At 33.7% G+C, this 144,179-nt stretch overlaps 8 protein-coding genes and 1 long non-coding RNA gene across 12 annotated transcripts in view; 3 read left to right on the top strand and 6 right to left on the bottom strand.

Annotated features, from left to right (window-relative positions):
• Window positions 1-38,710: 38,710 nt before the first annotated feature.
• LOC145329891 (uncharacterized) lies at window positions 38,711-48,391 on the bottom strand. The gene is made up of 10 exons (XM_080174339.1): window positions 48,259-48,391; window positions 47,488-47,557; window positions 47,225-47,316; window positions 46,753-46,805; window positions 46,191-46,338; window positions 45,783-45,893; window positions 44,950-45,091; window positions 44,301-44,393; window positions 40,390-41,936; window positions 38,711-38,810 (listed from the first exon to the last, which is right to left on the bottom strand). Exons 1-9 carry the CDS (start codon window positions 48,376-48,378, stop codon window positions 41,869-41,871), a joined length of 897 nt encoding a protein of 298 aa, XP_080030465.1. The 5' UTR covers window positions 48,379-48,391; the 3' UTR covers window positions 38,711-38,810; window positions 40,390-41,868.
• On the bottom strand, window positions 48,257-52,251 carry LOC145329892 (uncharacterized). 2 transcript variants are annotated; one of them, XM_080174340.1, is made up of 5 exons: window positions 52,061-52,251; window positions 50,849-50,934; window positions 50,349-50,391; window positions 49,749-49,851; window positions 48,257-48,873 (listed from the first exon to the last, which is right to left on the bottom strand). In XM_080174340.1, the coding sequence occupies exons 1-5, from the start codon at window positions 52,189-52,191 to the stop codon at window positions 48,703-48,705; spliced, it is 534 nt and encodes a 177-aa protein (XP_080030466.1). In that variant the 5' UTR covers window positions 52,192-52,251; the 3' UTR covers window positions 48,257-48,702. The 2 variants fall into 2 exon arrangements, with proteins under 2 accessions (XP_080030466.1, XP_080030467.1); XM_080174341.1 differs by having other exon boundaries at window positions 49,749-49,856; window positions 50,354-50,391.
• Window positions 52,252-53,232: 981 nt separating this feature from the next.
• On the bottom strand, window positions 53,233-76,687 carry LOC145329890 (uncharacterized). 3 transcript variants are annotated; one of them, XR_013883167.1, is made up of 28 exons: window positions 75,217-75,410; window positions 74,334-74,404; window positions 74,043-74,117; window positions 73,441-73,569; window positions 72,507-72,598; window positions 72,099-72,155; window positions 71,746-71,812; window positions 71,373-71,461; window positions 70,509-70,641; window positions 70,009-70,104; window positions 66,639-66,714; window positions 66,300-66,427; window positions 65,710-65,852; window positions 64,841-64,994; window positions 64,197-64,280; window positions 63,892-63,981; window positions 62,882-62,950; window positions 62,318-62,367; window positions 61,713-61,797; window positions 61,417-61,481; window positions 61,033-61,123; window positions 60,290-60,380; window positions 59,891-60,012; window positions 59,472-59,559; window positions 58,620-58,714; window positions 54,424-54,682; window positions 53,897-54,277; window positions 53,233-53,447 (listed from the first exon to the last, which is right to left on the bottom strand). XR_013883167.1 is itself a non-coding variant. In XM_080174338.1 (28 exons), the coding sequence occupies exons 3-28, from the start codon at window positions 75,296-75,298 to the stop codon at window positions 54,494-54,496; spliced, it is 2,511 nt and encodes an 836-aa protein (XP_080030464.1). In that variant the 5' UTR covers window positions 75,299-75,687; window positions 76,350-76,401; window positions 76,561-76,687; the 3' UTR covers window positions 53,233-54,493. The 3 variants fall into 3 exon arrangements, 1 of the variants encoding a protein (XP_080030464.1); XM_080174338.1 differs by adding exons at window positions 76,350-76,401; window positions 76,561-76,687 and having other exon boundaries at window positions 53,233-54,682; window positions 75,217-75,687; XR_013883166.1 differs by having other exon boundaries at window positions 53,897-54,682.
• A 701-nt stretch (window positions 76,688-77,388) lies between these two features.
• Pabp2 (poly(A) binding protein nuclear 1) lies at window positions 77,389-78,978 on the bottom strand. The gene is made up of 5 exons (XM_080175425.1): window positions 78,931-78,978; window positions 78,660-78,725; window positions 78,121-78,307; window positions 77,843-77,912; window positions 77,389-77,440 (listed from the first exon to the last, which is right to left on the bottom strand). The coding sequence occupies exons 1-5, from the start codon at window positions 78,976-78,978 to the stop codon at window positions 77,389-77,391; spliced, it is 423 nt and encodes a 140-aa protein (XP_080031551.1).
• Window positions 78,979-81,741: 2,763 nt separating this feature from the next.
• On the top strand, window positions 81,742-94,076 carry Rab40 (RAS oncogene family member Rab40). Its single transcript, XM_080174337.1, has 12 exons — window positions 81,742-82,103; window positions 82,382-82,510; window positions 82,718-82,897; window positions 83,588-83,651; window positions 83,923-84,103; window positions 84,503-84,551; window positions 84,990-85,134; window positions 85,405-85,525; window positions 86,055-86,096; window positions 86,673-86,771; window positions 87,022-87,174; window positions 93,856-94,076. Exons 1-12 carry the CDS (start codon window positions 82,070-82,072, stop codon window positions 94,009-94,011), a joined length of 1,353 nt encoding a protein of 450 aa, XP_080030463.1. The 5' UTR covers window positions 81,742-82,069; the 3' UTR covers window positions 94,012-94,076.
• Window positions 94,077-94,937: 861 nt separating this feature from the next.
• LOC145329889 (uncharacterized) lies at window positions 94,938-95,939 on the top strand. The gene is made up of 2 exons (XR_013883164.1): window positions 94,938-95,361; window positions 95,796-95,939. It is a non-coding gene; the product is annotated as an uncharacterized LOC145329889 (long non-coding RNA).
• A 4,907-nt stretch (window positions 95,940-100,846) lies between these two features.
• LOC145329887 (uncharacterized) lies at window positions 100,847-104,391 on the top strand. The gene is made up of 5 exons (XM_080174336.1): window positions 100,847-100,963; window positions 101,501-101,622; window positions 102,524-102,583; window positions 103,019-103,130; window positions 103,630-104,391. The coding sequence occupies exons 2-5, from the start codon at window positions 101,539-101,541 to the stop codon at window positions 103,710-103,712; spliced, it is 339 nt and encodes a 112-aa protein (XP_080030462.1). The 5' UTR covers window positions 100,847-100,963; window positions 101,501-101,538; the 3' UTR covers window positions 103,713-104,391.
• A 1,596-nt stretch (window positions 104,392-105,987) lies between these two features.
• LOC145329886 (macrophage mannose receptor 1-like) lies at window positions 105,988-114,655 on the bottom strand. Its single transcript, XM_080174335.1, has 23 exons — window positions 114,604-114,655; window positions 113,791-113,832; window positions 113,529-113,654; window positions 113,330-113,425; window positions 113,149-113,210; window positions 112,976-113,075; window positions 112,440-112,487; window positions 112,081-112,206; window positions 111,882-111,977; window positions 111,699-111,763; window positions 111,157-111,256; window positions 110,629-110,670; window positions 110,271-110,396; window positions 110,072-110,167; window positions 109,891-109,952; window positions 109,718-109,817; window positions 109,193-109,240; window positions 108,963-109,088; window positions 108,744-108,839; window positions 107,896-107,960; window positions 107,690-107,789; window positions 107,345-107,398; window positions 105,988-106,971 (listed from the first exon to the last, which is right to left on the bottom strand). The coding sequence occupies exons 1-22, from the start codon at window positions 114,653-114,655 to the stop codon at window positions 107,391-107,393; spliced, it is 1,782 nt and encodes a 593-aa protein (XP_080030461.1). The 3' UTR covers window positions 105,988-106,971; window positions 107,345-107,390.
• A 22,256-nt stretch (window positions 114,656-136,911) lies between these two features.
• LOC145329885 (uncharacterized) overlaps window positions 136,912-144,179 on the bottom strand; it is a 64,054-nt gene continuing 56,786 nt past the window's right edge. The window contains exons 30-32 of the mRNA XM_080174334.1: window positions 140,511-140,569; window positions 139,497-139,556; window positions 136,912-138,341 (exon numbers count right to left, since the gene is read on the bottom strand). Of these exons, the coding sequence (XP_080030460.1) occupies window positions 138,255-138,341; window positions 139,497-139,556; window positions 140,511-140,569 (206 nt within the window). The 3' untranslated portion in view covers window positions 136,912-138,254. The remainder of the gene's footprint in view (window positions 138,342-139,496; window positions 139,557-140,510; window positions 140,570-144,179) is intronic.

The raw sequence follows: 144,179 nt of genomic DNA, 5'->3' as shown, positions 1-144,179 counted from the left end.
GTACAGCTTTGTTTAGACTTACAAATTAATGTTCGGCTTATTAAGTTCTGACACTCTTTAAAATATATTTTCTTTCCCTCTGATTTTAGTGCTTTGCTCTTAAAGATGTTGTCATCCTTGTTTTACATAATATTTTATGCTCTGAAGTATAATGATGTTAATATATTATGATGTATTTACCTACTAAGTACATATAAAGATATTATTATATTGTTTTGGTTTACCTTACATTATCAATGTTATACATACAGATAAACAATTTGCATATTAACAAGGATGACAACATCCATTAAAAGCAGAGCTCAACAAATCAGCTAGACAAACATACATTAACAAACATAGAGTTAAAGAGCTTTCATTTTAAAGTATTTTATTATCGAAATCCGTACAAAATTATTAATAAAGACTTGATTATAAATATGCTTCGCTTATTTCATTGTGCCTAATTTTCAATGCACGGGAATAAAAAATCAAGGTAAAAATCTATGTTAAAACAAGGACAACGTGTTTAAAATAGAAATGAAAAAATATCCACCCCTTTATTTTAAAAGATCTAAAATAAAAAATTTGATTATCGAATTCAATCCCCCCCCCCTCAAGTGCCCCTAGAGGCCTCGAGGGGGGGGGGGGGTGTAGCCACTTGTGCAAACTAAGGTAAGTCGCCACTTAACTATTCAACCTGTCATCATAACCCTGTGTATAATATACATATATTATGCTTCTTAGCAAATAAGAATTTGGTATATTAAGTTTATTTGGTTGTTTTCTATCCATCAAATAATACATCTTATTACAGGCAACGTAAGGATAGGTAGAATGAAAAAATACGGAAAAGAAAATCCTTAAATAGAAGAATCAGTGTCTGTGTGAGTACTAAAAGATCTCGCTCACCGCTTAACCGATATGGTTCTTTTTACAGCTTAGCTTCTCATAGGTCCTGGGAAGGTTTATAACTATTTCCGGGGAGGGTACCATCACGCTCCCAAGATAAATCGCCCCCCTAAAATGTTTTTTTTTAATCTGAAATTAAAAAATTGGTTGGCAAATTATACTCCGCATATTCAAGTGTTTCTAGAGGCCTATAGGGGCGTAGCTGCTAGTAAAAATAATAGGATCTGTGTCTTTTTGTGTGTACTGAAGGATCTCGCTCACCGCTTAACCGATATAATTTTCCCTAATACACAGTAGCTTCTTTTTGATCCTGGGAAGTTTATAAAATATTTTGGGTACAACCATCCTATCAAGAGAAATCGCCAATGTTTAAACGTAGGGGGGGGGGTCGACTTCAGGGCCCCTAGAAGCCTCTAGGGGCGTAGCCGCTAGTGTTTGAGATAGAGCAAGGATCTAGGGATATGAAACTAAAGGTTAAAATTAGCAGTGTTCTGCATTGATTAAACATCCATTGTCTTATCCCTTAAGAAACCTGTTTTAATTCCTTTTAGTTTCTTTGCATCATTAAGTCTTCAGTGAAAATAAGTCTGTGTATTATATGTGTATGTGTGTAAATTAGTCTGTGTATAATGTGTGTTTCTGTGTAAGTTAGTGCAAAATATGTTTATGTCTGTGTGTAATTTTTAAGTGTAAACTTGTTAATTCTAATCCACTAAGCAGCTCGCCACAGGGTAACCACCAACAAAGGTCGGGTTCTAAAACTTACTAAAACTCTTAGTTTAACAGCACTATTTCTGTCTTATAAACACCAATAATTTGATGTGACTATGATAAATTATTGTTTCTAGGAATATCAATATATATTGCTAATTTATCAGCCCGAGTCAAACTTTCTTGATTTAGGTAACTTTTGGTATTTATTTTCTGATATCGGGTTTAGAAATATTTTATTTTGACTATTGATGACTTACTGACGAACTCTAAATATATAAAGACTGCGTTTTCCTAATAAAAATAACATTAAGAAAAAAGTTAACAGCTGTAGCCTGTACCCACATTGGATCTAAGACTAGTCAGTTTGTCAAGATATTAAATTAATGAGGTTTTTGCTTTTTCCCTCCATAAATATTAAACAATAATTATGCTTCAAATATACTTAAATAATCTATATTTTAGCAGTGTCTTTCAGGAAAAAAATTGAAAAAAACTACGGCGCCTTTTCTTCTCTTAAATGTAAAAATCCATCTCTTTTTCAGGGGTTTCCTTTCACACCTTTCCTCTCATCCTTCCTTTTTCAGACTTAGTTTTATGACGTCACACATGACACTTTCCTTATTTCCGTTTAAAAAGCCAAGGATTTTGATCTTTGATCTGAGCTGTTGTGACCACAGTTAGCTGGCATATAATAGAGGATGTTAATAGTATAATTTATCTAATCTACAGCCATCTGTTACTAAAGGATCAGTGGCGTGCCCATCAAATTTATTTAATTTATGTGAGTATGTGTGTATGTGTGTGTGTGTGTGTGTGTGTGTATGTGTGTATGTGTGGATACGTCTATTTATTGCTAAGAAAAGGGAAATAAAGGACAAACATCCCTTGTGGTAAATTCCTTTCAAACAATTCCATATAAGTAATATTTATAGGTTAAACATTAAATAAAGATGAAGAACGTTTGTCTGTTTGTACTAAGAATTTTCACTAACTGCTGGGCCTGTATATGTTTTTTTCAGATAAGCTTCGTGCAGATCCTAGTTTTTTTTCTTTTTTTTTCGGAGGTTAGCAATACCATCCAACGATAAATAGCCCTTGAAAAAAATAACTAAAGTTTAAGAGGATCTTTTCTATTTTTTACATTTAACAAATTTAACATGAGGTCTTTTTTAATGTGGTATTTGTCCTAGAATGTAATTGGGGATATTTTATTTGGTATATTCTTTGTCATGGTTTTATCCAGTCAACCAAACAAATCATCATATTTTGACACTTACTATTACCATTGTTTTCAAGAAATTTATTTAAGAATTATTTTATTTTAATTTATTTTTAAAAGTTTAGAAATAAAGTTCGTAATTTTAATGCTATATTCCTATTATAATCTTTCATATAAATAAAGTAGTAAGTTTTTTCGTTTGTCCATTTAGATCAAGCCAACCTTTTGAACCAAATAAGTTTTCAAATTCAAAGGTTTCGGGATGGTTTTAGCCTAGTTATGTTTATTCTTATATTTAAGTCTTAGGTTGGTTTTAGCCTATTTTACTGCTCTTTCACCCCCTAGATGCTAAGAGCACAATCGCTTAAAAGTGATTATGTCTTAACATGGAAAAAGTTAATATGTTAAACTGTTTTTAACCTATTTTTAAAACGTATATAAAAATTATACTATGACACCAGTAGAATGAGACTGCAGAGCCTAAATTTGAATTAAGACCCCAATAAACTTTTTTGGGGGGATTTAAATATTAATTTTTACTGTTGCCGTGATCATTTTGACCGAAGCAAAAGGTCTTTTTTTATTTGGGTAAAATTCGTAGCTTTTAGAGTGTTTTGCTTCATAAATATTGTATTCTGGTATAGAGTAAAATTAGGCCTTATGATTTTACTATAAAAATTCACTAAAAAGTTAATTCTTTATAATATATCAACGAATTAACATTAACATGGTTGTGTTCTCTCACTTATTTTAAAAACATAAAAAATGGCTGTAAAGGGTTAAATGACAACAAATGTTTATGCAATACAACAAATTTATTTTTGTCACATATACAAATGTGTTATAAAATAAGATTATTCAAACTTATCTTTTAAAATAATTTTAAAAAGTATGTATCTTTTATGTGTATGGTTTTCATTCTTTTCATTTTAATTAAATAAAAAATATTTAACTACATTGGAAATACGTCACTTTGTGAAAACACTCTTATTTTGAATTGTAAAGAATTATATAAAACAAGACTTCTTATTGGTTAGATTTCAGAATTATTTGTTTTATTGTAAATGTTAGATTTTTCAATGAAATTAATTGTTTTGAAAAAAAAAAATATTTCCAATGAACAGAGTAATGTTTTTTTTATTGTATCAATATAAAGTGAATTATATAAAAATGTTCTGTAAGCCACAATATTACCTGAAGTAAAAAAAGAGCTTTTGCTTCGGTCAAAATGATTACAGCAACACTAAAAATTAATTTTTAAATCTCCCAAAAAAAAGTTTATTGGGGACTTAATTCAAATCTGGGCTCTGCAGTCTGATTCTATAGGTGTCCTAGTATATTTTTGACCCCCCATTCAAAAATAGGTTAAAAACAGTTTAAACGCTTGACAAAATAGAAAACCTGATATTTATTTAAATTTTATGAAAGTAATAAAATAATGGAGGAATCTTAATGAGATTAGACAATGGCCAATCAAAACATTATAATTTAAAAGTTAGAACATTGCTTGTTTATACCAATAAATCAAATTTAACAAAGGTCTCCAAAAATTTAAGCCCTTTTATGAGACAAAAAGTTATTTAAACCTTTGGGACCATTATAATTTACAGTCCCACGACCCTTTCCTCCCTGATTGCAATTTTTTGTTTAAAGTATTATAAATACATATACTTAACTAAATTTAAAAATAAATTATTTTAGTCCACTGTGATCTGAATGTCACTAAATTAGCCCATTGTGGACCGTTTACATTTAATCTAATGAATATGGTTTTGATCCTGAAGCCAAGAAAGGGGGATATTCCACCCTCCTCCCCCCCCACCATCCACACACACACACACACATATTACCATTTCTTCATTCCCCCACAAATTTGAGTTGTGGGTTTAGTCCAACAAATATATTTCAAAAAAAATATATGATCAAATATTAAATTTGCAATAAGAATTTGCAATGCCTAAAGGACGACTTATTTTGATGAAACTTAAACAAATATACCCAATCCGTAGCTAAAAATCACTGATGAAAAAAGTCATGGTTTTAAAAAGTACCCAAAGTTTTATTGAAACTTTGGGTACCATTTTTAATTACAGTCCAATGTCTCATCTCTCCCGAACAAATAACCATCTTTTTTTATTAACCTTTAAGCTGGAAGCCCTAAGGTATTCCCCTGACATTTACGATTATTTTTACGTAGTTGAAAATAGGTCTTTTTAAAATTTCTTTAGTATTAAAAAAAAGGATCAGTGATTACAAAGCTTTGCTGTTCAAAGTAAAATAAATTCCTAAAGAAGGTATTTAACCATTTGTAACCCTTCTCACAGGCCGTGGACATTGTTCAGATTTTGTAATGTGTCTTTGAAATAACCCAATAGCATCGGAAATATAAACACAGCAGAGTCCCTTCAATTAAATAGAAAGCAATTTGCCACTTGGGTCAAGTAGTTGTCTGGATTATACATCTATTCTGTTTTTTTTTAATAATTTGCTTTTAAAATTTTGCTACGAAACTGGCACACCCGCAATTTTATGCATAACAAGTCCCAATGTATTCATTACATTTTCCCCCATAAACAATTCCCCCCCCCCCCCCACTATCTCTCTACTTTTTTAAACCTTCCCACTCATAGTCATCTCCCTTGATTTTAGAAAATTCTAAAAATGTAGTGTTAGTCTTATGGGCTGAAAAATATTTGCCGTTTTTGAGATCTAAAGTACAAAAACAGGGACGATATTGTAAATAATATCTTAGTTTACTTCAAATAAAAAAAATATTTCAATAATTTTTGTTTTTTAGGCTGCTAACATGGAACCCTGTTATTGGAAAGTTCGTTCATCCAGTAGGAAGAAGGGAATGGGGGTTATTCTTATTTTAGCCCACTGCAAGTTACACTTTGTTAAAGAACACGAAAATCTGGTGTAATATTAAATCAAGTATTGTACCTAATTCGGATTCTTTTATGCCTGCTTTCTTCTCTCTTGGGTAAAATTCTCTGACTTTTTAACTTTTATTTCATTTTTGATTAAATTAAATTTTGTGTGGATTAATTTAAAACAAAAGTGCTTTTAAATTGATTAAGTGCAGAATTTATTTTCCTAATGGGTCAATTTAATTATGAAATCAAGTCACAAACAAAGAAATTATCCTTTTCCCAACATATTTAAATCCCATTTCTTAGGTTTTTATATTTTTGTAAAATAATTCTCGTAATGATTTTGTTTGATGCTTGCCGGGGTTATTTTTTCCTTTTCCTACAGTAAATAGTCTAAAACTTGCCAAGGGACAAAAAATAGACTACTCTGAATTGCTAATCTGTCCTACATTCTGGATAGGTAGAAAGAAAGATAGAACTCAAATCTTAACGTACTAAAAAAAACTTACTACTTCAATTGATACTAGTTGAAGTGTGGATTGCAAGTCGCCCCCCCCCCCCACATTTTAAATTTAAGTTTTAAAGGGAAAAAGTAAAAACAATTAGAGAGGTGGGTAATTTTTTTCTATGTACGATTTCTCATGGGAAGGTGTTAGTACCAACTCCCAATAATAGGATTTTAACCTTCACGGAACCTATGATTAGCTATATTGTTAATGAGAACCATATCGGTTATGTGGTTAGCAAGATCCATCAGAACAAATAGACACCCAAACTCTCAGACATTCTATTACTCTTATAAAAGAATATGAAATACTTGCATAAAAGACTTTTGGACTGAAAATTAAATATATAATCAAATTTTATATAAAAAGTGACATAAAAGACAGGGTATGGCAGGGATCTAAAAGGATAATTGAAGATAAATTCATGTACACACCAATTTATCATAAAGAAAATACCCAGAAGATTAAGATCATTAGTAAATGATAGCTAATATAAACAGTTTGACTTTTAAATTCTATTTTTATTCTACAGTTTAAAAAAAAAAAGATTTTGTTTCACTCAAGTGAATTTACCATTAGAGTTATTGTTGGAAAAGTTTGGATATTGCTGGTTTGTACAATCAAATAAAGATTAAAGACAGTCTTAAAATTTTTTCAAGCCTATGAAAGAGAGAATAAGTTTGTAAAACTTTGGGGATAGTATAATTTTCAGTCCATATGTCCCTGTTCTCTGTTACAGTAAAGTGTCAGGTCTCATTAGGGTTAAATTATGTTGTGATACTATAGAATAAAATGTGTTAGGAACCAGAAATATAGTTTACCTGCCAAAATGATTCTGTTTGGTGTAAATTATTTCTATTTTGCCAGCTTTGTGTTAATCTATCAATCAGATATCAATCGAGTTTTGCAGCGGAAATACTATACTAGCGGTTAAGTATTGAATGAATGGTAGCCTGCCTAGTAGCCTAAAATCACCCCATATCATGAACTACCCAGTAATTTTAAACGAAATAAAAACCTTTATAGAAACTATGTAAGGACCTATGAGAACCTACATTGTAAAGGAGAACCATATGGGTTTAGCGGCTGGCAAGATCCTTCTTACAGATTACAGACTACTGACAGACAGACAAACAGAGATACAGACAGACATTATATTACTTAAAAATATTCCAAACCATCCCAGAAGGTGAAAGGATGGGATTTTGGACTGTAAATTATCATCCGTTGGATTAAAACTTTGAAACTTTTATTAAGTCCTGTTTATTAAACTAGCAGTGTCCAATCCCTTTATCATTAATTTTAATGTAAATAAGCAATAATTATATTAATAATAATAATTAATAAGCATTATAATTATAATGCTCATTATATTTCGTGGGTTTGCATCAGTTTATCGTCCCTTGTCTTATCCCTTTAGATTCCTGGTAAAACTAGGTAAAAACAACAAGAGGGTAAATAGAAATTTCTAATCAGCCTGCATAGTCAGCAAATTTTTGCTTTCATTTCACAGTGTTCCATAAATAATAATAATAAAAAAAACAATAATAGTTATTTCTCGCATCGTATTATAAACAGCTTTCCGCGGATATAGAATGTACTATTTTAAGATTAAAACTAGTTTTTTTAGTCCCGAGGTGCCGAAGGCACGGTCTAAAAAACTGGTTTTAATCTTATGATTGTACATTTCTATATTCGTAGAAAGCTGGATATAATACGATGCTAGACATAGTTTTTTCATATGGATGAGAACCGGTTCCTGTCCACCGGAAAGCTTTTTTTAGCGCGTTCACCAACCCTACACAGTAAACTCACCCCGACCCCCCCCCCCCCTCGTTATTTTAAATGAATTTAAAATGCAGGTTAATTTTAGTTTTTAAAAGCGAAGCTTTTCTATAATTAGGGTCGGTCCGTCCGTCCGTCCGTACGTCCGTCCGTCCGTACGTCCGTCACGGATAGCTTTTTTCGTTAATTTAGACATGTTAGGATTGTCCTATCGATTTCAAATTTTGCATGGGGATTCCTTTAGTAGTTAGATACGATTTAGAAAGCGTAGCAACTCTATAATCATTACCAAAATGTCCGTACGTCCATTTTAAACATGTTGATTTTTTTACTTTTTTAAATAGCTTTTTTCGTTAATTTAGGCATGTAAGAATTGTCCTATAAATTTCAAATTTTGCATGGTGATTCCTGTAATAGTTAAGTACGAGTTTGAAAGCGTAGCAACCCTATAATCATTACCAGAATGTCCGTACGTCCATTTTAAACATGTTTATTTTTTTTACACTTTTAACAACAAATTTGTATGTGACCTAATTATCTGATTGGTCTGATTTTTGGTATACTGATTCCTGGGACAACAAAGTACAATATTATAAGCGAAGCAACTCTATAATCAGGTCCTAAAAATGTAAGTATGTCCATAATCATTATCCTGTATCAAGCAGTTTTTCAACAAATTTACTTACAATTTTGCTTTGACTCTCATACATTCGCATTCTGATAATTCAGTTCTGACATTATACAAGTGTTAATGTTCGTTTGTCTACCGTTTCAGAGCTTCGCTTTTATGGATGTTGTCATCCTTGTTTAATCATATTTTTTACATATCCTTTTATATTAAGTAGTAGGGATTTTTTTATTAAAAGAACTCTATAACTAAAATCGATTTGGTTCTTTTATGGGTAAGCATAACATAGTTTAGTGATGAATTTATTCTATTATTATCAGATTTAAGTTAAATATTTTTATATCTTTTCTCCGCCCTTCGAATACAGAGCTCCTAGAGTCGAAACTGCTAGTACTAAATAAGTTTTTATTTTATTTTTTAGAAAGTCACTCCATGATCCTAAATTGCTTAAACAAAATTTGCACCAATTATAAACCTATCCTTATTACATACTAGCGGCTACGCCCCTAGAGGCCTCTAGGGGCACTTGAGGAGGAGAGAGTCGAATTTAATATTTCAATATCTTATTTTTATATATAGTTCAGTGGTTAGCGAGATCCTTAGTTACAGACACACAGACAGACAAACATCCTGTTACTTTAGTATAAGGATACACATCCAGGAACATAAAAGGATAAGAGAATAACCGATAAATTGATATGTGTACATCCCCAATGATGCTACTCAAAAATATCCCTTCCGTAGATTACAATAAGTTTGAACACTCATTTTAAAAATCAAAACTCATTGATAGTCTCCAAAGTTGTTAAACTAATAATAAAAAAAAAACATTATTATTAAACTTTGGGGACTAGTATAATAGACAGCCCAGTATCCCCTCCTTGCCTGATATAATATAGACTTCATCTTCTCTTTGATTAAACATCTTGTGATGATATAATGTTTACTTTAAACAAGGATGACGACATCCATAAAAGTGTAGCTCAAAATCTGAATGAAGGACAATCGAACAATAACTATTGTTGATTGTCAGTACTTAATAAGCAAAATTCAAAAATTTCTAAGTCTAAACGAAATTGTACATAAAGTTACAAAATTGCGTAAACACAGGATAGAGTGCCTCGCTTATAATATTGTATTTACCTTCTTGTCCTAAGAATTATTAATCCAAAAATCAGATGAATAGGGTAATTGTATAAAAAATTGATTCAACACTTTGTATAATGCCAGCGGATTCGTCCCTAGCTTTAAAAAGATTGATTTTCTACCACTTTTTTAATCCCCCTTTTTCCCAGCTATATTTTTCTCTTTACGTTCTATTAATGATTTCTCATAATTATCATGAATATTAATTTACTAAACATATGGTGAAATTAAGACTAAAAATAATTTAGATTTGGGGAAAATCCATTAATTTATCAACTTGTACTATTTAAATTGCTATAAATATCTAGGAGCTCTTTATCCGCAGGGACAGAAATTCCGGGACCTATATGAAACTTCCATAAAATGGAGAACTCAATCAGAACAGTAGTTATTGAAATATTAAGCTTGAGACAAATAAAACCTTACTACTTTATATAATAGGATTAGTTGCTACGGCCCTAGTTCCTAGGAGAAGGCGGGGTAGGTCAGGAAAACAGCCTAAAACCACCCAAATACAATTATAAAGCTTTCCTGAAAAGTTTGATTTCTTCAGAACAGCAGTTTCCTAGATCTTCAGCTTCAGAAAAAAACATTACTTCTTTAAAAATAGAAAGATAAATAATCATTTATCACTTTTAGAGTAGCTATGCTAGCAGTAAAATGGCGAAGTAAATTATACCTTAATATTTCTTGTTACTGTAGTTTTTGTTGTTAATTCGCTCTAAAATTAAAACATCTTGTATAAGGAAAGTAAGTAACATATGTAAGCTTTTTCTATAATTAGGGTCCGTCCGTCCATCAGTAACGGTTAGCTCTTTTCATTAATTTAGACATGTTAGAATCGTAAATATACCTCTTTGAAACTTTGCATGGTGATTCCTATAACAGTTAGGTATGATTTTGAAAGCGTTGCAACTCTGTACTTATATTCTGCTTATTAAAATCTGACACTCTACAAGTGTTAATGTTCTTTTGTCCTCTTGTTTCAGAGCTTCGCTTTTATGGATGTTGTCATCCTTGTTTGTTTGTTCTTACTTATTACTCTAGGGCAGTTTAGGTTAGATTATAATGGGTACTTGGTAGCCCCACAGGGTAAGGGCTGCCAGTAATGGTTAGGCATATGAAAAAAAACCTCCACTTATTTTTAACTTATTACAAAATAGAGGGGAGAGGTTGTGTTCAATAGGCACATTGTGCGAAAGCACTTCTTTTCTTTAAATAGGTCGGTCCGTCCGTAGCGAATATCTAAGATAGCACTATTTTTAAAAGCGAAGCTTTTCTATAATTAGGGTCGGTCCGTCCGTCCTTCCGTACGTCCGTCCGTCACGGATAGCTTTTTTCGTTAATTTAGACATGTTAGAATTGTCCTATCGATTTCAAATTTTGCATGGTGATTCCTTTAGTAGTTAGGTACGATTTAGAAAGCGTATCAACTCTATAATCATTACCAAAATGTCCGTACGTCCATTTTAAACATGTTGATTTTTTTACTTTTTTAAATAGCTTTTTTGTTAATTTAGGCATGTTAGAATTGTCCTATCGATTTCAAATTTTACACGGTGATTCCTGTAATAGTTAGGTACGAGTTAGAAAGCGTAGCAACTCTATAATCATTACCAGAATGTCCGTACGTTCATTTTAAACATGTTGATTTTTTTTACATTTTTAACAACAAATTTGTATATGACCTAATTATCCGATTGGTCTGATTTTTGGTATACTGATTCCTGGGACAACAAAGTACAATATTAGAAGCAAAGCAACTCTTTAATCAAGTCCTAAAAATGTAAGTATGTCCATAATCATTATTCTGTATCAAGCAGTTTTTTAACAAATTTACTTACAATTTTGCTTTGACTCTTATACATTCGCATTCTGATTATTCAGTTCTGACATTATACAAGTGTTAATGTCCGTTTGTCCTACCGTTTCAGAGCTTCGCTTTTATGGATGTTGTCATCCTTGTTTACTTATTAGAATTATCCTTTGTCCTTCCGATTTCCAACTTGCATATTGAAGATTCATTATAATTTTTGAAATCTTGATTCTTAGGTTATTTTTTCGTTAATATGAAATAATCTGCATTAAATATATTTAACGACTAATTCACATCAACTTTTAGCTAAAAATCAAATAGAATATTCTGTTTATTTAATATTTATCAATATGCGTTTTTTCGTTTCATTTCCTTAGTTTCACCTTTATAAAAATTGCCATCCTTGTTTATTATACAAATATTTTTTTTTCATTTCATTATTTTTTGGTGAAAAATGGCAATTTTATATCAGTGTGTCTAAAGCTGGACAAAATATGAATTCTAAACACTCTTTTTGTCCCCATGAAAACACTCAATTTATATTCTTTGCCATGTAACATATTTTCAATCAAAAAAGATACTATTGTAATTGGATGTATGTATGTGCTTCCTGTAGGGACTCATGAAAAGTAGTTGAGAAAATCACAAAAACTTGAAAATCTAAGAATCAATCTAGCACCCCAAATAACAGACAGACGGATAAAACAATGTTTAGATTAGATGAGCAGAGCATGTCATAGGAATCTTCATTAAAAATTTCAGCTGTCTATCTTGAATACAGAAACGAAAAAATTACGTTTCCCCCTTTGCTGTTTCGGACGAACGGACATACAAAGTGAATTATAGAGTAGCTTCGCTGCTAAAAAGAACTTTTAAGGGGGGGAAAATTTAAATAGAAGAAATGGACATCAAACTTTTAATTATACTGGAACACATTCTCAAATTCATTGGCTTAAAAACTTCGCTAATCCATTTAACCAATAATTTTAATCTATGGAAGGGGTAATTTGTTTATTATCAATATAAACGTAAATAAATTTTTCGTCCATTGTCTTAACCCTTCAGATTTCTATATCTAAACATTTATGCGAATTTTATTTGCAATTTAAAAGCAAAATAAATCATATTTATACGTGTTTAATAAGTCAAAAATGATACTAATTTACGGCGATAAAGCTTAAAGGAATATCCCAAATTACATGACATATTGAATCAATGTATGTAATTGTCCTATTGGTTTCCAACCAAACGAAGAAGTTACATGTGTGTGTGTGTGTGTGTGTGTGTGTGTGTGTGTGTGTGTGTGTGTGTGTGTGTGTGTGTATTGTGTGTTAAGCACGTAACAGATGTAAGAATTGCACATAAATACATAAATACTGACAAATGTTTCCGTGTTTTCAGTATAATTGATTAATACCACCCCCCTCCCCCCTCCCCAATCAAATATATCTATATAAATCCCCCAACTCCTAAAACCCCAATAAAACTTTCTTGAAAAATTGGGGGCTGGAGGAGAGGGGGGGAAGGTTGGCTTATTATTATTTCGGATGAAGAAGAATAAATTCCCCAATTGTTAAAGGACTGTCTGTGAAAATATTATGTATAAATATTTTCTTAAAATAAGATTGAAAAATTGCGAATGAGGACATACTTACATTTTTAGTATTTAATTTAGAGATGTTTTACATTGTTGTCCCAGGAATCAGTACACCATTACTTCAGAATTGCTCTATGCTTCCTCGTATCAAATTCTTAGAAGAATCATCATGCAAAGTTTGTAATCGATAACACAATTCTAACATGTCTGAAATGACGAAAAGAGCTATATGTCACGGACGAACTGGCCCATATTAAGTTATTATAGAAAAGCTTCGCGTTCAATAAAATAATTCCCAAATAAGAACCTTTCTAATTTCTATTGGTGATATCTCTTGAAATTAAAAATCTTCCCAGGACCTAAGCTAAGTTGTAAAGAAGAACCATATTGGTTCAGCGGTTAGCGAGATCCCTTGATACAGACAGAAACAAATACTGTTACTTTTATAGAATTAGAAATTTATCATTATAAGCTTTTGAATAAATAGCTGAAATTTCGTTTTAAATTAATTTTAAGTGGCAGAAGGAGAGAAATACATAAAATCTCACAAAAGGACACTGTAGAGTCCTTTTATTTCTGGTAAAGTTGTTGAGTACTTATAAGAAATAAAAGAAAGGGAGGATCCTAGAGGAAGGTTATAAATCCAAAACATCAGAGTTGTATGATTATATAAATATACAAAAGTAACAAGAATTGTGTGTGTCTCGCTAACCGCTCAACCGATATGGTTCTCCTATACAATGTAGCTTCTCATAGGTCCAATTTGGGAAACTCGGCCTAGAAAAGAATTAACTCTTTTCAATTTTTTTTCTCTTTTTTCTTTTCAAAACTAAAATAAAAGATAGGGGATGGTCGAATTCCCCTCTTTCCAAATGAATAATACCCTCCCGGCCCCCTAATTTCTTTTCTATTTCTTTTTCAAACAAAAATAATAAAATTGGAGGGTCGAATTCAACCCCCCATCACTACAAGTGCCCCTAGAGGCCTCTAGGGGGTAGTATTTGCTTGTGAATGGAGAAACTAGTATAGATATATAATTCATAAGGCTAAGAAAAAGGCCGATAAAGGATATTGAAATTTAATGTTCAGGTTGCTTCTATAGTGAAGATTCCACTTACCAATGAGCATCTACTCCATAACACACATTGTCTATGTGTCTTGAAAGCTCTGGAGCATATTTAATACCTAAGGTTAAAAATCTATAGCTTCATAACTCACTAAAAGAATCTTTTTGAAAATTTTTATGACCAGAACTAATAAATTCATGATTTACTAATGCTTACCTCAAAGATGATATTTTCTTCAAAATTCTTTGACATTTTTTAACCCTACGATTTATCCCTCTATTCCATGCACACTAATATCTAGAAGTTTTTAATTATTTCCCCTTTTTAGTAGCGAAGCTACTCTATAATTCACTTTGTCCGTCCGTCAGTCAGTCCGTCAGTCAGTCCGTCCGTCAGTCAGTCAGTCCGTAACGCTATGGGGGAAATGGGATTTACTCAGCTCCTATAAAAGATAGAATGCTGAAATTTTTTGACAACATTCCCATCATTGAGGAGCACAATTGACCACAAAACATCATTGGCGTTCCGACCGATTTTTAGCAGGTTTTAGGCTATTTTCATATTTTTCACATTTTTCTCCATATCTTCAGTGTTTATGGTCCGATTTTCAAAATTTTTTCAGTTACAGATATTAAAATTAAATTTCCCGTCGTTTAAAGGAACAACCATGAAGGCCAGACTGCCTTTTAAGCATGTTTTAGGCTATTTTTATATTTTTCACATTTTTCTCCATATCTTCAGTGTTTATGGTCCGATTTTCAAAATTTTTTCAGTTATAGATATCAAAATTAAATTTCCCGTCTATTAAAGAAAACAATCATGACGGTTTTAGGCTGTTTTTTTTTATATATTTAACATTTTTCTCCATATCTTCAATGTTTATAGTCCGATTTTCTAAATTTTTCAGTTATAGATATCAAAATTAAATTTCCCGTCTTTTAAACAAAGTAACCATGACGGCCAGACTGCCTTTTTGGCAGGTTTTAGGCTATTTTTATATATTTAACACTTTTTTCCATATCTTCAGTGTATATGGTCCGATTTTCCAAATTTTTTAAGATAAGGATTTAAAAATTAATTTTTTTGTCGTTTTAATAAAACAACCATGACGGCCAGACTGCCTTTTATCAGATTTTTGGCTATTTTTATATGTTTTACATATTTCCCCATATCTTTGTTTATTTTAATGCAATTTTCAAACTTTTATGGGATATCAGTATCAAAATATTTTCCCATTGTTATGAGCATCTTTAATTTAATTTATTTTGACCATCGTCATCATGCAAAATAAAACAAGGTTTCATGTTTATTTTATCCAATAAATCTATTCTTGATTTTAGTAAAAACCATTTAAATCTATTTGTACGTATTCCCATCGACGATTTTTTATGCTTCGCTACTTATGGATGTTGTCATCCTTGTTTTAGTAGCGAAGCTTCTCTATAGTTTGCTTTGAATGTACAGCCAGTCAGTCCGTAACGTTATGGAGAAATGTGATTTTATCGGATGCTTTTGAAGATGGACAGTTGAAATTTTTAGTGAAGATTACTAAGACATATGTGCATATATTATAAACATAATGCTCGGTAATGCTTCCCAAGACACTAGTTTTATAAGTTTCGTGATTACCTTTTTTCTTTTTATGTTTACTCAACATCTGCTCTATACCTTACTTTGTCCGTTTGTCCATTCTATGGCTTTTTGTGCTGCGATACTTGTGGATGTTATCATCCTTGTTTTGTGATTTTTGACATAGTCAAGGAACAAGAACGATTTCTTCTATTCAACAACAAATAATACAAAATAAAGATGTTTTGGTTATTTTAATAGATAAACACATATTGGTCTAGCATAGATTTATACTTTAATTATCCAGAGAGATTAATACGGTTTCTTTACAGAACCGATTTATAAAGCGGATTTAAAACCGTAGATTTGCCACAAACACAGTTTTAAAAGCGAAGCTTTTCTATAACTAAAATTTATCCAACATTTGTACAAAATGGATAGCTATAAACGTTATTTTAGGTTTGTTAGAATCGTCCAATCGATTTCAAACTTTGCATTGTGGTTCCTGTAGCATTTATAAAGCGTAGCAACTCTATAACCGTTTCAAGAAAAAAGCACTGACACTCCACCTACCTACAAATGTTGATGTTCGTTTGCCCTACAGTCTGATTTAAACATATATATATATATGTAGGGCATAGGATAAGAAAAAGGGGTATAGTCCCTTTCGTGGCAACGCACCTTAAGGGGCGATTCTTCGTGTTTTTCACAGTAGCTTTTCTCATATCTCTAGCCCCAGCAAGGCCAATTGCCTAACCCTGTGGAGCAATCACCTAACCCAATATAACCTAAAATAACCTGTAAAAAGCCATTTTAAAAATACGACAAATCGCACCTTAAGGAGCGTTGCCACGAAAGGGAAAGGGAAGAAGTAACCAAAAAATCACAGAAACTCTTGTTTACGTATCCCCAAAACCAGAATTAATGTGGTTGATTAGTTTAATCATTAAGATGAGGTTTTACGGTTTATTACATTCAGCAAACATTGCTTATTTGTCTACTACATCTCTCTCTCTCTCTCTCTCTCTCTCTCTCTCTCTCTCTCTCTCTCTCTCTCTCTCTCTCTCTCTCTCTCTCTCTCTCTCTCTCGCTTTCTCTCTCTCTATCTCTATCTCTCTCTCTCTCTCTCTCACACTCTCTCTGACTATATAGAATCTAACTTTGTAAATACAATGACTTGTTTAACTATCGGGTTGCTAGAATAGTTATTTATGGCATTGTATTATAGACTGCTTTTTGCTGATATCAAATTGAAAATTTTAAGGAAAAAACAGTTTGTTAGCCCTGAGTGGCCAATGGACTCGGCTGACAAAACAGATTTTAATTGTATGATTTATTAAATATTCGTGGAAAAATGTCTGTAATACGATGCTATACCTGATTTTTCCTAAATTTATATTAAACGAAGAGTTAAGGTAGAAAGGAAGAGAGGCAGGCCATTTAAAAAGAAAAGTAAACTAATACAGATCATTATGTTAGCTTAAGATCCACCTTTTCAATCTAAAAAACTTACCAATAGAATAAGAATTTGGAATAAATATGATAATAATTAATACCCATGTAGGAAACTTCTTCACTCTGTTTAAAATTAGAGAAAATTCAAGAACCGTGAAATGCTGCCATTGGTCGCAGTTTGGGTGCTCCTTTCTTACGATTACCATTGGTTAACAGGGCCGCGGGTTGACCAATCACAAGCCTCCATTTCAAACCGAAGCTAATGGGCTCTTATTGCGATAATGAGGCCGTTAATTTTGGTTAATGGTATCAAATGTACCTAACCAGAGTGTGTACCCTGCGTGCTTATATGCCAAGCTTAAGTCAAATCTTGAAAAAAAATAAGAATAAAGAAGAGAATTAGCTTTTTATTATTCCTCAGTCTAATTTGAAAACAAAGACTGAATGGGGGGAGTAGATAAATAAAGATTAACAAGAGAGAGAGAGAGGGGGAGGGGGGTTGATCCAATAAAAGACATAATTTCCCATTTTGAGTAAACACCAATATCCAGTAATCTAATCAGACAGGCCATGGGGATGGGTGGGGGGAGAGGGGGCACATCATTTAATAGGACATAGCTCAAGAGGAGTGCTACATAAGATTTCATAGCATTTGGACTATTTAGCCCTAGCAAAAATTAATTCAATTCAACAGCATAAGGTAAATTAAATATTTCTTTCAATGTTTGAAAAAAATGTTCTGTTGTTAGAGCTTGATCTTTAAATCGTTTATAGGTGATTTAAACCGGGGCGATTCATTCAGCGCACCATCAAATTATTTAATACCAATCTTTAAATCGAATTTGCATGGTCCAAATCGGGGTGAATCATATCATGGATATTTTTTTAATTACTTTAATATTTTATTGCAAAACTATCAAGAAAACATTATTATAGTTATTTTTAAAATAAATTATATATTAATGTTTTATATAAAATACCATACTGACACGGCATTTTATATAAAATACCTTACTGACACGGCTTTAAGTAATAAAGTTGTACTGGCGCGGATCGTTATTTTAGTAAGTGCGCAAGCGATCTAAAAACACCGCGCCGAAAATCTTTTAAAAATCAATGTTTTATAGGTGCGCTGTGGCTCACCATCAGCGCACTTACGGTTCACCTCTGAATCGCCCCGATTCAGCGCACCATAAAAACGATTTAAAGATCAAGCTCAGGTAAAGAAGAAACTCTAAATGAAAATTTTACTAGTACCCAAAGTTTTATAAATTCATTCCCTCGTCCGTTGGCTTGAAAACTTAAGGTTGTTTGTGTTTTAAATGATTTTTTCTTCTTATTAGACAAATTTGTATGAAATCTTTATTGTTTAGTTCAAACGAACAGTGACTAAACTTTTCAGCCAATAAATTGAATTTTTAAGGGGGGGGGGGGGGGGGAATATATTGCCTTTTACTTTAAGTACCTGATTTTTATGCATCTTGTTGTAGGGTATTCTTTAATTGTTATCAAATAGAAATCATTAATGTTAAGTTTTTCAGGGTGACTATTTTTGTGTTTATATCCATTATTATCTCAGAACGGCTTGACCCATATTTTTTCAAATTTCAAGGGATGCATTGTTTATATCTTTTAGGGTTCAGTGAGGTTCATATTTTCTCCTCCTAAAGGTAAGATAAACAACCCTTTAATTGCACGAACTTTTCAACTTTGTATTGAAGCAGCTTATAGTACATGATAAAAAATGACGTCATAGAATACAAATGATCAATGATAGGCCAGTGTACATTTATATTGACCAAAAGTTGAATGTATACTAGCCTATCATTGGTCATTTGTATTGTATGACCTCATTTTTTTTATCAGACACTATAAGCTGCTTCCTTTGTATTGTATTGAGACATGCCTGTTAATGGGCAAAGGAATTCCCTGTATTCAAACTATTAATCTCATGTGCCAGAGATATAAGGTAACATTTCAACGTCATTGGTATGACGAGGTCCAGATTTCCATGGGGGGATTTATACAACCTTAGTATGACGAGGTCCAGATTTCTATGAGAAGATTGTCATTCTTTGTAACCCCACATTTATGATTGTTTGTTCTCGCAAGGACATAATATGCAGGGTTATAAAGGGATAAGACAATGGCCGATAAATTGATGTACATCCCGAATGATGCTACACTGAATTACTGTAGATTGTAAATGAACACTCAACTTAATAAACCCACCAATAAGAATTCATTAAATGTCCCCAAAGTTGTTAAGCCAACGAATAAGGAAACGTTATTATAAACTTTGGGAACTAGTGTAATAAACAGCCCAATGTCCCCTCCCTTCCTGCATAATATGTAATAAAATTTAGCTAAATACATCAATATTATTGAAGGACTAATAAAACATATTTAATCTAATACTAAAGAAGAAAAATAATTGAACAAATAACAACATTTTTATGTAATAATAAAGACAAATATTATTTATTTTCTTTTTTTTGCTTTATTAATACAAGGATGACAACATCTATAAAAGCGAGGCTCAAAAAAAAATGTTTTTTTTTTAATCCAAGGGTTATTTCTCTTGAAAAGATTTGATACAAAATTATTCTTAATTGAGGAGGAAGGCGTAATATTTTTATGGCGATTCACCTTGAAAATGTGGATATACCCTCCACAAAAGTAATTAAAATAGTCCCAAGACATAGTCCATATCGGTCTAGCGGTAGACCCATATGGACATCAGATAGACAAACATATATGGAAAAATGTAAGCCAGAAAATCTGCTTAAAGTAATAAAGTGGAAGAAAATAATAGTTATTTCTCGCATCGTATTATAAACAGCCTTCCGCTGATATAGAATGTACAATTATAAGATTAAAACCATTAGCACATTTTAGCCCCGAGGTGCCGAAGGCACGAGCTAAAAAAACTGGCTTTAATCTTATGATTGTACATTTTTATATTCGTAGAAAGCTGGATATAATACGATGCTAGACATAGTTTTTTCGTATGGATGAGAACCGGTTCTTATCCACCGGATTCGAATAAATACGAGAATAGTTATTTCTCGCATCGTATTATAAACGGCTTTCCGCGAATATAGAATTAACAATTATGAGATTAAAACTAGTTTTTTTAGCCCCGAGGTGCCGAAGGCACCTACTAAAAAAAGAAAACTGGATATAATACGATGCTAGACATAGTTTTTTCGTTTCGAATGAATAAGAGAATAGTTATTTCTCGCATCGTATTATAAACGGCTTTCCGCGGATATAGAAAGTACAATTATGAGATTAAGGCGCCGGCTAAAAAACTGGTTTTAATCTTATGATTGTACATTTCTATATTCGTAGAAAGCTGGATAAAATACGATGCTAGACATAGTTTTTTCGTATGGATGAGAACCGGTTCCTTCCACCGGATTCGAATGAATACGAGAAAAATCTTTAAAATTGTGTTTATCTCAAATTAGAATGATACACATAGAGTAAATATATTCTTTTTATATTGGGTAGTTTTAATACTAACTCATTTCATTTTTCTTTTAGTTAGTATAAGAACACAAATGAGAGACCGACGGACACAGTAATATATATAGAGTAGCAGAAGATTATCAGTGCTTTCCTTTATAGAGCCCATAGAGCACTGCGCACTTTTTAAAAGCGAAGATTTTCTATAATTAGGGTAGGTCCGTCCGTCACAAACGGATAGTTTTTTCGTTGATTTAGGCATGTTAGAATTGTCCTATCGATTTCAAACTTTGCATGGTGATTCCTTTAGTAGTTAGGTACGATTTAGAAAGCGTAGCAACTCTATAATAATTATAAGAATGTCCGTATGTCCATTTTAAACATGTCGATTTTTTACTTTTTTAACAACAAATTTTTATGTGATCTAATCATCCGATTGATCTGATTTTTGGTATACTGATTCCTGGGACAACAAAGTATAATGTTATAAGAGAAGCAACTCTATAATCAGGTCCTATAATGTAAATATGTCCATACACATTATCCTGTATCAAGCAGTTTTTAACAAATTTACTTACAATTTTGCTTCGACTCTTATACATTTATATTCTGATTATTCAGTTCTGACACTATATAAGTGTTAATGTACGTTTGTCCTACCATTACAGTGCTTCGCTCTTATTGATGTTGTCATCCTTGTTTTCGAAATAATTTAAGAACAGTAGGGTTGGGATTTAAAATGTGGGACTAACTACATAGCAACAAATTAAACCTAACCTAAAGTAATGAAAAAACGAAAAATAACTACCACCTTCTATTTTCATTTCTTCAAAATAAGGTGGGAGGATGGGGGTCTACGCTCGAAAGGAACTTGAAGGAAAAAACTGAAGAAAATTCCTTTCTTTAGAAAATTTTAGCCAAGTTACATTGACACCATTGGATCAGGGATTTTTAGGGATAAGACAATGGACGATAAATTTTTATATTTGATAATAAACAAAATTACCCTTCATTCTGTAAGTTAAAAACTTTTGAACTCTCAACTTAAAGAACTAATCAATTAAAAATAAAAAAAAGTACCCAAAGATTTCAAACCAACAAATACAAAATTTGATGATAAAACTTTGGGTACTGGTGAAGAAATTAACAGTCCCATGTCCCCTTCCCTCCCTGCTATTGTGGTGTCCTGTCCCAGAAATAATGGTATAAAACTTGGCACAGATCCTAATGGGAGCCTATCAGGGACTATAATATGTCTAATTAAGGACAATAAGCACCCCAACAATATATTCTTTATATTATTCAAGGATAAAGGAAGCTGGAAATTGTAAAATGGGTGAATATCACAAAATTGGTGGATAAGAAAATGGAAAATAATTGATGTGCACCCCAATTCATGATAAAAAAGATAGCCCTCAAAAAGTATATGAAAGTACTGATAAATTTACCAACTAAATAAGATTTAAGAAGAGTTTTTAAGCCTATTAATGGGATAACATTTTAATTAAACTTTGAGGACCAGTATATTTTATGTTGGAATGTCCCCTTTCTCTCAGGTAAATATACATAGATTGACACCTTAAAAAAAGAAACGCTCCCATGGATAAAATCCTTCACAACCTTAGGTAAAATTCAAATCTTGGGCTAAGGCCCCCAAAGGGGTTAATCACAAATAAAAAAAAACAAATCCTACCCCTTATTTTCAATTTATTTCAAAAACGTGGTGGTGGTGGTGGGGGGGAGGGTTTATGTGCTCGTTAGGCACTTTGAGAGAAATCACCATTTACCTAGACAAAGAAGAAGCTTCCCTAAATAATAAAGCACAAGCGCTCTAGCGGTTAGTGAGATCTTTTGTCACATACAGACATTTACTTTTGCTATAAAAGGAACATTTTTCAACATAATTTTTTCGCCTAATTTTCCTATCCATTATTTAATATCAAGCTAGAGCCATTATAGGGTGTAGAAAAAAAATGAAATTTATAAAAAATTTGTAAGAAAATTGCATTAGGTATTAAAGATATTAGACAATTCTTTTCTAAGAGATTAAAAAAAATATAATTTTACCTCGAAGATTTTTTTGTAAAATTAATTAGCGGGTGATCTGACTGATAATTAAACAATATCCCATTACTTTGTTAAGAACCAAATACGTATTTCTAATGATGATATAAATTAACAAACTTGAAACTACCCCTTGTGTAAACTAGAATCATTGAACTAAAATCTAATAAGATCTAATAGAAATACCCAATGTCTTAAGGCCAACGAATATAAAGCATTTTTAAATACATTCTGTTAATACTTCCTTTAAAAATTTTGTAACCTAGGTTAATTGAAGATTGGTATGTACAAACTAAAGCGTCCAAATTTTCTACTAGCAGATTTAATCTGCAAAAGGGGTGAATATTGTCTATAGTGCTTTGGGGGTAAATGATTTATCGCCCATTTTCCAATCTCTGAAGATTCCTGCTTTATTGCAGTTTGATGCTTTTAGCAGAGCAGCATAAAATTGCAATTTCACATATTTGTAAGCTATTAGAAGACAAAGCTTTGGCGATATCCTAAAACAGATAGACGGACAGGATATGCCTAATTATAGAGTAGCTGCGCGATACTTGAAAGATTTACAAAGTGTCTCAAAAAAATCGGCCATTTGATGTCATAAAATTGAGGGATTATCCATCTCTTTTTAAGGGGTTTTCTTTCCCACTTCTCCTCTCATCCCTCATTTTTATGACGTCACATGGCTGATTTTTTTTAAAGCTTTGATACTTGAGTGTCCATTTAATTAGTAGTGAGTGATTCCTTGATAATTGGTAATTTATTTTTGTACTTACAAAAAATTGTAGACGGACAGGCCTAATTATAGAGTAGCTGCGCTACTGCGAGGGAAGGGTCCATTTAATTAGTAATGTGTGATTTCTTGATGGTTTGTAATTTATACTTCTTTGTTTCTTCATTCCTTTATACAGATAGGGGAATTAGTTTTCCAGTATGGCTTCGAAACCGATAAATAATACCCATTGGAGTAGAACAGGTACTTATTCATACTGAAAAATCCTATTATATACAATATCTCAATCAATGGCAGATTTTTGATTGATTGATTATAGCAGTATCCAACCTTTTAACCAATGATTTAATTTCTACACATTCTCTCATTTGTTGGACCTAAAACCTATGATACTTTGACTAAATCTAAATTGATTGATAAAAACTAGCAGTACGTTTTACAGGCTCTCACACGTTGGCCTAAAAACTATGCAACAGTTGCATTGCAACTTTAAATAAATCTTTTCTCGGTTGTACAAAGAAGACGAACAAAGTCCCTAAAAAAATCAGCATGTCACGTCATAAAAACGATGGATTATATCCATCTCTTTTTAGGGGTTTTCTTTCCCACTCCTCCCCTCGATATCCCTCATTTTTATGACGTCATTGAGAGACTTTCTTCGTCTTCTGTGCAATTCTTCAGACTCTAAACTTTTTTTCGCAAATAATAATAATTTCCAAAAGGTTTATTTTGTTTATCACTATAAGGAATGTACATCAATTTACCTTCCATTGTTTACCCCTTAAGATCCCTAAAAAAAACTTTTCTACAATTTGTTTATCAGAATGTCTGTCTGCCACCTGGCTAAAGAGATGTTCCACGTGTGTAAACAAAAGTAAAAAATGTAAACATTGCCATTTTGTGTTTAACCAAGGCTTAAACTTATACCTTAACATCTTACAGGAATAAGGGTATAAACAAGGATAACAAATCCAAAAGTAGCGAAACTTTTGAATATAAAATCAAGAAGAACAGCCATGCAGATGGAAGGAATTTTGTATTTAGAAAGAAGATGCTGATCGTTAATAAAAATCTATTTACAGCAATTGAGAAAAATCAATCTCAAATTTAAAAAAAAAGAGTACCTTCGTTACTTAGGAAGAACGAATGCTCTCCTTATTAAGTGTAGCTTATTATAGGTCACTATTATCAAGTATATCAAGTATTAAAAATTTAGAACTGTCCAATTATTCGAATATTTTTCTCTGATTCCTATTCCCTACATCCCTGTATAATCAGGGGATTAGTATATGAGTAAGAAGGAATAGGTATGGGTGTCCTAAGACATTCTTCATTTGAGACTATAAAAATAAAACCTAGAACCCAATTTGCTATCAAATACGACTTTGTATTTTATTTATATAGCATTAACATGGCTACTAATGGTCATAACACAAATAAATATAAAGCACTTTTATCAGAAAAAGTACGGAAGACAGAAAAGGTTTTATACGAATTTTTAGACCTCTATGCCCTTTAAAAAGCCAGCATTTTTTGTAGGGGGAGGGGGTGGGGGGATGTAAATTAAGACATAGGCAAAAACATCTAAGCTTTTTATTTTCAGGGTGGTAAAATAAGGGGTTTAACATTTGAGGGGGAAGTAAACAGTAAACACCCCTTTAGCCCTCCGCCCTCCTAGGACAGTCTTGAATGGTTTATTTGAAATCAGAAATGCTTGACCAACATCTTGTAATGGACAAAACTACTTGTTAAAAATGGGTGTATGTTACTAAGTAAACATAAAAGTTCAGAGATGGGTTTTTAAAAGATGCCGCGTTTTTTCTCGACATTTTTTACGCTATGAATAACAAGCGCGGCATTCGCGAAATCTAAACAGAGTATACAACTATTTATTTAATTGTTTCGCTTTTGTTGGTACAGCCTTTTTAAAAGAAAAACAAATTATCATAAATCCATTTTTGCTGCATATTAATTAATAAATCTTTTCAGGGCTATATTAGACATTATACAAATGGCTAAAATAATAATTTTAAAATTTTGAATTCTTAAGTTGTATACTCTGTTTAGATTTCGCGAATGCCGCGCTTGTTATTCATAGCGTAAAAAATGTCAAGAAAAAACGCGGCATCTTTAAAAAACCCATCTCAGTGTATTTACTATTGTAAACCTATAACTAACGACTGTGGTTTAAAATCATGTGATGGGTTTGGTGAAGCAAAATAGGAAGAAGGTACAACATTAATAATCATAGAGTAACATTATGAATTGTTGAGAGAATAGTTTATTTTCCCATTAATGTAAAAATACCCAATTTTGTCAGTGGCGTGCGAAGCACTTTGTCTAGGGGGGGGGGGCATTTTGAAGATTTTGTAAAATTTTGCCCCCCCCTAAATCAAAGTGCCCCGGGGGGGCACTTTGCTTTAGGGGGGGGCATTTTGATTATATATACTAATTTTAAATAAGGGCGTTTTAAGGGGTGGGATTATTTGATTATGGGCCTTCTAGTTCTTATCCCTTCTTCCCCATCCCTTCCCCCATCCCTTTTTCCCATTTATATCCCACATCTTTCCCCCCCCCCCCATCTCTTCTCCTCCATCCCTTCTCCCCACCCTGCAATGACCGAAGGGAAGGGAGCTAGAAAGCATCTTTGAAAAAAAAGTACAGAAGATAATTTAACCTCCCCCCCCCCCACCACAAAAATTTTTTATGGGTGGAAGGGGATGTTATAAAATCTCAGCAGGAAGGATGAATAACCTCATAAAAAAATTTGGGTGGGAGGGGGAGATAAAAACACTCATTTTGGAAATAATTTACCAAAAATTAACCTAATATGTAAAACTGATTTTAAATATTTATTTATTGTATGACAACAAGGATGACAACATCTTTAAGTAGCAAAGCACAAAAAATCATGAATAAGAATACAGACAAGTAAATTTAAAGAGCATCTGTTGAAATAAATATATATGTTAGGTAGAAAAAGTCACAAATCCTTTTTCCTGTATGTTGTGTGATGACAGTCAAAGTAAATTACATACTGGATGCTCGAATCAGCGAGAAAATTTTTTTTTTTAAATATTATAATCCACAAAAATATTACTTGTACTTTCATCTACAGATATAAAAATCTCTTAGAAATACAGCACGGTTGGACCCTCAGATGTCAAAACTTTATTTTAGTGTTTGGCCAAAATGACTTAGCAATTGTATCTGTAAGTACGTCTAATAACACCCTTTGCTATTTTTAAAATCCTAGAAAATTTTTTTTGCAAGAAAATTGCATAAATTCGCAACCTTTTTTAGAACCACTACATAACTCGAGTTTTAAAACTTTTTATATAAAATCCTTTTTACAAAAAATATCAATAATTACTTAAAATTAAACCTGAAAGAAAAAAAATCTCATTACACGTGTTAATTTGCATGTTTTAGGTCTTTTTTTGAGGAAAGTATAACTTCCACATTTTTGACAATAATACATTTTTTTAACATTTCAAAGTAAAATATAATAAAACTTAAAGGATTTTTCTTGAATTATCAGTTGAAAATTTCATCAAACATGCAATTTAAGTGATGAAAATTTAATAAAATCATTTTTTGAATGTTTAGAATTACCAATTTTCTACATTTAAAACAAAATGTTAACAAAATTTAAAAACATTCTAATATATAACTTTAAAAATCAATAACATTTTATAAAATGATGTTTTAAAAAATAAATCATTAAAAGGTATTAAAATGCATTTTAAGTTGCTTAAAATTAAAACGAGAATATCTTTTTACACTTTATTCTTTGTAATAGAGATTAATCGTCATTTGCTGAAAATGAAACATTTAATAAACTAATTGAATCTTTTTGTGACCATGTTTAAACTTTTTAATTTTTACACTAAGGTGTTTTTTAATGAAAATCTTTGTTGAATTCTCTTTTGCGACAAAAAAAGAAAGGGAATTTTTTACTATTTCTAGGTTATCTTATGTAATTTAAACTATATAACATGAAATAATTTTTAATTGTCTTTCTTTTGAGCCACAAAACACTGTAAAATGTAACATATATGCAAAAATAAAAATTTTTTTAATGAATATTATAATATCCTTATATGACATTGCGTCAGAGCTTATTCTTTAGATCATATGTTCATGAAAAGTAGTCATAAACTTGGAGGGTTGCGCTATTTATTAGAATATTAAATAAACTTGAATGGTAAAAATATTAGCATAGCCTTTGTCAATTCAAATGCTTTAGGTATATTATTCAGAAAGTTATTTAAAAAAGAGAGAATTTGCTGTGTATACTGTTGAAAGACTTTCAAAAATGTAAATTACAAAGCAATCCTAAAAGATCGGGTCGTAGGCGAGTCTTAGTCGGGGGTTTTCTGATAGCAAATATTGCGTTATTGGTATACAATGTAAAAAAAAACATTTTAAAGAAATTCTTTAAATAAAACCCAACGTGTATTGGCAGTACAAACATCTTAATGCTAGCAGTTTTAGACTTCTATCTTTAATTGCAGTTGAAAAAATCACATTTCCCCCTTAGCATTACGTACTGACAGCCATAGTGAATTATAGAGAAGCTAAAAAGTTATATCAACATATCCTACCCTCTTTAAATGGCACTTTAAAACTCTGTTAATTTTTGATTAAAGTGGTGTTTCCAAGGATTTATAAGGGCGGTGCGTGAAGCGCACCTAAAATATTTACTCCCCCTTTGAACTAAAATCAATTAAAGACAACAAGAGTGGCGTATTTGATCAGGTTAGGAATATAGAGTGTAGTTAGTTTTAATGGTTTTAATGAAAATTGCCATAAAAAAACATGTCTTTTTGTAAGGGTATGTACACAAAAAAAAATGATAAACTTATCCTGAAAATAAAATGACATCATATATAGTTATTCATTTAGACAGACATACAGTGCACATAGGGGCAACAAGGGGCATCAATTCACCACCCCCAAATCAAGTTTTAAACATTCTATGAGTATTATCATACCCAATGTACATCAGATTTCAAAGGAATCGTAAAAATACGCTTTTCAAGTAAGCATTCTAATGCATGGAAGTCAAGAAATGCAAAAATTTTCTTACAGAAAAAGGCATACTTTTTGTGTTTCACCAACAATTTAAAAAGTATTATAAAATCTCTTAGAATTAACGTAATTAGACAAAATAACTTTTGATGAGTCATGCATTACATATATTTTGACAGTATAAAAGAAAAAAACACAAATTGAAGAAATTAGTCCTAAATAATTCTAGTTGAAGTCAAGATTTTAGTTTATTTTTGTCTGTTTTAAAATCAACATTTAAGTAGACAGTATCAGGAAACATGTTTTCACTGGTTGCCACCGACTAAAAAAACGATATTTGATTGCCCAAAGACATATTATAATCGCCTGTACTGGTTTCATTTACCCCCCCGCGCCCCCGTAGGGGTTTTTAGCCCGTTTTCTAAAGGTGGGTGCAAGAAAAGGTTGTAAGAAATAGCTTTTAAATGCGCTTTTAAAGTCAAATGTAAGATGTAATACATATAAATAAAAGACGCAAAAACATAGTTATGAGAAATATTTATTTGATCAGACTTTGAATATAAGTTGATAATGAATATTTCCAAGTTCTATTGACTAAATGATGGGGAGGGGAGGGAAGGGGGGGGGGTGCTAAACCTAAATCTAAACCTCTTTATGTTTGATGTTTTAATGTAACTAAATAAGCGTTTCTATGGATTATTACAAATATCAGGGATCTAAAGGGAGAAGACAAAGGTCAATAAATTGATGTACATCCCCAATGATAATACACAAAATTACCCCTTGTGTAGATCAAAGTTAGTAGTTAAAATGTTTGAACACACAACTGTAAAACTTTGGGGACTAGTGTTATAAACAGCCCAATGTCCCCTCCCTCACTGCGGAAAGGTAAAGCTAACATTCAAATAACGTAGTGTTCTTATAATCATTTTAAATATGAATTAGCAAGTAGTCTATCTGTCTGTCTATTGGTAATGCTTTGTTTTTAAGTTTGTAGTTACATGGTCTTCATGTTTAGCGTCTTCAGTTTTATTTAGAAAGGGAGGGGACATTACACTAGTCCCCAAACTTCAAAGTTTTATAATAACGTTATTGTATTCGTTGGCATAACAACTTTAGGAAATTTGATTGATTTTTTATTGGTTGGTTCATTAAGATGAGTATCAAAACTTTTCAAACACTAATTGTCATCTACAGACAATCAATTTTGTAATATAATTTATTATTTAATGTATCTATATTGGGGATGTACAAGTACATACATTAATCGGTTATTGTTTTGTTCCTTAGATCCCTGGATGTTAATCTATAATACAAGGTAGCTTGATGTATGTTTGTCTGTCAGTCCGTACCAATAGATCTCGGTAACCACAAAACCGATTAGATTCTACTCTTCAGGGAATATATCTACTGGTCCTTTATAACAAGCGGATTTTTTACTTTTATGACAACAAATAATGGTTTTGAATGTTAAAAATATCCTATTCATCTGATTTACTGAATACTCAGTACTTATTCTTAGTACATTAAGGTATAGTGTTATAAGCAAAGCATCTCTATAATCAAGTCCTAAAAACGTCAGTATGTCCTTAAACAGTAACATGTATTTAATCAGTTTTAATTACAATCTTTTATAGACATGCATTAATATTCAGTTCTTACACTTCACAAGTGTTAATGTTCGTTTGTCCTTCCATTTCAGAGATTCGCTTCTATGGATGTTGTCATCCTTGTTTAATTACCTCTTGGAGCAAAGCCCATAGAGGCTAGGGGCGAAGCCGCTAGTATACATATAAACAGTAAACAAGAATCATAATATCATTATAAATATAGATATTAGCTAATAAAAATCAATGTCAATAATGCCCACATTTATAATGGATTTATTATTAAGTGAAACTTGTAGCTTGTTAAAATAAGAATCCCCATCCACCCCCTTTACACCATCCTCTCCCCTTCTACTGAAATGAATTCTATGACCCCAAATTTGACACTTTGATGGATAGTTAGATGGATAGGTAGATGAATAGATATATCGATAGATAGATGGATGAGTAAATGGATAGACAGATAGATAGATAGATGGATAGACAGATGGATAGATAGATAGATGGATGGATAGTTGATGGATAGATAGATAAATAGTTGATGGATAGATAGATGGATCGATAGATGGATATATAGATAGATAGATGGATAGAAAGATGGATAGATAGATAGATGGATAGATAGATGGATAGATAGATGGATAGATAAATGGATAGATAGATGGATAGATAGATGGATAGATAGATGGATAGACAGATGGATAGATAGATGGATAGATAGATGGATAGATAGATGGATGAGTAAATGGATAGACAGATGGATAGATAGATGGATAGACAGATGGATATATAGATGGATAGATAGATGGATAGATAGATGGATGGATAGATGGATAGTTGATGGATAGATAGATAAATAGTTGATGGATAGATAGATGGATCGATAGATGGATCGATAGATGGATAGATAGATAGATAGACAGATGGATAGAAAGATGGATAGATAGATAGATGGATATATAGATGGATAGATAGATGGATAGACAGATGGATAGATAGATGGATAGATAGATGATGAGTAAATGGATAGACAGATGGATAGATAGATGGATAGACAGATGGATAGATAGATAGATAGATAGATAGGTGGATGGATAGATGAATAGTTGATGGATAGATAGATAAATAGTTGATGGATAGATAGATGGATCGATAGATGGATAGATAGATAGATAGACAGATGGATAGAAAGATGGATAGATAGAAGGATAGATAGATGGATAGACAAATGGATAGATAGATGGATAGACAGATGGATAGATAGATGGATATATAGATGGATAGATAGATGGATAGATAGATGAATAGATAGACGGATGGATAGAGAGATTAATAGATAGATGGATAGGGTAAAGGGGGGCTATTTTCGTTGGGTGTTATTCCGGTAATTTTCTATCTACCTTCATTAAATGACCTTTATCTCCATGTTCCTTTCAAATGACAGAAAAAAACATAAAAGCAAATTTGTTCGTTGTTAAGTTGCCTACAAAAAAGTATAAAATGAAATTTTTGTGGGATGAATTTTAAGGGTACTAAATAATTAAATCCCCTTTTTGCTTGATTTGCCCCAATGTGCAGTGTTGAGAAAAAGGCTTAGATAAATATCAACGCTGTTTCTTTTTTATATAAAATAACTTTTTGATTAAATATTTGTTGTTTACACATGTTTTTAAAGAAATAAAAACACAATATACAATGCAAAGTGATAAAAAGCAGAAACCGTTTGGAAGGGTGCGAAGCGCAAATTTTTTTCTTCAAATATGCAGGGAGGGAGGGGTTTTTGGGCTATTTATTACACTAGTCCCCAATATTTCATATAAAATTTTCTTATTCGTTGGCTCAACAACTTTAGGGACTTTAATGAAATTTTGATTGGTTGGTTAATTAAGTCGAGTTTCCATACATTTCATCCACTAATTGTAATCTAAATAAGGGTTTATGGTTTTGTGTATCATCATTGGGGATGTACAAAATTTCTTTGGTAAAAAGTTTATATTATACAAAGTAAAATACTTCCTGTTACCTGGTTTGTTATGTTCAGTGAAAAAAGATTCTAACCTAATTTCTACACTAATTAAAAAATTTGGTAAGGTTAAATGAATAGTAACTGTCTGTTTGGCGCGAAGCGCCAAAAATTTTTTTTTGGAGTATTTCTTGACCTTTTTTTTTGAAACTGGGATAGTTTTGCTTTTTGTAGGGTAGGGGGCAAAAAGGGACATTTTTATTGACCAGGGGGGGGCAAAATGGGGCATTTTTCAACATTTAGGGGGGGGGGCAGGGGGGGGCGTTTTGGTCGCTAGGGGGGGGCGATTGCCCCAAATGACCCCTTCGGTTCGCACGCCACTGAATTTTGTCCACATTTAAGGACAAAATGCTCATAAAAATCTAAATTATTAAATATCTTTAAATGTTTCCAATCCTACAATATTGTAAGCTAAAATGGCGTTTCTCTATATGTCTCTCTTGTAAGATCTTTTAACGGTTAGACCGCGAAAGTCCCACAATTTTGAGGAAAGTTTTAAGCTATTTGGAGGAGATTTGGGAACGAATGGACCTCCCTCCCTCCCATTACTAAAAAATGAGATATGGTCTCCGCAATGAAGCCAAACTAGAAAAAATAATTCGCAAAATTTATAGAATTTGAAATGAAACCAATTGCAGTAATATTCCAACACCAATTCTAATTTGTGTTGATATTTGTTTTTGAAATAGTTTAGAAACTGCTTGTCAAGTATCGCACGAGCGATTATACAAATGGATATATTAGTACTTGGATCTTACACCAGATTTGTTAATTCACTAATAAAGTGAAACATACAGCAAGCTAAAATAACGATTCCGCTTTCCACCCTCCCCTCCTGCTGTATGAACGATTTGTTCATTAAATGACAGGGGAAATAGCAACCTAAATTGACGCCAATTTGTCCCCGTCATAATATCCGTATATTCTTCGTCCATTATTGTACCATAGAATAAGAAAGACAGCTAAAAACGAATCTTAATTAAGCAATTTAAAGTTGTTTTCCCATTTTGTCTTTTGGAGGTGATTAGAATTTCTCGGCTACTATTCAATTAAAAAACTCTTTGATTTCTTATGATGATTTTTTTGAAAAATAAGCATCAAAGTATGTTCATAAAATTTGAATAAAAAAATAATTTTGTTCATCCCTTTAGAACCCTGGCTACAGCCTACAAGTATACTTAGGCATGTTTTGCTTCAGTGGCTTATAAGTACTATCATAGGTAGTTGAGGACTGTAAATATTATACTTATTATCAGTTTTTGAATTTTTTTTCAGGGATATAAGACAATGGATAATAATTAGATGCACATCCCAATAATGATAAACAAAAAGATTATAGAATTCAGTTTTAGACATGTTTCTGTGTTTTTATTGTATTTCAATGAAAATCCAAACCTTAAAAGTTGAGATTTTATTTTTAAATTCGCCAATCAGTACCAAAGTTTTTGAGCCAACGAATACAATCCACCAGTGTAAACTACAGTCCAATGTTTACTCCTTTCCCGAATCAAATGTAATAATGTACAGTCAAATTCTAGTTCACTAAATATTACGTACAGGTGCATCATGACATACCAACCAACCATTCAATCATCCTAATTTAAGTAAAATAGAATGGTTTATTGTAATTTGAAACCTGATTCCTATTGCTTTGACATGTGCTATATAGTGGGTCTTCAATACCGCTTATCTTCCACATACAGTTGTAACATGATATCTGTATGTGGCTTAGGATCTCGCTAACCACTGGACCGATATGGTTCTACTTTATAGTGGAGCTTCTTAAAGATCAAGGGAGCATCTATAACTTTTGGAGTGATCGTACCTCCACTGTCCAAGAAAAATCAGATAAGATCTTCCTAGCCTGTGACCTATTCTAATAAACCACTACTTATCTCTCGGGATAGTTTCAGGCTATCTTATTGCAGAATCTAAGCCTTTGGATGGTTCTTTAACAATTTTCTGTCCCCTCTACATTATATGTTAAAATACAGATTCACTAGTTGCAAAGCTGGGGACCAAATGCACTAGTAGAAATGATTGGGGTCGTTTTTCACTTTTAGAAAAACTGTAAACCCTGAAAAATAAATATAGCTTAAATTCTGACCATGATAAAGTGCTTCATTGTTGACCCAACATCCAGCTGTTTTAGAGATTGCCCTGAACATACAGCTTTTATATTAAACATATATTCATGCTCCCTCTCTGAGCCACACGTCAATTGTGTCGCGAGCTCGCATGCCCAGGGTTTGTATGGTGATATGATGAAGTTGTAATAATAGGATCAAAAGCAACCTGACAGGGGGGAGGGGCACAATATGCGTAGTCAGAGGGAGAGCGAAGCGGGAAGAAATTTCCTCTTATTTGTTTGTGAATACAAAAACGTTGCAGTTCTAGTGTTCAGTAAAAGCTCTAGGACGTGCTTGTTAGATCAAGAGTATTTGAGAATAGTCCCTTTCGTGGCAACGCACCTTAAGGGGCGATTCGTCGTATTTTTAAAATGACTTTTTAAAGGTTATTTTAGGTTAGGTTTTTGCCCCACAGGGTTAGGCAATTTGCCCCGCAGGGGCTAGAAATAGGAGAAAAGAAACTGAAAAATACGAAGAATCGCCCCTTATGGTGCGTTGCCACGAAAGGGACTATACCCGAGTTTTTGGATATTATGAAAACGATGGGACAACGTAAAAGAGGCCCACCAAACCCAATGTTTTGCTTTCTATTAAAGTTAGTAAGGCCCAATCCTGTATAAACCCTCTTAGGCCTAGAGTTAGAAAAATTTTCTTTTTCTTAGATGCTTGCAAAGGAATTTAAATGGAGTTGTGGGTTGTGTCCAGTATCTGTTTGATTTGTTAGGCTTCCCTTTTTAATATTGCACTGTACGCCCTGTTCTAACCTATCCCATCTGTACTAAATGTAAAGCTATCAGCGGGGCGGCAAATTTAGCCACGCCCATATCAGACAAAATTTTGTCATGCTTTTGGATGTAGTTTAGGGTTTTATGCAAATAATCAATACAAATTGATTTAATTCAATGGAAAATACTAATTTTTAATCGAAAATTAGTTTAAATGAAACGAATAACCTTTCCAGAAAGGTTAGAGTCCTTAAAAGAATAAACATAAAAACTCGATAAAACGTCTTTAAATTGTTTTCAGTATAGATCGGAAACATTTAATATCCGCTGGATTAGAACCGGTTATCGGCCAAACTGAAAAATCGTGTAATACAGACAAAACCTGTTTCAATCATATTATTTTTCATTTTAATATTCACGGAAAGCAGTATATAATACGATGCAATAAGTAACTATTCTATTACTATCAAATGACGAGAAAGCATTTTTAATAAGGTGAACTATTGGATGAAGTAAAAAGGCATAAAAATGTTCAAACTGGCAATTTAATTGCAACAACGTTTCATTACTGTTTGAACAGAAATCATTTTATGGCAACACCAAAATTATTAATCTTAATATTGGCACTATATTTGCAACACTTATATTTACAGGTTAACAAAATCCTTGCAATTTAATGGCAACACCCAAGTTATCAATCTAAATATTCGCAATAAAATGGCACTGGTATAATACAACAAAATTATTGCAATTTTATGGCAACAGCTAAATCATCAATCTTAATATTGGCAATATAATGGCAACACTGATATATAAAACAAAATCCTTGCATTTTTTTGGCAACAGCTAAATCATCAATCTTAATATTGGCAATTTTATGGCAACACCTAAGTTATCAATCTTGATATTGGCAAAAAAAAGGCAACACATGTATAATACAACAAAATCATTGCAATTTATGGCAAGTGCTAAGTTATTAATTTTATTATTGGCAATATAATGGCAACACTGATATATAAAACAAAATCCTTGCTTTTTTTTTGGCAACAGCTAAATCATCAATCTTAATATTGGCAATTTTATGGCAACACCTAAGTTATCAATCTTGATATTGGCAAAAAAGGCAACACTGGTATAATACAACAAAATCATTGCAATTTATGGCAAGAGCTAAGTTATCAATTTTAATATTGGCAATATAATGGCAACACTGATTTATTCAAGTTAACAAAATCCTTGAAATTCTATTTCTTTTGCATAGCCAAAATTATCAATCTTAATATTGGCAATATAATGGCAACACTGATATACAAAACAAAATCCTTGCAATTTTTTGGCAACACCTAAATCATCAATCTTAATATTGGCAATTTTATCGCAACACCTAAGTTATCAATCTTAATATTGGCAATATAATGGCAACACTGGTATATACAAGTTACTGTTTCAACAGAAAGTTTAAATTGGGTAACTTTATCTGAGAAAAGTCTCAGCTAGCTTTACAGAGCAGAATAGCAAAATTTATATATTTCAAAGGACACTCTTTATTTTGCAGATTTTCTGCAAATATGAGAAAAGTGAGAAAACTCGGGAATAGTCCCTTTCGTGGCAACGCCCATTCAGGGGCGATTCTTCGTATTTTTAAAATGGCTTTTTATAGTTAATTTTAGGTTAGGTTATATTGGGTTCGGTGATTGCCCCACAGAATACGAAGAATCGCCCCTTAAGGTGCGTTGCCACGAAAAGGACTCTTAATTGAATTATCTATTAAAGACTGTTGTTTAATTGGTTAATGGTGCACTTAACTTATACGCTAAAAATCATTGGTTCTGATAGGTCACACACCTAAAATATTAACTTTTTTCTTATTTTAATATAGCTTTCTTGATTTGTTTGAATATACTATTTGGGCTTCAGGACTTTCAAATTCGAAACATCGGCCGTTTTATTAGGAAGTACTGCCTTCCCTTCCTCCCTCTGATGAATCACTGTGCACGCCACTTAAGTAAATAAAAATAATGCCTAATTTAATGTAAGGTTGAGTGTGTACTTTTAAGAGGGGTATACTTGTGAGATATATATGTGTAAAACTTTTAAAATATATACATCTTAAACTCACAGAATTTCTAAGAATATTGGAGAACTGTATCATATTAACTAAGAGATTTATAAAATTGCTAATAATCTTTAATTTAGATATTTCATCTTTAAAAAAATGTTATTCGCGCCAAAATGTAAAGACAATTTTATCCATATTATTTGTAAAAGCAAAGCTTTTCTATAAATAGAGGGTCGTTCCGTCTGTATGTCTATAACGGATAGCAATTATCATTGATTTAGACATGTTAGAATTGCCCTATCTGTGACAGTATGGTACGACGTAGCAATTCTATAACCGTTTTCAAAATGACAGGACGTCTATTTATAACATGTCGAGTTTTAGTGAATCCTTGGACATCAAGTTATATTATTATAATCAATTCTATAATAAAGTCCTAAAAGTGTAAATTTTTCTTTAAATGCAGTCCTGTATCTAAATAACTTTATAACAAAGGGGGGGGGGCGGAAGTGACACAATTTGTAACTCTTTATTTAGTTGAGTTCCTTAGACTTTTAATTTTGGTTCTAAAAAGTGTCACTTCCACCAGCCCCATTTCATACTATTTTGTTTATATTTATAAATCCATCAGTCTGCTTATTAAAATCTGACACTACGATTGTTGGTGTTCGTTTAGCCTTTCGTTGTTGAGCTGGATGATTTTCTTAACTATAACTTCATATATCTAAACTAGTTGTCTAGTGTCTTTTATTCGGAAAAGCATAACAAAGATATACTTTTAATTAAGGATTAGATAAACCAATCTTACCCCTTATAGCCCTATTCGTATGTTCTAGCGTTCTTTCCCCCGTCACACCAACAATTTTGATGCCATTTTATTTGGGTGACGGAGAATTCAATCATAGAGGAGTAACACATTAATATCATTTGAAGGAAAGGTTGCGTGGTTATTCGACTAACGTTAATTTTTGGTCAAACTTTAATATATACTAGCGGCTACGCCCCCTAGAGGCCTCTAGGGGCACTTGAGGAGTAGAGAGTCGAAATTAATAATTTTAAAAGAAAAAGTAAAAAAAATTTTTGGAGGAGGGGGGATTTTTCATTTTTTGAGTGGGTGTGGGGTGTCCCACCCCCCAAGAAAATAGTTATAAACCTTCCCGGGACCTATGAGAAGCTACCCTGTTAAGGAGAACCCGATCGATTCAGCGGTTAGCGAGATCCTTCGGTACAAACATACAAACACACAGATAAACACACAAACATCCTGTTACTTTATTATAAGGATAACAATCTACACTTGTTAATGTTCGTCTATCTGATTATCTGCTTTTGTTGATCTATGCCTAAAACTAAATTCTATTTTGCAACTTTCTCATTAATATTTCATTACAAGATAATTAAATTTTTACGCCATGAATTCGAATAACGTAGACGGCCTTGTTTTCATTTAACTTCTATAATATAAAGTATTTTTTTGTTTCAAGCTTAAGATCTCAGAAAATACAGTCAAAAACCTTTATAAATGCCAGGGGATGGTTTTGGGCATATTTCACCCACACCTTTAGTCTAGAGGCAACCCAACTAGTATTAAACAAATCATTATCAGATGAATGAAATTTATTGAGTTTGAGAATTATACATTCACTGGTTCTTTTAGTATCACATATAGTATTAGTTACATTTGAGGTAATTTTCAGGACTCCAACAACCACCATTGATTATTTTTTACATTATTTGGTGCTTTCTCTTAAAGTTCCAAAAGATCATTACCCCCCCCCCCCCCACCCCTTATTTAAAAATACGTTGAATATAATAAAAGGTATACCGCTCTTTCCTATGTCTAACCCCTGCAGCAAGGCCTTAACGCTGAACCTAACCTAAACTTGTAAACAACAAGAAAAACTACCCTGCCCCCATACTTTTAATTTGTTTTAAAATAAGAGAGGGGGATTCTGTGATTCACTAGGCACTTCCAGGGAAATCGCCCATTATTTCTTGTATGTGCCTTTGTGTGAACAAATTTTGAATGATAATTACTAATAACTTATAAATTGCAGAGATGGGTTTTTAAAAGATGCCGCGTTTTTTCGACAATTTTTTAGACATTACTTGATTGAACGAAGACGATACACAGAGTATACAACTTAAGAATCCCAAATTTTAAAATTATTATTTTAGCCATTTGTATAATGTCTGATACAACTTAAATCCATTTTCGCTGCATATTTATTAATGCATCTTTTTAGATCTGTATTAGACATTATACAAATGGCCAAAATAATAATTTTAAAATTTTGAATTCTAAAGTTGTATACTCTGTTAAAAACCTTATTCCATCTTGAAGATCAATGCCCTGTACGATTTTAACAGAGTATACAACTTGAGAATTCAAAATTTTAAATTATTATTTTAGCCATTTGTATAATGTCTAATACAGATCTAAAAAGATGCATAAATAAATATGCAGCGAAAATGGATTTAAGTTGTATTAGACATTATACCAGGGTGCCGGAGCCGTATAATTTTGATGCGGCTCCGGCTCCAGCTCCGGCTCCTACCTTATACTCTGTTAAAATCGTACAGGGCATTGATCTTCAAGATGGAATAAGGTTTTTAACAGAGTATACAACTTTAGAATTCAAAATTTTAAAATTATTATTTTGGCCATTTGTATAATGTTTAATACAGATCTAAAAAGATGCATAAATAAATATGCAGCGAAATTGGATTTAAGTTGTATTAGACATTATACAAGGGTGCTGGAGCCATATAATTTTGATGCGGCTCTGGCTCCGGCTCCAGCTCCGGCTCCTACCTTAAAATTAATATATAAATTTTTTTTTCATTATTGAATTTGATAAAATAAAATAAATAATATAAAATATTTTGCTTTTATTTGATTAAAGCTATATAAAAGTAGAAGTATGTGTGTCTATTTGTTAAGTAACAATAGTTTTTTAGTTTATTATATGGAAATAGACCGTTGCCAAATTATAATTTTACTTTAAAAAATCATTTTTAGCTAGTCCGGAGCCAGAGCCGTTTTTAACGAAAAATACGGCTCCGGATCCGGCTCCACCAAAAATGTTGCTGCTCCTGGCTCCCGGCTCCAGAACACTGCATTATACAAATGGCTAAAGAAATAAAATTAAAATTTTGAATTTTTATGTTGTATACTCTGTGTTGAAATCCCATCGTCTTCGTTCAATCAATCAATGTCTAAAAAATTGTCGAAAAAACGCGGCATCTATTAAAAACCCATCTCAGAAGTCCTTTACTTTTTAATCTAAAAGGGATAGTTTCAAGAATTGCATTCAACAACGAGGTACGGAATTAGTAGTGCTGGTGAAAGAAATATTTTCGAAGAATAGGTTTGCCATGGAGGCAAGAAAAAAAAACTCTCAAAGTTACATAAAACACAAGAATATAATTTTCAGTTATGATACCATGGAAACTACAAAGTAGAAAATAAAAATATTTCGATAATTGTACAAATGTAGGTAGTTCTCATAAAATAGAAATAAGTTTAATTATAAATAATTTAGGTAAATGCATTACGTGGAACTATCCCATTACACTGTTAAAAATAATTTTTTTATTTAGTATCAATTGATACTCTGGAGAGTATTGGACCCGTAAGTACGCTACAACTATAACATTAATAAATAACACTATGTAATACTATATAACACAATAATTATTACTATACAGAACCCATACATTTTTTTAGTATCGATTGATACGCTCTAGGGTACTATAGAATACGCTGTAGAAAAGTTTATAAAAATAGTAATATTTTATACGTTGTAGGGTATCGGAAAATACGCTGTAGAAATGTTTCTTGATTTAGTACTATTTCATACGCTGTAGCGTATCAGACAATACGCAAGAGAATGGTTTATTAAAATAGTAACTATTCATACGTTCTAGGGTACGAATCTGTACTGTAAAGAATAATTGAAACAGACACCATTCGTGCACACCTCTCATGGAAGTGTTTCTGCTTGGTCGTTTTAGACAAAGATAAAATGTTACTATTTATGCTCAGATTTATAATTTTGTTTTTTGTAATTATGACTGACCATAGTTTTTATTTTTAAGGATAATGTTTAGTCCTAAACATCTTTAAAGTAATTTTTTTACTAAATTTACATTTAAATTAATGTTTTATGGCTCTGCTTGGTATGTTTGTTGATATAACAAAATGTATATGTACATATAATAATCATATATTATAAACTGATCTTTCATACAAAGTAAAACAGTTTCATACTCTACAAAGTATCAAAAATTATGATAGAGGGTAACAACAATTGCGAAGGAGGGTAATGAAAAATTAATTCTACCGTACTGAATTTTATTCCCAAGAGCGTATTGGATAATACTCTACAGACAAATACATTATTTAGTACTACATGTTACTTCACAGAACATTACCTAATACTCAATACAGCATTGAAAACTTCCTTGTATCGTAATGAGGTTTTTTTCCAAGTACGTACGGATTGATACTATACATTAATGTGAAGAATATATAGTATTACCTGATGCTAAAAAAAAAATTATTTTTAACAGTGTAGAACAATAAAATACAAAATTATGAATAACAAAAAAATGAAAAAAAAAACCAGATAAAAATTTGAGTAATACATGTTTGGTAATGGTATTTAGTATTTATTAACTAACATGGTAGTATTATAAGCTCTTGCTTTATGCCTGGTTATTTTTCTGATTAAAATCAGTATTTAGGAAGCTATTTACTTTTGTCTTTGTTTGAAAAACTTGCATACGAGTTTGTGAAGGGTCCAATCCAACTTCTGGCATGCTAAAAACAAAAAGGCATTATTGTTTAACCCACTAGCTAATTGGGGACCTTTGATGAAGAAGATTTTACTTGTTGTGATAGTTAAATACCAATTTACCCACAAAAAGGAAATATGAAACTTTCTTTTAAAGTGTTCACGAAGCTGGGAAAAAGTTGATATATGTCACTGATTAATGTTTTTTAAGAGTACTTTTTTGAGAATTAAGTCTTAAATACTTCCCATTTAAAAATAAATCAAACTTTAAAAAAACGAATTTATTCCCTTGAAAACATTGTTGTATTTTGAGTTTTATTATACATATCTTAAAACCTATCAAAATCGACAAATAACAATCTTTTTGTTGAAGTTTACTTGCAAATTTAGAGTAGAATAAATTCTTTTGTTACATACATATTAAACTAACCAAAAAAGTTTGTAATTTCTTTTTACAGGGAGATTAAATGATTTTTACCGAAAATCGAAAAAATATTACCAAATATGGGTATAAGGTCAGCTGATTTATAGTTGTCGATTGTGTAACATAGCACCCTCATCCTATCTCAATATTTACTACTTGCTAAAAAAGCTTCAACATACTGCAGAGCTAAAAATATGATTAGGCCCCCACATAATTGGGGGATTTTACTATAGATTGAGAAAGTTTTTAGCTATTATGGTTTTTTTATTTTGGGGTAAAATTCTTGCTTAGATTATATTTGATTAATTAACTAAAATCTATAAAAGATATTTAAAAGAAACAATCTTTGAAATATGAATTAATTTGCTATAAGCGTTTTCTGAGTACAGCACAGCCAGGTTAAATCAAATACACACACACACAAACATACATAGGACTCCACAGAACTTGATTGTTTAATACTTCAAAACATGGAATAAGATAAAGAGACAACACAAATTATATTCTTTTAATATTAATCTGTTATTCATGGATGTACATTAATTAAAGCAAGGCTTTTATCTTAATCCTAAACACAATGTAAAGATGGTTCCTGAGGTAATAAATCAAGTCAGTTACCAATAAACCTATACAAAAATTGAAATAAAATAACATGTTTTTTCAGTTATGGGGATAAACTTATTTACTTTTTATAGCTATTGAAATTTTCCCGTACTGGTCCAAACTTACAACTTAAAATACACTGAAGGGACTGCGACTTTTACAATATTTAGTAATGTTTGGTTTCTATACTTCAACTTAACAAAATCCGTTGGTACCATTTGTACCACAAAAGATAAGGAGGGGGACGGAGAATGGAAAAGGGAAACATGAATGCCCAAGGTAAGTGAATGAGTGTGTGTGTGTGTGTGTGTGTATAATGACAGATATATAATTAAATTCGACACATTACGAGATTATTTTACGATGATAAAATGCTTTTTTTTATGTAAATACTATAGAGAGACTGCTATATTTTATGCTGAATATGAGCAGCAAATGATATTTGTTTATTCTATTTAAACATTTTAATTCTTAAATATCATGCTTTCTACAGATTTAATCAATTTTTCTTTTGTCACTATACCTGCATAAACAAAGCGGTATTTGGTTAATGATTTTTTTAAACAAACCAAACTTTTTCATTACATTTTAGAGAAAGTTCAAAGATAAATATTAAAAGAGATATATTACAAAATTATTTTCTAAGTATCAATTTTTTGTTTTTATCTGCAAGCGAAGAAATAACTTATTTTCTCTTAGTTTAATTGATGCTCAGATTTTAACATTATTTTCATGTGGAAACACTCTCCGCATTTTAAACTGATTTTTTTCTAACTTAACTGAACTTTTAAGGCATAATTCTTTGAAAATTACTTAAAATATAAAAAAAAGGTAAACGAAAATGCATTTTGAAAAATTAAATTCGCGATCACTTTAAACAACATTTATAAAGCAATCTTTCCTCAAAATATACTTTTAATGAACAGCACCAGACCATGGCACACCCAGACTCCATGAATATTGACCTGTACCTGGTGAACAGTACCAGACCATGGCACACCCAAACCCCATGAATATTGACCTGTACCTGGTGAACAGTACCAGACCATGGCACACCCATACCCCATGAATATTGACCTGTACCTGGTGAACAGTACCAGACCATGGCACACCCATACCCCATGAATATTGACCTGTACCTGGTGAACAGTACTAGACCATGGCACATCCAGACCCCATGAATATTGACCTGTACCTGGTGAACAGTACCAGACCATGAAACACCCAAACCCCATGAATATTGACCTGTACCTGGTGAACAGTACCAGACCATGGCACACCCATACCCCATGAATATTGATCTGTACCTGGTGAACAGTACCAGACCATGAAACACCCAGACCCCATGAATATTGACCTGTACCTGGTGAACAGTACCAGACCATGGCACACCCAGAACACTTCTTGGAGGCCAAAGCACTGCAGCTCCAACATTTTTCTCCGGGTTTTTCTGCATCTATACAAAAAGGGAAAATTAGAGAATCTCTACAATCTTAGTCTTACAGAAAGATTTCTTCTAAAATTATTCTATGTTTGTCATTAATGGATATATCTGATAATAAGGCTAGACGTTTTATAATCACCACAAACTTAAAAATAACTTAACAAATATCCTGTACAAAATAAATTATGACTAAAAGATATTATGAAAAACGCAATGTTAGTTACTCTGTATTCAAAAAATAAAAGATCAAATTAATAAGCAAAGAAATTACTCTTAAGAGTAAACACATCTTATTATAAGAATGATATAGATATATCATCATCATACTTGTTGGTTTAAATATTACTAGAGGCTACACCCCTAAAGTAGAGGCATCTAGTAGCACTTTAAATGATTGGTTTTTTTACTTCAAATATCTAATTTGAGAAATAATTGTCTATGTTGCGTTCAAGTCTCTACGCAAGAGCGAGAATACTTTTAAATTTTTTTATTTTTTTGTGATTTCTCTTGGGGCAGACAGATACCGTTCTACTTTGTATTAAAGATGTACATGATCTGTAATTCTTACCTTTTATTTCTTCTGGCTTCAAAACTTGCTGAGATTCAATATTTCTTGATGGTGAAAGTGTATTTTTGAATTTGTATCTTGAAGATTCCTGATAGGTTGTCATTTTAGCTTCAGCAACAGGTTTTTCATCTACTGGATCCTGTAGACAATGCTTATCAATAATACAAAGTAGTACGATGTCTGTCTGTCTGTCCGTCCGTCCGTCTGAAGCTTAAGATCTCGGTAACCACTGAACCGATTGGATTATACTCTTCAGGGTATATTTCTATTGGTCCTGTGGTGGTTTTAAGCCATTTTCCTTGGGGGTGGGACACCCCCAACCCCCCAAAAAACAAAAAACAAAACCCCCCACCATTTTTTTTTTTTGCTGAAGATTTCCTAGGTTCTTTAGGTTTTGTAGAAGATTTCCTAGGTTCTTTAGGTTTTGTAGAAGATTTCCTAGGTTCTTTAGGTTTTGTAGAAGATTTCCTAGGTTCTTTAGGTTTTGTAGAAGATTTCCTAGGTTCTTTAGGTTTTGTAGAAGATTTCCTTAATTTCAATTAATGGTAAGTACACTCTTAGTTATAAAGGTATTTAAAACTGTATTAGCAAAAAATAACATGTAATGAAATTAGTCCATTAAAAGATTCTTCACATATTGCAAAACATTATGAAAAATTAGCTGATAAATGAAATCAAATTTTCTGGATTTTGTTTTAAATCGACAGACAACCGGAGAGCGAAATGAAGCTTTAAAGAACACATTTTGCAAGTTGGAAAAAAATGTCGTCAATAAAATAATTTTCTTTTAAAATTCTTTCTTATTAATTCTTATTTATAAGCCTTTGTTCCTGATTGCTGGAGTTTTTAGTTATAGTAGACTGTGTGTAAATGCTTTGTGGCTTTGGTTTCGGCTCTACCAACTTTCTCGCGCCAATCAGACTTTGAAATGCTTTCAATGTACCCTACACAAAAATACTTGGTTAATAACTTTAGGTAATAGGTATATTAGATAATTTATTATTAAAATAACGGATTGCGGATTCTGGATTTAAAAATTGTCTAACGATTGAACGGATTTCGGATTCGGATTGCCAACCCTAAAAATGATTTTGTTAAACACTGCTAGTTTGAACCAACCAATCAATATCCAATAATTTTTTTATCCAACCAAAGCGTGTTTACAAAACTTTGGATATAAGCATAATTTGCTGTACATTGACCCCTCCCTAGAGTTCTTTGTAGGTATTTCTTATTCTCACCTTCCTAGCAGCCCACTGGAGAATAGTCATGTTATGACCGCTAGCCTTGGACAGCTGGACGCTGTGGTCGGCTCCGTGGGAGATTAGCAGCTCAATATGGTTGATCATACTGTCCTTGGTACACAACCATAGGATGGTAGAGTTGCATCTAAAATACATAGAAAGGATACCATAATCCTTATACAAAAAGTAACAGGATGTCTACTTGTCTGTAGCAAAGGATATCACAAACCTCTTTTTCTTTACACTGAAGCAAATTATAGGTCCCGATAAAGTTTTATGGTAGTTTGGGAGAGGGTAACATATCCCCACCAGAAAATAATCACCTTTTTAACCCCTCCCCCCCTCCAAATATGCTTTTTTAAACTAAAATTTAGTAAATAGTCGACTTACCATTCCTTGCCTAAATTGTCGCTTGTGGCCTCTAGGGGCGTAGCCGCTGGTATAATATAAATCAATCACAACGTATTGTTTTAGATAGGAAATTTGTCCTAATAGGCCTAAAAATACCATAGAGTGATAATCAAGATTAAAACTAGAATCAATATTATATAGACATTACCTGTCTGCAATGTTAGGATTCAAACCATAGTCCAGCAACAGTTTGCACATACTTTATTGTATATGTACAACATCAAATTCTTTACTTATTGAGTCTTAAATAAGATATGTCCAACTCTTTCGCTGTTCATTCTTATTTAAGCGAATCTGTTCGTCTCTCCGCTCGGATGGCCCTTATCGTTAATTTAGACATGTTAAAATCGTCCTATTGGTTTTCAACTTTACATAATTGTTCCTGAAATCTAACCAATTTAAACCTGAAAATTTTACGAAATGCGCCGCTGTGATTGGCTAAAATTCTGCGCGGGATGATTTAGCGCATTATTGAAATAATTTAAAGATCCAGCTCTGTTATCTTTTTAGATATCATGATTGTTAGTTTGTCTCTCTGATTTGATGTGATTCGCTTACATGGATGTTGCTGTCCTTGTTTATTGATAATTTGTGGATCACTTTTGAGATGTTGTATTCCTGTAGCTGACGTCATGAAGCTCAGTGTTATAACAATGAAAAATTGGAGTACAGCCGAGAAAATCTTGCTGGTTTACATCCGCACCCATCTTTAGCAATTTAATTCTATGATTTGTATTTTGCATGACGTCATATTTTGCCAGGGAATATTTTAGTATGAAACCCGACTAATGAAAAGCTTCACTGTATTCGATTTTTGACCACTTAGATCCTAAGGTGGCGTAGAATTGATAAACAATTTTAAATCATAGATTATATCCCTTTAAAAGTTGTTCTAAAATTTCTAAATGTCTTCCTTCTACTCTGTACATTATTCGTAAATTGTTCTTTTCTCTGTATACAATTTAAGTGTCATTATTTTTTAAAAAGCGAAGCATTTTAACATTGAAGGTTGATTCGTAACGGATAGCTTTGGATCAGTCATGTAAAACACGGCCTAAATATTAAAAACTTTACATGATGATTCCTGTAACAATAAACCACAAATAACCATAGCAACTCTGAAATCAAAATGTCAGTATGTCCACCATTACAAACATGATAATTTTGTATCTATTCTTATTAGATAAAATTAATCTTATTACTTGATTTTAGGAATACTGATTCAATGGACTATAAAACACAATTTTGTCTAAAAAGTCTAAAAAGTAATTATGTCAATTTTGAACATCCTGTAGTAGAGACACAGATCTACACAGAATTTTCTTAATTATATTGACGGTCTAATCTTTTGAGCTTGGATTTTATCAAAGATCTACAGGAATAAGACAATGGCCGATAAATTGATGTAAATACCCTATAATAATACACAAAATTACCCCTTTCTGTAGATAACAGTTTATGGTTGAAACGTTTGGAACTTCGACTTAATGAACCAATCAATCAAAAAGTTCCCAAAGTTGTTAAGCCAAAGAATAAGAAAAAATATATTTTTCACAAAACTTTGGGAACTAGTGTAAGACCAATTTCTCCTTTATCCCTGGCTTTTATGAATGCTTTCATCCTTGTTTAGTCATGTTTCATGTCACACTTTCCTTTCTGTGAGCCTAGTATCCAGCTTTACCATCTTGAGTCCAATAATTGGGACAAAGACAGGCGTAACTTGCAGATAACCAACTCTTTCCTTCATTGCTCTCTGGATTTCTTCAGCGGTCATGGAGGAGAGTATCTCAATAAAGTCTTTTTAATTATTGATGTTTAGAATTGTATAAAAGTCCGATTAAGATTAAGTATCTCAATTAAAGATTTGTAGCTTTTAAAATCAAATAATTCTAAGATAGAGTTAAGACAAGGCAAGGCCGTCCAAGCTTTTTTAAGGGAGGGTAAAATGAGTGATTTCTACGGTTTAACGGGGGTAATATAATGTATTTTTAAAAATATTGAATTAGGTAAACAGAGGGCTTTTAACGTTTGGGAGGGATAAACAACAACCACCCACCCACCCTCACCCTTTGGACGTCTATGCCCTAAGGGCCTTGAGTCAAAGTGCATCTCGCCCACCCAGGTAGGAAAAAGGTTTAATGTAATATTTATGAACATCAATATTTCCTTCATAGTTTCCAAGGTACATTGCCATGAAAAGTTCGTTGAAGTATCCCAGGCCCATGGGGTTCAGATAATTGCCAGGCATGTCCATACCACATTCCCATTTCTTAACAGATAATGTTATATAAAAAACAAGGTAATATCAAAGCTTGACAAATCAAACTATTTTTTTTTTAAAGCGGGTCATGTCCCCGTTGATCGTAAGTCTGTTTCAATGGTTGAAAATCTGTGCCGTGGCCACTTGTGCACAGATCTCCCATCTTGGAGGGCCCGGGATGTCTTGGTATTACTCCTACCACCACAACTAGCTACACGAATGGGTTTGAACGAATTCTCATCGCCGTGCATTACAAAAGAGCTATGGTGCCCCCCTATACAAGCATATTGACAAACATTGAGTTGGAAACAAGACTCGTTTTAATGAGAACTGACATATTTAAAAAAATATTTTCTGAAGCTTTAAAGCTTTGATGCTTATCCATCTTTTATGGACAGAAAGGAGGGGTTAAATGCTATTTTAAGAGTAAGACTATTTATGTACTTGGGATGGCAATCCGTCATATTTTTGGACCGGATTTGGATTCTCACAAGAATCCGTCCAAAAAAAGGCGGATTTCCGCGGATTCCGGATTCTTATTTTTGGCGGATTCCAGATTCGGATTCCGGATTCTAGCAATATTTTTAAAGGCTTTTTAAAAAAAATTTAAAAATTTAAGTGCTACATATGTCCTTTAAATTAATGTTCTTGGTGTTCTCTATAATTCAAATATTAAAGATATTACATATAATGATGATAATCTTTGCCTTCAAAAAAGCGAAGTTAAAAAACTGAAGACGCTAATTTTAGCCTACCAATTAAGAATCCGAATCCGCTATTAAAAAACGGATTCCGGATTCGGATTCCAAAATTGGCTAAAAATTGGGCGGATTCCGGATTCGGATTGCCAACCCTAGTATGTACATTGTACATTATCAGCCTGCCTTAAAAAGAATAGCAGCAGTATAGACATCTTCAACAGGTGAAAGATCTAGAGGAGTATCATCAACATTTGTGGTAGGTGCTGCTTTCAGCTTTCTCAATTCTTCCAGGTAAAGTTTATTCCGTGGATGGAAAATATATACCACCAGTGGCGTGTACAGGGTTTTGACAGGGTGGTGAAAACTGGAAAAGAACCTCCACCCCTTTAGCATACTTAGGGAAATAACGTTACAATTGTTGTTACAAAAATAAAAGAGTAGGGCTTTGCTTTTTAAAGTCTATTTATTAATCCAAAAAGTGTTATAGACATTACCATAAACACTTAAAAAAAAAAAAAAAAAGAATGATATTAACTCTTTTATATCAATCAAAGTGATCCATAGATAAAAATCAAATGGAATAAGTCGTGGATCTTAAAAACGTGGTTATTAAACTTTCGAGTTTCAACTTATTTACAGTTCAATGTCTCCTTTCTCTTTGGATAATACTTCTTTTCTTTTCTTATATGTAATGTTATAGCAAATCAAAATAAAAAGGGAACAATTCACGAAGGAGATTTCAACTACGTAACATTAATCAAAGCTTTTAAATAAACTATTCCTCCTAGAATTTCCATTATTTCTCTTTCAGCATCATCATGAGCCTATGACACAATATTAGTATTATCATTTACAGTATGGCTTCCAAACCGATTAATATCCTCTGGATTAGAACCGGTTCTTATCCTTACTAAAAAATCATGTATAGCATCAATTTACAAACAATTTTACACGAAAATTAAAATATAATTCATAAAATAAATACTTTATTTGTTAGACCGGGTCTTCAACGTAACCACTTGTGGCCCAACAAAACCAATTTTAATCTTATAACTTTTCATTTTAATATCCGCGGAAGGCTGTCTATAATACATATTCTTATGTCCTTTTGTCCAAGAGTTAGGATGTCTTTTTGGGTCTCTTCCTGCCTATACCAAAAGATCTCGCAAATCGCTGTACCTATTTGTTCATCCTACACAAGGAAATGTTTAGTGGTTGTTTTTATTTTTACCAGGAAAATTTTGATTATATTTATATTAATAAATGATAATGATAATATTCCTTAAGATGATCTAGAAGATTGAGAAGTGGAGCATTAAATAATTGAGATTTGAATTCTTCCCAACGTGGTAACATCTTATACAGGTCCCTAGAATTATTTCAATGTGATTAAAAAGCCGGATCAACTGCAGTTCACGGTAAAATATTCCTGGTAACGAATATTTCCAAAAATCTAAGAATTTTAAAGGCTGCTTGTTGCCAAACGGCTGAACGTACATGAGATCATACCCGGTCCCGCACACCATTGTAAGTGGCAGAAGAAGGCCTACAAATAATCTGGAATAGATCCAATGATGCACAGGGAAAGCTTCATTGAAGAAAAAACGCGTAAAATAGGTCTTTTTCGCGCATTTCTCTGCACTGCGAGATAATTATGCATTTTTGATTTATGGCTATTCCAGATTATTTGAAGGCCTTCTTGTTCCGCTTAAAACAGTGTGCGGGCATGATCTGTACATTCAGCTGTTTGGCAGCTAGCAGACTTTTTTAGATTTTTGGAAATATTCGTTACCAGGAATATTTTACCGTGAACTGCAGTAGATCCAAAAAGCCAATAAAAGTATGGTAGAGCTGCAGAGTATAAAAGCTTATTGACTTAAGAATACTTTAACAAAGAAGGTAGAAAACTATTCCAAGATCCCGTAAAATAAAAGTAGTTAGTTCATATCAATGTTTTAGAAACTGTATTTAAATTTTTTGCTTCCTAGGCAGAAAAAGTGAGTTTTAGACGGTGCTCTAAAGGGAAACAATGGCCGATATATTTATGTACATCCCTAATGACAATACACAAAATTACCCGTTTTTAGATTACCATAAGTGGTTAAAATGTTTGGACATTCAACTTAATGAACAAACCAATCAAAATTAAGTAAGGTCCCCAAAGTTGTTAAGCAAACGAATAAGAAAACGTTATTATAAACTTTGGAGACTAGTGTAATAAACAACCCAATGTCCACCCCCTCCCTGGCTGTAGAGTAGTTTTGCTGGTAATTAAATGCTCCATCCTATTATATAAAGTAGTAAGGTTTTTGTTTGAAGCTTAAGATTTAAAAAACTGAGGAATTGATCAAGTTCTAATTTATGGGGAAGCTTTACACAGGTGCCTGGATGGTTTTAGACTATTAGAATGCTTAGGGCTGTTTTAAACCAAATTCTTTCCCTTTAAATGCAGAGCCTCTTGATAATTGAGGCGCTAGTAATATTTAGAGCAATACCTTTCATATTTAAACGTAAGAGCTGTTAGTCTGGAGTAAAGCTCCTCTAAAGTTTTACAATTGTGTTTCTGTAGGACCTCTCCTATGTCGAGCTCTTGGATCTTTAGTATCACCTCTTCTAGGGCACTCATTTTATGTTAGGTTTTAATTATTTGTTGAGCATCTATACCTAGCTAGAGAATTTGTCTGAAAATAACAATAAGTAATGGTATTAATGTAATCAATAGTATCCAAGAAATCTACAGTATACATTAACATACGACAATTTTCAGGGATAAGACAAATTTATATCAATGAAGATATTCTTTGATTGATAAACATTCCAAATCAAAAACACCCCTTTCTATTAAGAAAACTTATAGAGACATTTTGTCTCTGCTTGATCCTACAATTTTTAAGCCAACGAATAAAATGTCGTGTCAATAACACTTGCTTTTGCTGCGCTACTTGTAGACACAATTAAGTCGGAATATTTTAAACGGACAGTATTGAGATATTATCAGTTTGGTGCCGAATATTAAGACGAAACTCACGTGGTTATCAAGAATTAAATCTTGTTAATTTTGGTACTAACTAATTTAACAACACTTTGACTTAAACAAAGCACTATCTTAATTGAGAGTTGTACAATATTATCAGGCGAGCTTAATTTATTACCTATAATTTATGATTTTATTTTCGTGTCCGCGGAAAAGTTTCGCTATGGTTTTATGTGACGAAACTTTGAAGCGTTACACATTTCATCAAATGTTTTGTTGATTTGAAAGGATAAAATAAAATACGTTAAAATAACATCAATGATGTAAATTGGCTTGGTTAAGTATTATTACCCTATAATTTGCCATCCCTTTAGCTAAATATACATTTATTAATCAGAAAAGAATACTTTTGTGTATAATATTTCATGATTATTCTACTCATTATACATTTTAAATTTTTTTTTGTCAAGCCCTTTACTTTTTTCATTCATTTAGCCCTTTATTACAGAAACGAAGTATATTAACCAAAACTGTGCCTTTCAAGACTGCTAGAATATGCTTAACATCACTTGCTCTCGTTTGTACATAGTTCCCTTTGTAAATAGTAGGGAATGCCATCCTATTATATTATATATTCTAATTCCGATCCTTAGTCACACATTCGATTAAAATTAAATAAGACAATCACAAAACTTTTTGCATTTTTCTTTATTTTAATTTAGAATAATTATGAAAAACATTATCATATCACAGTTTGAAATCATCATTTATTATTTTACAACAACAATATAAAATAAAAAAATTTATATGCAATCTGCTAGGAAATATTAGCAACATTGCAAGACTACCTACCGTTAACAAAATTTACTTTAACAATAAAACTTTTTTAAAATTTGGAAAAGGTTTATCTATAGAAAAAATTACAGAATTAATTGTGATTTTTCAATAATACTTCTGGCTTATTGAGCTTTATAGTTAAAATCTAAAATAAACGGATTTTCCCCAGAAAATGCATAGTCGAGCTTAGTACCTCCCCCCCCCCCCCCCAATTATTTGGAAATTAATTAAAAATAGGGGTGGGGGAGGGTTAGTTATTTTTTATTAATACAAATCATGGCAGGTTAGGTTATAATGGATACAGGGAAGTCCCGCAGGGTTAAGGCCAGTAAAAAAAATTCCTCCCCTTATTGAAATGTGGCCCTTTACTGTAGTAATAAAGAAACAAATAAAACCCTATCCCTAATGATTTATAATCTACTTAAAAAATAAAGGAGACGTTTCAGTGCTTGATAGGCACTTTTAGGAAGAGCATAAATAAAACCGCCTGGAAATACACAATTAACAAAAGATTAGTTACTATAAAATGTGATGGCTTATTTTCTATTAATAAATACTAATAAAATACAAATAACTTAACACTAAACAATTCAATATAAAACAAACAAATGTAACAAAATTAAATCCACAAATTAAACAAAAATGAAGCATTGAATTAGAAAGGTGGTTTCTTCAATTATAAATGTAACAACAATACTTAAATATTTACAATATCTCCCTATAACACAATGAAATTATTTTTTGATTATATGTGTATGTGGATTATATATTATAGATTGATTATGCAACAAACATCTAAAATATAAAAAGTTAGGTACATCTGACAAAACTATGATTTTAAACGCAAATGCTTTGAAATTTTTACCATCAATTTACAAAAGCTCCGAAATATTCAGTAAAACTAAAAAAATGATTTTTTAGGATCATGGAAAGAAAACAAAGTAGCAAGTTTCGTCACATTTTCACCCTGCGGGACAAACATTAACATTTACCTAACCTAAAATAACCTATCAAAAACTACTATGAAAATACGACGAAACTCGCTACTTTGAGGTTTTCTCATAATTTTTTGCAATTAAAAATTTATAAAATTTGGCCCAGCCATCTTGACAGTGAATCATAGCTCATCTCTGTTCTTCTGATCTTCAGCATCATCATTCTCCGTGTCCTGAGAAGCATCATTCTCTGTGTGATGAGGGACAGTTCTGGTTTGTGCTGCAGAAGGTCTTCTGTGTCCCTCAGGGACTCCAAGTAGTTCATCAACTAGACTTGAGATGGACCCACCAAAGTCATCATCAATTTCATCCTTCATAACAATTTAGATATTTTAAATCAGTTGTTTTACACCTTCCCCCCATAACTTTGAAATAAATTGAAAATAAGGAGCAAGCGAGTTTATTTTCTTGTGCTTAAGGCTCTAAACCATAGGCGTCCAAGGGGGGGGGTAATGGGCCATTTGGCACCCCCAAAATTTTGTGAACAATACCCCCCCCAAAAAAAAATTACCCCTACCTTGGGGGTGCCGTAGGCACCCCCAACGATTTTTGGGGGGGTATTTACCCCCCCCAAACCATTTTGGGGGGGTAATTACCCCCCCAAAATAAATGTTCTTTAAAAAAATTTGTTTGGGGGGGTATTTACCCCCCCCCCCCAAATTGAATGTTCTTAAAAAAAAATTTTACTGAAAATTTTTTTTGGGGGGGGAGGGAGTAATCCTTGAGGTGTAATATATTTTATGTTCCTCGTTTGGTCTCCTAATAGTTAATGAAAAGTATATCCTAATGTTTCAATTAAATCAGATCTTGAAGACGACATTTAAACCGGCTTCCAATAAACAGGTTTCTTACGAATACGTTCATAGCAGACAGATTGTTATTGTTTACAAATTTCATCATACACGCTAAACGAGAATAAAAAAGTGAAGTTATATTTTAATTGAAAAAAAAGATTTAAAGTTATTTTGGTGAACTGTGTTACCAAAAATAAAATAAGTAGTACATTAGTCGTTGAAATATCAAGCTTTATATCATTGCAAACTGTCAGTCAGTCATAAAATCTTTAGGGTAGGGCAGGGCCAAGTCAGTTGCTAGGCGAAATCGTTATTATTTTGACATATCTTCATTAAATGACATTTATCTCCATGTTCTAATCGATTGACAGAAAATTACATGAAACATAAGTTGTTTGTTGTTAAATTGCCTACAAAAAAAGTAAAAAAGCAAATTTTTGTGAGATGATTTTTACGGGTACTTATTGGGTCTCAAAGTCGAACGAGAGAAAAAACATTTTTTGATTATTTTTAAAGGTCAGAAAAAGATTGGGTTGTACAAAAAACGGGTAAGAGTTAGGAGTCTAGACGTCTTCATGGGACAGAATAAGCATTCAATTCCATTGAAATCATAAAAAAAGCTTGTTTAGTTTTCTCAAAACTAGATATAAAACTTACCAGGACCTATAAGACGCTTCACTTTAAAGTATATTCATATTGGTTCATTGGTTAGTGAGTTAATTATTGTATTTTTATGTTCTAAAGAATGAGATACTACTATATATTTGAATAGTAGTGGCGCCCTTAGCATCTAAGAACTCGTGTTTTCTAAAGGGTAAAAAGGTAGGAGAAAAATAGCCTAAAACCACTCAAAGGATTGACCTATAATAGTGTGGAACCATCATGGGATCTATGTGAAGCTTTCCTAAAAAGGAGAACTCAGTATTAAAAGTAATGAAATCTGAAGCTATAGTCAAATAAACCTTACTTACTACTTTATGTTATAGGATAGTACTTATTAACTCAATAGATTAGGTAGGTGCTTTTTTTACATAATTAAATTACCCCCCCCAAAATTTTACCCCCGGGGTAAATTAGTTTGGGGGGGGGTAATTACCCCCCCAACAGATTTGGGGGGAGTATTTACCCCCCCCAACAGACTTTAGGGGGGGTAATTACCCCCCCCAACAGACTTTAGGGGGGGTAATTACCCCCCCCCAATCAAATTTTACCCCCGGGGTAAAAATTTTGGGGGGGGTAAAAAAAAATTTCGGCGCGCTTCGCGCGCCATTTTACCCCCCCAAACACGAATTACCCCCCCCCCTAAAATTTTTTTACCCCCCCCCAAAAAAAAAGCTTGGACGCCCCTGCTCTAAACCCTGCGGATATTTTAACTAAGGTGCCCTAACCCTGCAGGACAACCCAATATCACCTTACCTGACCAACCTAAATTACTAGACAAACTGAACTAAACTAATAAACTGCTCCCATTTCCTTATTTAAATTTCTTTGTAGGGGGGGGGAGGGGGGAGGAAAAGGTATTAGGGTTTACCCCCCCCCTAGATATACCACACTTTTCTGGGATCTTGCTGGGTCAAGTATCAACTGTTGGGAATATCAAAGGATGACTCCATGCAAAATTTGAGCCGGATCCGGCCAAAACCGGCCGTGAATTTTATGAAAAACCGTTTTTTTCCGGTTTTTAGGGGGTATCTGTAAATCGATTCAGCTGGAGCAAAACCGGTTAGAGGTACAAAAAATTTTACTTCACATGAAATTTAGCCAATGCAATTGCCTACAAAAATGTACTTCATCATCAACTTGATTGGACAACTCTTTCCCCTCCTAAATGTCCATTATAACCTCGGAAACGGCAAAAATCGCCAAAAATCACGCCTTCGGCGGCTAATAACGGCTAAACGGTCAGCCGGAGGCGAATGAAACATAAATAAAGAAGTGTCTGCCTCAAAAAGTTGTTCAACATCACAGAGATGCTTGAAGTCTCTAAAACGACTCCTTCCCCTCCTTTAAGGGGAAAAACTGAAAAAACGTGATTTTCAAAAGTATGCCCACTTCGTGGGTGTGGGGGGCACTGAACCCGTCACCCCAGGGTCACCAAATATAAAGTCTAGGCGGCCCACAATGCTGAATTTTCACCAAGTGAAAGTCTTGTGTCATTATCTCTTATGAGAAAAAAGTTATTAATTAATTAAAATTTCAAATTGTGATTTTTTGATGGATTTCTTTGATGAAATGACAGGCCGGTCAATTTTTAGGCCATTTTTTGCGGTTTTTGGGCCGTCACGCCCAAACGGTTTGAGATAATCTCACGGGACCTTTTGCCCAACCTAAGTCTGGTTATTTGTGAGGTCTAGGAAAAAAACAGACTTACGCAAAAGATTATAATTATAATCTTTACACAGAAAAATGGCACGAGGTGAGGGTTTGAGGGGGCAAAATGAGCCGACCAGCGATTTTTGACGGCAGGCAGCGACGTCGTGCTTCATCCAATCCGGGATTTTTTTTTCTTAAACCTTACAAATAACCAGGCTTAGGTCGGGCAAAAGGTCCCGTGAGATTATCTCAAACCGTTTGGGCGTGGCGGGCCGAAAACAGCAAAAAATAGCCTAAAAATTGACCAGCCTGTCATTTCATCAAAGAAATCCATCAAAAAATAACAATTTGAAATTTTAATTAATTAATAACTTTTTTCTCATAAGAGATAATGACACAAGACTTTCACTTGGTGAAAATTCAGCATTGTGGGCCGCCTAGACTTTATATTTGGTGACCCTGGGGTGACGGGTTCAGTGCCCCTCACACCCACGAAGTGGGCATACTTTTGAAAATCACGTTTTTTCAGTTTTTCATCTTAAAGGAGGGGAAGGAGTCGTTTTAGAGACTTCAAGCATCTCTTTGATGTTGAACAACTTTTTGAGGCAGACATTTCTTTATTTATGTTTCATTCGCCTCCGGCTGACCGTTTAGCCGTCATTAGCCGCCGAAGGCGTGATTTTTGGCGATTTTTGCCGTTTCCGAGGTTTTAATGGACATTTAGGAGGGGAAAGAGTTGTCCAATCAAGTTGATGATGAAGTACATTTTTGTAGGCAATTGCATTGGCTAAATTTCATGTGAAGTAAAATTTTTTGTACCTCTAACCGGTTTTGCTCCAGCTGAATCGATTTACAGATACCCCCTAAAAACCGGAAAAAAACGGTTTTTCATAAAATTCACGGCCGGTTTTGGCCGGATCCGGCTCAAATTTTGCATGGAGTCATCCTTTGATATTCCCAACAGTTGATACTTGACCCAGCAAGATCCCAGAAAAGTGTGGTATATCTACCCCCCCCCCCCTCTTAAAAATCGCATATAAAGAACTAACCCAACTTCTGAATAGGTTATTTATAAACGTTCGCAATTTCAAATATACTGGAAGGGAGAGAAGAAAAAAATAAGAACGGTAATTAATCCTACCTCTAAATCATTTTCATCTTCTTCAATATCGTAAAGATCCTCCAGATCTTCATCAATATCTCCTTCCATTTCATCATCTATGTCTATTTCATCTTCTATAGCAGGGATAAACAAATAAGTGTCACAACAAAACTTGCAACAGTAAGACTCAGGTAGCCTATGAAGATCTTATTTATAGTGTATCTTTGAACCAAACCTTGCTTAATAATATGCATGGTTGTGAGATTAGAAGTCCTTTAGATAACCAACTACTCTTTGATTGCACGACCTTTGTCTGTAGATGTACATAGAATTTTGTGTGTGTAGATGCGAGGACAAGTAGGAGGAAGACAGCGTTTTGCTGACTTTTCAAATATTTCCCCCATATCTTTGGTGTTTTTGGACAGGTTTTCGAAAATTTTCTAGATAGAATCCAGCTCATACCAATAACGAAATTAATTCGGGGAAAATCACGAAACCTATGTGTTTTTCAGCTGTCGTTGGGGAAGCAACACACTGTAAAATTGACGACCTCTCCATTTGCCCCCCAGATATTATTTTAGATTTAATTCCCTTGTTGGTTATTTATTCCTGGATAGAATCAGCTGATATTTTCAGTACACTTTATTTTTTTTTATTTCTTCCTCCCCCCCCCCCCCCCCGCCTTCATATTGTTCATCCCCCCCAACCCCCCTTCAGTCGGAGATCCCATGATTGCAGGGGTGCACTATTTATAATTATGTGTTTTTTTTTAACGATACATTTTCTTAAGTATAAAGGTTAAAAAAAATACTTAATATTAAAACTTATTCTTTTTTCTCACAGTCGAATCAAAATCACATTCTTTCATAATATTTATTTGCTTATCCTTGCCTTCTAAATTAACATCTTTATCAATCTTGTTACTGAAACCTTTGAAATTTTCGTTGAAACCAAATTTGACAGTAGGATCCTCTCCGACCTAAAACATTTAAACATGTGTGGATATTCTGCACAATATTAATTTTTTACAGAACTCTTTAGATATTTTATTCATATTATCCCCCCTCTCACATATTCTTTTAGTTTTTTTCACCAAGGAGGCGAGAAAATGGAAAAAAACAAGAAAGCATTATATTTTATTTAACAAACTGGTGAAAAAGGAAAAAAACTCAGGTAGGGAGGGCACATTGGACTATTCATTACACTTGTCCCCAAAGTTTCAGAATATTGTTTTCTTGTTCGTTGGCTTAACAACTTTAGGGACTTGATTTTTGATTAGTTGGTTAAAAAAGGGCATCAAAAGTACAAACCTTGGCTTCTAGGTTATTAATATCTTGTTCAAGCTTTTGTACGTCAGCATCGTCCACTTTAAACTTGTAATTCTTGTCTGCAGAGAACTGGTTCTGAATGTCCTTGTATCCCTTGTCATTGCCTAAATATTTTTATAAAAAATTTGCGCTTTTCCTAAATTTGACTAGTCGAGCACCCCTCCCCCCCCGCTTACTTTAAAGGGAGGAAAGTTGGAATAGTAAGAAAAAAATACCTCAACCCACTTATTTTGAAAAGAGCGTTTTGAATAATATCCAAAAACCATAAGACATGTAGTCTTTAAATAAAGATTGTATTTTTTCTCTAACCCACGTAAACTAGCCTAAAACCTACATAGGGAATATCTAAAAACAATGATATTAATAAAATAAAAGTGCTACCTATCATAATATTATGTAGAATGCCTTCATAATAGTTTGTATCCATACTTTCCATGTCATCATCTCCAACTGGAACATTCGTAGCTACAACCTGAAATGAGTTATATTATACTAGCGGATTCGCCCCTAGCCTCTAGGGGCTTTGCCCCAAGAGATAATTTAAAAAAATACTACTGGTGCTGCTCATAGTCTAATGTGTTAGCCAAACCACCACAGGACCAATAGGTATATACCCTGAAGAGTAGAATTTAATCGGTTAAGTGGTTACCGAGATCTTAAGGGACAGACAGACGGACGGACGGACAGACAGACATCGTTCTACTTTGTATTATAGATAGGTATACAAATGAATCGATTAATACTTATTACTTACACCAGATCATCATGTATTCTAATAAAGTGGAACTGGATAAAATGACGAACCTCTCATCTATCCCCTATAACCCGTCCCCTTCCCCCTCCCACTGGATGAACGAACTGACCAAATGATGTCCATGTTAACTACCTAAATTTGTCCCCTGTAATAATATCCATATTTAGTTTATATACAATGATACATTTATATAAAAGTACTAGAGAAAGTGTCTTTCTGTCTCTGTTAGTACTGTAAGATATACATAGCTTACTGCTGTACCGATATTGCTCTCCTTTACAGATTCTTATAGGTTTTTGTCTATTTCAAAATTTAAAATACTCGTTTTTTTCTGGAGAACTTGAAATGATTTTATTAATTGAAACTTTACCTTTACTTCAATAGGACTGTCTAGATTCAGCTTATCTAATCCAAGCTTCTCAATCTTGGATTTCAATTTCGTCTCTAAATCTCCAAGGAACCTTAAAATTGTTGTAATTTAAATCCTTATAATAAAGTAAATGGATGTCTATATGTCTGTTTGTACCGAAGGATCTCGCTAACCACTGAACCTAACTTGTTCTCCCTAAAAGGGTAGCTTCAAATAGGTCCTAGAAAGGTTTATAACTATTTTCGGGGAGGGATCGAATAAAATCATAAATAAATGTTAATGGAAGATAGTATTAAACTTTGGGTACCAGTATAATTTACAGACTAATCTAAAAATAAATTAAAAAGGGCTAGATAATCAAAATAAGAGAATTAATATTTTTACCTTTTGCTATCTTCGTCCAAATCTTCGCCTTTGTTAGAAGAGTCAACTCCTTCCGTAGATTTAACCTATACATCATTATAATAGGTCTAAAGATCATAATTAATGAAATGAGAATAAAAACATGTTTTGAATAAAGGACTCTTTTTGGCCTTTAAAAAATTGTTAGCGGATCTTTAATATTTTTAACTAGGGTAATGGTATCCTAAAAATATTTACACAATTTCTTTTAGTTTATCGACTTTAAAATAATTGGTATGTATAGCTTTAAAAAAATTACAATCATTCAAAAATCCAACCTTATTGATTTCTTTTAAAAGTTTTTCCTTCTTTTCCTTCAAACCTTCCTCTACATTATCCAATGTTGATTCCATTTGTTTTAGCCTAAAAAAAACATATCATTTTATTATAATTTTTGGTAGGATAACTTTAAAGTCCAAACAGGACCATAGAAGGAGGTTGTTGGTGCACTATTTCGATGTTATTTTTCAAAGCGTTTTCCAAACATTGAAATTATTTATAATGAAGGAGGCGGAAAAGCCAGAAAAATAAACGTTTGACAAACAAGATTTACAGCACTAGCATTAGCTTTTTTTTACTAAACTAGTAAAAACCTTCAGAATTTGTGATAATAACTCTCACAATTTTACATATATAACATTAAAGTAACTACCATGCAAAATAATAGGACTGAATTTAAAGAAAAGAAAAGTTCCCTAGTGTTGGTTTGAAACTCACTTTAATGTACTTTAAGTCATAAATCATAAAGAATGTTTTTTTTTATTATTTTTACTGATAAAGTAACCTTAGACATATGATGCAGATTATTGGAATGTTTTAAACCTTTTTCAATAAAAAAATATTTCCATATACTAAGGCATATTATATCTATTTAAAAAACTACCTTTCAACGGTTTCTTGAATAGTTTTGACTGCCTCATTGTCATCTTTTTCCTTAACAAAAATAAAATAGAAACATTTTCTAATTTTGAAAGATTTTTTAAAAATTGCAAATTTGTCAGGTGTGATGTTTTCTGCAAGGCCAGGCCAGATAGGAATTGACTTGGCTAGGATATCCGTTCATGTGTTCATCATTTTGATTCATTTGTATGTGATTAGATAACAAATCCTTTAAACAGTTTGGTGATTTTGCCTAATATTTATGTAATGTAATACCATTACCAGAATTATTTGCATACCTTTAGTATTTTATTTTAATTAAAATTTTTTCTCTCGAACAATTAACAAACAATAGCAAGTTATTCTATGACTTTCCAGTAATAAAATACCCTAGTACAAGTATAACAGTTAATAACAAAAAAGTGTCAATGTAAAACCTAGAATATAACCCAAAAAATCTTTGTCACTACTAATAAAATGTGCTAAACATTACTTGCTCTCGTTCGTGAAAAGTCCTCATAAGAAACATGTTTCTTACAGTAAAACAAAAAAAAACATTTTATTTTACCTGGAATTCATCTTCTCTGAGTTCTTTCTTAACACTTCTTTTTCCATCTCTCTTTAGACTTGCAGCCTCCTAAGTTTAGTGGATAGGTAAAAATAATAACATCATGTTTAGCATTACACACTCAATGCCCGCATGTTAAAAACTAAAAATTCTAAGCTGATTAATTTAAAAGCAAAGCTTGATGGGCGGGGCAAATGCGATGGACGATTTGTAGGCGGAGTAAAAATGGTGAAACAGGACCTACTACGCTGTGATAACGCGCATGTGGTGAGTAATTTTTCTGAGTACTTAACTCGCCAGTTTAAGACAATATCAGAAATAGCAGGGATCAAAAGGGATAAGACAATGGCCGTTACATTGATGTATATCCCCAATGCAAAATTTAATTACCCTTTCTATAGATTACAATTATGTTTTAACTTTTGGACACACAATCAAACAAAATAAGTCTCCAAAGTTGTTAATCCAACGAATAATAAAACTTTGGTGACTAGTCCTATTAGTATCCCCTCCTTTCCTTGAAAAAAGAGAATCAGGGTACAGTCTAGGAAATTGAAAACATTTCATAAGGGTTGGAAACTTAAAAATTAAGAGAAAAGGGGAGAGGGGGCATATTATAAAAGAGAGAGGAGTAGGGGTCATATGAAAAGGCGCAGTTTTTAATCATTATTTCGTAAAAAAAAATTGTAATTTTTTTTTATTTCCTATAAGATATTTTCTTACAAAAATGTCAACTACTTATTGAAAATTGAATTTTTGTTATTCATAATACAAAAATCTGAAGTAGGTTCTTCTGAAACGGCGATAGAAAAACGCAAAAATTATTTAAGTAAAAGTATTTCAATGTAATTCTAAAAATCTTAAATCTTTATAATATTCATAAATAAGACACTTGTCGATAAATTAATCTACACAGTCATTATGAACAGTCACCCATTAATATTTACATTAAGTCAGTATAAATGTTTGGACACTGATACGAGGTAAATAAGATGAATGTATAATAATACCTTTTCTTGAGATTGTAGTTTCTTGAGAAGAACATTCATTTCATCCTCCATAGCAGCCATTGTATCATCCATAGAATCTAGATCTTCATCCTTAAATATCAGATAATTGCCAAAATCTTGAAGGATAAGACAATGAATGGACTATATATTACTCTTAAACCCCAAATTAACAATTTAACAGTACTGATAGCCCAGGTCTTTTGTCCCTCGGGGCTAACAAATTTGGAATTAATCTCAGAAGTTGTTTAATTTTACTATCACCGGAAGCCTGTCTATAATACGATACGAAAAATAACTCTCATTACCTTAATCCCCAGATCTTTCATAGCATCTTTGACAATCTGGGGAAATTCGTCTTTCACTCGTTTCTTCAACTCACCAGCTTCGTTCTAGAATAACATTTTGAAGATGGGTTAAAATAATAAAATGGTAAATTGGTAGAATTATTAGCAAAGGGGTAAAGTTTAAAAAGATCGTCAGACAATAACAAAACGGCAATTTTTTTTTGTTATGGTTAAAATTATAGCCCGTTATAAGCAGCCAAGGAACAATTTGATACCTAAGTATAAAATTGAAAACTATAAAAAAGCTTTTTGCGGATGGTAAAATAAAAATTCTTGGTTTTTCAAGGGATCTAAAGGGATAAGACAATGGCCGATAAATTGATGTACATCTCTAATGATGATATAAGAACTAACCACTTGTGTAGATTACAATTTGTCGTTGAAACGTTTGGACACTCAACTTAATCCTGAATCAACCAATCAAAATGCAATAAAAGTCCGTTTAGCCAAGGAAAATGTTACTTTAGAACTTTGGGGACTAGTGTAATCAACATCCGAATGTCCCCTCCCTCCCTTGGTTTTTCAGTACGGCACAGAACCAGTTTTTAATCCAGTGGATATTAATCGTTTCTGAAGCCATAATGGAAAGCCATTTATGTTATTACCTTATTGAGTATTTTCTTTTGTTCGTTACCAAATCCCGACTCCCTGAGTTCTGTTTCAAAGAGAAGAGTCTTGGCTTTGCTGAGCTGTAGTTTTAGCTTCTCTATCTCATCCTGCTCATCCTTGATAGTTTTCTCCAACATCTCTTTCTCATTTCTTCAATAATAATAGTTTTAGAATCTGCGCCACTGCCATCTAGTGGGTCTGTAATTAAAAATTGAAGAAATAGCCTATAAATTCATCACAAGCCTTGAATCTAAATTAAAATAGCCTAAAACCATCTCAGAACCTATGTGAACCATTCCTATACAGGAAATCTTGATCGGTTCAGTAACTATTGAAATATGTAATATTATTATTTCTTTTTTAAATATTTCCTTTGGTGCCTTTCAAGAATACTAGTGAATTTAAATATTTAGACAATAAGTTTGAACGGTTTGAACAGCGAACCTTAAGTAACGCTTTTCTTTTTAAATAGATTATTAGACAAAATAGCAAACAGTGAGTTATATGCACGTAACATTATATTCAATTTCCATACCGAAATAGTAATAACTCCCCTTCTCCCATGAGAGGTAAGGAAATAGATACAAAAAAAAATTAATGTATCATTATCTAGTTAAAGTTCTGATGTATGTATTTTAACTTTAATATGCTTTTTAATTTTACTAGCAGCTACGCACCTAGAAGCCTCTAGTGGCAATTAATGTGAGATACCTCCCCCAAAATAGTTTAAACTACCCTGGACCTAAAAGAAGCTTTTTTTGTAAAGGAGAACCGTATCAATTCAGAATATTAATTTGCAATACTTTGGATCTAATTCCTTTTGAATTTAATACATTTCAAAATATTTTTAGCGTGTGGATTTTACCTTAAAAGAACAGCTTTTGCTAAATCTTCATCGACCTGAGCCCGTTCCGTGGCTTGGAATACACTGAGCAGGCGTGTGTTCAGGTTCTGGGATACATAATCCTGTTTGGCTTTCAGTTTGTTTTCTAAATCTTCAACTTGAGCCTAAAAACAAATAAATAAAAGAGGGATGTGGGGCAGAAAAGCGACACAAAACAAAGAATATATTGCAAAAAAAGTTAAATTACTGGAATTTTGAGTTCCTTTAATTCATGTTAGAGGTTGGTTTCATGAGGTGAAACTTCCATATAAAAACTCCTCTCACTTACATTCAAATAAATAAATAATAAGGTTGTTAATTTAGGTTGTAATTGGTAGTAGCCCCATACGGGTTAGGGTCCCGGCCCCATAAGGTTAGGCAAAGGAAAATAAACTCGTTTCTACCCTTTATTTTCAATTTATTTTAACAACTAAATATATTTTACAGGATAATAAAATAATAATACCTAAAGAAAAAGTAATATCATTTTGTGGGAAAATTTTGGATTTCAATAAGTACTAGGTTCTCAGTAAATAGCTTTGAAAAAAAACCTTTAAAGCTGATGCACTTACCTTAAGTGCTTTGATGGCATTTGATTCGTGGACCAGATTCCATCCCTCCTCCTTCTCATTGGGATTGTCCTTGTTTTTAGACTTCAACTTCTCTGTGGATTTATCAGGCTTTAGACTTGGCATCTCCCCTAAAGAAAGGATATCCGTATATTAAAGTAACAGGATGACTTTATGTCTGTATCGCATATAGTTTACCTTAACAGTAAAGCTTCTCATGGGTCAGAGGAAGGATCATGACTATTTTAGGGGAGGGTACAATAACCCCAAATTATTTTGGAAAAGTAGATTAACGATTAAACTCAAAATTTAGAACGGTAACGTTAAAAAAGACTAATTTACCTTTTAGATCAATAACTTTTACTTCGGGTTGATAAGAAGTTTGATCAAAACTACTTTCCATAAATGATCCCAACTCCTAAAAAAATAAGTTGTGTGTATTTGTCCAATGGAGAGTTTAAACATCATTCTGGCTTGAAAATACTATACTCAGGTCATATAAATGAGGATCTAGGCCATAATCAAGGGGTGGCTCTTATGCTGACCAAGCAAGCAGAGCAGGCCATGATCAGTTGGCAACCCCATGGTCCTAGAATTATGGAGGCTTATTTTAAATCCTCAGTTAAAAACATCAAACTGAGAATTATAGTAGCATATGCTCCTACAGAACAAGCAAATACAGAGGTCAAAAACGAATTTTATGACCAGCTTGACTCTGTATTTAAAAATGGTCATAAAGAAAAGGATCTGACCATGCTCCTAGGAGATTTCAATGCTCAAGTGGGGAGTAATAATGAGAATTTAGAAGAAGTTATGGGCAGATATGGCCTAGGCTTAAGTAATGGCAAGGAAAATGACAATGGTGATAGACTTGTAAGTTTTTGTACTGAAAACAAACTTGTCATTGGTGGAACCATCTTTAAACACAAAAAGATTCATACTGCCACCTGGAGATCACCAGATCAAAGAACCTTTAACCAGATAGACCACATATGTATATCTAGACGCTTTAAAGGTTCTCTCCTTGATGTCAGGGTTGAAAGAGGACCTGATGTTAATTCAGACCATTATCTTCTATCTTCTAAAGTTTGGCTTAGATTTAAAAAGCAGGACACAAAGCCTAACCCCAGGAAGAAATATAATTTAACAACCCTCCAAAACTCTGAAAAGTTGCAAGAGTTTAAGCTCACTCTAAAGAATAGATTTGAGTTGCTGACTCTTCAAGAGGAAGATGGAGTGGAAGATATTTGGCAAGGTATCAAAAAAGTTTATAATGATACCAGCCAAGAAAAATTAGGTTTCAAAAAGGCTAACCAAAAGCCGTGGATCACTCAAAGATCCATTGATCTCATGGATCAAAGAAGAGAGGTAAGACTAAAGACACTCTCTAGAAACTCTCCAGAAGATAAAGACCTGTATAAGAGGCTCAGCAGGGAAATCCAAAAAAGTGTCAGAATTGACAAAAAAGAACACTTGGAAAACCTTGCCTTGCAAGCAGAAAATGCTGCTAATCAAAATAGAATGAAAGATGTCTATGAGATTACTAAGAGCATTGCAGGCAAAGTACACAAATCAGGATCACACATCAGGGACAAGGATGGTTCACTCCTTAAAACTGATGAGGATATTCTAAATAGATGGGCAGAACATTTCACTGAACTGCTGAATCTTCCAGTTCCAGAGGAAGAAACTGAGATTCCACCCTCAGATGCACTTGACATTGACTGTCGAGCGCCAAATCTATTGGAAATCAAAGAGGCCATTAAAAGTTTGAAAAATAACAAGGCTGCAGGACCTGATAACATCCCAGCTGAGGTCATGAAAGCAGACCTAGACACATCTGCTGAGGCATTCCTACCTTTGATCACTAAGATATGGAATGATGAGTTATGCCCAGAGGACTGGAAAAATGGACATATCTCAATACTGGCCAAAAAAGGAGACTTGACCCAATGTGGAAACTACAGAGGGATAATGCTTCTTTCAGTACCTGGCCGTATCCTTAGTAAGATTCTTCTTAATAGAATAAAGAAGAAGGTTAATGAAAAGCTAAGACCTAATCAGGCTGGATTTAGACCAAACCGTTCCACTATTGATCAGATAACCTCTCTAAGAATCATCATAGAGCAATCCAAGGAATGGAACTCTGAGCTTTTTGTAAACTTTATTGACTACAAAAAAGCATTTGATTCTTTAGACAGGAAATCACTCTGGAAAATCTGCCGACACTATGGCATTCCAGAAAAGATAATCAATATCATTAAAGCTATCTATCATAAAGGAGGTGGAAATGTTAGGTATAAAGGTAAACTATCAACCTTTTTTGAGATTGTAACAGGTGTCAGACAAGGATGCCTTCTCTCTCCCTTCCTTTTCCTCCTTGCCATTGACTGGATCATGAAGAACTGTGAAAGCAATGATGGCATTCGCTGGCAGTTATTTGGCAATCCCAAATATTTAGGAGATCTGGACTTTGCTGATGATATTGCTTTGTTAACAAGCAATAGAAGTCAAATGCAAAGAAGGACTAACATGATAGCTGAAACTTCCAAGAAAGTGGGACTTGAAATAAATGTTCCAAAAACTAAAATACTCAGATTAAATGCAAACTCCCAAGAACCAATAACTATTGGAAACCAAATTCTTGAGGATGTTTACTGCTTTGAGTATCTTGGAAGTAAAATTGATGAAGCTGGAGGCACTTTGACAGATGTTAAAGCTAGAATTAACAAATCTAGAACAGCCTTTGCCAGCTTGAACAAAATTTGGAATTCCAACAACATCTCCATAAAGACCAAGTTAAGACTTTTCAAGTCAAATGTTCTGTCTGTTTTGCTGTATGGGGCCGAAACTTGGTTCCTAAACACAGCAGTGGTCTCCAAGCTTCAGACATATGTCAACAAATGTCTTAGGAGAATCCACAAGATCTTTTGGCCAAACAAGATCACAAATGATGAGCTTTTAGAGCGCAGTGATATGTCAGACATCAAACTGACAATAAAACAGAGAAAATGGAGATGGTTGGGGCACACTCTAAGGAAAGGGCATGATGATTAAACCTATCAAGCCTTGACTTGGGACCCCTTCACAGGAAAAAGGAAACCAGGTAGACCAAAAACAACCTGGAGGAGGGAATTCCTTGAAGAACTGAGTAAAAAATTTTTCATCTTTCAGTGAAGCCTCTACTGAGGCCCAATTCAAAGATAAATGGAGAACCATTGTGCGTGGCCTATGCTCTGGAAAGAAGAGATAAATGGCGATGATGATGATTTGTCCAGTAAGATCTCGTTAAAACGGCTGATACGATTACTCAATAATTTCAGGGAAGTTTAGGTGCATAGCGGGGGATAGTTCAACCCCCCAAAAAAGGTGGAATATGATTTTAACAACAAAGCACATGACATTAATTGAAGTAAGTATCTTCACCCCCTCCTTTTCTTTTAAAAAAAATTTAAACTAAGGGAGGTCGGGTATTTTTTTCCTTGTGCATAGAGGGCCTACAACTGAGAGGGCCTACAACTGCGATGCCCTAACCTTGCTGGGTTACTCATTATCCAAAATAACCTAACTGACCATGAACGAAAAAATTACCCTCCCGTCCCCTCAACCCCCCAGCAATTTTATTAATTTTTCACAATAAGGGGTAGGTTTCTGTGCTTGAATAGCTCTTTAAGGGAAACCGCCGTTGATTTTCTATTTTGTTTAGTTTTACCTTTATAAGCTTATTAATGTTATCGTCACCAAATCCAGGAAGGGCTTTCAGAGGATTAGCTCCGTCTGATAGCAGCTTCAGAAACTGTTGTTGCTCCTATTAAAAATTATCTGGGTAAAAAATCTTTGATACATATTTGAGTGATGGAATAAAATTTCCAGTCTGGCTCCGTATCTAATTCGTTTCTGCTAGATAAAAACCGGTTCTGTAACATAATTAGGTAAACAATAAATAACCTCGGTATTATTTAGATTTATAGTAAATGTCCACGATATAGAATATAAAAACCTAATCATACAAAAATTAAGTTTCTGCAATTTTTCCAATTTTTGCCTGATTTTTTTTTCCAAAATGGTGTAAGCGCTGTTTAAAAAATCAATCTTTTAATAAAAATTGTTTAATATATACCTAGATATAAATCTTGATATTTTATTTAACAAATAATTTAAAGATTTGGTTATCTCTAGGAATAGAATTTTAATACGATGTATATTTTTTACCTTTTTAACTTTAAGTTTTTTGAGTTGTAGTTTTCTAGCTTTAAGCTTTGCATATCTTTCATATTTCTCCATCTGATCTGCTTTTAAAATGGGGGAACAGTTTATATCCATGGGTACTGCGTCAGCTGGTGGCCTAGAGTTTAACAACTTTTTATATTGACGGGAAAACTTGGGAATATTCTGTTTCGTAACATCGCCCCATAAGGGGCGATTCGTCGTATTTTTAAAATGGCTTTTTATAGGTTATTTTAGGTTATATTGGGTTAGGTGATTGCCTCACAGGGTTAGGTAATTGGCCCCGCAGGATTAGAGCCCCCCGCAGGGGCTAGAAATATGAGAAAGGCTACTGTGAAAAATGCGAAGAATCGCCCCATAAGGTGCGATGTTACGAAAGGGACTTTACCCGAAAACTTTACTATAAAGTAATACCTAAGATTTTTTTGTCTGTAGCTTTAGATTTTAATAACAAATCTATTTTAGTAAGCTTAAAATTTGTCCATGGAATGTTTTAAGCCACTTTCTTTCAATCCCATTCGAATAGTTCTTCTAGATGCTAGGGGCGCAGCCGCAGCCACAAGTTGCAAATCAAGGAGAAAAATAACCAATAGCAATTTTATCTATTAACATGAATCATAAACTAATCTGGGCGTTGTTGTAAGGGACATTAGAATTCTTTGCTTAGATACACTAGAAATACGACTTCATTTCACATGTAGTCGCTATTTTATGAAAATTCATTCAGAATCCTCAGTTTCATTAGGGCTAAACCAACTGTTTTTTTAAAGTTTTTTTTCTATGATGTATAGATAGATAAATACAAGCAAATTCTGATCAATGACAAAAGTATTTTGATTGCAATTTTACCTGAATTGAGGAACAGAGCAAATTTTGTCTGTATGGATGACAATTGTGTATTCGCATGACTTCGGCTCAAATATATCTCCAATAAATTCCTAAAAATAAAAAAAAGTTTAAATCCTAATTATTATATTTATAAAGTACTCTATTATGCGTTTAGAGAGCTTCTTATAGGCCCAGGAAAGGTTTTTAACTATTTTTGAGAAGGGTACCACCAAGTTCACAAGATAATTTTTTTCCTTTTCCTTTTAAAACTTAAAACTATAGAGTCCTTTTTCTCCTTCCTCCCAAGTGCCCATAGAGGCGTAGTCGCTTGTCATAATATAAAAGAGTTAAGATGTAAATATTTGTTGTGATTTGTTTCTGTTTAAAATCTTACCCTAGGAGCTTTTTCATTGCAGACAAATCTTAATTCTGTTTCCCTTCCACGTCCTGTTAATTCACACCTGAAAAAAATATTCAAATGCTCTTAACATTTTTATTTGGGAAGATTACCTACCTACTTCTTTTGTGTTCTTATAAAATTAAATAAATCTTGATACAAATATCAGAAAAATTCCTATTGGTATTAATACTTTTTTTACAGGTAATAATAACCTTCCTATTGAAAATTAGCCTAGAGAAAATAATATGTTCCAAATAACGTTAAAACAAAAGGACTGACAAATACTTAGAATTATAGAGTAACTTCGCTACTAATAAAAATATAAATTAGTTTGAAAGGAAACTTACTTAGTCCCGTTAGTATACCATTCAGGATGGTATGTCATTGATTTATCTTCTATCTCACTGAAAAAGATTTTTTTAATAAAAGAATAAAAAAGTATTTGGCAAATAGTCTTTTACTATGCTTTGGGATATTTAAAAATAAGGGGTATGGATAGTTTTTTTCCCTTTGACTAACTTTACTGAGGATCCTAACCCTACGAGCCCTAATACGGCGGGGCTACTCTGTACCTACCTGATATAACATAACCTAACCTGATCTAAAGTAAAAAAGCTAAGTTAACAAATGAAAAATTAATCCCCGAACCTCTATCATTTGAAATTTATTTTAAAAATAAGAAGGGGGGTGTGGTATTTGTTCTCAACAAGGAACTTTGTTAGGTAACGCCATTGGAATTAAATATGCGCACATACCTATCAGAATTAAAAGATCCCAGGCTCATAATCTCCCCCACAGGTTTATCATTTTCTACATGATACTGACTTATCTCACGTCCAAAACAAACCTATATATTATTATTGTTAGTAGAAGTAATATTACTGTACTATACTTTAAAGAATCTAAGTCATTTCATTTATCTGTCAGTCTGTAAGAAACCGTTATGGAGAATTGTAAATTTTTCAGCTGCTATTCTAGATAGACGACTGGATTTTTTTTGTGAAAATTCCATATGCCAATGAGCAAAAATATATCTTACTTAGTCCGTCAGTCCTATATATTGTTCTCTCTTTCTCCCTGTATAAGCCGTTTCTTTCTTTGCTTGTATGAGCCTTGGTGATTAGGTATATTTTCATTCTCAGTTGACAAAAAAATGTTGAAACTAGAAATCTTAAGGGATAAAACTATGATATTAAACGATTAACAAAATTACCCCTTCTGTGTAATAAAATATAGAGAAAAAGTTTGAACAATAAGGCCTAGCAAATAAAAGTACAGGGGTGTATATTCTGCAAATTTGAACCTGCTAAGGGGGAGGGGGGGTAAAAAAAATAAAAAAAATATGTGGTTGGGGGGGAAAAATGTAGTTTTTTTCCATTTTTCTCCCCTAATTGGTGAAAAAACAAAAGAATATATGTGGGATGGGGTATAATATAAATCAAATAAAGAGTTCCGAAAATATTTTTACATTTTTGCCCTTCCTTGCTGGTAAAAACTTGGAAAGAAAAAAAATTTAAAAATTGTAGCAGGGGAAAAAATGAATCTTGTGCAGAATATACATACACCCCTGTAAAAGTACCCAAAGTTTTTAAGACAACGAATGAAATATAAAAGTGTTTTTAAACTTTTGGGGACCAGTATTATATTTTACAATAAAATATCCTCTCCCTATCTACTATGACAAATCACCTGATATGTCCACCAATCTTTAGTTCTGACAAGACAGGGTGAGGAGTGGAAAGGTTCTATGAGGGCGGCCACATTAATTTCTGGCTCCGGCTCCGCTGTTCCTGATCCCTCGGATTCCTCGTTATTTGCCTGCAAGAAGACATTTAATAGTGCTTTCCCTCAAAGTGCCTAGCGCAAACAGAATCCCTACAATAGCAGGTACAAAGTTCAAAGATTTCGAAAAAAAATTAAACTCCGGCTGGGGAGGGGGAAAATGAAAAAAATGAATTGTACTGAAAACATCATCTAAAAAAAAAAGGGGGGGGGGTGGAAATAGTAAGAATAAAATAAAATTTTCCATCTTTACCCCTTCCTTGCTGGAAAAAACTATGAGGGGGAAAAAATTTTGCAGCAGGGGTAAAAATGTATCTTGTGCAGAATATACACCCCTGCAAAACATATACACCGGAATTGAATAAACAATCAGTTTCATCAAACGGTTATTCTTTTCACACTTTCTACATTAAATCAAATTTTTCTTCGGACCGATTGCAATTTTACCGACTGGATTGTTTAACTTTTTACCGGCAATTTGTAAAAAAAAAGGAAAATTCAGATTTTACCTGTAGTGGAAGTTTACATTGGTATTTCTGGCCAAACTTGTTCATCATTATAACAATATTGTCCGTTGTTACATCCTAATATTGATCACCAATTTTAATGTTGTACCGGTGCTTTCCTTCAAGTGCCTATAAGACACTGACCCGCCCCCCCCCCCTTTATATAAAAATTTTAAATAATGGAGGGGTAGAATTTTTTTTCCTAAACCTGACAAACAAAAAAAATATTACCCAACCCCTTAGGTAGTTTTTTTTCTATTAAAAATTGTAGAAAATTTTAAAACTTAGACTTACCCCCTCCGCTTGATCTAAAGAAATAGGAGTATCCAGAATTGAAACAGAGTACTGAGAATTCTCTAATTCGTCTATAAACAAGGATAATTTGGTTGGATCATTTATCAATAAAACAGAAAAAAATTAAAATAGACAATATCTTTTTTTTAATGTCGTTAAATGGGTAACTGTTTTGATTTAAATTATGTATACCAAATGAAGTTGGAGGCAAGTTTGATATCTTAAGGAACCCAGATATAATCTACAATGGACTAATTATGATTAACAAAACTACCCCTTGTGAAATCAAAATTATTGATTGAAAACTTTTGACACTCAAGTTATTGAACCAACCAATCAAAATTCAATAAAAGTATTCAAAGTTTTTAAGCAAACGTAGTAAAAGTGTTATTTGTAGTTGCAAAGTTTGTAACTACTAGTATAGAACTAACCAATCAAAATTCAATAGGTAAGTTTCCAAAGTGTACAAGTAAAAGGGGTAGTTGCACGAAATCCATTTAAACTTGAATTTAGTGAACTGCATATTTTTTTCTGTTCAATAGTTTAAATTACATTTACCTGTCCTGTTTTCACAAAAAAAAAGGATGATGACTATTAAGATGTTGCCTAATTGATTGCTATTTATTAAAATACAAAATTATGTAGTTAGATAGTATTCTTGTAAGTTTAGCTTGAAATCAAACTTTTTAAAAGCACTTCATGCAACTATCCCTTTACAGTTTAATGTCCTTCCCTCCCGGAACAAGACCTAAAAGAAGGAACTAAACCGAGAATAAGAGTTAAACAAATGCTACGAGTTTCTTTGTAATTTAGATTTTAAAAAGCACATCTATAAACCTCCAGCTTCTAAAATTAAGTGGTACAAAAATAGTGAAAAGATTACCTAGATCAAAAAGACTATCTCCACTTGCAAAAGCAAGGAAACCAACACAAACCAAAAATCCAAACATCTTCTTAAATAACATTTCAATTCATTCTGAAAAACAAAATGCACAAAAAATAATAGAAATAAGAAAGATTATCGAGGATTTTAATATAATCATGAATAAGAAACAAAGAGAGTATCACATATGTATAATAAAAACACAGTTTTTTATGGCAGCTGGAATTATTTTCATTTTATATTTTTTTTAAAGGCCCATCTTAGATTTATTGTTTTTTTTTTACAATGGCTTTATCTGCCTATTTATTAATCAATATTTCTTAACTTGGGGGCTTCATGTTAGGCCCATCTTATTCTTTTCTTTGATTTTTTTGGGGGGCTCTTCATTTTTCTGGATCTTTTCTTTATTTTCTTTTTTTTGCTGCCGTAATTTTTTTCTGGCTGCTTATATGAGCAGATCTTTTTCTGTGTCTGGATAGTAAAACAAAAATTGTCTTTCAATAGTTCAATAAAAATTTTAAAGCTATGTACATAAATAAAATAATTCTATATAATATAGACGAAAGAGATGGGACAATAGACGATAAAATGATACCCCACCCCCCAAAAAAAAAAATATAAGTAAAAAAACTTTAAGGATCATTTTTATTCACAGTCAATTGTCCCCTCCCTTCATACGAAAGACTAATAATGTAAGCAGGTCATGATGGGTATCTTTTTAGCTCTTTAAAAAGGTCTGATATAAAAAGCGAATCTTTTCAATGTATCTTCGTGTGTGTCTTCGGAAAGATTATATAACTCTGAGCGTCAATTTATGCTTATGTTATTTGGAAGTGATTTGTAAGACAGTATTTCAAAATGTTTATCTTATATTAAGCATTCTATTCTAAACATTTTACTACTCTTAAGCTTTGCTTTTATCGATGTTGTCATCCTTTTTTGCTTAATTACAACATAGGTGTAAAAATTTAATTTTATACTTATGCCAAAATTGCATTAGGTAATATTAAATATCTTAATATTTTATTCTTAATAAAACTGGCAAATGTTTCTTTGTACAATTTCCTCCCTGCAAATGAGGAAAAAGTTGGCAAAGATTTTTTGACAATTTTTGGCTGTTTATTTGAACTTACCCAAAGCTGTGACTGTGTTGGTAGGAGCTCTCTTTTATTTATGATCTTGTTACTAAAAAAAAATTATATTCTCCTTGAAAATTTGTATCTGAAAGGGTTCGTGAATTTAAAAATTTTAAAAAAGCTATAAAAAAATAACTAGTCCTTCCTTAGTCTTTAAATTTAATTCAACTAGATGCTATTTGTTTTGGTAAACTTGATTTATAATTACCTTAATTATAAAATAATAGACAGGTATCTGAGGGTATGAGGTAATTAGTATGGAGAGTAGTAGGCTCCACGACCCCTGCGGGGACGCCGCATGTATCCAAACCCACCACGGCCTCGGGCAGCCCGTCCCCTGGCCCCACGGCCCCTGGGAGGTCGGTTGGTTGAGCTGATTCCGTGCTTGTTTGTGCGCTTTGGCATTACCTAAAGCAAGAATGGGAACGGTATTCTAATAACGATATTTTTACCCCTAAAAAAATATTTAAAATATTGTTTTTACGACCGTAACAGATAGCTCTAAGCTTTAATTTAGGCGTGTTAGAAATGTCCTATCGATTTAATGATAATTCGTGTATGTTAGGTAGGATTTAGAAAGCATAGCAACTCTATACTAGTTAGCAGAAACCCTGCTGATATTTAACTTTTTTAACAACAATTCTTTTTGTAAGATTTAATTTGTTAATTATCATATTAATCTGATTCTTAGAATAATGATTTCTAGGACAACGAGGTCCAGTATTATAAGTGAAGCCTCTTTATAATAAAGTCTTAAAAATGTAAGTATGATTGAATACTGATTTCAAAAAATGCCCTAGTTTATAATAAATAATAATACCTTGATCTGTCTGCCTCTGAATAAACTTTCATCCAACGCCATAGCAGTAGAAACTGAGTCTTTGTCTGTAAACTCTACATAGGCAAACCCCTGTTTTCAACAATATTAATTCATATCAAATCATTATTTTTTTCAAACATAGTTGTAAATGTTTCATTTGTGTTAGCAAAATAACAAAATATTGGGTTTTTAACTTTTATAGAATATTTGATTTGATTAAAATAATTCCTTTGGATGCCCGTCAAACTTGTTGCACAAAATTGTCACTCTGAAAAAAAAAAACATATTAATAAAGTACACAGGTTTACACTTAACAGAAAAGTAAAACTTATTCTACATAAAAACAGGCACAAAATTATTTCCGCTGGTTCGTTGTCATTTATGAGCCTTACAAAAAAAAGCATATGGATCGTATCAAATTAGACAATTTTCTACAAAAAAGGCCCGGAATTTTAACAGGATGTGATTAATTAATAATAACTTTCAAATGACATACTGTTAGGTTCAGTTAATAAGGGTGAATTTTGGGACACCTGCCACGCGCAGGTAAGTGTTAACTTAACTAATACAGATAAAATGAGAATTATAGTTATTTCAACAACCTAGTTATGTAGGTTAATTGTTTCAATGTTCTAAATAGAATATCTCAAATATTTTAAGTGTGACAAACCTATTTATAGATCCACAGCCATGAAAATGTGATTCTAATTCTTCGGCAGTTGCTCCATAGTCAACATTTCCTAAAAAAAATAATACTTTAAGAATTTTTACATTACATTTTTACTGTGTCAATAACAGGGAAGGACAATGTAAGATAATTCAAACGTGTCTTAATTCCTGCAAAATCAAATCAAAACAGAGCATAAATTTTTTTTATTCTCTCAGAAAGTTTTGTTTGGGTTTCTGATACGGTACAAGGGAAACCGCCAATCATTTGAATTTTCATACCGACATAAACACTCCTGGCATCAATTTCCATCTTCTCCTCAAAACTGAGAATTGGTCCTGCCGAGGCCGCATTCGGAGAGGTCGGGACGTTCAACTGTTTGTCAACTTCTGTCTGCAACTGTTTCAACTTTTCAGCTTCGTCCTCCATGGCTCTGACGCGAGCCTTAATAGCCTCCAGTTCAGGGTCCTAAATAATAACGGGAGTATATAATAATAGGTAGGTAACTTTTAACTTTAATACCTCTCCAATCTATGATACATACATGTAGAAGGATGTCTAATTTTAAGTTATCAGAAATCTTTGAATCGTTTGGTCTTTACTTTTCAGAGAACATATCCATTGTATTTGGTTTTAGATTATTAATCTAATTTAAGAGTGGAAAGCCCATCCTATTCATGTTTTTTATTCTTTTATTTCAAAACAGAAATAACAAAATTTAGCAAAAGTAAATTCAGCGGGAGGGGTAGGAATAGTAAATACTTGCCCTAGCCCCTAACAGAATGAAAAAATAAATACGTTTGGATTGAATAATACTAACCAGCATCTCAGATTCTCCTCCGTCCTCTTGGTCCTGGTCATCTCCATCTCCAACACCATCGCCAACCTACAAATTCATGCGCTTGTTAATATATGTAAATCTTATTTTTAACAGCAATTTTTCGTCCATTCGTCTGTAGAATCAATTTATATGCTATGTTTCATAAAAATCTCAAAAGTTTTGGAGTCAACAAATGAGAGAGCATGATGATAAAACTTTGATAACTTTGGTTTGATTTTTCTGTGTATAAAACATTTTAAATTAATCATACCTCTGCTTCATAATTCAATTCGTGGCTGTAATCGTCAATTTCTGCCATTCTGATTCAGATTTTGTTGTTTGTCTCTGAAAATATCTCTTAGACATAAACTACTTTTAAAAAATACTATAGGACTCCGTTTACAATAACATGAAATATAAATTTTGAGAAATAAACAAATTTTGTTCATCATGCATTGTTTCTAGGTAATGTCAACATATTAAATCATTAAGGCAGACAAACGTACAAAGATTGAGCAATATCTAGTAAAAATTCATTAAACATACAATATTTTACATAAGTCCTAAAATAACTTTACATCTAAGCCCAGCTTACTTTCTTAAATAATAGAAAGAACAAATATAGTTACGTTATCAGACTTGCTTTCAGAGATGTTTATCTAGTATTTTTCGCTTAATTGTAATATTTTACCTATTGATACCAAGAATTTATATAAAAAAGCCAAGTGAATAGGAATAAAGGATTATCATATTTTTTAATACAAAATCATTACTTTTAAAACAGACATTCAGATTTTTCTGGATGAATTTAAAAATAGCTAGCTAGGCCAAATTTTTGAATTGTTACAGGAATCATCATTCCATATTTTAAAGCAATATGACATTCTTACATGACTGATAAAAGCTATCCGTTGCGGATTAACCTTAAATAGGTATAGAAAAGGTTTGTTTATGAAAATTTTCAAAAATGTAACGACACGTATCGTAGCCGCAAATTTGGTTGAAGCGCAAAACATTTATATAATGCCACGTATTTTTATATAGAAAAATTACACTTTTTTCCCCTGACAATTTTTCCTTCAGACTTTAAAGCAACAAAAAAAACAGAGGGAGGATTTCACCTTTTAATTATATTGATACCCAAGTTTTGTAGACAATTTCTCTCATTCGTTGGTTTAAATTCTTTGGGAACTGAAGATAAAAACTGGCACTAACATATTCAACTGATGACTTTTTTTCTAGAAAAGGGTAATTTTGTTAACTTGAATGGTTGAATTAATCTCCTATAGGACTTAGACCAAAAATCAAGACAATATTCTAAAAAGGCTTAAATGTTTTAATTATAGGAAATATTGTCATGATAGAAAAAAAGGGTTGTACGACGACATTTCAAATTACAAAAATTAATTGAGGCATTCCAGTGTGTTTGCGCTACAATAATTTTTGGCAACAGTTTTATTTTCAAAACGAATTGTTATGCCTAATCGTCTGTAGAATCGTTGCATGATGTAATTATATTATTTAAAAATAAATCTAATTTTAGAGATTCTTTGTTTTAAAAATATATGTCACTAAAAATGCTTCATTACTCTAATTTAAGGAATTAATATATTTGTCGATCTTAATTATTTATTTAAAGGATCTCGCTATCCGCTGGACCGATTCGGCACACATCTTTTAGGTAAGCATGTTATAGTCTAGATTGTATCTATCCTTTTGTAGTTATTTCGGGTCATGTAAAGGAAACGAACTGCGGGGTTCGTTGTATTCCACAGTAGCTTTTGAGAGGTTAGGTTTGGTTAGTTTAGGAATATTAATGATTGCCCTGCAGGGTTAGAGCCGCCCACAATGGCTAGAATTAGGAGAAAAGCTACCGTGAAAATATTACGAAACCCGCAACTTCGTTTCCTTTACACGATCCGTTATTTCTAAATGTCATTGGTTATGATTTGTATTACACATTTTACTTTCATACTAAAAATAAAGCCTTATAAAGTTATATTTTATGTTTCTGCTATTATTTATATGATTAATTATTTTCTAATATTCATAATTGAATGTTACAAATTTGGTATCTTGTCTAGCTCTTTGGATGCTGACATTTGTCAGGTAATGCCGTCAGTCAAATTTATACAATTAGTGTCACTTTACTTAATTGCTCATTCACAGTGACTTTTACATCAATTCATTGTACATAGTAAAAATAATATGTTTAAATATTGTTTTATCTTTTTCTTTCTTTCAGATAACTCAATTTATAATGTGAATAAAAAAGGGACCGTGAAAAAAAAACAGCTAAAATGTCTGTTCAAGACCCCAAAATTGATCTAGACATTTTAATGTCAAACTCAGAAGAGAAAAGGGATTTAAAGGATAGAACCGAGAAGAATTTGAATCTATTATCAAATGAAATGATTAATAATAGCAATAAAAATTCAAACAGTGATAAAAATGAACATGTTAATCATGAAATTAGTTGTAAAAGTGATAGTTCATTAAATGGTGAAAATATTGTACAAGTAGGAGAACCTTTGAAAAATCCTTTAAAGGCCAAAGAACTGATGCTTCTAAGTAGTGATGAATTAAATGACCCTATCAGTGAAGACGCAAATAGCAAGGAATACACTGCAAGCGGACAAACTACTACTTGTGTTGAAAATCTAAACGACACAATTACTGATGTCACCCTGTCAATACCTACAAATATGGAAGTAGTGACATGTTCTATTGCCCCAACAGAAAAGCAAACTCATAATGATCTCGTGAAATCAACTATTTCTATCCAAGGAATTTATATTTGATTTGTTTATTGTGATCTTAAAAGGCCAGATACACTTTAAGCCTTTATATACATGGGTAACAGCTACTAGTATAGATTTACTTAGATCTTTTTTTATACCTCATCGTTTGAAGAATATTTATTCTAGGATTGAAATTAATTAGATGACATTAACATGCTCAGATTTTTAGACTTTCTGTGAATATTTAAATGTTTAAGCACTTTTAACTAGCTGTTCATACGTTTTGTGTATGAGTAGGTAATCTTTTATAAATAAATCAAATATTATTTACTAATAGATAATACAGATAAAACAAATCCGGAGAAGGAGAATGCCTTGACCTGCAATAATCTGCAGCCCAAATCATGTGATACAAAAATTGCCATACTTGATAATGAAAAATATTCAATTACAACAGAAAATCCAACAATATTTATTGATAAATCTGCAACAAATAAAATAGAATTAAACAATAAAGTGCCTGACCTTAAGTTTATCGATGATTCTCAGAATTTAGACAATAAAAGTGATATAAATAAAAATACCACAGTTAAGGATATTATTCCTAAAAAGTTTGAGTTACTATCAAAAGAGGGGGATGATAAAAAGAGTGATCGAAGTTTTTGCCACATGTCTAATGATTCTCTTTTTGCACAGGAAACAGGTAATTTTTTTTTCTAAGTCAAAATATACTTTTAACTTAAAACAACCCTATTTGTCTTTTATCGTATTTGAACTGCGGGTTAGACTTTCTTTGGTACATTTACGCAACGCATGCTCGCTTGTTGTAGAAACATCTGCTCTTAAAATTGTGCGAAAAATTTGGGTTGTTGGCTGAAAATGAATAGGTAGGGAGGATTAGCCCAAGCTCTCTTGTCTTACACCCTTAAAACTTCACGCGCTTCTTAATAATATTTATAAAAACATAATATTTTATTTTAGATCAATCCGGCGAATTGTTGAACATTACCGAATCTTCATCGGACGAACTTTTGGACGATTCCACTTTCCTGCCATCCGAGTCTTTACTCTTCACTCCTGAGAAATTTGACAGGACAGACGAAGATTTAGGTATGTATAGGGATCAGCTGCAGTTCATCGTAAATGATGCTAGAAACGATTCTAGCAGCGCACGTGAATGCGCGAAAAAGACCAATTATTAAGACAAGCCGTTTTGGATATTAAATTAGAAAAAAAATCATCGTGGACAGACGCCAAATTATTAGTTAATAGAAAAAAACCTATCTTTATATGTTTTTACATTATGATTGTTTTTAGACACTGGTAGTGCGATGAATTTGCGTTTATCACCATTCTCGACTGCCCCCACCAGCCCCCAGCCCCCCGAGGGGTCTAGTGGTGCAGCCCTGTACACAAGTGGATGCGGGGGGAGGAGGTCCACGCCCCTGACTCAAACTACAACCTCTTCAAATTCAACCAGACCCAGAATTTATTCAGGGATTAATGATTAATAATTTTAAAAATATTTCTGTACCTAACAAATAAAGTTGTTTACAATTAGCGCATCCGTGTAAACTCACTAATTTTATACTTCAAGATATATGAAAAGAACATACGTTATAAATGTTATCTAACAGCAACATGAAAATTTAGACACAAATGTTTAATTGTAGCAAAGAAAATCATATTTACAGTAACGCATTGACGAAGGACATATGGATGAAATCATATATTTAAATGACTTATGTAATAATGCAATAGTAAAGAATAGACTATTTCTGCTGAAAAGTGTTGCCGGTTAAGTAATTTTATACTCTACGAATTTGCGACTGTTGACGTAGTCGTACATATATTCTTATCCTATAATATAAAGTAATAAGCTTTTTTTTGTCTGTAGCGAAGGATCTCGCTCACCGCTGAACCGATATGGTTCTTCTTTACAGTGAAGCCTCTTTTAGGCTCTGAGATGGTTTTTGGCCATTTGATTTTTTAAAAATTAGTCTGTGTAGGGTTTTAGGCTATTTTTCTTTTCCTTCGAATATAGAGCCCCTAGATGCTAGGGGCGCAGCAGCTAGTAATATTATAAGGTAGCTGCGCTAACTTCATTATTGAATGTTCTATGTGGGGTGTCTGTGTGTGTGATGAGTTATCTGGTATTGAGAAATCATTAGTAATATTTACAAACAGATACAACAGGAAGATTGGGAAGGTTAAAACCAAATGGAACCCCAACTTCACCTTTTTTAAACAGGTAGAGTATTTTTCGCTTACTACCTTGATGAGGTTGAGTTATAAAAAAGACGTTGCAACCAATGGGTTGGTTAACTGTAATTTTAAAGAAGGGGGGGGGGGAACACAATTGGTTATTATATGAAAGCCTTCTTCTATGTTGTTCCTTTATCAAGACTCAGAATTCATTATGATTTTATGCTCCAACTGTAAAGGAAAAACATCGATGCCTACGATGTTATAATATAGCTTGTGGGACGTTTGTAAAAATTATTAGATTTTTTTTATTTTAGTGGCCATAGTTCAATACCATCGCGGGACAGAAGTTCTGTAACTGGGCGGTCAACAGAATCTATTCCTGGCGGCTCCGACGACAGCTGGCAGCCGTCAGCAGCGGCGGCCTCGGCTGCTCCTTTATCACTGCCGGCGGCTTTATCAGCTGCTGGCTCTAAATCATATGATTACTTGTTAAAGGTTAGTAAAAGATTTTAACATTTATGTCATGATTATTTTCGTTGAAAGTTATACATTGCCATGTCTTTTTTACCAGTTACCGTATTTTTTTGGTTTTTTTTTATTTCCATCAGTGGTATCACATGCAGGGACTTCCAAGCTTTTTGATTTGAGGGGGTTAAACACTCCTTTACCCCCAACCTTGGACGTCTATGATTCCACAAACCAATTAGTTGATGACTGAAATCCCTTTTGTCTAGCCTTGTACTAACCTAGCTTTCTCCCTACTGTTCCTTAAACATAAATAAAGCACACACACAAAATAAAATTCTTTGCAAATTTGTCATTCAAATCAAATTGGATTCTTGTTTTTTTTTTGCTGCGCTTTTTTGGACATATTTAAACTGTTTCTATTTTTAGGTGTTACTTGTTGGTGATAGTGACGTTGGTAAACAAGAAATAATAACAGGTATTTACAATTGAATTATTATTTGCCAAGCTCTCCATCATACTAAAAACGTTTGTGAAGACTTTTCTCTCTTTTTTATGGATTTTGAACATGATTTTCTGTGTCTTGAAGAAACAAGGACGACAACCTCCACACATAGGAAAATCCTTATAATAAAGTAACAGGATGTTTGTGTCTGTGTGTGTGTTTGTTTGTACCGAAGGATCTCGCTAACCGCTGAACCGATCGGGTTCTCCTTAACAGGGTAGCTTCTAGGGGGGGGGGGGGTATGAATAAAATAAAGAGTAATGAAAACATTTTTCCATTTTTTGCACTCCTTGGGGGGAAAAACTAGGGGGGGGGGGGGGGGGTAAATGAATTATTTTTCAGCCGGGGAAAAAAATTCTTGTGCAGAAAATACACCCCTGAGCATTTCTAAAGAAACATTTCTTTTGCAAGGTATGGAGGATGGATCCATGGACTCACCTTACACAAGTACAGGTGGGGCGGCATACAAGACAACAATCATTCTCATTGATGGCAAGAAGGTTAAACTACACATCTGGGACACCTCAGGACAGGGCAGATTTTGTACAATTATCAGGTAAGCTTCATTTTAGATTTAAAGAGGACTCTTAATCTCTTTACCTATGTTTTAAGGACCTAAAAACGATGATCTCTAAAAAGTTTGTTGCTTTGGCTTATAATTGATTTCTAATCGGAGGTTTGTCTATTGTATGTGAAAAGTAGAAGGATATCTAGATACAAACCCACTCAAAAAATGGTTATTTTAGCCAAAGTTCATCTTTTAAAAAATTTTTCTTTTAGTCTATACATAAAGAAAAATAATAATCTTGTTTTATTATATTTTTAGGAGTTATTCTCGGGGTGCGCAGGGAATATTGTTAGTGTATGATATCACTAACAGATGGAGCTTTGAGGGAATTGATAGATGGGTCAGAGAGGTGGAGGAACATGCCCCTGGTATACCCAAGGTATCCAATCATTGTTAGAAATGTTCTATGGATTTGAATCATTTTTAATGATAACTTTAAACTTCTCTTTATTGTTAGCAAAGGGGTAGTTTCACGAAAGGCATTTGAACTTAGGTGATTTAGTGAACCGCAAATTTTATCCTGGTTAAATAGTTAAACTACATTTATATGGCAAATATTTGAAAGAATTTCAATTTTCTACCACGTAGTTTTTAAAATATCAAGACTTGAAAATCGTCTTTTTAAATTGCATATATCACTATCAGACGATTTTCAAGTCTTGATATTGATTCAAAACTACGTGGTAGAAAATTGAAATTCTTTCAAATATATGCCATATAAATATAGTTAAACCCATTAACTAGCAAAAAACATGCGGTTCACTAAATTAAGTTCAAATGCATTTCGTGAAACTACCCCTTTGCATTTTTTGTGATGCAAAGTTACTCTACAAACCACCCTCATTGGTCCGTTTGTCTATACACTTTTATGCGATTGTATGATAAATATTATATGATTACTGTTTTAGGTATTAGTGGGAAACAGACTTCATTTGGCATTCAAGAGACAGGTATTTATTTAGTTTAATTTTTTTTTAAAGGGGGGCGGGCCATTAATGGATACAGAATACGTGGATATTGTGACAGATTCATTGGATTCTTACAATAATCCTTCAAAAAAAGGCGGATTCCGGATTCTTATTTTTGCGGATTCTAGATTCAGATTCCGGATTTTAGCAATATTTTAAAAGGCTTTTTTTAAATTAAAAAAAATAAGTGCTACATATGTCCTAAAATTAATGTTCTTGGTGTTCTCTATAATTCATTTCCGAGAATTGAACCAGATTAAAAAATATATTATACATAGGTATATAATGACGATAATCTTTGCCTTCAAAAAGGCGGAGTTGAAAGAAAAAACTCAAGACGCTAATTTTAGCCTACCAATTAAGAATCCGATTCCGCTATTAAAATACGGATTCCGGATTCGGATTCCAAAATCGGCTTAAAGTTGGGCGGATTCCGGATTCCGATTGCCAACCCTATTCCATACCCTAATAAAATGTTTTTCCCAGCTGTCTAATAAAAATTATAACAATCTGTTTAATTCTCATTTTGTCAGTAAAGGCATTGCTATTTTATTTTAGGTTGATCCTTTGGAGGCCGAAACGTATGCTCAAAAGCATAACATGGGATTCTATGAAATTTCACCTTTAGTCAACTTCAACATCACTGAAAGTTTTCAGGTAAAAAATATATATATGTTATTATTTATTGCAGCGCTGCTAATATATGATATGTAATCTAGGTTTGTTTGTACGACGGTCCGTTATTAATGCATCTTGTCGCAGTTTTTTTTTAAAACAGACACATCATCCACAAACAAAAGTGCAAAAAACGTCGTGCAATGATTAATTTTATCTAAATTTCCCAATTGTAGTTTTAGTTAGGTACCTAAACTCAATGTCAATAATAAATAAATAAATATTTTTTTAGGAGCTGTGCCGAATGGCGTTAAAACGTAACGGTATGGAGCGCCTATGGCGGGGTAACCGAGTGCTGAGCCTGCATGAAATGTGTTGTCACGCCATTGTTAACAACACAAATGTGTATGGCATAGATAAACTTCCCCTTCCCGAAGGAGTTAAGGTAATATGTGATATTTTAATAGGGTTAGCAATCTGAATCCGTAATCCGTTAAATTTTTAACAATTTTTGGACCCAGAATCCGAATCAGCAATTCAAATTGCGGATATAGATCTATGCATTTCACGGTAAAATATTGCTGGTAACGAATATTGCCAAATTCTATTAATTTTAAAGGCTGCTAGCTGTTAAACGGCTGAACGTACAGATCATGCCCGAACACTATTTTAAGCGGCATAAGAAGGCCTACAAATAATCTGGAATAGCCATAAATCAATAATGCATAGGGGGGGGGGGGGGGGGGCGTAATGACATCTATTCTTAATCCGTGAGCAAAATGGTCTATATATTGAGCTAGACCCTTGGATACCATGTTGGCCACATCTACGCTGTGTATCTACCTTCATCAGCAGCAGCAACACCACCAGCAGCAGCAGAGAAGCCAAGAGCCAACGACAACAATCTCCCAACTTATCTTACCAACACATCATCAACAACCTTCCAGAGGTTTTTTAACAACATTGACAAAGAGGTTCACTCTGCTAACTCGAGTTTTTAGCTTGCCCGACAAAGAATAAGACAACTCCAGCCTGTCTTATTCGGCTTCTCTTAATCAGAGCTGGTATAGAGCAAAATCCTGGCCCAAACCATTGGCCCTGTATCATATGCAACAGTAACTTAACACCCTATGCTGTCCAATGCTCTTCATGTCAAGAATGGCTCCATGTCAAATGCTCTGGCCTAAAATCTACCAAACAGAGATCCAAATTAAAATCTTGGACTGGACCATGCTGCGCCACCAGAAAGAGCCCCCCTGTCCCCCCACCCCCAACAAACCCCCCCGAGACCCCCTCTCCCCTCGTGTCCCCCCTCGGGACCCCCCTCCCCCCCGTGTCCCCCCTCGGGACCCCCCTCCCCCCCGTGTCCCCCCTCGGAACCCCCCTCCCCCCCGCGTCCCCCCACGGGACCCCCCCTCCCCAAATGGACCCCCTCATGTCCCCCCTCCCCCACGTGCCCGTCCTCGGGACCCCCCTCCCTCTCGTAACCCCCCTCCCACCCACAACCATCAAGGCCACAACCTGAAGATTTACCAACACAACATCAATGGATTCACTGGTAAACTCGACGAGTTGCTACATGCCCTAGAGAAAGGAAACTTCCTCATTGCAGCCCTTCAGGAAACTAAACTTACCGACAGATCTAAGCTAAGAAACACTCCAAACTACACATTTGTGAGAAAAGATAGAGGTGTGAACAAAGGCGGTGGCCTAGGCTTTCTAGTCCACAAGGATGTTAATTTCAATCTTGTTCCTGAACCTGCCATTCTTCAACAAGATCCACACCTCGAATCCCTCACCATCTGCATACCTGGCAAAGACAACAACCTTTCTATCAGAAATGTGTATATACCTCCACAGAGCAGCTGTAGCCCACAATACACCCCCCCTCTTAACCATCTTCATGAGGGACTTGGTGAATCTTACTACATACTTGGGGATGTAAATGCTCACCATGAACTCTGGCATTCAGAGGCCAACCCTGATGCCAGAGGCCGACTCCTAGCCGACACCATCTCTAACAACAGCTATGGAATCATAAATGAAGACTTACCTACAAGAGTCACCAACACAGCCTCTACAGCACCTGACATCAGCCTTGCCTCCCCAAACCTCATTCCCACCAGCACCTGGAGAATCGAGAATAAACTTAGCTCAGACCATCTGCCGATCTCAATAAGCCTAACTGCTAACTTCACAAAATTCAACTCCAAGCACTTTACCTTCATGAATTTTTCAAAAGCCAACTGGGAAGAATTCACAACTTTAACTGAACAATCCTTTGCAAATGCCAGAAATGTCACAGACGTCCACAAAGCAGAAAAATTCTTCAGAAACATCCTTCTTAAAGCCTCCAAAAAATCCATCCCAGCTGGTAGAATTCCTAAAACTTACAATGCCCTTCCCACAGAAGCAGTGAGACTTATTGATGAGAGAGACGAGATTAGAAGAAACAACCCTAATGACGACAGACTGAATGATCTTAACAACAACATCAACCAAAAAATCAGAGATCATAGAAAACAAAAATGGACTGAACACCTTGACAGCTGTCTACCTGGTTCTAAGAAATTATGGAGCACCATCAAAGGACTTGGCAACAACCCCAGGCAACCTGAGAACCAGGGCATCTCGTTCAACAATAAAACCATCAACCATCCCAAGAAACTGGCCACTAACTTCAACAAACAATATACTCCCAATACAGACAAGAAGCCCCAGCAAGCCCTACGTAATATTCTGCGAAGAATGAAACGCAAGGCTAAGGACCAAGCACCTGTTTTCACCCCTGCCCAGACCTTGGAAGCCATCAAGAAGGCCAAGAGCTCCAAAGCACTTGGTCCTGACGGCCTGTCTCCAATCATGCTTAAACACCTCGGACCAAATGGGATTAGATACCTCACTAACATCTTTAATGTCTGCATCAAGACCTCCAAGGTCCCCACAATCTGGAAGACAGCCAAGATCATCCCCTTACTAAAACCCGGCAAACCTGCAGATAAAGGCCCCAGCTACTGCCCCGTCTCTCTTCTCTCCCCCGCAGCTAAAACATTGGAAGCTCTTCTTTTACCACTTGTCAATGCTGCTGTTCAGCTTGCTGACCACCAGCATGGATTTAGAAAGAACAGATCGACCACCACAGCCCTCCACAGCATTTTGAACCACATCAACTCAGGACTTAACCGGAAGAAACCCGTCAGCCGCACAGTCTCTGTAGCAATTGACCTGTCCAAAGCATTTGACACCGTGGACCATCAGCTTCTTCTAGAGGACATCAACAACCTTCCTCTAAATGACTATGTCAAACGCTTTCTCTGTGGTTATCTTCGAGGCAGACAGACATATGTTGAATTTAGAAACTCTAGATCAACATTTAGGAAAGTCAAGCAAGGGGTACCAAAAGGCGGAGTTTTATCTCCTGTTTTGTTCAACCTTTATATGTCTTCCATGCCCTTACCACCTGGCGACATAAAATTGGTATCTTATGCTGATGATTCCAACATTTTAAATTCTGGACCTGTTATCGACACCGTGGTGAAAGAGATCAACCAATATCTCGATACGCTTGACACCTGGTTTAAGAGCCGCAATCTTTTTATTTCACCTGCCAAGTCATCAGCTACTCTTTTCACAACTGCTTCATATGAGGTAAATCTAACACTGGATGTGAAAATCAATGGTGAAACTGTCCCGACCATCAAGAAACCCAAATTTCTTGGGGTCACTTTTGATGGCCTCCTCTCCTTTAACCAGCATGCTTCAGATATGAAAACTAAGCTACAGTCTAAGAACAACATCCTGAAAGCACTGACTGGCACCAACTGGGGCAAGGAGAAGGAAGTAATTACCAACACCTACAAGGCCATCGGACAAGCTACACTTAACTACTGTGCTCCAATTTGGACCCCCTCCTTAAGTGAAACTAATTGGAAAAGACTCCAGGCGGCTCAAAACTCCGCGCTGCGCACCGCCACAGGCTGTCATCTAATGTCTGACATAGATCACTAACATCATGAAACCAAGCTAATGAAAGTCAGACAGCACTGTGAAATGCTCAGCAAACAGTACCTACTCTCTACACAGAAACAGGACCACCCTAACCCTACGAATCTAAATGCTCGCCCCCCCGCCCGCCAGATGAAGGAAACATTGACCTCCAAATTTGGCAGGGAAATAAAGGACTTATCCACCCCAAACCTCTCCTCCAATGCCTACAAGAGGAGACTGAAGCATATCCACACCACCTCTGTCCGAGACATGCTAAACAACATGGCCAACAGCAAAGTTCTCAATGCCCCCCCTCCCCCCATAAACGCTACTGAAAGGGTTCTACCTAGAATAACCAGAAGCACACTTGCTCAATTACGTTCCGGCTATAGTAGCTTTCTTAACAGCTACAGAGCAAGAATTGACAATTCTATTGACGACACCTGCCCCAACTGCCCTGCAACTCACACAACCAACCACCTGTTTAATTGTCTGGAGAACCCTACCACCCTCACTGTCAGAGACCTCTGGACCCACCCTCTGGAAGCAGCCAGATTTCTCAATCTGGCCAGTAATGATGATGTAACGGATGAATAAGAAAAATGGGCTACAGAAAGAAAAAAGCTAGACCCTTCAAACTTGGTATATAAGCCTAAGAAAAACCCTGCGGAAATGGGGTTTTTAGGCTTTTTTTGGTCTATATTGATGTGGAAACTTACCTTAAATTGTTTTTTCTTAGGGTTTTAACTTAAATACACTGTATCTATTCATAAGGACATTATTTAAGATGATTTAGCAAGTTGGGGACCGACCCCAGGGGGCTAGGTGGGTGGCCCGCAAGGTTTAAGTGCATTTTTTCCAATATAATGTTGTGACACATCAAATTATAGGTTTTTTAGGTCAAGGAACTCAAATTCGGAGCTAAAATAAGCATTAGACTAATCTGAAGCTAGCCCCAGCGGGCTAGGTTGGTTTCCCGCAGGGGTTAAGTGCATTTTTTCCAATATATATCTTGTTATATATCAAAATATAGGTTTTTTATGTCAAGGAACTCAAATTCTGAGCGAAAATTAGCATTAGACTAACCTGAAGCTAACCCCCCCCCCCCCGGACAAGGTTGGTTTCCAGCAGGGCTTAAGACCATTTACCTAACCTAACCTAGAAACTTCCTTATATTTTTACAGGTTTTTTCTTGAATAAACTGTGTCTATTAATGAAGACTTTATTAAGATGATCCAGCAAGTTGGGGACCGACCCCAGGGGGCTAGGTAGGTGGCCCGCAAGGGTTAAGTGTATTTTTCCCAATATATATATCTTGTTAGGTATATATCAAAATATAGGTTTTTTAGGTCAAGGAATTCAAATTCTGAGCGAAAATTAGCATTAAACTAACCTGAAGCTAACCCCCCCGGGCTAGGTTGGTTTTCTGCAGGGCTTAAGAGCATTTACCTAACCTAACCTAGAAACTTACTTATATTTTTATAGGTTTTTTTTTAATAAACTGTGTCTATTAATGAGGATTTTATTTAAAACTAGCGGCTACGCCCCTAGAGGCCTCTAACCCAATTTTTAATATTAGATTTTAAAGAAAAGTAAAAAAAAATTTTTTGGGGGGTGAAAATTTTTTTTGGGGGGGGGGTGCCCTTCCCCCTCCTTTCTTATTTTAGTTTAAAAAAATAGAAAAATATAAAAAAAATTGGGGGGAAGGAGTTGGGGGTGTCCGACCCCCCAAGAAAATAGTTATAAACCTTCCCAGGACCTATGAGAAGCTACCCTGTTAAGGAGAACCCGATCGGTTCAGCGGTTAGCGAGTTCCTTCGGTACAAACACACAGACATCCTGTTACTTTAGTATAAGGATGATATAATATAATCCGCAGGGGTTAGCCTTAGGTCAGTCTAATGCTTAAAATAGCTCCGAATTTGAGTTTCTTGACCTAAAAAACCTATAATTGTATAATTGTATGACAACACATACTTTAGAAAAAAATGTACTACACCTGTGGGCCACCCACCTAGCCCGCTGGGGGCGGTCCCCAACTTGCTGGATTATCTAAAATAATGTCCTCATTAATAGACACAGTTTATTCAAGGAAAAAAAAACAAAAAGAATAAGTAAGTTTCTAGTTTAGGTTTTTCTTACCTAACCTAACCTAAAAATAAGTATTTTTGGATTTTTTTGCCATTTAGATGTAATACCTATAGGACTAGGCTTATATACCAAGTTTGAAGGGTCTAGCTCAATATTTAGACCATTTTGCTCACGGTTTGAGATCAGATGTCATTCCCCCCCCCCCCCTTATCTCGCAGTGCAGAAAAATGCGCGAAAAAGGCCTATTTTACGCGTTTTTTATTCAGTGAAGCTTTCCCTGTGTATCATTGGATCTTTGCTATTCCAGATTATTTGTAGGCCTTCTTATACCGCTTAAAATGGTGTGTGGGTATGATCTGTACGTTCAGTAGTTTGGCAGCTAACAGCCTTTAAAATTCATAGATTTTTGGCAATATTCGTTACCAGCATTATTTTACCGAGAACTGCAGTAGGGCTGTGGATTTCAATTGTTAATTTTTTGAAGCACTTTAAAAAATGTATTTAAATTTTAGTACCTAGGCAAAATCCTAAAAATTATTTTATTGTTTCTTTACTACAAGTAAAATGATGGATAGCATCCAAAAAATTTTGTATTTTATTTTCATAGTAGCTTTTCATGCTTGTTTTAGGTTAGGTAAGGTTTAAAAAATGGCCGCTGTAGGATCTAGATTTTTTTTTATAAAATAGACATTTTAAAAATATTGCTAGAATCCGCTATCCGCAAAAAAAAAGAATCAGAAATCCACGGATTGATCAGCTTTTATTTTGGGCGGATTTTTGTAAGAATCCGAATCCGACCTAAAAATTGGGCGGATTGCCAACCCTGATTTTTGGTAAATTCCTCTCAAATTTTTTCTTCAATTTTGAAAATTTGAGTATCAATTGTAAGCCCCAGTTAGAAATTTGGGTAGGATATCTGATTATCCATCTAGTATAAAGATGTGGATCTCATACCAAAAACATTCCTTTACATGCTACTGTTGTATCTCATCCCTATACATGTGCAAATAAGACAATATTGTATACCTAACTTATATCTGTAATTTAGGCCAACCTAAAGAGCTACGCGATGACTAGTTACCCAGTGAACAGGCACACATTCAAATCTTGGAAGGAGAGAAAAAAGAAATTGCGCAAAGAAGAGAACGCGGCAAAGATTTCGAACTGTGTGAATGCAACAAGAAAGTCGTGCACAATATCATAACAATTATTACATAAATTTGATTGTTCTACGTTAATTCATCTACAGACTAGGAAGACCCCTACCAAGTATTAATGCAAAGTTTTCTACATTTATGGCACATCCGTACATAGTGAGATTTAGAGTTGATCTTCATAGGAATGTACACATTTTTTGACATTTATCTACAATAGCAGCCGAGTTAACAACATTTCTACACATAATCAATGTTTCATTTCATAAGAAATTTCAGACATTAATCATGAAATGAATAGCTACTGGAGCTGATGGGGTTTTATTAATTTTGAGTATATATTTACTATAATAAGCAGGGATAATTGGAAATATCATTGGCCGTTTTATTAATTCTCCATTTGTGTGAAATTCTGCCTATGTTTGAATAAAAACATTTGGTGGAAGTTTTAGGGGATAGGGATGGAAAGGAAACTGGCTAATCTTTTTCCCAATATGTTAAAAATATGTTATTCTTGGGATATAGAGGACTATTTTTTATCTATAATTGTTCTCTCCCTCCCAAGACAATAACGAACAATAGTATTCAGTATTTATCAAGGTGATGGGGAAAGAACAGTGACTCTAAATTAATCTACAAAACCTTCTTTCCCCAATATTTATCTTACTATCAATATATACCAGCTTTTGTATTATGAAGGGATGATTAATTTACTGTCTAGTGTTCTTTTCTATTATTTCTTCATTTTTACAATAAAAGTAAAGTATATCTTATGCCTATTCTATGTTTTATATCAAATAACTACGTTCAAAGAAAACAAAAAAAATTCAAAATAACTCCAATATTGAAACACAAATTAAATTCTGCAATTTCCATATCAATTTAAAAAAGAAAACATTATATCTGTATTTTTAACATTTAAGTAGTAGGTAAGATGTTAAGAAAAACGAGAATTTGAAATTTAATAATTTTTAAGAGTGGGAAAGAAAGGGGACTGTCTATGACTGAGAGTTGATGAAATAAAGATTTTAAAAATTGGTATTTTAAACACAATCAAACGCAATGTTTACATCAAAGTTACATAAATAATTTCCTAATAAGCTTAGGCCTAAATCTGCTGAAATTGCTTAAGTAGCTCTTAAACCAGATAGTCCCCCTTGAGATGAAATTTAAATTAGGGGGGTATTTGTCACCAAAATAAGAATATAATTTTTTTTAATGCTATTTAACTAATTTTTTCTTTGTTCAACTCAAATATAAATAAATATAACTGAATGAAATCTAATAAAAATGTAAACATATTGAATCTGTGATGAAAAATTGATGAAATTAATATAAAAAAAAGATCTTGTCATAAATACAATGAAAGTTATTATATTCTGTATGTAACTCTAAAAAAGGTTCTGACTGCCAAACTTAACAGCTGGCTACAAAGTCTAAGCTAGTTCATCATAAGATTCGTTTAAATCTGGTCTAGAAATCCTATGCAATGAAGCTGTAAGTTTCTGTTTGTTTGTCCTTAAAGATTTATAAAACGGCTGTACCGATCGTATTTTATCTTCATTTAAAGTTCAACGTTGTCGTAAAGGAGGTTTTATGTTTTAGTGCAAAGGGGGTTTTCAATGATATTTACCTCATGCAGTATAAATATGTCTTATCAAAAACAATTAAAATAAGAAAACCTTCTTCCATTTTTAGGACTTTTTTGCCTTATGGGTTTAGATGTATGCAAACAATCACCAGACAAACAAAAATGTTACTACTTTAAATTATATGATTCGAGGCCCTATTTGAGCCGTTGCTAAACATATATGAATTATGGCTTTACTATCAGCCGTTTGGCCGTTATGCGATCTTCAAGTAAAAAAAATAACTTTCTTCGTATTTACGTCTTGATTCCGAATCTATTTATGTATCTAATATGTGTATGAACAATTATATTTTGATTAAAGTACAATAAATAATAAATGATATGAAATATAGTTGTTGTGCAATGTGTAGCTAACACACAAGTTAATTTTGTCCGTTAGTCTGTCTTTTTTTTGAGGATTTCTCTATTTATACCCACTGTTTTTTAGTTTACTGTTTGACGTAAACCGAAAATAGAATTTCTAACGTAAAAAATTTTCTTGCTATTAGAAAAATCTACTTAAACAGGAAATATTACAAAAAAAAAAAATTTTATGTTTGCCTTAACAAAAAATAGTTTTTTGTAATTGAGGCTGCAATCTTTTTTTCGAACTGAAAAACATTGAGAGAAAAAAATCCTCCAGTGAAAACATAGAATAATATTAATGCCAATCTTTCTATAGTGCCCTGTGTAAAAATGATTTATTGATGAATATAGCTGTCATACTTGTTAAACGAAATTTTACTTGTTTATAAAAAATTAGCATATGCACCATAAATTGAATGCATGCATAATAAAGACAGACAGACAAGAAATAATCGTGTTGGTAAGTAGCGCAGCTACACGTCAGATAGGTGTCGTTTAATCATCGTTTATTAAAATTTCTAAGAAAGTTATGTGAGATATGTATGTTTTATTTAGTTTTTAACTTTCTACTCAATTATAAAAATACAATAGGCGACGAGGGTATATCCCTTCTTTCAGCTTATTTGAGAAAACAAATTGGGGGCACAGGATTGTGTTTAACCCCCTAATTATTATTTTAGATTTATTTCGCTTTTTGACTTTACCTTATTCTTGACTATAAATGAATTTTTATTCCCAGGATTTGACAGAGAAAGTAATTTCCAGAATGGCTTTGAAACCGAATAAAAGAACCGGTTCTCTGCCATACTAAAAATCAAATATGGCATTCTATTACAGACAATTTTCCACGAATATTAAAATAAAAATTATAAAATTGATACCAGTTTGAATCTTATATTTATTCATTTTAAAATTCGCGGAGACTGTTTATGATAACATGAGATGAATCCTTATACTAAAGTAACAGGATGTTTGTCTGTACTGAAGGATCTCGCTAACCGCTGAACCGAATCGGTTCTCCTTTACAGGGTAGCTGATCATAGGTCCTGGGAAGGTTTATAACTATTTTGGGGGAGAGTAACACCACCCTCCCAAGAGAAATCGGAAAAAAATTAGGTTATCGAATTCAACTCCATCTTCCTATAGTGCCTCTAGGGGGCGTAGCCGCTAGAAAGTATTATAGAAATAATTATTAAGTATTTACATAATCCCAGGGAGTAAGGGAGGGGACAATGGGCAATTAATTCAATTAAAACCAGATTTATCAAGAAAATTTGACTGAAATTGTAAAGGGGCCATGGTAATATTATTTAGAACTAAATTACTTCTAAGAAAAAAATCATTTACTTGAAAATTAAATGACCAATACATCACAATGTAGTAAACATTCTGTAATTAATCACTAGAAATATTGTGTTTAGAACTTCGTCAACCCTTCTCATATATTTTTAACTGCCACCTAAATTCAAGGGGTTCTTAGATTGTTTAATACATAAATATCACAGTAGAGTTTCTATACATGAAATTACATTTTCTTGGGAAAAAATATTTGTTAAAACCAGCCATCTAATAACATTTTTTTCTGTCTGCTATATTCAAAACTAACTCAGCTAGTTAGCGGGGCATTGATGCGCTAGTACCCAAAGTCAGTCAGAACCTGCTGAATTCGTGTACATTACCTTTAAGCCAGTACCCAAAGTCTGAGACTCTTAAAAATTGAACATTCGATCCATTGTCCCCTCCCTTACTCCCTGACATAATCCATACAACGGACATTTTCTTTTAAAAGTCACAGCTAGACAGATGGATGTACTTATAAAAAGGGTTGTAGATTAGCTTTATATGAGGTCAGTTGAATTTAAATTGCCGAATGTGTATTCAGTTTACTCATCTTATCCTACTAGCTAAAAAAGCTTCAAACTTCCAATAAAATCAAGATTTGAAAAATTAAAATTTTGAATGTATAAATCGTTTATACATTAAAATTTTGATTTTTTTAAAAGTTTTTTTTAGCTAGTAGTAAATATTGAGATATGATGAGGAAACTGTGTACACATTCGGCAATTCAAATTCAACTGACCTTATATGAACTGTCAGTATGCAAATTAGGATATAATAGTTGATGCATAAGTATTTTAAGGTCGTAGGTGCTGATGGATCAAGTTTTGTACACTTTCTTCAAGAGAACATATAATTAAACCGTTTACGCAGCAATAGTATGTGGACATATATACAGGGGCGTCCAAACTTTTATATTTGGGGGGGGGGTAAAATTTTTAAAATATTTTTTTTTTTTTGGGGGGGGGGGGGTAATCTTTATTTCATAGAGGCATTTTTTTTATTTGGGGGAGGGGTAAAAATTGAAAATCCAAATTTTTTTTTTTTTGCTGGGGGGGGGGTACACTGTTAAAAATAATTTTTTTTTAGCATCAGATAATACTATATATTCTTCACATTAATATAGTATCAATCCGACGTTCTAGGAAAAAAACCTTATTCTGATACAAGGAAGATTTCAATACTGTATTGAGTATTAGTTATTGTTCTGTGAAGTAACATGTAGTACTAAATAATGTATTTGTCTGTAGAGTATTATACAATATGCTCTTTGGAATAAAATTCAATACAGTAGAAGTAAGTTTTTAATACTCTCCTTTGCAATTTTTGATACCCTCTATCATAATTTTTGATACCCTGCAGAGTATGAAACTGTTTTACTTTGGATGAAAGATCAGTTTATAATATATGATTATTAAATGTACATATACATTTTATTATATCAACAAACATACCAAGCAGAGACATAAAACATTAATTTAAATGTAAATTTAGTAAAAAAATGACTTTAAAGATGTTTAGGGCTAAACATGATCCTTAAAAATAAAAACTATGGTCAGCCATAATTACAAAAATCAAAACTATAAATCTGGGCATAAATAGTAACTTTGCATCTTTGTCTAAAACGCCCAAGCATTGAAACACTTCCATGAGAGGTGTGCACGATTGGTGTCTGTTTCAATTATTCTTTACAGTACAGATTCGTACCCTAGAAGGTATGAATAGTTACTATTTTAATAAACTATTCTCTTGCGTATTGTCTGATACTCTACAGCATATCAAATATTACTATATTAAATAAACTTTACTCCAGCGTATTTTCCCGTACGATAGAGGGTATCAAATATTACTATTTTAATAATCTATTCTACAGCGTAATTTCCCGTACGATAGAGGGTATCAAATATTACTATTTTAATAAACTATTCTACAGCCTATTTTCCCGTATGCTAGAGAATACCAATCGATACTAAAAAATGTATGGGTTCTGTATAGTAATAATTATTGTGTTATATAGTACTAGCGGCTTCACCCCTATCCTCTAGGGGCTTTGCCCCAAGAGGTGATTAAAGAAATAAGGCAAAATTTGTTAAAGGACCAAGGAAATCTTCTACAAAACCTAAAGAACCTAGGAAATCTTCTACAAAACCTAAAGAACCTAGGAAATCTTCTACAAAACCTAAAGAATCTAGGAAATCTTCAGCAAAAAAAAAAAAAAAAAATGGGGGGGGATTTTTGTTTTGGGGGGGGGGGTTGGGGGTGTCCCACCCCCCAAGAAAATAGCTTAAAACCACCACAGGACCAATAGAAATATACCCTGAAGAGTAGAATCCAATCGGTTCAGTGGTTACCGAGATCTTAAGCTTCAGACGGACGGACAGACAGACAGACATCGTACTACTTTGTATTATTGATTACATAGTGTTATATTAATTATATAGTTGTAGCACATTTATGGGTCCAATACTCTCCAGAGTATCAATTGATATTAAATAAAAAAATTATTTTTAACAGTGTAATCACCTCTTTACCCCCCCCCCCCGCCCTGGACGTCTATGTATATGCCTCACTGATTTTAGTAGGGCAAACTGATTTCAGTGGGGCAAAAGTTTTTTAAGAATTTGCCTCAGATGTAATATAAAAAAATCAATTGCAATTATCAATAATTAGGAAACATTCAAATTATATGTTAAATTATTATGTTAAACATAATCATACAATTTTCATACCTCACAAATTTAGTTTGTTTCGTGGGGTCACTATCTTTCCCCCGTCTTGAAATTTAGGGAAAGCGACAGAGGAGACATTGGGTTGTTTATTACACTAGTCCACAAAGTCTTATAATAACATTTTCTTATTTGCTGGCTTAACAAATTTGGTGACTTCTACTCAATTTTGATTGGGTGCTTTATTTAGGTGGGGCCTCCAAACATTTCAACCAAGCTAATTTAATCTACAGAAGGGATAATTTTGTGTATCATTATTTAGGATATACATCAATTAATCGACCATTGTCTTATCCCTTTAGATCCCTGATGCCCCCCCCCCCCCTCCCTCTTTCCCAGTAAAATAGGGTTGGACTCCTTCTTTTCAACATTTTTGAGTTGTTGTAAACACACAATACATTTCCCAAAAATAATTTTTGTGTGTCAGATAAATTCAAATCTAGTCGACTATCATTTTGGGGAGGGATTGGGAATAACTTAATTTCAAGGAAACTTAATTAAAATAAAAGAATTAATAGCCTACTAATACCATTTTTATCTATATTATAAAGTAGTTTGATGTATGTGTGTTTGTCCGTCCATCCGTTTGAAGCTTGAGATCTAGGTAACCATTAAACTGTTTGGATTCTACTGTTCAGAAAATATACCTATTGGTCCTGTGGTCGTTTCAAGCTATTTTTTTTTAAAAAAGGTGGATGGGAAAACCCTTACCACACCTTGGGGCTAATCTCAGATGAAAAGAAATTCTACCCCACTTGTGTTACATCATGTTACTCTCTTTATCAGGATGAATGTCTTCATCCCTGTTTTTTTCATTAATGTATTAGTGGCTAATAGATATTCATAAGATACACATTTGAATAACATGAAATGATTTTTATCAGTTATTGATTTAAAGATAAAATATAAACACGTTGTGATAGAATACAAAATCAGTTATAGGTAATATAAATATAAAAAGAAAAGTACATTAATGGGCCAAATCCCATATTTTTTGGCTAGCCTAAATGTCTGGGTTTGTTTAGTATTTCTTTATATCTAACCTAGAGGCCTCTAGATACACTTGAGGGTGTTGTGGGGAGAGAGATGGGGGGGGGGGGGGAGGTAGTTGAGTCGCAATCAGTTCAGTAGTTTTTAAAATATTAAGCTTCAGAAAAATAACCTTACTATTTTATATAATAGGATTGTAAAAGGGGCAATTACACTGGCAAGCGCGCAATCAAAGTTACACTATGCTCGGTGAATCTTTGTTAAATGGGGTATGATAAGCCAAATATAGTTGCTGAAATAAGTATCCATTGTGTCAATTTCAATTTCTATTTCTGTATTAATATACCTTTTGTTTTATACATAACGTATTTTATTTCTAATTGTAAACTAGAATATACTCTTACTTTTTTGAGCTTTCAGTTTTCTGTTTCTTCTTTCTTTTACTGTCTCAATGGCTGCTTTAATTTTAACTTTTTTTTTGTTTTACAGGACAGTGTGATAAATAAGCGATAAAATCTGAACTAGCTATGGGTGACCCCAACAATTCAAGTTTCAATACCCAAAGTTTTCTCCAAGAAAATCCCTCGTTTCAATCAGAATATGAGAAAAAGGTGATAAATTCTATAATCATACGTCACGCTCCACGGATCACAGTTCAAAATCTGTGAAAGATCCAAACTTGGGACATATTAGTTTTTATTTCTAGCAGAGAGGCAAAATCAAAATTCCGAGAGATAACACTTTCCCAGGTATAGGGTATAACCAACAAGCGAAATAAATCTAAAAAAATATTTGTGGGTCAGATGTAGAGGTTGTAAATGTTGCCCCCTGACAACAGCTGAAATTAAGTATAGGTTTTGTTGTTGGTGTAAGCTGGCACTTTCCGATAAATTTGAAAAACAAATTATATTGACCTACCTACAATGTCAAAATCTAAAAAAAAAACATTTTAGTTTTGTTTACTTCTTTTAATCTTGTGTTCCTTATAGCAGTGCAGTACTAAGAAATTAAAGAATGTACAAAATAGAACCACAGTCAAGGCACAATCAAACCACATTATTCGTTAGAAATACATCGTTTTAATTGCAAGGCTGTTATTTTTTCACGACACACATAAAACTGTCCCGAATTTGTAATAATTTTGAGGATCAAAACTCCAGTTACGTCATATTTTTCTTTCCCGAAAAAAGGAAGGGGGAAAGAAAAAAAAAGGGAAGGGGGGAAGAAAAAAGAGATGGGAGAAAAGGGGGTTTTCCCCATCTCTTTTGAAAAGATTTTCTTCCCCCCTTCCCTTTTTCGGGAAAGAAAAATTTGACGTCACTGGAGTCTTGTTCCTCAAAATTAATACAAATTCGGGACAGTTTTCTGTGTTTCTTTTTTGACTTCATTCACATAAGTTTTTTACCCAGATTGGGGAGTGAGGATTATTTTATAGTTTACACCCTATCCACTTGTGCATGATATTTGAGTTACAATTACAAACAGTAACCAAAATGTAAATATTTTTTGCAGGAAAAACACCAACAGACAGCCAAGAGGGTGAAAGAAAGTAGAAGACAAGAAGCAAGACAGGTCAATACATTGTATCTTTGTTAGAAGCACAGCAAATCTATTATAAGAGTATATTTGTCTGAATTGTAAAAAATAAGAATGTAAAATAAGTATAGGACCAGTTGAGTCAAACAATCTCTTAGGGTTATGAATGCCCTACAGGAGCTCTAGAAATTATTATCAAACTAAAACTAAGCTTGGATGACTTTCCAGTCAAATATTTTATACTAGCAGCTGCGCCCCTAGCATCTAGGAGCTCTGTATTTGAGATGAAAAAAAGTCTAAAACCATTCCAAGTCTTATCCAAGAAATAAATATCCATCCTTTGTGAAGCTTTCATAGAATGGAGAAATCAATTGGTTCATTAGTTATTAAAATCTTAAGCTACAGACTAAAATAGCTTACTACTTTATATAATAGGATAACTCAAAAATAATATCTATCTTTCTCTGACAGGGCTGGGCAGGCAATAGAACAGGGGGCAATGATGATGGTTACGAATCTGAACATGGGGGCTGGAACCCAGGAGAAGCAGGAGGAAATAATGGTGGTGGTGGTGCACATCAGGATTGTATTTACAACACTCTCTTTGACTGACTAACTTCAGAAATGAGGCTTCTCTACATGTCAACAGTAATGTTCATTTCTGTATGCTCCACACCCTCTTTTTATGCTTTTCCTTTCTTTTAGCTTTTAAAGCGGTGTGTGCACTTAATCATACCTAGCACAATAAATTGTCCTTTGATAGGATAAAATTTAGTAACATGGACGGCCATTGGATAGAGTAAAAAAAGAGAAAAGGAGAGCGGGAGTGTATCCAACCCCCTGGAAAATGCTTTTATCCTCTACACTCACCTAAATTTAACTTAAAGGGGGTGTCAAAATTTTCAGGTGCGCTTCATGCACCCTCTTGGCAAAACCCTGTATACTGTACAAATAAAAAGAGGTTATACTATAGATGTAATAAAGAATAGCTGCGCTATTATTAAATTGTTGATTTGCTGTCCCAATTTATTCGGCGTTCGGCAGACCAATAAATTACTGTATTTAAAAACAATTGAAATAGGTGGACTATCAACATCAACACGGAGTAGTACTTGACGATATAACAGAAGATTGTACAACTGAGCTGGAATGTTTCCAAATTTGAAACAATTTTGAATGTATGAAATAAAAAAATTATATTTTTTTATCTAATTTTGTTTTTTTGGCCTTTATTTGTGTTTTCTTTTAAATACGCATACCAATTAGGAAGTTCAAGAAATCTTTGTTTAAATAGGTATACCTACTTGCTCTTATGTAATTTTTAACTTTTAAGTCAGCTTATACCAATAACGAAATTAATTCAGAAAAAATCATTTGCCCCCAAATATTATTTTATATTTATTTTGCTTGTTGGTTATACCTTATTCCTGCTTTTAAGTAAAGACAGATGATTTTATTCTAATGACAAACACAAATCTCTAATTGTATAGTATTTACTGAATGATTTACTTGCACAGATTGTTCTATAAAGCTCAACGCCATTACTCTGTAACTTTGCAACAAATTAAGTAAGTAAAGCAAATTTCCATAAAAATATCTGTTGTTTTCAATAGAATTTTGGGATATTTGAAATAGAATTGTGATTATGTGTCCTCTACTTACTTTTACTCTGCTTTTTCTTTTAGATCACTGTCTAAAAATTAATTAGCAATAATTGCTAAGAAAATTTTGATTAGAAAAAAGTAGCAATAAAGAATCGCTGTAGGGCTAATTTACTTTTTAAGTTTGTTAAGTATAGTTAATATACAGTAAAGATGTTTTGAAAGTATTGAAATAGATAATTAAAATCTGATTTTATTTTAGTTATCTTTGATGCATAGGAAAGTGTCCTGTGTAACGTCATAAATAAAAACCTATTATCCATCTCTTTTTTAGGTTTACTTTCCCACTTTTCCTCTCATCCCTCCTTTTCAGATGTATTTTTTATGACGTCACACATAACACTTTCCAGTGATTTGTTATCTTTTATACACAGACTGGTACACTGATGCACATAAATGCTGAGTAGATTTGCTACCTATCCTAATTTTTCAATAGAGCCCTTAACTTTTCTGACGTAGTCACGTACTATGACTGCTACTAAGCTACTTATTATCTTTAATCCTAATATTATATTTTGTTTATTTTGGTAAAAATAAAATTCTATGAAAATTACGGTTCTTTTTCTATTATATCAAATTTATGTTCCATAGAAAATATTGAAAATAACAATTAAATAAGTTTTACAGAAATCGCCATTTAACTTTTAACTAAGATAAAAGCATACATAAGTAGCGAAGAAATATTAGGAAATAATGAGTAAAGAAGAATAAAACATAAAACAAAGAAAGTTACTAATCATATGCTTATTGATCACAGAAGTCTTTTATAGAAGATAAATCAATCTGAAAATGAGCAAAATGTCACCAAGAATGGGATGGGTTTAAATCTAAGCCAAAAGCTACATGATTACTTAAGACATTTCAAGTTGTACTTAATTATCCTATATCAGATTTGAGACATCAATAGTAAGAGTAGGTGGAATTCCTTGACCCGAAGTGGACACAAATGTTTAACATGCAATCTTGTTTGCCTTTGATTTTAACTTGTGACAGACAGATAAACCAACAAACATTTAGAATTATTTGATAGCTCTGCTAATGAGAACAGGAACTAAATGTTGCTATCTCAATATTTTACAAATTATGAAAAACTAGAATTAGGTAATTTTTAAGGAAACAAGGATGACAACATCCATAAAAGCGAAGCACTGAAACGTTAAAACGGGCATTAACAATTGTATAGTGTCAGAACTAAATAATCTGAATATAAATGTATAAAAATCGGAGCAAAATTGTAAGTAAATTTGTTGAAAAACTGCTTAATACAGGATAATGTTTATGGACATATTTACATTTTTAGGACTTGATTATAAAGTTGCTTTGCTTATAATATTATTCTTCGTTGTTCCACAAATCAACATACCAAAAATCAGGTTAATCGGATGATTAGATCACATAAAAATTTGTTGTTAAAAAAGTAAAAAAGCAACATGTTTAAAATGGACGTAAGGACATTCTTTACTATTTTGTCTCTCAAGCCTTTGAAAACTATTGTAAACATAATCATTGTACTTTATTATTTTTACATACTTATGCTTACATTTTAGTTTTTACACCAATTTGTCCCATTTCTTTTCTAGTTAAAAATAAAACTTGTTTTACCATGCAAGTCTTATTACAAACTACTAAATATATGCTATACGTTTTAGTAGCAAAGCAACTTTATGCACTATGTCTGTTCATAAGTCAGTACGTAACTCTATATAAATTTACTAGCTGCTGCGCCCCTACTAACTAAATGAATTAATAGAGTATATAGAATAAATAATAAGAAAAGAATTAATACATGCAAAAATTTATTTACAGTTAACAAGAAAATGGACAAAGCAATAGACAATTGAGAAGAAAATGAATAAAGCAATAAAATTAAAATTGTAAGTAGTTACAATTTGAGAAAGAAGGGTTTACCCTGGAATTTCGTAGGAATGTTTCTTAGACTTTCTTGTTGAATTGTTATTATTGGGCCCATGCAAACTAAAGTCTAAGAAATCTTTTTTTCAGTATGGGTTCAAAATTGATTAATATCCAGTGAATAATATCTGGTTATTAGCCATACTAAAAATCACGTGTAGCATCGCACTACAGACAATATTAAAATAAAAAATTAATATCAGTTTTGTTTGCCCAGGCTTTCGGCCCCTCTTGGAAAACAAAACTGGTTTTATTCTCATAGTTTTTCATTTTAATATCCGCAAAAAGCTGTTCTTCAAGTTGTCACTATTTACATATAATAAAAGAACAAATAGTATGTTATAAAAGCAATGATTAATGTTTTAAAAAATAACCGATTGGTAATATGTTTCAACTATTTTTTAAAAAATTATGCAAACAAAAACAAACCAAACACACAAAAAAGAGTTGAAACATATTATCAGCTGTATTACTTTAGACAAGGATAAGGTATTTATCCTAAAGGGGTGTAACAAAATATTTAATTATATAAAAAAAAAATTATATCTTGAATTTAACACCTTAATTCAAATTTGAATTTACAAAAAATGATTGGTTACACAATGAGGGTTTAAAGATAGGAAATCCAAATTGCCTAATACCTTATCCTTGTCATAACTTTATCTGTGAATTTTTCTTCCTGATACACTCCTGTTGAAAAAAGTAATAAAAATAAAAAATTGTATTATATTAAAAATGGCCAAAAATATTAAGACGCCTTCTTTTAAATTTATTTAGTCGGTTCATTGGTCATTCTTGTGTGTGTTGTTTGTGGGTTATTCAGGGAAGACATGTGGATCCTTGAATGTTGCTCTGAAAAAAAGATATAATAAATCTTTGTGTAATGCAGCTACTTTTTAAACATTTCTCAGTTCGTCTTTTTGTCTGTATGCCTTATTTGAGTCTGTATGCCTGTTCTTAATTCCTTAAGTAATGCTATTCTTTATTGAGTAGTATCTCTTTTTATTTCTCTCAACACGCCCCTCTTACTTTCTTTCTTTCTCTCTACATCTCCTTGTCTCACTATCACTATTCTCTTTAATTTTTGTAATTACAAGCAGAATGAGAGGGGATAATAAGATAGACTTTAAATGATAATGACTAAATATATATAAAAGGATTAAACAAAAAATTATAATCATCATTCATTGTCCTATACCCGTATTTATTAGAAAAAAAAACTTACATTCAACCATCCTAATTGATCTGTGACCCTGGCATATACACCGGGATCAGTAGGCTAAAAATATTTATTGTTAGAAAGTTATGGTTATCAAGATAGTCGATGTTGTGTTATGGATATAGAATACAGGGATATTGTGACAGGGGAATATTTTTCGTCAATTTAGTTGATAACATTGTCCTTAGATATTGGTCAATGTGTCCCTCCATGGTTAGGGAGGGGATGGGGTAAAGTCATAAGGGGTGATGGGGTGTATTGTTATATTAGCTAGCTGGTAAAAACATTCTATCAGGGGATGCATGATTCTCTGTTATAACTGTATAATATAGGCTTATTCTGTAATCTAACCTGGCATCTGACACACAGCACCAAATGTGCTTTTATCATAATCACAAGGTGCATCATTCCACTTATAATCAGAAGTACCCCACCACCATGCACTATGAAACTAAAAGTAACTTTTATGATTTTATGTAAAATTCAATCAGTTTTTTATATATATGTGTTATAATATATAATTAAGTTAGATTTAAATATAAAATTGTAGATTTTACCAATGCACAGTCTTCATTTCCTCCATGATTGTTTGGTTCAATACTATGCCAATCTTTAAAAGCCACTAAATAAATATTCATTATCTATTGAAATTTTGTTATTGATTTATAGAGCATCAAAAAGATAATCATTCCAGTAAAAAAACACTTCAAATTTAGAATCTTATTTCAACGTTTATTATTTTTCTAAGAAAAAAATTCTCCTAGGATGTTAAAGGCCCCACACAACCCAAACTTTGTTATTTAGTGTATATGTAGGACTATGTAGACTTGTAGTATAGCTCGCTTCCCAGCTCTACCCCCAAGTTTTTTTAATTCCCTTTAAGCTATAGGGGAAGCCATTGTGAATAGATCAATATAAACTATTGTGCATCTGTGTAGTAATTGTCAATTTTAACCATTTATTATGTTTGTTCCATTAGTTGTGTATCTGCTGATCTCCCCCTGGCTCAGGGATGGGATCAGCTTTGTATAAAACCATTTTAATATGATATATTTTACTATGCAAATTCTAATTCTTATATATGTGCCCTTAATCCATGTATTATTATAATATATTGTAAACCGTTAGTATTTAGACTGCACCTAAACAATAAATATCATAAGTAAATATCTGTTGGTTCAATAACATAGTTAGATCAGCAAAGCTGATCGTCAAGTCCTGGTGAAAAGTCTGTCTGTCTACAATGCTCGTAATCGCAAACCCCTGAATCTAAGGCGGGGTCACATTCCCACATATAATAGGACATATGTATTAAGATTCATATTTTGTAAATTTACAATATCCGTTGGTACATACAGACAGATAGACATCCTGTGAATTTTTCATAAGAATAAATGTATAATACATGGAGATCCATCAGTCCAGATCCATTTTCCTTCTTCTTTGACATCTGTTAATCCCATCCAATATCCATAAAATCCATTAGTTTTCTTCAACATAGCTAAAGTATAAGTGTTTAAAAATAAGATTCAGTAACATTACAAGAATTATTCAACTTTAAGCAATATCAAGTTCAATATCTAGTTTACTACAAGGAAATAATATTAATTATGAAATAACTTACATTTTATGAAATCATTTTCTTCTTTACTTTTCATTTCTGCTAGTTTGGCATCTTTGTTCAAAGCTAAGCAATCTTTTTGAGCTGTCCACCAATCCATGTTCTTTTGCAAAATTTTATAACAAATCCCTATAAATTTTTGTTTTTTATTCTATTAGACTATATTTGTTTACTGAAGATGAAAAATACTAGGTATTTATTATAAAATTTGAGTGTAACAACATAAGTGTAACCTGTTGTTTGGTCAGCAATCCATCCAGGCTCACACTTCACTCTGTCTTCTACAAAAAAAAGTAACATTAGTGAGTAATGTTTTTTTTAAAAGTTGTATAAGTTAGTATTTGAAATTAAAAGTACAATATATTTAAAACAGAATATTTTGCTGCTTAATTTTATAATGTGACATTGATGAACCAGTATGTGAAAATAGATAAAGAATGCATGGAAATTGTGAGACATTTTCCCAAACACTGCTAAAATGCTACTTCCAGTTGGCTTATATAATGAATGACCCCCCTCCACCCCCTTTATCACATCCCTTTTACTCCTACTGAAAGAACAAACTGACCATCGTAGAAACCTAAATTGATGACAGTTTGACTATCCTTGTTTCTAGAACTATTTGTGTAACAAGCTACTAATTTTGCTCTTATCATCCTGTTGTTAAAACAATTTGAAAATAAATAACATTTATATAAAAAATTATTTGTAAATATAATAGGGCTTAGTGTTTTTAAAGAATATACAGTTTCCTTCACCTGGCATCTGACATACAGCACCATAATTATTGGCATAATGACAAGGTACATCATTCCATTTGAATTCATCTATCCCCCACCAATAACGGTTACGATGGTACTAAAAAAAAACTTATTATGTTATATGTACATATGTATATGTAAAAATTTATAAACTATATTGTAAATTATACCAATACACAGTCTTCATTGCCTTGGTTGTTTGGTTCAATTTTATGCCAATCTTTAAAAGCCACTAAATAATATTCATATTATTTGTTAAAAGTTTTGTCATAGATTTTATAAAATTTAGAGATCAGCTAAGAATTTATTCATTCTTTTGATATGATATTTGGTGATTAATAAAAAACATACTTTGAGATCCATCACCCCAGACCCAAACACCCTCTTTGACTCGGTCTGTAGCTCCAATCCAATATGCTATAAATCCATTAGCGTTTTTCAAAAGACCTGAATAATAATTACTAAAATATCAAATAAAACTTAATTTAAAATATTTTTGCATCCATACATTTTGCTCTATTTCAAATTATACTGAAAATTAAAAATAAACCTTTAACAAATTCATTGTCACGGCTATTTTTTATTACTGCAAGTCTTGAATTAGGGAACATTCTTGCACATTCCCTATCTGCAGTGTCCTTGTTCATGTTCTTCTGCACAACTTTGTAACATGTTCCTACAAATATTAGTTTATATTTAAACTAAATAAACACAATTGCATATAAAGAATTGGTTGATAGATCTTTAAAATTCAAAATAAGTTGTTCAATAATCATGTTCTTTTATAAAATTTTATAACAAATCCCTATAAATTTTTGTTTTTATTCTATTAGACTATATTTGTTTACTGAAGATAAAAAATAATAGGTATTTATTATAAAATTTGAGTGTAACAACATAAGTGTAACCTGTTGTTTGGTCAGCAATCCATCCAGGCTCACACTTCACTTCTACAAAAAAAGTAACATTAGTGAGTAATGTTTTTTTTTAAAGTTGTATAAGTTAGTATTTGAAATTAAAAGTACAATATATTTAAAAACAGAATATTTTGCTGCTTAATTTTATAATGTTACATTGATGAACCAGTATGTAAAAATAGATAAAGAATGCATGGATATTGTGAGAATTCTCCCAAACACTGCTAAAATGCTACTTCCAGCTGGCTTATATAATGACAACCCCCCTCCACCCCCTTTATCACATCCCCTTTTCTCCTACTGAACGAACAAACTGACCATCGTAGAAACCTAAATTGACGACAGTTTGACTATCCTTGTTTCTAGAACTATTTGTGTAAACAATCTACTAATTTTGCTCTTATCATCCTGTTGTTCAAACAATTTGAAACAATTTGAAAATAAATTACATTTATAAAAAAAATTATTTGTAAATATAATAGGGCTTAGTGTTCTTAAAGAATATACAGTTTCCTTCACCTGGCATCTGACATACAGCACCATAATTACTAGCATAATGACAAGGTACATCATTCCATTTGAATTCATCTATCCCCCACCAATCACGGTTACGATGGTACTAAAAAAAATCTTATTTTGTTATATGTACACTAGCGGCTTTGCCCCTAGCCTCTAGGGGCTTTGCCCCAAGAGGTGATAAAAAAAATTAATATTTATTGTTTTTAGTGAGAGAATGTTGCTATTCTTTCATTCAAAATAAATGCTGGAATAAAAAATAGTAAAGGGCAGCCTGTGGCAGCCTGTACCAGTGCAAAATAAAAAATAAGGGGAGGATTTATTTGTTTTTGGGGGGGTTAGGGGTGTCCCACCCCCCAAGAAAATAGCCTAAAACCACCACAGGACCAGTAGGTATATTCCCTGAAGAGTAGAATCCGATGGGTTCAGTGGTTACTGAGGTCTTAAGGGACAGACAGACGGACGGACAGACAGACAGACATTGTTCTACTTTGTATTATAGATATGTATATGTTAAAATTTATAAACTATATTGTAGATGATACCAATACACAGTCTTCATTGCCTCCATCATTGTTTGGTTCAATTTTATGCCAATCTTTAAAAGCCACTAAATAATATTCATATTATTTGTTAAAGTTTTGTCATAGATTTTATAAAATTTAGAGATCAGCTAAGAATTTATTCATTCTTTTGATATGATATTTGGTGATTAATAAAAAACATACTTTGAGATCCATCACCCCAGACCCAAACACCCTCTTTGACTCGGTCTGTAGCTCCAATCCAATATGCTATAAATCCATTAGCCTTTTTCAAAAGACCTAAATAATAATTACTAAAATATCAAATAAAACTTAATTCAAAATATTTTTGCATCCATACATTTTGCTCTATTTCAAATTATACTGAAAATTAAAAATAAACCTTTAACAAATTCATTGTCATGGCTTGTTTTTATTACTGCAAGTCTTGAATTAGGGAACATTCTTGCACATTCCCTGTCTGCAGTGTCCTTGTTCATGTTCTTCTGCACAACTTTGTAACATGTTCCTACAAATATTAGTTTATATTTAAACTAAATAAACACAATGGCATCTAAAGAATTGGTTGATAGATCTTTAAAAATTCAAAATAAGTTGTTCAATAATCATGTTCTTTTGCAAAATTTTATAACAAATCCCTATAAATTTTTGTTTTTATTCTATTAGACTATATTTGTTTACTGAAGATAAAAAATAATAGGTATTTATTACAAAATTTGAGTGTAACAACATAAGTGTAACCTGTTGTTTGGTCAGCAATCCATCCAGGCTCACACGTCACTCTGTCTTCTACAAAAAAAGTAACATTAGTAAGTAATGTTTTTTTTTAAGGTTGTATAAGTTAGTATTTGAAATTAAAAGTACAATATATTTAAAAACAGAATATTTTGCTGCTTAATTTTATAATGTTACATTGATGAACCAGTATGTAAAAATAGATAAAGAATGCATGGATATTGTGAGACATTTTCCCAAACACTGCTAAAATGCTACTTCCAGCTGGCTTATATAATGATGACCCCCCTCCACCCCCTTTATCACATCCCCTTTTCTCCTACTGAACGAACAAACTGACCATGGTAAAAACCTAAATTGACGACAGTTTGACTATCCTTGTTTCTAGAACTATTTGTGTAAACAAGCTACTAATTTTGCTCTTATCATCCTGTTGTTAAAACAATTTGAAACAATTTGAAAATAAATTACATTTATAAAAAAAAATTATTTGTAAATATAATAGGGCTTAGTGTTTTTAAAGAATATACATTTTCCTTCACCTGGCATCTGACATACAGCACCATAATTATTGGCATAATGACAAGGTACATCATTCCATTTGAATTCATCTATCCCCCACCAATAACGGTTACGATGGTACTAAAAAAAATCTTATTATGTTATATGTACATATGTATATGCTAAAATTTATAAACTATATTGTAAAGTATACCAATACACAGTCTTCATTGCCTTGGTTGTTTGGTTCAATTTTATGCCAATCTTTAAAAGCCACTAAATAATATTCATATTATTTGTTAAAAGTTTTGTCATAGATTTTATAAAATTTAGAGATCAGCTAAGAATTTATTCATTCTTTTGATATGATATTTGGTGATTAATAAAAAACATACTTTGAGATCCATCACCCCAGACCCAAACACCCTCTTTGACTCGGTCTGTAGCTCCAATCCAATATGCTATAAATCCATTAGCGTTTTTTAAAAGACCTGAACAATAATTACTAAATTATCAAATAAAACTTAATTCAAAATATTTTTGCATCCATACATTTTGCTCTATTTCAAATTATACTGAAAATTAAAAATAAACCTTTAACAAATTCATTGTCATGGCTTGTTTTTATTACTGCAAGTCTTGAATTAGGGAACATTCTTGCACATTCCCTGTCTGCAGTGTCCTTGTTCATGTTCTTCTGCACAACTTTGTAACATGTTCCTACAAATATTAGTTTATATCTAAACTAAATAAACACAATGGCATCTAAAGAATTGGTTGATAGATCTTTAAAAATTCAAAATAAGTTGTTAAATAATCTTATAATTTTCTAAAATCTCATTTTAAAAAGTATGACCTGTTGCAGTATCTGCATCCCAACCTTCTTTGCAATTACTTCCTGTAACAAACATAAAATCATTTCTATAACAAATATAATATGGGGGCCAGAACAATAATATGATATTGTATAATTATATAATAACTGAGGGTAATGGTTGAGGGAGTTTGTTTAATTACCATTACCTTGTAAGGGCGGGATTCTCCTTTGATATAAGTGATCATCTAGAGAATCCAGAGCATCATCCATGTGTAACAGGATGCGATACTCTTAGGTATAGTATGTTAAGAAACATCCATCAGACAACCAACCCTTTGATTGCACGACCTTGGTCTATGAAGTCCTAACTGTGCATGGTGGTGAGTTGCACCTGTTTATGGGATATGGCATTCCTCCTACTCTTACTATTTATGTTGCGCACCTGACATAGCAGCAGTAGGAACCATTTTCAACATCTTTAGAAATGACACGGTGTCTGTCCTAGATTTGAACCTATCACATCCCCAGCAACGAGCGGATGTTGAGCCACGATCACGGGTTTTTATTTTGTTTAAATAGTTAAGCAGTCAATCAAATTAAAGATTAAGAAAGTAAGGGGGGGGGGGGTTGGTTAGGAATGGATATGAGAGGTTATTAAAACCAATACTTATCATTACCAAGATAAAAATAATTTATGATTTTCCCTAAACTCATTTAAAATGTAATTGTTAAGATATTTAATTGTCTATGTTTTTTTTCAAGTAAAAAAACGAATATATTAAAAAAAATTACTGTAAAAATTCACCAACAGAAATAATTTAGTTTAATAAGTAAAGAGTTACAATATCTAACCTTGGACCAACACTGGAGCAAGAATTGCAAGAATACACAAAATCAATTCCATTTTCTAATGATATTAATACATTGGTTTAAATTTCATTAGTTGTAAAAGTTTAAACTGTTTTTAACCTATTTTTAAAACGTATATAAAAAATATACTATAACACCAGTAGAATCAGACTGCAGAGCCTAAATTTGAATAAAATCCCCAATAAACTTTTTTGGGGGGATTTAAATATTAATTTTTACTGTTGCCGTGATCATTTTGACCGAAGCAAAAGGTTTTTTTTTTATTTGGGTAAAATTCGTAGCTTTTAGAGTGTTTTGCTTCATAAATATTGTATTCTGGTATAGAGTAAAATTAGGCCTTATGATTTTACTATAAAAATTCACTAAAAAGTTAATTCTTTATAATATATCAACGAATTAACATTAACATGTTTGTGTTCTCTCACTTATTTTAAAAACATAAAAAATGGCTGTAAAGGGTTAAATGACAACAAATGTTTATGCAATACAACAAATTTATTTTTGTCACATATACAAATGCGTTATAAAATAAGATTATTCAAACTTATTTTTTAAAATAATTTTAAAAAGAATGTATCTTTTATGTGTATGGTTTTCATTCTTTTCATTTTAATTAAATAAAAATTATTTAACTACATTGGAAATAAGTCACTTTGTGAAAACACTCTTTTTTTGAATTGTTAGGAATTGAAATAAAACAAGTCTTCTTATTGGTTAGATTTCAGAATTATTTGTTTTATTGTAAATGTTAGATTTTTCAATGAAATTAATTGTTTTGGAAAAAAAAATTATTTCCAATGTATATTGTATCAATATAAAGTGAATTATATAAAAATGTTCTGTAAGCCACAATATTACCCGAAGTAAAAAAAGAGCTTTTGCTCCGGTCAATATGATTACAGCAACACTAAAAAATAATTTTTAAATCCCCCAAAAAAGTTTATTGGGGACTTAATTCAAATTTGGGCTCTGCAGTCTGATTCTATAGGTGTCCTAGTATATTTTTGACCCCCCATTCAAAAATAGGTTAAAAACAGTTTAACAATATTTTGAATACAGAAAGTGTCAGTTTAGATTTAAGATTTTAGAATATGCTTCACAAACGATATAAATCAATTATACATTTTTTTACAAACTAGGAAGAAAGTAAATATTTACAATAACTTTATTTGGGAAACAGCAGTTGAAAAATAGCCAGAAATGTTAACCCTTACAGATCGAGCCCCAATTCCCACCTTAATAGATTGGGGGGGGGGGAGGGGGGGCTTATTTCTAATATGTGCATATTTAGAGAAAATTACTCGTTCTAGTCAGACCGCTCCTTAGCCGTTTTTTAGCGGCCAGCCGCTAAATATTAAAACAGGTGTAGAGCGGCCAATTTTAAAGCTAGGATTTTAGGTGGGACTAGTCCATATTGAAAGCAGGACATAAAATCGGTCAGGAAGCGGTCAAACGGTCAAAGGGTCATAACACCACTATTCTCAGATGTTCATTGATATCCCAGTATTCACAAACAAAAAAATTTTAGGTCTCTATCTTATACACAAAAGTCGTAATGAAGAAATTAAGATTTATTTCGAATTTTTTCTAAATTTGGTACCACCTAACCGACTTTGACCGGACGCCACGACCGACACAGATCAGATATCCTTATAAAATCAACGCTTGCCGACGTATAATTACTAAACTTAAAAAGTAACAACTTTCTGTCTTACCTACAAAAAAAATGACATTGAAAAAACTAGAGGAGGGGGGGGGGATCAATATGACCCCCCCCCCCCCCCGATCTGTAAGGGTTAAGTACATGAAAGGATAGTTTTTGCTTAGCAACAAATATGAGACCCACACAAGTTAAAACAGGAGTTATATAATATAATATTTATAACTTCAATAAACAATTTTAACAATTTTGGGAATATTCCCTAACTTTAATAGAGGTTAATTAATAGATTACCTTTCCCAACTAAACAGGATCAGAAAATGATAAAATGTTATTGAGACTTCAACATTTTATATAATTTAACAGGTGTTTTTTAATATAACTATTATAAAAGATCACCAAACCTTTCTCTATGTAAATATTTAATTGTTCATAACTTTAAAATCTAAAGATTTTAAACTATTGGTTTGAAGTGAGGGCGTTCAATGCCCCCCCCCCCTTTCGTTTTTTTCTATCTAATTTTCTGTGTGTGAAAGATAGAGGGCTATAACTGAGTGACTTTTCAAATATGGGAATGACACATAACTGAGAGTTGGAATTTTTTGAATATCTCCATCTTCGCGGGCACAGGATGCCAGCAAACCTGGCAGGGTCATTCAAGTAAAGATCAAAACTATTTTTTTTTTGACTTAAAGAAAGCATTTTATCTTACCAAAATACTAAATTATCTCCGAGTAGTAAATCCGTATATGAAATATAGGTGTTCAAGTCAATATCAAGTTCCAGGTATGATCCTGCAGGTCCTGATCCTCCAGGTCTCCAGAAATCTTTAAAAGCCTCCTGTGACCGCAATTTTTGACTTAGAGACTTTGTTTGTACACCAAGAAGATTTAAAGAGTATTTTTAAAATCAATATTAGAGAAAAAATAACAAAACCTTTTTCAAATTTGTTTTTTATTAAATATTACATATTTTGTATTATGACTGACGGTCAAAGTAAATTACATACTGGATTTTGATACTATAATCCACAAAAAAACACCAAATATAGGGGAAAATATTTAAAGTCAAAAAAGCTACCTGTCCTTTTATCTTTGAACACAAAATCTCTGGAATAAAGATAAATTTAATTTCGATACTGTAATTCATTGTAAATTTGCAAAATAAAAATAAAAACACCAAAGATATAAGGAAATATGTGAACATTATAAAAGTAGCTTAAAACCTGCCTAAAAGCAGTCGACCGCCTTGGATGTTTTATACTTAATTATTCTTCATATAGATGGGAATGTTGATAAGAAGTTTTTTATCTTTTATAGGTGTCGAGAAATCACGTCTCCCCCAAAACATTTCAGACAGTTGGACATACATACATTTCAAATTGTAGAATACCTACGTCACTAAAAAAATCGTCCAATCGGTTCAGCGGTTACAAAATCTTAAGCTTCATGCGTACTTACAGACAGAAGACCGTTTTTTTGTTCAATTTTATCTCTGATAAATAAACTTATTTAACTTCAGAGAGAGAGATAGATGAATCATCGGGCTGTATATTACACTAGTCTCCAAAGTCTCATAATAACGTTTTCTTATTTGTTGGTTTAAAAACTTTGGTGACTTTTAATGGATTGTGATTGGTTGGTTTATTAAGTTGAATGTCCGTTTTTTCAACCACTAATTGTAATCTACAGAAGGGTTAAGTTAGTGTATAAAATTGGGGCTTTATATAAATTTATCGGCCATTGTCTTATCCCTTTAGATCCCTGATTGAACCTCCACGTGGAGAGCACATATGTTTTTGAAGGCCATTTATTTCTACATTTAGAGTCGGTCAGTCTGTTTGTAACGAACAGTAATGATCATTAATTTGGGCGTGTTAAAATTTCCCTTGAGATTTCAAACTTTGCATAATGATTTCTACATAGAAAGCGTAGCAGCTCTTTGATTGAAACTATCTCAATAATAGGTCTAATAATATAAGTATGTCCACATTAATTAAAGCACCTTGTTTTTAAGTAACTTTGTTGTATATCAAAGTTACGCTTTACGTAATGTGTTTTTGTCTGAATTTAAAAGTTTTTATGGATGTTGTCATCCTTGTTTTATAACAATCATATCTCCATTATCAGATAAAATACCATTTTAATTATTTATCGAATCGTATTTTAGACAGCTTCCCGTGGATATTACAATGAAACTTATAAGATTAAAATCATTTTTTTTTAGCCCCAAAGAGCCAAAGGCCTTGGCTCAGTAAACTGATATTAATCTCATGATTTTTATTTTAATATTCGGCAAAAATTGTCTAAAATACGATGTCTGAGAACTAGTCCTAAATCAGGGGATATTAATCGGTTCCAAAGCCATATGTAATAGGGGTGAAGCTGTTCAAGCCCTATTTAGTGAGTCCGGCGAAAGAGCCCCTAGCCTTAATGATTTTACCAATAAAATACTCCAAGTAGTTACAGTTTGAAGATTTACTTAGAACTAATTATACATGATAAGATAATCGCTTTATATACAACAAATTACAGATATTGGGTTAGGTAGACAATGGGTGTGGAGAGAATGGGGAAATGCTGTCCAGGTGAAAGGCAGAAGGGCAGGCCAGTGTGAGGGATAAGGCTGGCGTCCCCTGGAAAAGGGTAGGTTGGCTGGAACATGAGGGGGGAGGGGCAGCCCCTCCCCTGTCAGCGGCTGGTAGTGTTGACCGCATTAAGCTGGCGGTTAACAAAAGAAAAGGGTTTGTTGAAGAATGTGCTGGGTGGAGATTTAACACCTAATTGCTTATCGGGACTCTAGGAGCGTAGCATGCTCTAGGAAGTGACAGTCTGTCCGACTACCACAACCTCCCCTTCAAGGCATGAGGGACCTCGGGACATCAGGCCTTGAACCATGGTTGGCGGCAGACTCTTCCTGGGGCACAGCATGGTGTAGGACAGCTCGGGCCACACAGCCCTGCTCGGTGTGGCTGTTGTTGGTGATCAGCATGGTCAGCTCTCGGTTGGCTTGCAGCTGGGGGTTGGTGACAGTTAAGTCTCAGCGCTGGAAATTCTGTCTTGTCTGTAAGACTATCACCGTCTTGGCTGGCAGCTGGATGTGGAGGCCCAAACTCACTCTGGAGGCCCCTAGAGGAGGGACGGCGAGAGAGGTGGGCGCATACAGGTCCATGGGTGCTCCCACCTTGTCCAGGTTACTGGGGGCCTTGGCTCCTACTCTGATGGAGATGGCCAACATCTGGAGGGAGCACATAGCTTCAGCGTTGTCCTCGGGGGCCGCAACCTCCATCTCGGTGGCTGCTTCTTGTTCTGGGGGCTCGCTGTGGGATGGCAGAGGCTCCATGTTGGCATCTGGGTTCCATATGGCATCGGTAGGTTGTGTAGGTGCTGGCGGCGGTGACAGGGGTGGCACTCTCCGCTCGTCAGGCTGGTCGGTCAGGTTCTCTTCTACGGGGTCGCGGTGTTGGTCGCTTGGCGGCAGCAGCCGAGCCTCAGTAGATCCTGAGGTTGGCTGGTACACCGGGAGGTGGCCTGGGTCTCTGGGTGGAATGTCTGCAGCTCCGGCTGGCAGTTCCGTGGCTTCCTCGTCTTCATCAAGGTCGTCCTGGATGTCTGCTGGGATCTGGTGGGCCGTGACATCTCCAGTGTATCAGCGTAGCCTGCTGATGTGCGCGGTGACCTCTGAGATCTTGGCAGTTGGTGAGGCTGGGCAGGGGGCTGCTCCAGGCTGAGTCAGAGGGCTCCATCAGTCCTTCTTTCAGCCAAGTCTCCAGCTGGGCTTCTAGCTTGGCTTCCTACTGCGGATTGAGATCGTGAAATTTCTGCCTGATGGGCTGGGTACCAGGCTTCAAGCGGAGCTGTAATTCCACGATGTCAGTGCAGCCTGGGGTGGAGTTGGAAAAGACATCCCTATATTCCGATATCAACGTCCAGACTTCCTTCTTGAGTAGAGGGTCCTTCCGTAGGAAGTCATTCTCCTCCAGCTCAAGGTCTGTCCACAGCTGCTGCATGTCTGGGGGTTCGGCAGGCTCATCAGATACCTCCATGACATCAGGTTTCACCAGCTCCCCAGCCACTGGGAGGCCGGCATCCAGCAGGAGGGGCTGCTCCCCTTCATTCACCACCAGCACGCAGAAAACGCTGGCGGAGCCGGGCCGATGCGCGTACAGGCCTTCCGGGATAATGAGATACTCCCCAAACCGCTGCTCTGGGGCAGCCAGCTGGATGGCAGCCTTCATGCGCTGTCCAACCAACTCAACAGGCACTGCTACGATTCTGCGGCCAGGTAGCGGCACTCGCTTGGCCGTTCTGAGTCTGGCCGGCTGTCTGTCGGTTGGGTGACTGCGTTCAGGGTATAGGTGGCCGGCCGCGATTTGATGGGCTATGCACCGGGGGCGTCTGGCCACGACTTGACAGGCTTGGTCTTGGTGATGACCGGCCGCGACTTGACGGGCTCGGTCTTGGAGGTAGCCAGGGAGGGGGATAAACTCCCCATGCACCCACAGACAGAGGGTTTGCATGGCGAAACAAAGCCTAGTTCTGAACTCATACAAAAAGTAACCCCCCAAGTTCAGTGGGTGCGAAAGGTTGCGAACCACGGTCACGTGGTACAAGTGTAAAATTAATGTGTAGCTGACTGCTATATAGAGATGGCGTAGTTTGCCGATTACGTGGAGGGGCTGCCCCTCTTCATTGGCGGTCATGATATGCGTACTTGTGGGAATCAGCATGTCCTGCACGCAAGGACTTGGAAATTACTGCGGACCCAGGCACACGGTTGCCGGAGTCTATCATCGCCTCGTCCTGCACGTGCTCAGCAGGGTTGCGGGTGGGGAACCAGACTCTGATATGGCAAGGAAAATGTAAATCCTGACCATTAGAGACGGGTTATCGCCTTCCTCCGGGGTCGGGCCGAACTGCGGCGGCAGTCAGCCGCAGCTTTGGTGCCCTCACATACCATGGTGAGGGGGCACAGGGCTCCAGGGGCTGGACTGGAGGAGGTGGCAGGCGTGAAGCAGCGCCGTGGGTTCGTGTCCTAGGGCTTGTTCCCAGCTACATGACAACACAGGGGGACCAGCTACTTAAGCTGTCTGTCAAAGGGAGGCACGTTGAGTGCGTACTCGTTTGTGTCCTGTTGGCTCGTGCCCAGCTACACACTAACTCAGGGAGACCAGCTACTCAGCTGTCCGTCTCGTGGTTCTGGCCTTACTTGTGTCCTGGGGCTTGTTCCCAGCTACACATCACCAATTCTTGTTAGGAGACCAGCTACTCAAGCTGTCCGTCTTGTGGGTCTGGCCTTACTTGTGTCCTGGGGCTTGTTCCCAGCTACACATTGCCAAGTTAGAACCCGCTCTAAACAGTATGGGCTAACACTTCCAATCACGGCGGTAACTTCCCAATCGCAGCTACCCAGCAGTGTGGCAAATGTTGTACTAAAGTGGTGTACAATTCCCCAGTAATTGCGGAAAGGTACATGGACAACACTTCCAACACTGCGGTAGCAACCCAATTGTAACTACCCAACAGTGCGGCAAATGATGGACACCTCTGTGGTGCAATACTTATACTCCTTCCAAAGCACAGATGTTACAACCCGCAGAGGGTGCCCCACACTTCCGACAATGCGTTCATATGCTCCTTCCTAAGCATAATCGCAAAACATTGCGGCAAATGTGGTCGTTATTCATTCAAGACTCCCCTCTAGGTTGTTTCTCGCAGGAGGCGACTGCAACTATGCTAGCATTCTCCCAGCTTTTAGGAGTGTCAGCTAGTGTAACTGCTCGGGAACGAGGCTTTCAGCTACAGCTGCATCTGGACCTTTAGTCCTTTGATACTCGCAGGAGGCGACTACAACTATGCTAGCATTCTCCAAGCTTTTAGGAGTGTCAGCTAGTGTAACTGCTTGGGACGAAGCTTTCAGCTACAGTTTTGTCTAGACCTTTGGTCCTTTGAGCCCTAGAATCAGGTTGTCGGACACTTAAGTGCCCCAATGTATAGGTCCTACCTTCGCTGGCCTTGATGATAAGGAGTCCAGCAAGTGTAGGATGAATCCGCAAAGCAGCTTGTATGGTCACTAAGGGTGCCGTGTAATGCATGCAGCAGGCAAAAATCCCCGCAGCAGGTAAAATACTCGCGTTTATGCGTTCAAAATGATGGAATAATTGCTTAAAAAGGCAGTCTCTCTTGTTAGTTGGCTTCTTGAAGTCTTGTTGGATGTCAGTTGACTGTTCCCTTACTTGCAAAAGGGTCCAATCTCTCGGCCAGGAGTGCTTCTCAGGTTGTCAGTTGACTGTCCCCTTTCTTGCAAAAGGGTCCAATCTCTCGGCCAGAGATAGAATCGGCTATTTTAGCAGGGCTCGATCGAAACACGCTGACACCAATTGTAATAGGGCTGAAGCTGTTCAAGCCCTATTTAGTGAGTCCGGCAAAAGAGCCCCTAGCCTTAATGATTCTATCAATAAAATACTCCAAGTAGTTACAGTTTGAAGAAAGGCAGAAGGGCAGGCCAGTGTGAGGGGTAAGGCTGGCGTCCCCCGGAAAAGGGTAGGTTGGCTGGAACATGAGGGGGGAGAGGCAACCCCTTCCCCCGTCGGCGGCTGGTAGTGTTGACCGCGTTAAGCTGGCGGTCAACAAAAGAAAAGGGTTTGTTGAAGAATGTGCTGGGTGGAGATTTAACACCTGATTGCTTATCGGGACTCTAGAAGCGTAGCATGCTCTAGAAAGTGACAGTCTGTCCGACTACCACACATACTGGAATAATATTTTCACGTGTTGAATTAAAATTCAATCAAATAAAAAAAGATTACATATTAATTGAATAAAAGGATAATAGATCAAAATTAAATGACGTACGTACATTTATTTTATACAAAATCAAATTTTATTTTAAATTAAAATGAAATTATTGGTTAAAAGCAAAGAATGTCTGATAAATATTTTTGGACTGTTTTCAATATCAAATCCTGCAAATTCTCTTTTAGCAAGCTTCATAATTGATTTTTCGGTGGCCGTTGACAATATAGGGAATACTTAAAATCTGTGCTTTATATTTAGATACTAGTCTCAAAATTTGTTGTTTTCGTTGCCTTAACAACTTTGGGGACTTTTATTGAATTTTAATTGGTTGGCTTAGTGTTCAAACGTTTTAACCACTAATTGTAATCTACAGAAAGGGTAATTTTGTTTAGGGTTGTACAACAATTTATCGGCCATTGTCTTATTCCTTTAGATCTCTGAAAAATCTTGTATCTTGACTGAATGTGGTTTTACACAAGATTTTGAAAATAAGTTAGGTATTATTCAAGAAGACCTTCCATCCCCAAATTTATTTTTCCCAGGAATCCAAAGGGATAAGCCAATGCCCGATAAATTGATGATACACAAAATTACCCGTTCTGTAGATTACAACTTATGATTGAAAGGTTTTGACACTCAACAAAATGAATCAACGAATCAAAATAAAAAAAGTTGATGTACTATATAAAATAACTAGCTGCTACGCCCCTGAAGGACTCAAGGGGTCCTTGAGAGGGGGGAGGGGATCGACCCTCCCATTCTTTCAATTGTAGTTTTAAAATTTTTTCCATTGACGATTTCTTTTGGGTGGGTGATGTTACACTCCAGGACCTATGAGATGCTATTCTGTAAAGGAGAGCCATATCGCTTCATTAGCTAGCAAGATCCTTCGGTACACACATACAGACTGATCTTTATTTTTAACTAGCGGCTACGCCCCTAGAGGCCTCTAGGGGCACTTGAGGAGGAGAGAGTCGAATTTAATAATTCAATTTCTTATTTTAGATTTTAAAAGAATAAGTTAAAAAATATTTTACGTTTGATGTTTGTTTTTCGTTGAACTCTCTTTCTAAAATTGGGAAATTTTTAAAAAATTTATTTTCTCTAGGGAGGTTGGTGGTACCCTCCCCCAAAATAGTTATAAACCTTCCTGGGACATATGAGAATCTACCCTGTTAAGGAGAACCCGATCGGTTCAGCGGTTAGCGAGATCCTTCGGTACACACAGACAGACACACAGACAGACACACAGACAGACACACAGACATCCTGTTACTTTAGTATAAGGATAGAATATTTTATTCTATTGTATTGAGGACAATGAGGCTTTTGAGTAACAAAGCTTCTCAAAAATTTAAATTTCCTACATTCCGTCTGTCGGGTACGTTTAAGGGGGAACATTATGATTTTCCCTTCTGCTATTGGAGAAAGTAAATAACAATTTTTGTAAAGATTACCTTTACCAATGAGAATTTAGTATTTGATTTTGGTCCGTCGGTGTGTTGATAGTTCACTGTTCGTCATTTTATTTTTGTAGAAAAAATAATTACTCAGTTTTTTAGCTTATTTTTATAAAGCACAATCTTTCCATTTGTTTTATGTTTTATGCTTGAAATTTATGATCTTTACTACTCATGGATGTTGTCATCCTTATTATGAATAAATCTTTTATCAAATTTTATTGAATAATTTAATCACGTTTATAATTTTTTTTTGGATCTGATTAGGTTCATGGTAAACTGTTGCAGGAAAGGCTTAAAGTCTGCAAAGGGCCAACCAAACGGCACAAAATTTTAAACGGCAAAAAAAGGTGTTTAAAGTGCAGGCATTATTAATGCAATTAGCCGTTGGGCAGCAAAAAGCATTTAAAGTGCATAGATAATTAGAGAGATAATCAATCCCACGTACATTTTACCGTCAACTGCACTAGATCTCATTTTTTTATCAAATTTTTAATGTAATATGTTATGCTTGTATAAAATATTTAAATGTCTCTTTATACCAAGGCTACTATATCAGAGAGAGGGGGGACAATGGGCTGTTTATTATAGCAATTCCCAAAGTTTTATAATAACATTTTCTTAGTTGTAGGCTTAACGACTTTGGACACATTAGTGAATTTTTATTGGTTGATTCATTAAGTTCAGTGTTTAAACTGCAATCACTAATTTTTATCTACAGAATTGGCAATTTAGAGTATCATTATTGGGGATGTACATTGAACATCAATTTATCGGCCATTAGCTTATCCCTTTGGATCCCTGCTACTCAATATGTCTGGGAATGTCTGTAAACTTCTTGTCAATAATGATGAATCAGAGAGATGAGCTGAAATAAGATTAAAACAAGTCATAGTTGTGTCTTTTATGATTCAGTTGTCAATTTCTTTAGCCATGCAAAAGGTTTCATGTTAACCGGCTTAAAAAATAAGAAATAACAATAATTTCCCAGGGAGCCAAAGAGACAATTGCCGATAAATTGATCATCTAGCGATGATTTAAAATTACCCCTTCAGGTAGATTAAAATAAGTGGTTAAAGCGCTTGAACTCTCAACTTCATGATCCAACCAATCAAAATTCACATAAGTACCCAAAGTTTTTAGGCCAACAAATAAGAAAACGTTATTATAAAACTTTCGGGACTAGTTTAATAAACAGCCCATTGTCCTTTCTGTCTCTAATATCCTTTTATATATAACTTTTATTTATTTTTGTTTATTAAACACTTTTAAAATAATGGAATTCACAGAGATCTAATTCATTAACTATATGAAACAATTATTACTATGTAACGATTAGGCAGAATGTTATGTTCATTCAAGAAGTCGAGATTAATAATAAAAGTTTAGACCAAATAAGAAAAATAGTTATTTCTCGCATCGTATTATAAACGGCTTTCCGCGGATATAGAATGTACAATTTTAAGATTAAAACTAGTTTTTTAGCCCCGAGGTTAAATCTGGTTTTAATCTTATGATTGTACATTTTTATATTCGTAGAAAGCTGGATATAATACGATGCTAGACATAGTTTTTTTGTATGGATGAGAACCGGTTTCTATCCACCGGAATCGAATGAATACGAGAAAGTATTTTTATCTATCTTAAACTTTATATTTCTCGTATTTTCACAAATTCCAAAATAAGCAAATTTGAAAATTTTGTGCAGAAATTTTTCTTATATACATAGAAGTGCTGATACCCCATGTCAGTTAGTTTCAATTAAATATCTAATGGAAAGATTGAACGAAGTTTCCAAAATAAATTTGAGTCTTTGGTTTATTGATGGCCTGTAACCAGTTAAGGAAAATTATAATTGTATAATGTAAGTTAAATGTTTGAAGTTTCAACCATTGATTTTAATCTATAGAAGGGGTATTCTTGTATATCATCATTAGAGATGTACATCAGTTTATCGGCCACTGTCTTATCCTTTTAGATCCCTGAATTATAAAAGTTTGCTGTTCTAACTTCTACAGACGTTCCTGAGCACCAAATATGATGAATATGAATAAAACAATTGATGACAAAATCCATAAAAGTGAAGCTCTAAATTATTTTTCCTATGGTTTGACAAACGAATATTTTCTCTTGTTAAGTGCCAGAACGTAATAATAGTTATTTCTCGCATCATATTATAAACGGCTTTCCGCGGATATAGATTGTACAATTATAAGATTAAAACTATTTTTTTTCGAATGAATACGAGAAAAAGAATTACAATTTGGATGTTTGAACAAAATTGTATATAATATACAATATCTTTCGCAAAATCCGGTAAAGATGTGAGTTTTAAGACTTAAAAAACAGGAGTAGAGCGATAATATTCACTACAAAGGTGTATTCCTTATTGAAAAGAACTATAGACAAAAAAAAATTGTTTTAAGTTAGCGATACCTGAAAATTGTTACAAATATAGTAACCTCATATATACATAAGTATAGTCTAATAGCATTACTCTAAGGGTACTCTAATAGTGTTAAAGGAGTGAGTCAGTAAAACAGTGAATCAGAGAGAGAAAAGGATCAGGGAGGGTGTGGACACTGGGCTTTTTATTACACTAGTCCCCAAAGTCTAATAATAACTTTTTCTTATTCGTTGGCTTAACAACCTTGGGGACTTTTATTAGAATTTGGTTGGTTTGTTAATTTAGTTGATTGTTCAAACGTTTCAACCACTTGTTGTAATCTACAGAAGGGGTATTTTTGTGTATCATCAATGTATCGGCCATTGTCTTATCCCTTTAGATCTCAAAAAGAGTCATATGAGTCAGTATGAATGATAACATTCAAAAAACAGTGATATAAATTTTGATAGCAACCAACTGTTTTAAAATAAATATGTTGATTCTTTGCAAAAAATTCTTTATCATACATCAGAGATCGACAATCAGACGTAACAAAAAATTACCATTTGTAAAATTTTTAAATATTTAATTTAAATTTAAAATTAAAATGATTAATGTTGTTTAATTGGGTCATACAAATTCAAAAAGATTAGTTAATTTTATAATAATATCTTTGCGGGGATCAACCTATCCAATGGACTTGTAACCAAGAAGGGATGCAGTGGTGCACGACAATACTTAAAAACAAACACCCATTTAATTTTTGAATGTTTTTACATGTAGAAGAGTGGTAAGTTTAAATTGTTTTTAATGTATACCTCCAAATCAGCAACCAACTTAAGTCATGTGCAAGTGCATGTTAAAGCTTGTCAATTTATAAAGAAAAAGTTTTTATTTAAAACTTATCTTACAGTAATATCCTAATACACAGTTTAACTAGGATATTTAGGTCCAAAAGAACCTTTTTAACCAATTAAAAAAAACATGGTAAAGCACTTAATTCATATCCTTTTATAAAAGTAATACGTTTTTAGTCTATTGCATTGTATGAAAATTGCTGTAACTACCGAACCAATTGTGTTCGTCTTTTAAGGGAAACTTGACGTAGGTCTGCATGCGTCTGTTTAAGCTACTACTCTGCTTTATATATGCTTGTATATATAAATAATATTACTTAATGTTTCATGGTTTCTCATTTAATTTGAACTCATTCTAATTTTTAAAAATATTGAGGATACAAATACTTTACTATCCAACTTTATAGTAAAAGAATAAAAAAAGATACTTCATAGATTAGCTGTGCTACTTATTATGCTGATTCATCAATCAAATATATAACATTATATTAATTAAAAATATTACAGAGTGATTCATTTCATGACATAAAATAATTTTTTGATTTTTCATGAACTTTTGGCTTTACACCCAAATAAAGTTCAAAAAGTCAATTAGACATCTTTTACAAAAATTTAAAGGTTTAGATGTTATAATGGTTTTTAATATGTTGATTTTTAGATATTTTGACATAAATTTTTACATAATGTAAATATCATCTTGATTTAAATAGGTATAATGTGAAAAGCCTAAATCCGTAAGTACAAAGATTTAAAACATCTTGTTTTTCCAGCTGTGTTTTACATACTTACATTGGATATGCATCACAATTTCTTAAATACTATGACACAATGACTTAATTCAATATACACTTTCTTGTAGGAACTTCAACTAAAATCATAAGAACATATGAAGAAATGACCTTTCGTAACAAAATGTTCTAACCGTACCACATATGAGTAATTTTTAGTAGCGAAGCTACTCTATAATTTGAAATGTCCGTCTGTATGTCTGAATTGGGGGAAAAGTAATTTACTCGGCTTCTATTCTAGATAGATAGCTGAAATTTTAACCCCTTAGAGTTGTTGTTGTTGTTAGCCATCAGGAGCTAGATTCTTCATACAATATATCAAGGAATTCCGCACATTTTTTAGGCTTCGTCCATAGATTGATGGGGGTTAACCTAGTAGGTTTCGTCGGGCAGTTAAAAACATGTACAGTGGTGTGGTCCTCGAGGTTACAATCTGTACATTTGGGGTCAATTCTCTGGTCAATTCTGGCTAAATATGATTGTAGGAATGGGCTGTACCCTGATCTTAGCTGAGCTAATTTGCTTCTTGTCATTCTAGGCAGTCCTTTTTCTTCCTTTACATTAATTGCAGGGGGTCGAGTGTTTAAAACTTTATTTACAGGGTATTTATTCCTACAGTCAGCGTGAGCATCGTCATGTATCTTCTTCAGTCTCTTCTTGTAGTTCCGTTCAACCGGCTCGCCGTCTCTAAGATACCTTTGCACATTTGGTTGTTTGTCTATAATGGATGATTTAATTTTCCTGGGCTGAATAGGTTCAGTCAGGAGATGATGGTTAGGATGATCTTGTTTGTGCATGGAGAGTAGAAACTGATTGGTGAGCATCTCATTGTGCTCTTTCACAGGTAGGATGTTGGTTTCCTGGATAAGATGTGTCGTTGCCGACATTAATACACAACCAGTGGCTACTCTCAGAGCGGCATTTTGTGCAACATTGAGCTCTTTCCAATTAGTATCGCTAAGAGACGGCGTCCATACCGGCGCAGCATAGTTGACAACTAATCTACCTATGGCCTTGTAAGTGTTTACAATGATCTCTTTAGATTTACCCCATGTAGTGCCTGCCAAGCATTTTAGAACATTTGTTCTTTGTGACATCTTTTGCTTGGTGTTGGCAGCATGTTTCCCAAAGTTGTTCATGTTGTCGATAGTGACACCAAGAATCTTTGGATGCTTGACAGTGGGAACAGTCTTGCCCTTGATGGTGATAGGGAGAATTTCAGCACATTCATTGCTGAAATTTACAAAGACTGTGGCAGTGGATTTCTCAGCTGAGATTTCCAGACTACGTTCCTTAAACCAGTCAGCTAGTTGGTTAAGGTAGGGGTTTATCTCATGGCAAATATCTTCTATTATGGGTCCCGAGTCAAGTACCTGGCAGTCATCAGCATAGGAAACTAGCTTGATGTTCCCGGGTGGTGTTGGGAGGCTGCTCATGTAGAGGTTGAAGAGGAGGGGTGACAATACTCCTCCTTGTGGTACTCCTTGTCTGACAGTCCTGTATTTGCTTCTACAGTTGCGGAAAACAGTATATTGCTGTCGGCCGCGTAGGTAGCTGCAAAGAAATTTAATCAGGGTGTCAGACAGCTCGAGATGCAGGATATCTTTCAGAAGAAGCTCGTGGTCAACAGTGTCGAAGGCACGTGACAGGTCCAGGGCCACCAGGACAGTACGGTGGGAGGGCTTCTTCCTGTTCAGGTTGGAGGCGATGTGATGTTGTACCTCTTGAAGTGCCGTGGCGGTGGAGTGGTGTTTGCTGAATCCGTGTTGATGATCCTGCAGGTCAACAGCTGCAGAGACCTCTGGGAGAATGAGTTTTTCCAGGATCTTGGCAGCTGGACATAGAAGTGAGATCGGCCGATAGGATTTACCTTCGTCAATCGGCTTACCAGGTTTAAGAAGTGGTATGATTTTCCCGGTTTTCCAGATGGATGGAATGATGGCTGTGTTGATGGTGGTGTTGAAAAGCTTGGCGAGAAAATCCATACCATTGCTTCCAAGGTGCTTGAGCATAATGGGGGAGATCCCATCTGGACCTACGGCCTTGGAGCTCTTGGAGACTTTGATGGCCTCCTTAACCTGGGCAGCTGTGAAGCTGTACACTTTATCAGCTCTCTTTTGTTTGATTTTTCTGATGGTACGTCTGAAGGGCTTGGTTGGTATTTTAGAGGCTGGCGGAGTGTATTGCCGATTGAGAAGGTTGACAATCTTCCCATTCTCTGAGACTATTTTGCCATCAAACTTAAGGGCAGTGTTTGTGGCAGTTTTGGAAGGCTGGCATATACCTTTTATTGTTTTCCAGAGTTTTTGAGATCCTTGTTCGCATTTATCAAGATGTTCATGCCATTGTTGTTTGCGATGTTCATTGATCTCCTTGTTGATCTCTTTGTTGAGGTCATTCAGGCGTGCATCACCAGGTTGTCGGGCATGAAGTTCGTCCCGTTCTTTGATTTTGTTGGCTGCACTGGTGGGGATGTTATGGAGCACGTCTTTAATTCGGCCCTTGGGAATGAACTTTTTAGCAGCTTGGTTCATAATTTTCCTGAATGCCTTCTCCCCTTTGATGGAATTTGTGGGGTAGGGGAGTTTGGAAAACTTAGTCTCAGTGTATTCTTTGAATCCAGCCCAGTTAACTTTGGCAAAGTTAATGTAAACTTTGTCTGCCGATTTTTCAGAAATGGTGATGTTGGCTTTAATTTTGATGATGATTGGCAGGTGGTCTGAGCTGAGTCTGGATTCAACTTTCCAGGAAGAGTAGGGTAAGATAGCAGGGCTGGCCAGGGTGATGTCAGGTGAGCTGCGGCTCTGGCTGGTGACCCTGGTGTCTTGTTCCTCGTTGAGGATACCAAGGTCAGAGTTGTTGATGGCAGTGGCTATCTCACGTCCTCTAGCATCCTCTGTACCATTTGAGTGCCAGTCAGCATGGTGGCAGTTGAAGTCGCCACCGGTGATGATGTTGTCATTTCCGTTGGTGGAGAGGATGTCCTGGAGAGTCGGGCCCCTTGCCGCACCTTAATCAGGTGGGGGGGGGGGGGGGCGTTTCGGCGGGAAAACGGCGGCGGATCTTTATGAAATTTTAGTACATTATGTAGACATGTAAAATAAGCTTAAGTTTGAAATTTGAAGTCTCTAAGTCAAAAATTGCGGCCACAGGAGCCTTTTAAAGATTTCTAGAGACCTGGAGAATCATGACCTGCAGGATCATACCTGGAACCTAAAATTGACTTGAACACCTGTATTTAATATGAGGATGTACTACTAGAGGATATTTTAGTATTTTGGTAAGATAAAATGCTTTGTTTAAGTCAAAAAAAATATTTTTGCTCTTTACCTGGATGACCCTGCCAGGTTTGCTGGCATCCTGTGCCCGCCAGGATGGAGATATTCAAAAAATTTCAACTCCCAGTTATGTCTCATACCAACACTTAAAAAGTCAAGCAGTTTGGGCTCTTTATCTTTTACACACAGAAAATGAGAAAGAAAAAACCGGATGGGGGGGGGGGGGCCGACCGTTAAGGGTTAAGTTAAGATTCTTTTGACATATGCCCTTCTGTTCTATTCATTGTTTTGTCCAGGGATTGAATAAGCTTTTATTCTACATATTTACATTAAGTTTCATTAAGATTTGTCTATTAATTGCGGTGCTAGATCGATCCTGGATTTTTAAGTTCAAAGGTTGCGTGATTTCCCTATTTTATCAAGTTTAATGGTTATTGTATGACACTGCTCTGTAGTATTTTTGAGCTTCACTACTTATGGATGTTGTCATCCTTGTTTTTATTAAAGTTCGAAATAATATTCTTTATTGAAAACTAACTTTCTTGTTACTAAAAATTTAACATTGGTTATGTGGTTAGACCTTAAGCTACAGAAATACTGACAGACATCCTGCTATTTTTATATTTAAGGATTATTCGTTTGCAAAGCTTCACTATTTAGATGTTGGGGTATAGTCCCTTTCGTGGCAACGCCTCTTAAGGGGAGTTTCGTCGTATTTTCGCAGTAGCTTTTCTCTATTTCCAGACCCTGTGGCGGGCTCTAACCCTGCGGTTCCATTTGCCTAACCTTGCGGGGCAATCACATAACCTAACCTAACTTTCAATTACCTATCAAAAGTTACTGTGAAAATACAACTAAACGCCCCTTAAGAGGCGTTGCCACAAAAGGAACTATACCTAGATTTTGTCATTCTTTATTTTTTAATCATCGATAACCTGAACCTAAAACCCTATCAAACTGTAATCAAATAAAGAAATCAATCTTTTTTATTAAAAATTAAAGCCTAAATTAAAGGTGAAAAGATAAGGTTAGGAATGGGAACATTAGGCCTAAATATATTTTAAAATTTTATTTCTAATTATATTACATTTCAAATTGAATTTTAAATAATTTTATTAAATATCTAATAACTACAATTGTTTTATTTTTACTTTTTAATTTATCAATATATAATATATATTCATAATTTTTTTTATTAAAAATATTAAAATTAATTATTTTAAAACATTTGTTAAATATCAATATTTAAATTAATATTTATTTAATTCCATATAGAAAACGAGGATAACAACATCCATAAAAGTGCCGCTCTAAAATCAGACGATGAGACACACGAACAATAACTATTGTAGAATATAAGAGAACTTCTTAAATGTTTGTGTTATATCTTAGACATACATCGACGCATCTAGGGCCGTTTGTCTTGTTTTCTATCATTTCTTGAATTGTTAGTTTGACTAAAAAGGTGTATTTACATAGCTTTCCGCAGATTTTAAAATTAAAACCAGTTTTGTAAGACCCAATGGACCGAAGGCAAGATATACGGTTGCCAAAGCTCTCCTTTTTATGGAGGCTTTATATAGGCCCTGGTTTAGATTTCGGCACCACGGGGCTAAAAAAACTAGTTTTAATCTTATGATTGTACATTTCTATATTCGTAGAAAACTGGATATAATACGATGCTAGGCATAGTTTTTTCGTATGAATGAGAACCGGTGCCTATCCACCGGATTCAAATGAATACGAGAAATTATTTTATAGTGGAAAATTTTTGGCTTTAAAAAGGTTTGGTGATTTTATTTATTAATATGAATTATCTTTAAATATTACAAAGGTAATACATAAACAAATAAATATATCAATTTTATTTCATAATATTATTTTGAAGATTTGTTTGGCAGGTTTTAGGCTGTTCCAATACGGATAAATAATTGCAGATATGCCTAACTTCGCCAACAACAACCAGAGCCATACTCTAAAAAATCCAGTTCATTTTTACACCCAAAATAAAAAGCTTAGACGTCCATGACGATGCAACCTTCAGTATTAGGACTTGATTATCCTTTTTAGAACTTGATTATAGAGTTGCTTCGCTTATAACATTATACTTTGTTATCCCAGGAATCAATATACCAATATTCAGATCAATCGAATGATTAGATCACATAAAAATTTGTTCTTAAAAAAGTAAAAAAAATGTTATGTTTAAAATGGACGTACGGACATTCTGGTAATGATTATAGAGTTGCTACGATATCTAAATCGTACCTAACTACTAAAGGAATCATTAACATGCAAAATTTGAAATCAATAGGATAATTCTAACATGCCTAAATTAACGAAAATAGCTATCCGTTACGGACGGACCGACCCTATTTATAGAAAAGCTTCGCTCTTAAAAATATATAATTTCCAAGACAATAAAGTTTAAATTACTCTACTTACTGTTGACTTCTAGGTGGGTTGGTGTCGGCCCGAGTTCTAAACCTCTCCACGAACCTTTAAACATACTCCACTTCCTTAATTGAGGTGTAAAGCTTCCTCATTTGCCTGGTTGACAACCGGGCCGACCCTTTGATTGCACAACCCTTTTCTAGAAGTCCTAACTGTGAATGGTAATGAGTTGCGCCTGTTTCTGAGATAATGAATCCCCCCCTTACTATTTATGTCACGCGCAGGACATAGTGGAAATTGGTACCATTTATTATGGCTTTAGCATGACACGGTGTGGTCCAGTCTTAAATCCGACACTTCCCCGACAGCAAGCCGACATGTTATCAGTTAAGCTAATGCCGTGGGTATCTACGACCCTTACTTCCACCAATATTGATCTAGATATCATTTCAATCTAAATTTAAACTAAATTGTTGCAGGAAGCATCATGCAAAGTATGAAAACGATAGGAGGATACATGTCTAAATTAACACTAAGTGCTATCCGTTAAGATGTACGAACAGATAGACACTATATGTGAAAAAAAAACTTTCTATTCTTTCAAGATTGACCTAATATTTGTTCAAAAGATGAAATGTGTTTTTATTTATTTGTATTATGACTATTAAAGTAAAAACGTGGAGGAGGAACGAGCTATAGTAACTTTACCTTCGGGGTCGCTATACATAAGCAGAAAGCAATTTGCTATCAGATGAAAAAGGTCTCCACCACTTGGGCCAGTTTAGTAAGTATGGGTTATACATCTATACTTATATTATACATTTATATTTATAACAAGGATGACAACATCCATAAAAGCGAAGCTCTGAAACGGTAGGACAAACGGACATTAACACTTGTATAATGTCAGAACTGAATAATTAGAATGCGAATGTATAAGAGTCAAAGCAAAATTGTAAGTAAAAACTGCTTGATACAGGATAATGTTTATGGACATACTTACATTTTTAGGACTTGATTATAGAGTTGCTTCGCTTATAATATTGTACTTTGTTGTCCAAGGAATCAGTATACCAAAAATCAGACAAATCGGATAATTAGGTCACATATAAATTTGTTGTTAAAAATGTAAAAAAAAATCAACATGTTTAAAATGGACGTACGGACATTCTGGTAATGATTATAGAGTTGCTAGGCTTTCTAACTCGTACCTTACTATTATAGGAATCACCATACAAAGTTTGAAATCAATAGGACAATTCTAACATGCCTAAATTAACGAAAAAAGCTATTTAAAAAAGTAAAAAATTCAACATGTTTAAAATGGACGTACGGTTATTTTTCTAATGATTATAGAGTTGCTACGATTTCTAAATCGTACCTAACTACTAAAGGAATCACCATGCAAAATTTGAAATCGATAGGACAATTCTAACATGTCTAAATTAACGAAAAAAGCTATCCGTTACGGACGGACGGACGAACCGACCGACCCTAATTATAGAAAAGCTTCGCTTTTAATAAATAAGTAAAAGAATGTTCTAGAGTTTTATTTTAACAGTTAGGGAGTTGAATCCATTTTTATAGAAGCAGAAATATAATCTATGATTATGGTTTGGACCCTCTAAAACTGTAATCTACCTTTCCACTTTCCCCTCTCTTGGTGAAGATATCTTCAACACCGATACGATTTTTGAAATGTAAGATTCTACTTTTCCTTCTCTTGGTGAAGATATCTTCAACGCCGATACGATTTTTGAAATGTAAGATTCCACTTTCCCCTCTCCTGGTGAAGATATCTTCAACGCTGATACGATTTTTGAAATTTAAGATTCCACTTTTGCCTCTCTTGGTGAAGATATCTTCAACAAGAGAGACAAAAGTGGAATCTTATATTTCAAAAATCGTATCGGCGTTGAAGATATCTTCACCAAGAGAGGGGAAAGTGGAAGGGTAGATTACAGTTTTAGAGGGTCCAAACCATAATCATAGATTATATTTCTGCTTCTATAAAAATGGATTCAACTCCCTAACTGTTTAATATTTACACAAAGAATAAATGAAAGTTCGAAAATAAAAATAATTATATTGTAATCTTAGGCCTGTATTTCTAAAATTTCAGTCCAAAATTAACCTTATCCAGAAACAAAATAAGAATGTAGCATTTTGAACCCATTGTTTGAAAAATGATCATATTTTTTTGTCTTGTTTTGTTATTTAAAATGTATTGATTTTTCTAAAACATGAGTAAAACTAATATTAGGCTTAAGTTTGATACCTATTATTTATCTTTAAAATCACAGATTTATTTTAAAAGATAGATTTGAAAAAACATTGTGTCCATATCTTTTTTACATAGCCTTGTAGGAAATCTTATTGTACTTAGGTTCAACAGTAAGGCACTAATTCTAAATACACATGGGATCTTAGAAAATACATAATAATAAAATGTAATAAAGTCTTTATTGAATTTAGTCCGCTTCAATGAACAAGTCTCAAGGTAAGTAATAGAGGAGGTGTTTGTCATAACCTTATTAAAACGATTTCTCTCTAGTATAAACCCTTAAAGTATCTTTGCTACTTTGTTTACATTTTTCAAAAATATTTTTTTACAAATAAATGATTTAAAGTTAAACAATTAACAACATTTTCATTGGAAAACCTTTAAAAAAATTTTTAAACAAAAATAATATATTTTATTTCTCAATAATTTGATCACACATAAATATCACAATAAATAATGTTTAAACCATACTTTTCAAATATCTTTTTCTATTGAATTTATATAAAAAAAACAAGGATGACAAAATCCATAAGTAGCAAAGCTCAAAAGTTATAGATGGTTATCCGAAAATGGACTATAAAGCAGTTTCATAAATAAAATTGAACTAAAAAAATGATAAACCTTGTAAGAATTATGACGTGGAAATCTAGGAATTGATCTAGCACCTCAACCAATATGCAAATCTTAATGAAACTTTGTGAGGATAAGTAAATTGTAAACTTATTTGATCTCTGAAAATATCAGCCGTCTATCTTGAATAGGAGTAAAGAAAATCATGGAAACTTAAAAATCTAGCAATCAAACTATTTAGCACATAAACCATTCAGACAAATCTCAATAAAACTTTGATAAAATTATGGTGAATATTGAAGTATTCAATCCTTGAAAATTTCAGCCATCTATCTTGAATAGGAGTTGAGAAAACCATGAAAACTTAAAAATGTAGGAATCGATCTACCACCCCAATTTATTGACGAATCTTAATGAAACTTGAAGAATGAAGAATGGTAAAATATTTAATCCTTGGAAATTTCAGGTGTTTATCTTTTTTATGAGCCTAGAAAATCAAGTTTCCCCCTTTCTGTCTCTAACAGACAGACGGACAGACTGATGAACAATTTGAATTATAGAGTAGCTTTGTTACTACAAACTGTAATAGTGTACAATATACAATTAAAAATAAGTTCTTATTTGATTTTATGTAATAGTTCTTCAACTATTTTAAACTATATGCACACTTATTGAATTTTAAAAATATAGGGATAACATACTTTTAATTTTGATTTAATCTAATATACAAAGTAGAACGATGTCTGTTTGTTTGTTTGTTTGTCTGTTTGTCTGTCTGTTTTTAGCGAAGGATCTCGCTAACCGCTGAACCGATCGGGTTCTCCTTTACAGGGTAGCTTCTCATAGGTCCCGGGAAGGTTTATAACTATTTTCTTGTGGGGTGTGACACCCCCAACCTCCCCAAAAAATGAAAATTACCCCCCCCCCCCAAAAAAAAAAAAAAATTTTTTTTCTTTTTAAAAAAAAATTAAAATAGTGGGGTCGACTACCAACCCCCCCCCCCCTAAAAAAAAAAAAAAATTCCCCCCCTCAATTTTTAGAGGCTAGGGGCGAAGCTGCTAGTAAGAAAAAAAGTATCATCAATTCTTACTTATTAACATTACAATTATTTTGTCATCCTCAATCATAATAATCTTTTTATATTAATATCGTCTTTATTAATTTATTCATTTCCCTCATCTTCATCTTTGTCAGTATCCTCTGCAATACCAGTCACTCCAAGTTTACCCTTCAGCTTACTTTTCAAAGCCTATATTAAGGAAAATTGTTGAAAAAAAAGTATTTCTACCAGTCTCTATATAATCCTTATTTCTTGATGTTGGAGGTCGATAAACTAAGAGGCAAAATTGATTGATTTAATAACAAAGAAATTGATATTACATTATATGTTTTAACACCATGCAAGTATTTATGTTCGTTTGTTGAATTAAGAGCTTTGCTTTTATGGATGTTGTCATACTTTTTAATTTTATATGAAAAGAGCAGATACGGCTCTAGTATCTAGGGACTCTAAAGGACTGAGAGTGGTTAGGGAAAAAAAGATTAAAACCATCCAAAAGTTTAAATTAAATTGCCTAAAACCATCACAGTACATATATACAGCTCACCTACAATGGAGAACCTAATAGATTCAGTATGTATCGAGAACTTGAGCTTCTGACAAAAACCCTTATTTCTTTATATAATACTAGCGACTGCATCCCTAGTATTCAGGGGCTCTGTTAGGCTGTGTAGTTATTGAAATCTTGAGCTACAGACAAAAAAAAAATCTTACTACTATATATTATACTAGCGGCTGCGCCCCTAGTATCTAGGGGCTCTATATTCGAAGGTATATGGAAGGGCATAAAAAAGGCCTAAAACCATACCCAGACTTATTTAATATTTATAAAATAAAATAGCCTAAAACCATCTCAGGACGTATAAGAAGATCCACTGCAAAGGAGACCCATTTCGGTTCATTGGCTAGCAAGATCCTTTGTTACAGACAAAAAAGTTTATTACTTTATATAATAGGAAGAGGATCACAAATTTTTAAACTTGGTACTTTATTTTCAATATTGTGCGACTCTACAGGATTATAAATCTTTAACTCTACACAGATGATGAGACATGGTTGACCCCTGCAGACAAAAGCTTTACAGAGAAATGGCTTTTGGTTAAAAAAAATAGATTTTGAATCAGCCTTAACTTGTGCCTACCATAGAAGTCCAAGCTTTTTTTTGGGGGATGGGTAACAAATTTTAAGGGGGGGTAATTCGTATTCGGGGGGGGGGTAAATACCCCTTCCTAAATGGTTGGGGGTGCCTACGGCACCACCAGGGTAGGGGTAAATTTTAAATGGGGGGGGGGGGGGGGGTAATCGCCCAATTACCCCCCCCTCTTGGACGTCTATGGTGCCTACCTTCTGTTTCTTCTCAAGTCTCTCAACTTCTCTTCTCAATCCAGCCGTCTCATCAATTCTCTAAACAAGAACGATTATGCCACAAGAGTAAAGAACATTATACTGTAGCAAATACTATCTTCTATAATACAAAGTAGCTTGATGTCTGTCTGTCCGTCCGTCCGTCTGTCCGTCTGAAGCTTAAGATCTCGGTAACCACTGAACCATCACAGTACATATATACAGCTCACCTACAATGGAGAACCTAATAAATTCAGTATGTATCGAGAACTTAAGTTTCTGACAAAAACCCTTATCTATAATTCAAAGTAGAACGATGTCTGTCCGTCTGTCTGTCCGTCTGAAACTTAAGATCTCAGTAACCACTGAACCGATTGGATTCTACTCTTCAGGGTATATACCTATCGGTCCTGTGGTGGTTTTAAGCTATTTTCTTGGGGGATGGGACACCCCCAACCCCCCCAAAAATGAAAATTTCCCCCCCCCCCAATTTTTTTTCTTCAGAAAATTTCCTTGGTCCTTTTTTTGCAGAAGATTTCCTTGGTCCTTTTTGTTTTTTTGCAGAAGATTTCCTTGGTCCCTTTTTATGCAGAAGATTTTCTTGGTCCTTCTACGAATTTCGCCTAAATTTTTTTTGATCACCTCTTGGGGCAAAGCGCCTAGAGGCTAGGGGCGAAGCCGCTAGTCCTATTTATAAAATAATAAGTTTTTTTTAGTAGCTTGAGATAGGCACAGAAATGTTTTTGCAACCGCTTAGTTTATCAAAAAATATTACAATACTATTTAAGCCGATTTATTAAATATATAAGAGAGATATTTAAAAGAAAACAAAAAAATAAAAGAGTTGATTATTAGAGGGCAAAGAAATAAAATTTTGTATTTTATTTGTAAAGTGTAGTGCAGAGATCAAAGGAATTAGGGGAATGTTGGAGATGTTACGTTATCGACAGACAGACCGACACTGATATTAGATAACTTGTAGAGTAACTGTGCAGTGCAACTGCCAAAACTCACATCTTGTTTTTCACTTGTTATTTTAGTGTCCAAAGATTCTTCAATTTCCGGCAGCTTCTCTAAAAAGTTTAAAAATAAAATTAAAATTAGAACCGGTTCTCAGCATTACTGAAAAATCATTTATATTATCGGTTACAGACAATATTCCTTGAATATTATAAATGAAAATCCTTAAACTAATACCACCGTTGTTAGCCTGAACCTTCTGCCCCTCGGGGCTAACAAAACTAATTTTGTTCTTATAATTTTTCATTTTAATATCCGCGGATAGCTGTAAAGAATAATACGATGCGATCAAGGGCCATTCAGCCTTTGGCACCTCGGGGCTAAAAAAAAACTAGTTTTAATCTCATAATTGTACTTTCTATATCCGTGGAAAGCCGTTTATAATACGATGCGAGAAATTATTATTCTTTTTTTCCGTAAATAATGAGCCCAGTAGGACATACACTCTAGTAATAAACGTTGTTACAACCTTTCTAGCAATGCATTATAATTTACTAGCGGCTACGCCCCTAGGGGCCTATAGTGGCACTTAAAATGTTTATTTTATATCTAAAATATAGCTATTTTACGTTTGACGTTTATTTTTCGTTGAACTCTCTTTCTAAAATCGCGATATTTAAAAAAAAATTATTTCTCTAGGGAGGGTGGTGGTACCCTCCCCCAAAATAGTTATAAACCTTTCCGGGACATATGAGAGTCTACCCTGTTAAGGAGAACCCGATCGGTTCAGCGGTTAGCGAGATCCTTCGGTACAAACATACAAACACACACACAAACACACATCCTGTTACTTTATTATAAGGATAAATAAAGTTAGTTAAATTAGAGGGAAAAAAATGCTCTTCGATTTTATGTCAGCCATAACTACTATGAGCATGTCGACAGCAAGCCAAGATTTTTGACAGGGGAAAATTTAAATATGTCTAGCCTCGAGTTTCTATAAGCTTTGTTCAAATAAATCTATTCAGAAATTTGTTTAATTAATATTTCTAGTCGGGTAGCTGATCTGTAATTCACTTTGTCTGTCTGTCCGTCAGTGTGTCCCTAGCGTATGGATGAGATTAAACTATCAATGGCTGTTTTCAGAAATGAATAAAAAGCACCGAAGGGTTCTATGTAAAGAAAAAATGTTGTCTGTAAATATTCTTGTTTTATTGAAATTTTATTTTATTCATTATTTTAACTAATATATAATTTCTTTATAATTTGAACAAAAGAAAATTAAAATGAATTGAAAGTTTTGATGATTTTTAAAATGGAATGTATTTCGAAACCTTAATTGAAATCGGTTCTCAGCCAAACTAGAAAATCAATTAGAACCAATTTTCCAAGAATAATAAAATTGATATAAAAATAATAATACCAGTTTTGTAAGCCCGGGCCTTTGCACGACACTGCCTCCTTTTTTATACAACAATTTTATGCTGGTAACAAAAGATCTCTTAATAGCTGGTCCGTTTGGGTTATTAGGCGGATCATAATGCAAATTTTTAACCTTTTTAAATCCTTTAAAAACATTCGCAGCGAGCAAATGTGTCTGTCTGTTTGCACCGATGGATCTTACTAACCGCTGAACTGAAATGGTTCTCCTTTACATGGTAGCTTCTTAGAGGTCCTGGGAAAGATTATAACGTTTTTTATTTTTTTTTTTTGGGGGGGGGGTACAAACGCACCACAATTCCAAAAGAACATACAAACTATTATTGGAGCATATATTGTTGTTGTCGGGAGAAATGAAATATTTCAGGTAAAAGATTCAAAGGCCTTCAATGCTGTAAATATTTTGAATTCTAAAAGTTAAACCAAGAACAATAGTGTCAGGTTAGATGTATTCCAGGTAGTAAGGGAGGGGACAATAGGCAATTAATTCAATTTTAGAGTTTTTGCTGAAAGGCATGAAATCCAGTTTTTTCTAGAAAATTTGAAGAAAATTGAAAAGGGTATGTTAATCAAATTTAGAAAACTATAAAATAAGAAAAAAGTTCTAAGAAAAAAAGCTTTCATTTAAAAATTAGATTACCAGGACATCAGACTGACATAACCATTCTGTAATTAATTACTAGAAAAAATCTTCCCTGGAACTTGTCACCCCATATTCCTTCCTACATTTTAAAATGCCACTATCTACAAGAATTAAATTCAAGGGTTCTTAGATTGTGTATTACACAAATATCACAATAAAGTTTTTATCTATGAAATGATATTTTTTTGAGAAAATTTTTTTTTTAAACCAGCTCTCTCATAACAAATTTTTCTGTTTATATTCAAAACTAACTCAGCGAGTTATTGGCAATAATGCGCTAGTACCCAAAGTCAGTCAGAACCTGCTAAATTCTTGCACATTCCCTTTAAGCCAGTACCCAAAGTCTGATACTCCTAAAAATTGAATATTCGATCCATTGTCCCCTCCCTTATTCCCTGGATTTATTCACTTCCTAAAGCAATTTTTTCCAAGATAGTACTTTAAATATTTATGTCAAATTTTTGCAAGTTTTTTTTTATTTTTAAATTATGCTACCCCTCTTCCCCCCTCCCCCTTTTTCAACTGCTAAAATAATGTGCACGCCCTTGTACACACTCTAATATTACCAAGAAGGACATCATTTCTGATGAAGAGACTGTGAAATTCTCTAGAAAGGATATCATTGTATTTAAGTAATAGGTTTTAAAAGCAAGGCTTTTTTACATGTAGGGCATGTATGTTCGTTCACCAAATATCCCTATATTGTAAGAGAGTTCTGATTGTAATTTACTTTAGAATCTTGTAAACCAAAATTCGACTTCAGAAACCCTCACTTTATTTTCAACTTTGAAAAGTGTTTCTAGCTTTTGTGCGGATGATTATATAATTATAAAAATATAAATAGTTAATAGAACTAATATGTATTTTAAGTGCTTTTTTGTGAATTTTAAGTTAATTAAAAAACAAAACTTTCAATTCTATTTTAATTCTACACATTTTTTCAATAATCCTTGTTTTTCTACAAAATGTAGATTATTTTGAAGAAGAAAAAAATATATTATTTAAACAACAAGTACTTGAATGTGTGTATGTACATCAGTGATACTATCTTTCTGAAAAAAATGTCCTCAAGCTGCTTGAATTATGTAGTTTTTCATTAAAATGTAGGAAGATTGTTCTGGGAGGGCTGTGGTATCCTCCCCTAAAATAGTTCTAAACCTTCCCAGAACCTCATACAAGGTATACTGTAAAGGAGAACTATATCGGTTCAGTGGTTAGCGAGATTCTTTCGGACACACAGACACACAGGTACAGATACTGTTACTTTTGTTATTTAATGATAATTTCTAAGTTCTCAATTTCTTTTCTTGATATTTATTCCTTTGATTGGAACTTTGAAGGTTAACGATGATTAAAGTATTTTCAGACGAAAACCTTAAAATGAACACAGTAACAGTGTCTGACTGATTATGACGTAACAAAAAAAAATTAACCAATGAGAGGCCGTTATTGACCAATGGTAAAATTTATAGTGGCCTCTCATTGGCTATTTTTTTTTGTTACGTCATAATCAGTCAGACACTATTACTGTGTTCCATAAAATACAAGAATCACAATTCCTATTAGTAGCGAAGCTGATAAACATAGACAATATAATATAATGATAGTTAAGATGGACTGACCTTCAATCAAATTTAGCC

Source organism: Acartia tonsa, chromosome 10, assembly GCF_053477335.1.
Source record: "Acartia tonsa isolate MP-2025a chromosome 10, ASM5347733v1, whole genome shotgun sequence".
In the NCBI taxonomy this organism is placed as follows: Eukaryota; Metazoa; Arthropoda; class Copepoda; order Calanoida; family Acartiidae; genus Acartia; species Acartia tonsa.
The sequence above is the reverse complement of the archived record's forward strand: the minus strand, read 5'-3'. Positions and strand labels throughout refer to the sequence as shown.

What these genes read in the sequence shown, in the direction of transcription:
- LOC145329892 (XM_080174340.1), bottom strand. Translation starts at nt 52,191, where the DNA reads ATGAGTGCCCTAGAAGAGGTGATACTAAAGATCCAAGAGCTCGACATA. An exon ending in CAATCTTCTAGATCATCTTA is followed by an intron (nt 50,392 to 50,848) that starts AGGAATATTATC and finishes ATATTGTGTCAT; the next exon opens with AGGCTCATGATGATGCTGAA. An exon ending in GAAATAATGGAAATTCTAGG is followed by an intron (nt 49,852 to 50,348) that starts AGGAATAGTTTA and finishes ACTTTACCTGGA; the next exon opens with AGAATTGAGAAAGCTGAAAG.
- LOC145329890 (XM_080174338.1), bottom strand. Translation starts at nt 75,298, where the DNA reads ATGTTATTTAAGAAGATGTTTGGATTTTTGGTTTGTGTTGGTTTCCTT. An exon ending in GCAAAAGCTGTTCTTTTAAG is followed by an intron (nt 64,995 to 65,709) that starts GTAAAATCCACA and finishes TTATTATTGAAG; the next exon opens with AAATGAGAAAGAGATGTTGG. An exon ending in TTGGACGAAGATAGCAAAAG is followed by an intron (nt 61,124 to 61,416) that starts GTAAAAATATTA and finishes AACAATTTTAAG; the next exon opens with GTTCCTTGGAGATTTAGAGA.
- Rab40 (XM_080174337.1), top strand. Translation starts at nt 82,070, where the DNA reads ATGTCTAATGATTCTCTTTTTGCACAGGAAACAG. An exon ending in TCTTTTTGCACAGGAAACAG is followed by an intron (nt 82,104 to 82,381) that starts GTAATTTTTTTT and finishes ATTTTATTTTAG; the next exon opens with ATCAATCCGGCGAATTGTTG. An exon ending in TAAACAAGAAATAATAACAG is followed by an intron (nt 84,552 to 84,989) that starts GTATTTACAATT and finishes TTCTTTTGCAAG; the next exon opens with GTATGGAGGATGGATCCATG.
- LOC145329887 (XM_080174336.1), top strand. Translation starts at nt 101,539, where the DNA reads ATGGGTGACCCCAACAATTCAAGTTTCAATACCCAAAGTTTTCTCCAA. An exon ending in AATCAGAATATGAGAAAAAG is followed by an intron (nt 101,623 to 102,523) that starts GTGATAAATTCT and finishes TATTTTTTGCAG; the next exon opens with GAAAAACACCAACAGACAGC. An exon ending in TGGTGGTGGTGCACATCAGG is followed by an intron (nt 103,131 to 103,629) that starts ATTGTATTTACA and finishes AATTGAAATAGG; the next exon opens with TGGACTATCAACATCAACAC.
- LOC145329886 (XM_080174335.1), bottom strand. Translation starts at nt 114,655, where the DNA reads ATGGAATTGATTTTGTGTATTCTTGCAATTCTTGCTCCAGTGTTGGTC. An exon ending in TGCTCCAGTGTTGGTCCAAG is followed by an intron (nt 113,833 to 114,603) that starts GTTAGATATTGT and finishes TGTTTGTTACAG; the next exon opens with GAAGTAATTGCAAAGAAGGT. An exon ending in CTGGGGTGATGGATCTCAAA is followed by an intron (nt 111,764 to 111,881) that starts GTATGTTTTTTA and finishes AATATTATTTAG; the next exon opens with TGGCTTTTAAAGATTGGCAT.
- LOC145329891 (XM_080174339.1), bottom strand. Translation starts at nt 48,378, where the DNA reads ATGACCGCTGAAGAAATCCAGAGAGCAATGAAGGAAAGAGTTGGTTAT. An exon ending in AGAAATTTTAGAACAACTTT is followed by an intron (nt 47,317 to 47,487) that starts TAAAGGGATATA and finishes GAATTAAATTGC; the next exon opens with TAAAGATGGGTGCGGATGTA. An exon ending in TAACTAAAAACTCCAGCAAT is followed by an intron (nt 45,092 to 45,782) that starts CAGGAACAAAGG and finishes AAGCATTGTCTA; the next exon opens with CAGGATCCAGTAGATGAAAA.
- Pabp2 (XM_080175425.1), bottom strand. Translation starts at nt 78,978, where the DNA reads ATGGCAGAAATTGACGATTACAGCCACGAATTGAATTATGAAGCAGAG. An exon ending in AATTGAATTATGAAGCAGAG is followed by an intron (nt 78,726 to 78,930) that starts GTATGATTAATT and finishes ATGAATTTGTAG; the next exon opens with GTTGGCGATGGTGTTGGAGA. An exon ending in TGCCAGGAGTGTTTATGTCG is followed by an intron (nt 77,913 to 78,120) that starts GTATGAAAATTC and finishes TATTTTTTTTAG; the next exon opens with GAAATGTTGACTATGGAGCA.